Genomic DNA, 121,896 nt, shown 5'->3' with positions numbered 1-121,896 from the left:
AGGATGGGGATTAGTCGGAGGGGAGGAGCCATCTCTCTTTCCAATCCAAGAAGAGCCTAGCGGAGAGAGATTGGGAAAGACGGGAGAAAGAGATCCAGGCTGGGGTGGGACAAGGAGGCCGTTCGCACCGGCAATCAATGCTGAAACTATTCGTCCAAGTGCATAGAAAGTGCTGAGCCGGGGGGGAGTGAGTGTTTGTGTGTGTAAGGCCTTGAAGAGACTTATGCAGCTGGTGGCGAGAAGTAATTGAGAGAAACCAGCACGTTTCCCTCTAGAAAGGGTGCTGGGTACCAGACCTCCCAATTCTTGCCCGAGAGCCGGAGTCTGACGCAAAATGCCAAAGCTGGGAGGAAGCCCCTGGCAAGATATTTGCTGCAAAATATCTGCTGCGTCATTTGAGTATTGCACTTTTTATACAGTACTAAATCCATCTCTGCCAGAGCTCAGGATTTCACCTAGCTCCCACTGATCCATCACGCAGCATCTAACGCTTGCAGATAAATCATGGTCTGTAGCTGTTTAGCTTCCCCATAAACACAACCGCAGTAATCACTGCCACATGGATGTGGGACCTGACACTCCTGTGAATGAAGAACAAGCAGATGTGTGTGGCTGTGCAAGTCTGCCCTCTGCTGGCCTGACTATTTTGCACACAAGCCCACCTATTCATACAAATATAATACTCTGACTAATGTATCATTAGTGCCCTCTGTAGGGTGAGCGAACAGCAGTGGCTCTCAACCTTGCCAGGCTACTGCACCCCTTTCAGGAGTCTGATTTGTCTTATGTACCCCAAGTTTCACCTCACTTAAAAACAACTTGCTTACAAAATCAGACAAACAGTCACAACACACTATTCCTGACAAATTGCCGACTTTCTCATTTTTACCATGGAATTATAAAATAAATCAGGTGGAATATAAATATTGTACTTACATTTCAGTGGCTAGTATCTAGAGCAGTATAAACAAGTCAGTGTCTGTAGGAAATTTTCATTTGTACTGACTTCGCTAGTGCTTTTTATGTAGCCTGTTGCAGAACTAGACAAATAACTAGATGAGTTGATGTGCTCCCAGACAGACCTCTGGGTACCCCCAGGGGTGTGTGTACCCCTGGTTGAGCACCACGGAGCTAAAGGGACAGTTCTCTCTGTTGCCTTACGGGAGGTGAAAGCAAGGACCTCAATTTTTGCTTCTCCACGCTGTTTGTCACTATGCAGTTGGAGACTGGCACGCACAAAGCAAATGAACACAGTTCTGCTTTCATTATCAGTGGTGCTAAGCCAGAGCCAGTGCTTTGCAGGGCACTTTGCAGAGTGGACAGGGGCCCTCTCTGGAGATGCACACACAACACAGTGTAATACAGCAGGGTCAAAGGGCAGCAGGAGAGTGATCCTATTGGGTGCTGGGAAGTGGGTCTTACTGGAAAAACCTGGGAGGTGGGCAGGTGCAAGCCCCAGGATGAGCAGAGCCTTAATCCCTGTGGACTGAGGAGAGGTTACTACTGGTTAATTAGAGCACCTGGAGCCAATTAAGGCCCTGCCAGAGACCTAATAAAAGCCCCTGCTCCAGGCAGCTAGAAGGAGAAGTGTCTGTAGTTTGGAGAAGTGCTGGTGAGGAAGGAAACCCTGCCTGAGCAGAGGAGTGAGAGAAACCCTGCCCAAGGGGAAAGAGGGTAAGAAGACTGTGAAGCTGAAGGGGCTGGGATCTGGAATAGGGGGTGGACCTGGGTCTCTTCCCTACTAGAGCACTAGCAAAGCTGTTGATGCCCAAGAGTAGGGGAAAGGAGCAGCACCCTGACCCACTGCACCAAGGCAAAGCATAGGACTCTTCTCCCCCCCCCCCCCATCAGCTATTTGCCACAACCAACAAGGAACAGAGATTAGGAAGCAGCAAAGCGTTATTGCAATATGAAGCCTTAATGCAAACTTGAACAGGCAGCCTTGGGTTGCTTGGCTTTTTCTCCCCAGGAGTGTGGCTGCTTTGTGCTCTGTCACTTGGCTCCTATCAGCCATTTCAATGGATGCCCTCTCCTAAGATGAGTCTGGCTGCTTTCTGCTCTGCACTGGGTCTTCCAGGGGAGAGCAACAAGGAGCAGAAAGTCAGATATGGCTCCTATAGGAAGGTCACGGGCAGCAGAACCAGGATGTCCAGCCAGGGTTTGCTGTTAGAACAGGCAGCAAAGAGTCCTGTGGCACCTTATAGACTAACAGATGTTTTGGAGCATGAGCTTTTGTGGGTGAATAGCCACTTCATCGGATGCATCATCCACGAAAGCTCATGCTCCAATATGTCTTTTAGTCTATAAGGTGCCACAGGACTCTTAGTCTGGATCTGTAAAAGCAGCAAACACGGATACCCCTCTGATGTTAGGAGTTTTCAAACTGGGGTTTGAGACCCCTCAGGGGGTCATGAGGTTATTTGTGGGGGGGGAGTTGTGAGCTGTCTACCTCCACCCCAAACCCTGCTTTGCCTTCAGCATTTATAATGGTGTCAAATTAAAAAATGATTTTAATTTATAAAGGGTGGGGGCTGCATTCAGAGGCGTGCATGTGAAAGGAGTCACCGGTACAAAAGTTTGAGAACCCCTGTGTTGGCACATGTCATGATCTCCTGAAGGAGGGGAAGCTGTTTATCAAACAAGGCTGAGCAAATAACTGGGAAACAGCACATAAGGCCCAATCCTGCACTGGGTGAGGGAGCAGGGGACCGGCCGAGCTAGGGGGCCTGGCTCCAAACTTACATTTGCAGTACTAGAGGGGAAAGGAGAGGAAGAAATTTGATGCAGGGTCGTTCATCCTCTGCAGTAGCATTTCCTATCCTAGCTCAACCAGATGGATGTACAGCCTGGGCCGGCGGGCGGCAGTAACAGGCAGGCTGGGAGCAGTCCGCTCTGTGCACCATTTGGTACCAAACATCATGGTAGCTCATTCCAGCCTAGAACCAAAGCTTGGTGTAACAAGAGCCTCTTTAAGTTTAAGCTCCTCCAGCCTCACTGGTCTGTATGTCCCCAAAAGAGCACGGTGCTTGTGCTGCAGGATTCCATCCTGACCAGGCATAGTTCTCAGGAAGGATGGCCAATTAGCCTCAGGACTGTTATTTTTATGGAAAAGCTGCCCTCTAGTGTAGGCTCTAGGGAACATGTCAGGACAAAACAAATATAAACAACCATTATTTTTTGGGGGGGGGGGGGGGGGGCATATGTTATACTAGACTGCATCATTAGCACAGCTTGAACCATAGCTCCATGAGCCCATCAGATCACAGAAGCTAAGGGGTCAGCACTAGGATGGGAGATCTCCAAAGAGAAGAGGGAGGAGGTGTGTGTGGCAGAGGGCCGCTGGCTGGCTGACCAATACAGATTTAAGTCAGGGCTCTAGGACACCAGCCAGGAGCACTGCAGGCTGCTTACTCAGCTAGTTAAAATGATAACTTTTGCCAACAAGCTAGTGGGTTTTTCAGTGATTACAAATAGTCTAAGTGTTAACCACTGTGGAGTGACTGCATTCTCCTCATCTAAGTTCCACCTGGGGTTTCAGTTGGGTCGGGTATGTGGAGGTGTGTTCTGTGATAATGCCACTTACACTCCTGTAGGAAGTGCTGTGAGATGCAGGGATGAAATGTATTAACTAATCCTGCCCAGTGTATACGCTGTTATGTCTACACTGAGAGAGAGACACACACACACAAATCCAAAGAAGGTGCTAGGGAATAGATTTGACTGGCATTCATTGGGAGTGGCCTACTTGACTTGCCTACAGCCTTATGCTGGCTGACAAACCTTTGCTCTCACCCCAGAATGACCTGTCTATGTGGGAAGGTTTGAAAAGCAAACTTTTCTTGACATGGTGTCCCTTCTCATTGTAAAGGGAGAGTCCCTTGATGGAACCAGTCCAGGCCTCCTAGAGGGAGGGAAAGACACTGCATTACAGAAACCTCACTGTCACACTTATGGGGTCTGATGCCTTGAACTCTAGCAGTGCACCAAGCTTGGGCTCTGTCCCCTAGAGGAAAAAATGGGGCTAGTCCCCAAGATTTGAAACCTTAAACATGGGGCCAGAACTGATGGATTTAGGGGCAGAGTGCAGGTGAGGTGGTCAAAGGTGCCCAATTAATGTAATTTACCCACAGCTCTCTCATTCCCCGCTTGGATAACATAACCCTGCAAGCAGAGAGAGCTCGATGGAGACGTCTGTGGTACTTTCCTGAAACGGCACCCGCAGGGGAGACTGGAGGGCAGCCTCCATGCTGAGCGCATGGGCACTCCTGAAGGTCTCTGCTTGGAGTCTGGCAGAGTGGGAGGGAGCTCTTTCCATGGCCATTCGATCCTGGCCTTCTGGAAAAGTCCTATTAGAGAACAGTCACTTTCCTAGGCAGCCTAACCAGCCCCGCTGTAGCAACCTGTCAGACAAGAGGCTCCTCAGTCTCCTCTTACACTCCACGGGTTTCAGTGCTATAGGGCTTTTCCAGAGTGGTGATCTCACGGACAGTGCTGTTAAAGCAACCAATTACAAAGCCACTTACTCCCAGGCCCACCCCCACCGGGTCCAAACCATCTCCTATTAAAGACAGGGGAAGGGCTCCCCTTGCCTTCAGTGGAGGGTAGAGGAGGCCCACAGGGGAGCTGCCCTTTGGCCCTGCCCATCTTCCACAGGTGCCCGCTCCCAGAGCACAACCCTTGTACCATGCCACACAGCAGCTTTGCAACAGCACAACATTGGCACATACAAGTGACATGGGGCCACCAAAGCCACTCCTATGTGGGAGAGGGTACAGGCAATGGTTGCTGGACATACAGAGATCATCTCTGAGAATCTGGAGCTGCTCCTCTCCCCACCCAAGTAGGAGCTGAGCATAGGAGCACAGCCTGCATGAGGAAATCCAGTGGTAACCACCAATAGCTGGAGGAGAAATGTCTCCCTTTCCCTTCTTGGATGGGAAGGAGTAATATCCTCCATCTCATCTTCCCAGATAGTCAGCACCCACAAGCCAAGCCTCTTTGCCTTACCCATCATCTCCCTGCCACATGCCCTTTGTACTTCTCACTTCTCTCCTCCTCCACTGACAGCCTGACATACCTGGCATAAAATATTGTAACCCCTGTGTCCTGCCCACTGACACGCTGCAGCCAGCTGCAAGGGACTGATGCTCTGATGTGGGCAACCACCCTTCACCCTCTAATTCCTAGTGAGAGACTGGTAAAGGAGGGGAGCAAAGCAGCCATGGGTAATACTCCACATCCCTTTAAGTAACCCAATTAAACACTGGATCAGACCACTTAAAAATATTTAAGCCTCAAAACTGAGCCCACTTATCTCACTTAATCCCACTTTATAAACCCAGGTTCATTCTGTAGATTATGCATCAGTAAGTAACTTTAAGATAGAAAGCTTTGCAATGGTGAAGAGTTAATTCAGACTTGCATTTGGTAACAGTAATTGTGTTCTAGTAGAAGGTCACAGCCCCATTGTGCTAACTCCTACAAAGACTCCATGTCCTAAAAAGCCTAAACTCTAAATAGACAAGACAGATGGAAAAAAAAAAAGCACATTGTCATTTTTCAGATGGGGAGCTGCAACACAGGGAACCTAAGTGACCCGCCCAGAGTCCCACATGGAGTCAGTGGCAGAATTGGAAATGGAACCCAGATCTTGAGTTCCAGGCCTGTGCTGAACCACAAGAGCAACTTTTTCCTAGTGAACATGACGTGTAGCTGGAGGAGGAGCAATGAGAGACCGGACAATACCTCTTAACTTAAAAAGGTAAACTGCTATCCCGCTTAGTTCTGTTGCTCGCTGTGTAAGGCATATTAACCTACCTCTTTTCACCACAAGGAGGTACAAGTGAGCTGCTCTAGTGCCAGCAGAACATAGTTACCTATACAGAGGAAAGTTAGTTATTGTGAAACTATTTACAGACACGCAACAAGTTGCAAATTCATACTGGAGACATGTTAAACTTGATACAAACTCAGCCACAAGCCGGAAGGTTTCAGGCAGGGCTGGGAGCCAAGCTCATCTCTCATATTTAGGGAGGAATTTGCCAGCAAAACTCGCTGCTGGGCAAATCATGTTTTCTAAACTATCTAGAGAGCCTGATTTCATGTGCCACTGTAGGTCACATGTAGCTAATGGTGCCAGATTGGCTTTCTTGGAGCCACACAGCAGGTACAGCACAGGCCATAGGAGGTCTGAATTCCCCTCTCTGATCAGAGCTCACTTGGTTGAGGCTGCTAACAACTGTCACAATTGTGACACTTTCTGAGGTGTGGACACTAAGAATTCCTACATAGGTAGTGCACCAACTAGCAGGGTGTCTGGTTACTTGTAGACATTTAAGGGAGTGGAGCAAAACCCTGACACCCCCCTGCCCTCTCTGCTGTGCAGTCAGTGCACTCCGTATGTGCTAGCAGCAGAATGCTCATCTCCTCTTATGCTGCAAGGGCAAACAGAAACAAGGCCCATCCCCTCAATCCTAAGCAGCCAGGCTAGGGGGGTTCTCTCAACAATTTTTGTTTGGTGGCTTCAGTGCTGCTGTCACCACCTCTTGCTAGTGGCTGCTCTGACCATTTTTTCCTAAAATTCCTAATTAACTTTAGGAAAAACAAACACATGCACCTAGATGTGTCCAAATCATTGTGATTTATTTAGATTTTTGCAGACTCAATAATAAAAATGTGCCGTTGTCTCTATTCTTTACTGCTCCTAAACAGACAGACACACAAATAAGGTACTTTGGGTTTTTTGTTTAAGACTTGCTAGCTAGTAAATCTGCTACTGTGATCACTTTTCACAGATTTACTCAGCCCTGGCAAGCTGGGGGACAAATTAAGCCCTGGATGGGGAGGTGGGTAGGGAGATTGGGGCGGGGGGGAGCTGGAGGAGGCAGCAGGGGCCAGGGGTGACATGTGGGAGAGGTGAGCCCAAAACCCTTGTGGCTGGGGGATGGAGCCCACTGTCACATGGCCAGAGCCTGCTGCCTACCACCCCAGGGCTGAAGCCCAAAGCCTGAACCCACCTGCTCCGGAAGGTGATGATTCGGAAACTCTCTTGCAGTGTGTGTAGCTCCAGAAGGGGGTAGGGACCAGGCTCTGCTGGCAGCCCTGAGGGAGGGCCTGCTGCTTCAGCCCAGTTCTTAATCACCACCCAGGAGGCTGTGGCTGCAAGATTAGCCCCTGGTGGCTGCATGCAGCTGCAATGGCTGCATCTGAGAAAGTGCCAGTGCCACTCAGCTACCAGGGGTGAGTTAAAATGGGAGATGAATAGAAGCCTTGTCTGTCAGAGAAACTGACTCATTGCTTCTCCCTGGCAGAAAATGGCTGCAAGCAGGAACCAAGGGCTGGGTCTGGATCCCGGGAGCCACACTGTTGCAGCAGGAGAGGTAGGTTGGGTTAAGTAGATTTCCAAGTTTGGGTTAAAGCCACGTGATGTCAGGAGGCAGATGAAACTCAAACACCCTTCTGATGTTTAAAAAAGGGGTTGTGGGCATTCCAGGCTTGGGTGAGGGCCCTGAGCATCCCAGCCCCACCCCCACTAGGGAGAGTGTAAAACACTCGTTTAGCAACTCACTGGTGAATGGGCAGGGCTCTCCCCTCCCAGGCCTTGGCACCAAGGAGTGGACGGGGCTCGTTATGGGGAGGAAATAGCACTGGTAGAGTGGCTGCTATCCTAACTGTACTGGGGTGGGGTGACTCCTTATGAGCAACTCTTTCCCAAGCCTATAAAGAGAGCAGAGCACAGAGCTGCTTCCCAGGCTGCAAAACCTGCTCACTGGGGCCTGATGCAAAGATAAGAAAGTGACTAAGCAAACATGAGGAGCATCTCCTGGAGGCTGGGCTAGGGGCAGCTAGAGCAGGAAAGGCCCAAACGCACAAGGTCTTTGGAGCAGAGGCCATCTTTTTGTTGTGCTGGGCTTTTCACATATGCAGTAGAGCCCAATCCCTGTTTGGGGATGGGTACTACTGCCTCACTAGTCACCAGGTTAAATGAAACGAAGGGGAGGGAAGAGAGGAGTTTGCACTGCAGCTTTGATGGAGAAATCTCCCCATTTGTTCAGTACAGCCTCCAAATTACTTGCATGAGAAGCACTTCTCGCTAACACCTGTGAACTGTAACTATCAATTAAAAAGTTACCTGGGATGGCAGCTTTCATTCCAAAGGAGAGCAAAGTGTCAAACACAGCGAAACAGACCTGGGCGAGGAGTGTTGCTGTATCACTTCAGTGTCTTGCTCTGGAGAAGGGGCCTTATTTCAGTGCATCAAAGAATCATTCATCCAGTGGAAGCTGCAGAGGGAATTTAGGTCAGCAGAACGCAAATACGCGATCTGGAGCCTTACCAGGATGCTGGGTTCACACCCTGCCCATGCTACAAGATGCAGGAGCATTAGTGCAGCAGCACTTAGCAAGAAGCCCTAGAAATACTCAGATCTATCAAAAATGCTAGAGGGCTATTGAAAGGAACAGGGTGTGTGGATTTACTTTAGGGTGACAAGATGTCCTGGTTTTATAGGGACAGTCCTGATTTTTGGGTCTTTCTTACATAGGCTATTACCCCCCCCCCCCACCACACACACACCCTTTCCTGATGTTTCATACTTGCTGTCTGGTCACTCTCATTGACTTTTAAATGTCACCTGAAAGACACCACCTCCAGGAGCAGAGGGTGTCCTAATGTAGCACACTGCAGTACAGTGGAAGGGGTGCCTGCAGAATTCCTGCTGCTTCCCAGCTGTATTTATACCAGGCCTGTCCAGCCACCTGGCTCATTCCCAAGTACTCTCAGGCCAGAGGCTGCTGGGATCACAAGGCAAGATTGACCAGCTCTGCTAGGGTCACGGTGATAATGCTACTGGGGCCATCTTGCACCCGTGAGACACTAGTAATTGGAGATTCCAGCTCACGGGAGCTAGAACAACTTTTGCTCTTACTCAAAGGTACACTTACACTTTGTAAGATGAATACTGGACCTGAGGCAGAGCAGCAGTATTCCACCCATGTTGACAGCACTGTCCAGTCGAGAGGGCACTGGGCTGGCAGGTAGTCCCAGTTCTACCATTGACCAGCTGTGTGACCTGGGGTGAGTCACTGACACAACATATTGTAAGCTGTTTGGGACGGGGGCTGTCGTTAGCTGTGTGCTTGTCCCTAGATGTTAATATAATCGAAATAACCCACCCAGAAGATCCTGTTTCTAGACATACGTAGCTACAATGCTTTAAAATGTCAGACTCTTGGGTGTTAGTCATGGCAGAAATAGCAATGAACCAACAGTCTGTAAGAGAAGAGTTTAATTATTAGGCAAGCGATGGCAAAATATGGCTTTTAATAAGCCAGCAGAAACAAGCACTGAAAAATAACTAGAGGAGCATGTGTGGTTCAGTGGCACAATTCTCACCATGCAGGTGGGAGACTCCTAGGTTCAATTCCTGGCCAATGCAGAGCTGAGGTTTGGGGGGGGGGGGGGGGGAAGAGAAGGGTTATTGTGACGTCGGGGGGCCTGTGATGTGCCGACACAGCACACAGATTTGCATAGACAACACTGAACAGCTGACTACCCTCTAATTCCTGCTCTTTATTTTAAACAAAAGAAGTTGCCCTCCAAGCCAACGGTAAGTGTCTAGAATGATGTAAAAGCCCATTATTAAATAATGCCTGGCATCTCTCCAGCCTTTGGAATAAGGTCTCATTTACAACTTGCCATGTCAAAAGGCACTTGCAACTTCATGTAAAACTTAAATGGACTCCAAAGCATCCAAATCCTGCAGAGCAGACTTAGGAATATTTTTCCCCAGGTGTAACTGTCCAAAATGACCTAAGAAAAACCATGGATTTCATACCCATGTCTAATTAGCATAGCTCACAGTAACTCTTGTATTTAAGGCAAGCATTCAGTATAGAAATACTCAATATGCTGGTTGGTTGTTAATAGAATTGAACAGAAATGAACCCACAGAGATCAAGACATCCTACTAGTTGCAAAGATGACACGTTAAGTGTCTTCAGGAGATCTAAAATTGCTGTAGTGGTACTTTAGGCAATAAGATCCTTTTAGTTTGGGGAGCCACAATCTTCCAAGTGTCCCTGCTGCACAAGCAGGAGGCTCCAGGACATCTTCCTTTTGTTAGTGTGTAACATGTAAAGAAGGCATTAATGATAAGAGACAGCTTGATTATCCTCAGGTGGCATTTACAGGTACACATCAGGCCATGAGAGCTTAGAACAAATCTTAAAAATATTTTCTTGCACAATAGTCAGATCTTAAAAATAAAATACTTTATTGATAGTATGAATGTTTAACATGTTTAATGCTGTCAGCTATAAAAATGATTAAAGACTTCCGCTTGGTACATTTGGCTTTACAAATTTACAAATGTTAATGAATACTATGCATTTTGCACTTCATTATAACCCCATCAGCCGGTGACAAAGCTCTGCAGCAATGTCTGCTTAAACTCAGACGTGAATCATAGAAGTAAGTTTTAGTTGCTTCCACACACAGAATCTACATCAAAAATTTAAATACGAACCCTAAATTTCTTATTGGATTAGCTGAATCCATTTTAATAGTTGTGCTTAGTTGAAGATAGGCTACTAGCAAAAATACACATTTTCTCTTGCATCCCCCCTCCCCATATTACATTACAGAAGAAATACAGTATTCAGTGCATTTCCTAAGAAATAAACTTCACTATAATATATATCTCTATAGAGTCATCATAAAGAAATGGTATATCACCACTCAAGATTAGGGTAAAAGCAAGAAAACAGGTTAGAGCAGTTGTTGGAATGATACTCTAGCTAAAATCCATTCACCCATCAGTTTTCAGCTGTTACTCTTATCAGGAGAAAAAATTGCTGTGGTAAGATCACACTTTAAATATGCTTTCCCAAGAGTCTCTACCTATTTAGCTATAGGGTGCTACTATTTTTCTTACTCTTGGTGTATGGACAATTAAATAGGAACTATGGTGCATACATCTACTTAGAAGTTCATAAAAACATCTAACCATCCCCATTGCACTATACCAAAGACTATCATATGGGTCATTTTTCAGCTTGGAAAAGAGACAACTAAGGTGTGTGGGGGGGAAGAGATGATAGGTCTATAAAATCATGACTGGTATGGAGTTAAGTGTTGTTGACTCCTCGTAATACAAGAATTAGGGGTCACCAAATGAAATTACTTGGCAACAGGTTTAAAACAAACACAGGAAGTATTTTTTTCACCCAATGCACAGTCAGTCTGTGGAACTCTGCCAGGGGATGTTGTGAAGGCAACAACTATAAGAGGGTTCAAAAAAGAACTAGATAAATTCATGGAGGACAGGTCCATCAATGGCTATTAGCGAGGCTGGACAGGGATGGTGTCCCTAGCCTCTGTTTGCCAGAAGCTGGCAATAGGGGATGGATCACTTGGTTACCTGTTCTGTTCATTCCCTCTGGGGGAACGTGACATTGGCCACTTTCAGAAGACAGGATACTGGGCTAGATGGACCTTTGGTCTGACCCAGTATGGCCGTTCTTATGTGTGGGGGGGTAGAAAAGGGTTGGCTAGGACACCATCTACTAATGCAGTTCAAGAATTCTGATGTCCTATAAATTAAGACTCAGAGCTGGAAGAGACCTATTATAGCCTGTATAGGAGTGCATCCTCCCAACCACTGCAGGAATCTTTCCTAAAATAAAGGATCAAGTGCTTTGGTTAGTTGTGTGCTGAATAACTAAAACAGAGGAGCAAGCCCCCAACTGTGGGAAACACTTCTCCAGGCCCTATGTTGCTGTAGGCAGAAGGGCTAAAAATCAAGCAGCAAAACTGATTTATAAGTTTAGGATCAGAGTCTTGTAATCTGTGCCACTTGGCATTTGGGATACACACTCATTCAGGCTAGATTCCAGGCTGTAACCCTGATCTGTTCTATTTAGCTTGTTACATTTAGTGTCCATTACTGTAGTGTCTTCACACACTGTCCTAATTGAATGTGAGTAGCATAGGTTTGCAGTGAGGTCTGTAGACTCACCATTTAATTCACAGCACAGGTAAAAATTATTGAATCTGTTGGAAACTGAACTCCAAAAGTCAAGCAGATGTTTTTTTCTAATAAAAAAACCCCCAACCTACTCTTGTTTTATAATCTTAGAGTGTATTTTTACCTTTTCTTCAATAACATAATCAGACTAAGCGTAATATGCATTGTGTGTGTAACATGTACATCGGTGCATCTATCTATACATATATGCAGATTTATATATGAAAGTTAATAATTTGGTTCCACAGCTGCAGCCAGTGAGGCTAGCAGGATCCTACAGCAAACTGCTCAGTAAAATCTCAGTCTGACATACAGTCTTGTTACAAAGTGAGCAACTTAAGTTATTGCTTTTGATTATTAGTAAAGATCCCATCTTACTGTACAGAATGACTAGCGATTTCTTTTCAAGTAATAGCAAGATCCTTATCTCACAAGTTTTACTTACACACACACACACACACACACACACACACACACACACACACACACACACACACACACAGTAGATTGCTTGAAGAAGTTTAAAACCAAAGGTGAAGCACCAGGAATGAATCCTTAGCCATTTAACCTACGGCGAGACACCAATGTGGGAAATTAATGAACTGCAGGAAACTACCACCCTGACTGTTTAATGCTGTCACTGGTTTTGGACAACTCCCGTGGAAAAAAGAAGGGATTGGGTTGCACAGAGCTAAACAGCAGGACCAAAATCTGCCCTAACACACTCATGTGCATCTCCTCTGATGTCAATAGGAGCTACATCCTAACATGACAGGGCAAAACTGGGGCCACTCTGTGGTCACCTTTGAAAGATTTACATTCTGTAGCACGTTGTTTACAAACTTGATTTAAGAACAATTGGAAAGGATTAAAAACCAGTGATTCAAACATTCATGATTCATAGAAGAGCTGTTATTTCTGTGGTTAGATGGTCCCTTTGTTTTCTACAGAAAACCAAATTCATACCACAGGCTTAGTTCAGGCACTTTTTATACAGTGTTCATCTGGAATAAAAATCTGCACAAGTGATTTCTGCATAAATTAAAATGCTTCAGCCCCATTATAGTTTGCTAGTCAGCTCCCAGCACGTTTTCTTCCCTCCTTGTTTCATTTGACTGCTGACATGAGACACCCTTAGGGGCTACCTTACAGCTCTATAGTTAAGGTTTATACATCAATATAAAAATTATTTCCTACCTATTTCTAAAAAGAAAGTACACTAAAGGTATTATACAGACACATTCTGCTACTACCCAAATAAATAACATGGAGTGGATAAAACAGCGTCTCTTAGCTCTAGGATGCTAAAGCCATGGAATGCTACATTCACATTTCCTAAAGACTAGCTATTAGTTGGCAACAGTATCTCAATGTCTTTACCGTTTGCTACTACAGCATTGTTAGAGCAGCTACTTGCCAAGTCCATGGTGGCACCAAGAGAGGATGCCTGGGAAGGGGTTTTGGTTAGTGGGGTAGGAGTCACCGGGGACTGAACCAGGCCAGGTTTCTTTGGAGGAATAGGAGGGGGGTTCCCTCTTTCTGCTCTAGGGATTGTTGGGGATTTAATTCCAGGAGACAATGGGCTCAGTGGGCTAGAAACTTTGCCTGGGCTGGACTCGCTTTTTGGACTCACAGCGTTTGCCAGATTCCGATAGTCTGTGCCAAAGGGCGAGCTATTCGGAGAGACTGGCTTTATAGGTCCCTGCTGACTGGTGAATCTGGAAAGAACCTGAGTGACTGTGTTGCGGGCTAACTGTTTGGCAGTGGAGTTGTCTGCAAGGGTAGGAGACAAATCCCTCGATGGTGGGCTCTGCAGTCCACTCGACTGATGGTCCTGATCAGCTTGGGACTGGAATTTGTGTCTGGCAGCATGGAAACGTTGGTTGATCCCCACCTGATAGGACGACTGGTAACCAGGGCTGTTTCCTGAAGCTCCTACCAAACGTTTAGTCAGAACTGGGGACGAGCATGGAGAAGATGTCAGAGATGAGGCAGCTGTGCTGCTGGGAGAGAGAGACGTCCCACCAGAAGGAAGCTGTGGGATCATACACACAGGAGATTCTGTTCTTACAGGGGAACTTCCATTCTCAACTGCACTTTCTGGGACTGGACCAACGGGCTTCTCTCTCAGCAGTGCCTGGTTCTCTGCTATGTCTGTCTGCACTAGCTCACCCCTTGTTTGCATGTCTGTGTCACAGTGCCCATTTGCTTTAGCATAGGGATGGGTAGGTGTGCCAGGGCTGGGAAGGGCCATGTGTGCAGTTATGCCCGCATTGCCCAGATTGGTTCTGTCTGCCTGGGAACTTTCTGTCTGGCAAGACACAGACCTCACCAGTAGGCTCTCTGTTTCTACACCTCTGGACATCATTGAGGGGTTTTGCTGTGAGTGCTCAGCAGGGTTGGTGCCCTGGCAAGGAACCTCCAGTTCTTTCAGGGCTTTTTTCAGGCTCTCCACCTCTTCCTTGAGTACCTTTGTCCGGTTCTCTTCTCGGTTCAGCTTGGCTCTCAGCTGTTCTCTTTCAATGTCGAACTCGGAGAGCTGCTTTTCCACCTGTGCCTCCATCTGCAAACCCCGCTTCTTCTTGGAGGCCAACTCCTCCTCCAGCTTGCTCACTTTGCTCCTCTCTTTCTCCAGTTTCAAGCTCAGCTCCCCTGCCTTCTGTCCCTCTTCCACTACCTTGGCTGTGGCTTTCTTGCACTCCAGCACAAGCATGGAGGACAGCTGCTTGTGGCGTGCCCTCTCTTCCTCCAACTGGCTCGACAGCTTCTTCTGCTCTTTTTCAAATTTTTTCACTTGGGTCCTTTCGAATTCCAGCTGGAAAAGAAGACAGAAAGGTTCTCAGAAGGAACTAAAAAGCCTCCCATATGCAAATGAGGTAACTTTCAATACCCCAAAGAACTAACGTAGTTGAGCTGCAGATCAGATTTCCTTATCTACCGGAGCTCACGATCCTATATTTTGCAGCAACAGAAGGCCTCACTAACACCAAACAGTATCAGAGGAGTAGCCGTGTTAGTCTGGATCTACATGCAGCCAACGAAGTGGGTATTCACCCACGAAAGCTCATGCTCCAAAAGGTCTGTTAGTCTATAAGGTGCCACAGGACTCTTTGCTGCTAACACCAAACAAAGCAGCATGGGTCCCTGTTCCACTTTAGGTGTCTGTGAGGTCACCAAGTCTTGCATGGCTAACAGATCAAATCAGTTCTTGGCATGTACACGTAACATTAGCATTAGTGTACCACTTTATATAGTCACTGATGGGAAATTTTCAGTTGTTGACTTTTAGTGTAATATACACCAATGGTCTAGCATACAGAAGTTTCCCTCTTACTGGTTCTGCCTCCCCACCCCTTATTAAGCTGCTTTACAATGCCATTTAGAAACATTTATGGAGGTCTAAAGTCTAATGCTATAGCTTTCTACTGTTCTTGTGTTACAGATAAAGCAGTAACATCAATCTGCATTACTGTGGATTTCTGAACAAAAGTACACCCATTCTTCCCCCTAGTAGTTCGGGAGTTCTGCATAGTATCAGAAAGCCACAGGGTGTGACTCAGATTGTTTTGCCTTTACATTCAGCCTGCTTCGTGAGATCTTCTCCATTTTAAGGCTGAAACAAGCTTTCTTAGCCTGTGAACATTTTAATCCATTTCACACATGGAAAACTGGGTAGGACAAGCTGGTATTTTACATGTGGTTGACAAAAGCCAGGAAATGTAGAGTCTTATCCTTAATATTTATTTGATATTCAGGTACAATTAGACAGATGTTCTGCTTCATCACCCAGACTTAGTATATCTGTGTGTTCTGAGAGCATTCAGCTTTCTGTGGGGAAGGCTAATTATTAACTCCCAAGGCGCACCTGCTGAGTCAGCCGCTCCCGCTCCTTCTCCAACATGTAGGTGACATCATCTCCTTCAGCAGTGTCCTGGGCATGCCGCTGCCTCTCTTCCTCAAGATCCAGTATCACCTTCCAAACAGACACTTTAGTCATCTTTTTATAGAAAAGCATTTACATACATGCTCAGAAAGATGTTGTGTAGGACTATAAATTAGAAACCCACTCTTCCTGTATCCTTATTTTAGCTTTCAATAGGTAATTTGTATGCTTGTCTCCAGGTTGTAGCGCAGCTTTAAAAACTTTGAAAAGTATTTTCCTCACTGAAATTCAATTTTATGTATTATTGTTTGGCTGGTGCCCGAGATAGGATTTACTGACAAGGTCATTAATGCAAAAACCAGCAGCATATACACAGCCTCATCAGTTTTAGACATTGGTTCAAGGGAAATTTGCATTATGATATGCATTTTTTACTCCTGGGGGAATTCTGCACCACTACGCATGCACAGAATTTATATCTCCCACAGATTTCTTTGCTTCCCTGCAGAAAAATGGGAAACAAAGGGAAACCACAAGAGCAGTCATGTGACCCTCCCCAGCAATATGTTTTGGGTGTCCAGGGCAGCTGGCAGAGAGGTAAATCACTGTGGGGTGGGAGACAGGACTGGGGAAGACATGGCTGGTGGTTCCTACCCTGTGCCAGGCTCAGCTGCTAGTCCTGGCTGGGCTGGGGAGGACAGGACTTCCTCTTCCCCTGCATGGCAGCTGGGGCGGGGCCAGACCCACTGTGTTCTTCCTTGTTTCCTATGGGGGATTTTCTTGGTTTTCCTATGGTTTGCATGCAGAGGGGGTGGGACTTAAACCCATACCACCTAGGGAAACTAACAGGGTGATGGGAGAGAGAGTTTGTTGTTACAGAGGACCGGCGAGGGAACTTGGGACCCCAGCTGCAGAAAGCTCTGTAATCTCTGCGCTCCCCCGCCATTGCTCCTCAGCTGCAGGGGGAGGGATCCCTGTACAGGGAGCTGCTCCACCATCTGCCCAACCACCATGCAGCCAGACCCCCTCATACTCAGACCCTCCTGCTGAGCCTCACACTCACATCCCCCCCGCCCTCATCCCCGGCTGAGCCCCTCTCCCCCTGTACCTGGACCACCCAGATGAGCCACCCCACAAGCCCCAACCAGCTGCACCTGAACCCCCACCACCCCAGTATCTGGACCCCCTACACCTGGACCCCCTGCAGAGTCCCTTTACCATTGCACCCAGATTGCCCCTCTCAGAACCCTCTCAACCCACACCCAGATTCCCCCACACTAAGCCCCTCCACACTTGTATCCTGCCCACATCTGGTGCGGAGGGGCAGGGCCCTGGGGTGTTTCTGGGGCAGGCCCGGTCCTTGCGCTGTGTCAGGGTTAGGTGCAGCCTCACTGCTGAGTCTGTGTCCTGGGGGAGGAGCTGCACAGTGATCTCCCACCTCCCTGCAGCCAGTGGCCTGTGCTCCCCACTGCCATGCTGGAGCCTCGACATGAATTTTTAAGTATTGCGTGCAGAATTTTTACATTTTTGGCATAGAATGCCCTCAGGAGTACCTCTGCTGTGTCTCGGGAGAGATTTGAAGCTGGCAGCACAAATATTTAAGTCTGATTTGACAGAACAAGTTTATTTTAAAATAACTCTAATTTGTTCTAACACTTGAAACAAAACTGCCTGCTTATAAGGACCAGTCAAGAAGCGCCTTCAAATTCTACACTGAATTACAATAACTGAGATTCCATTAACTCAGCAGAAAAGTCAACATACAAACTTCCCAGTCAGATACTGCAACTCTGCAGTATGTCAAGACCAGTTCTCCCAAATCCATTCACCAAGAACGGAGCATTTACTCAATCCTTCTGACAAAGTCAGTTTCTAGACATCTTGCACAAATATATCTGTGTGCCTTATGGGGAAGGGCTAATTTGGTTTTAAAAAGTGATTATAGCCAAATATATGGCTGAAAAAGTGAAGTAATGTTTCCTATTTATTCTTCCAATGACTTACATGTCAAATAACTTAGGAAGTGGAGCAAAGATTACTTCCAAATGTCTTCTCTACACACAATGCCTCAGATCTAAAAGTCAAGCTGCTTTCTGCCTTTAACACTGATGTAGTGAATATTCTGCAATCAGAACCGCTTCAGACAATGGTGGCATTAATGTAAAAGGCAGAATAGAATCCAGCTCGCTGTCTCATAGCTAATACAGGAATAAAAACTTACTTTGAGTCTTACAGGCCAACATCATTAACTAGACACAATGGGCCCATTTTTTTCTCTCTTACTTCCAAAGGGATTAGACCTATTTGCATGAGTGCTATGACCAGGGTTTACAGAATGAGGCCACAGCAAGAAGTGACCTTGTTGAGAAGGAGCCATTTTTGGATAATGGCTTTTAGTTCAGACCAGACATTAGACAACAAAATTCGTATCTACTAATTTTGTTGCCGCTTCCCTTATTTTACTGTTTGCAGTGACTACACTGGTAGCAAATATTGGTTTGACTTTGTTTGGAGAAGAACAAAAAAAACCCAACTGGTTGACACCCTTCCAAAAGGTTTGAACTCTGCAAACAAAGTACACTGACGGGCAAATAAATTTAAGAGTCGTGAGATTCCGATGAGTCCAGGTCAGTGGAAGTTCTTGTTTGTCTTCATACTTATGTGCAGCTTTCCACTGTAAGCTAGATAAGCACAGCTCTGGAGAGGTGGGGCCTCCAAAGAGAGCATGGCCAGAGCTTTTACTAAGTGTGCCTTTACTATGCATTCATGCCAATTTGGGAGATGGTTAAAGCAATATTAAAAATACCTAATAGGCATGAAAAATAGCCCTTGTTAAACAATATTTTTGGAGGAAAAAATGTGTACATGTATTATAAAAGTCTATAAGGAGAAGCTGCATTTCCACTAGTACCTACCAACCAATTCTATTTCTCTTTTAAATAAGCAAATATAGACCATTCAGTTAACCCATAGGCATAGTTCAGTGCTGCTGTGAATTGGCAAAGCTTTGTGTGTGATGACATGTAAATGAAGATTTTTTTTTCGATGTTTAGTTCATACAATACTTCCCAATCCGAGTAAGCTATTTCCTCCCTATATTTTCCACAGATCTCCTGTTAACAGAACAGCAGCACATGTACCTTCGTATTTAGAATACACTCTCTTTACTAACTGTACAATATTGACCAATTAACGCTTTTTTAAAGCCACAAAGTAGGACTGTTTAGCAACGACAGGAACTCCTTTTGCATTTAACTTTCACTCTTTACCACGCTAAAAGGATAGCTCAGTGGTTTGAGCATTGGCCTGCTAAACCCAGGGTTGTGAGCTCAACCCTAGAGGAGGCCACTTAAGGATCTGGGGCAAAATCAGTACTTGGTCCTGCTAGTGAAGGCAGGGGGCTGGACTCAATGACCTTTCGGGGTCCCTTCCACTTCTATGAGATTATATATATATATATATATATATATACACACACACACACACATATACACACACACACCTATCTCTCTCTCTCTCTCTATAAAAACACGTTCCCAAAAGTACATTATTTTTAGTGAGTTGTATAGAAATTAAAACCTACCTTTCTGTGCCTGCTTTCTGCAGCAGCTAGTTGAGAGAGCATTCTTTCCTGCATATTCTTGCAATGTTTCATCACTACTTTTAGGATAGACAAAGGATTGGAGCAAACTGGTTGCTTTTCGCCATGATTTCCCACCTTCAGCATCTCAAAATCTCTCTGCAGAGCCATTAATGGGTCACTGATGTTGTACTTTCCATAGCGTTCTTCAATGAAAGTGTTTCTGTGCTGGGCCTGAAACATATAAATATGTATTTCAATTTATTAAAAGGTGGTAACTGAAGAATCATATGGAAATTGACAAATCATTTCTAGATAGAACAAATACCCCACGGTATTGTATCTCTGAGACGTACATGTCCCTGCTGCTTGGCAGCAAGATGGGAAACAGACCTAGTTATCTGCTGGAGGGATAAAAGTAGCTAGCATTGCACGGTTTTTCCTGATGAAAGGTGCTGGGTTAACAGTCCCAGAGACTGAAGAGCTCTACTAATCCATAGGATAGATCGACTAGAAGCTGGGGCAAGCAATATACTGTAGCAAGCTTCTTCACAATGACCACACACGGACATCTAAATGGGCAATTAGCACAGCCTCCATGGCCCATTTAGTCCTTGCCATCTCTGCTGATGTTGATGACAAGGGGGCCCATAAAGGTCATGGTTTCTGTGGCGAATGCACTAGTCCTTTGAGACCTGGACATAGTCCAAACAACTTATTTCACAGCCCATGAAATGGCCACAGCGCAGTCAATGTTTAACCAACTTTTTACATCCTTATGCATCTGGTAGACCTGGGTAAAAAATCCTTCCGCCAAACAGTTAAATTTCATGAGGGTTTTATTTTTAATTGTTGCTTGAAATTGCATCAGAATTTGACAAATTGTTTTTACCTGGGTTGGATTTACACCCACACTATAGAAGAGGCACCAGTGTCAGATGATCAATCCCAGGACTAGCCAGTTTTCCAACAAATAATCTTCTAATTGAGGCCTCGTCTACACTGGCACTTTACAGCGCTGCAACTTTCTTGCTCAGGTGTGTGAAAAAAATACACCCCATGAGCGCTGTAACGTGGCAGTGTAGGCAGCGCACCAGCGGCAGCACTTTAACATTGCCCTGAATGAGGAGCCATCAATCCTTTAATAGGAATTTTACATAAAGGGGACCACTTGCATGTCTCTAACTGTGGTGGTATAGTTTGAAGTTAATACAGAGTAGGCATGGGGTGAGGAGTGTTTTAGGGTTTTTGTTTGTTTGTTTTTCTTTTTGAGAGCCACATGAAGTGTTGATTTCTGAATATGTTTATTTTACCCATTACCATGCCTAGCGAATCATTTTAAAAGATCAAAACTAACCTCCACCACAAGATATAGGAAGAGAAGCTAGTTTCACAAGATACATGGCAATGTGGTACCAGGGACGACATGGGGATAGGGTCTGAAAGTACAAATTAAGCACAAAACTCTGTCACACTGCAAACCATATGTAAGTGAGCCAAAGTGCAGACCCAAAAGCATGAGATTTCCATCTCTATTTTCCTTCCTGCTAGAATCATGTCAGTTGAAGCTACTGATTTCCATTTTTGCTTTCCCCAACAGGAAGCCACATGCAAGAAAAGGAAATCCAGCTCCAAATGCCCATGTCTTTTCACTGTAATTAAAATGCCAAAGAAACAAGAAGATGATCAATTAAAGGGTTCTTTTCAACTGAAGAGCCAAGGACCTCCTCTCCCCATAATGACCCCCAAAGTTTGTTCATGTTAACTGAAACCAGGTCAAGGTCAAAGCTGCTTGTTTTGTAAAATTCACTGAACTGTGTTCCCCACTAAATGAATGTGGCTTAGTGGCTGGAAGAGGAGATCGGGAATCTGAACTCCTAGGTTCCGTTCCTAGCTCTGCCACTGAAATGTCGTGTCACTTTGACCAAGTCTCTTCACCTCACTGTGTCTCAGCTTCCCCTCATATACGAAATAGGGTTTGTCTCCGAAGTTAATCTAAGCGGGAGAGTGTTCCACCCGCCAGTGACAAAGACGACGTGGGACAATTGCAGACTTTGAAACCTACCCTGACAAAGCTTCTGCCTCTCAGGGGCAGAGGTTTCACTAGCATTCATAAAGTCTCAAAAGTCCTCGGATGCCAGGTATCAGAGGTGCTGAAAAGATACTACTGCTTTACCAGCTCCAGAACGCAACCACTGGCAAGGGAAGATGTGCCCTTTTCTAACATCGTGTACTATACTGATGCTCCCAACCCTTCCCCTGCTCCACTGAGAAAGGATGCAAAAAGGAAAGGTTTCATAGTCTGAGTTTTCAACAAATGCCCATGCTGGTCTGTCTCTACAATTTGTTGTATGTATGGGAAAAAAGTGAGGCACATCCAAGCACAGATTCAGAGAACACAAAAGCTCTCTACATAGGGAAATTCCACTTCACCAATTATGTCATGTTTTGACTCATAATCAACATCATTTGCTCACTCTGGGACAGAGACACTGAAAGAATCACTATTCCAAGAAACAGAACTCAGTGGAGCAAATGTAAACAAGGAGGCCTTTCATGAACAGTTTCTGCATCCGAGGACAAAGGAAGGAAATATTTTTTTCAAGTTTGTAACAAACTCTGGTGGTCATGCATTTGCTTAACTACTAAAGTTCAAGCACCAGCTTGAAAAGGTTGAACATTACAGACAGCACTTGGACAACTGAATACTGAAGATTTATCTGTCTGGGGACTGAAGTGTGTAGGAACAACAATAATCCCAAAGATGACAACTTCTTTATACACAAAAATTACCCCGTAAAAGGACTTACTAAGCATCATTATGTTACTGTTTATGGCTTAAAAGCATCTGATTTTAAGCACGGATAACAACAAAGATCCAATAGGTCTTCCAGTGTCTCTTGATGGAGCTTACGAGGTCTTTACAAGTAACTCAGTGTCTGACTTGATTAGACTTTTCACTGGTTCTTAAATCTAAAAGAAGGCTTTTAACTCAGTAAGTGTCCTCACAAGCATTACCTCAACCACAAAGATTTTAGAAGAGTTTGTTCAGTGGGACTAACTAGCAAGTTGGCACACTGCTCTGAACTCATCCTCTGATTAAATCCCAACCTCCTACACACAAACCACAAATACCTTTCGCAGCTGCTATCTGCACTGTACTGGAACAAGCACACTAGCTAAACACCACTAAAAAGTATGAGAGCCACCACACAATACATTCAGCACGCTACGGTATCCACACACCAACTACTGAGATTAAGAGAGCCAGCCAGTCCCAGGTCTCTGGTGTCCCAAAACCTCTTAAAAGGAAAGACAGTAAATAAATATTCAGTCCTCTCTGACCGAGAGATTTAATAATTTAGTGATGTTTCACTGGAAGAGCAATTTTGTGCGTCGTCCTGGATTTCTTGGTGTTCACGTTAGGCAATTATAGAATTTCACTCCAACAATAACCTATAAATCTATAACTGGTCAGCAAACAAGTTCTTAAAATTCTTTCACCCAGGTACAGACTAAATGAAATAAAGCATCACAAACAGCTTAATCATCCAACAGCCATTTCTTTCAATGACAGACCCGAATTAAAAAGCCCAGCACACTTGGTAGCCTATAAAAAATAAAATTTGGAACCAACCATTGCACCACAGAATGTGTTTATCAGGCACCATGTTGCCTCTTCCCACTGCTTTGAACATTTACTAAAAAAGTTCAAAAGAAAATATATAATGCACAAGGAACAAGTTTAAAAAAAATGTAAAGTTACATATACAAACACCCTCCTCTGTTAAGAATTAGAATCAAAGGCACATGATTTCAATTGCAGAATAATGAGCAACTGCAGGCATAAAAGAAAAGGTGTGTGATGGTGGTGAGGGGAAAAACGCTCAGAGCTGAGATTTTCAAAAGCACTCATTGGCCTAACTTTGCTCTGACTGAAGTCCATAGGAGTTTCACCATTGACTTCAATGGAAAACAGGCCAATGCTGAGCACTTTTGAAAATCTCACCCCAAATGCTCCTATTTCAAGATACAGTGCTAGGATGTAAATGCTTAAAAACATAAACCCGGCATTCAGTGTAGCAAACATACCAATCACAGGAGATGCCTTAGGGTTATCAGTTTCAGATTGGATACATTTAGACCAGTGTTTCTCAATGACCGATCCGTGGACCGGTGCTGGTCCCCAAGATTGCCCTGACACAGGTTAGGAAGGCAGCAAGCTGGTCCCTGGTATCAAAAAGGTTGAGATACCTGTGGTTCTAGGGAGTCTAGATCAGTGTATTAATCCTGACTCAGGGGCAACTCAGTCCTTCATCCTTCCAAGGTTACCAGAGTATCATGCATTTTCCTGGGTATAGGGCTGTTAAGCAAGACCTTTAAACCAAAAAAATCTTGCCTGCTTTTTGCAAACAGTAAAAAGGTGATCTGGGCAATTTTAAGAGTAAGGGTCTGCCCCAGTGCCCTTGGTCAAAATTTTCCCTCTCCAGGGGATTCTGCAGTGTGTTGAGAGCTGGTTGGTTGCTGCCCACCATCCCAGAAGTGAGTGAATTTCACTGGTCCTGTTCTGTACGTTGTTTGCAAAGCACTGTGGGATCCACAGAGAGAGAAGTCACTACATAAAAATAAGATTGTTACAGTTTTCTAGACTCAGAGAAAGCATGCATAACATATGGCTTTGCCACTTGAGAGATGCGGCCCTAACACTGCCTTCTGTGTACTAGTGTGTGTTTTAGTTTTATACATAAGCATGCACACATCTGGGTATCTTTATGAACATAAACACATAAGTAAGCCATACCAAATTAAATACAGTAGCCTTTTCAGAATTAATAGCATTTTTAAACACTCATTCCACACAGCAATGACTCTTTGTTGATCCTGTTAAATGACATACAGCTGTTGGAGGACAGGGAAAAAAAAAGATATCTACGCAGAATACAGAATGAAACGTCACCCTAACACACTATTGTTTCAGCCCTTTCACTTACTAAAGAGAAGTAAAGCATGACTAGTAAGTGGCACAGAATAAAAGTTTTCAGGACATATTTTAGGTAGAAAAGTTAGAGTTGGTTAAAAACAAAGGGAGTGAGACTTTCAAAACTCAATATGGATAACATTTCCATGAGTGTTTCTTTAACATTCCAATAAACGCAATTTAAAATGTAAGCATCCCTCTGCACAGCTGGAAACCCCGACATTACAGCTTTGGTCCCATGCATGAGAACAAGAGTGATATTCTCTAGAAACAAACATGAAACTGGCTAGTCTGTATAAACTATCAAATTGAAAAAGCAAACAGCAAGAATAGCACCAAGCTGGAGTCTTAAAATTATTTTGGTTGCAATCATTTAAGGGGGATTGTTTCAGAGGCACAAATGGGAGTTGGGCACCTAACTCCCTTTTGTACCTTTGAAAGTCTCCGCCCAAAAGTGTTACTAATACATTTTCTCTCTTGACAACATCCCTTTATTACAGAAGCAGATTCCTTAATCAATTTTACAGTCTTGTCTATACTTCTCTAATCACATGGCTCCTGTCTAGCATGGAATCGGAAGCAAACTCTTTTTCCACAGAAGTGGACTGTGTGTTAATTTACACTGATGGGGACCCAGTGGGAGGGGAGACACAAAAATACCCAACCTCCCTGCAAAAGAAAAAAAAACAAAAAAACAACCCTCTCTCTCTCTTTTCAGTAAGAGTTAGGGCAGTAGTTCTCAAACTTTTTTACTGGTGACCCCTTTCACAAAGGAAGCCTCTGAGTGAGACCCCCCCAAATTAAAAACACTTTGTAATATATTTAACACTATTATAAATGATGGCGGCAAAGCTGGGTTTGGGGTGGAGACTGACAGCTCGTGAACCCCTATGTAATAACCTCGTGACCCCCTGACAAGTCCCGACCCCCAGTTTGACAACCCGAGTTAGTATTCCAGGATATCTGTCCCTATCTTGTAGATGCAATCAATAGCATTATCTTCTGTCCCCCCCATCCCTCTCTCTCTTCCTTCCCCCCCCCCCCCGCCAACACATACACACAATAAATACTCCACCCTGTTTATAAACTTTCCTAAGTGTATATACATATTTGGATACAAAAGTATGATCAGAGCTTAAGAGACCGCTGTGAGGAAGAGGAAGGAAAAGGGAGTGCTGTCTTGGATAAATGTGCTGCCAGTGGTTTAAATGAATCACAGGAAAAAACTAATGGATTGATTTTTTGAATAGATAAAGGGGAAAAATCCTCAATTGTTTCTGAAGCACTACGAAACATGAGTAAATCAAACCTAACTACAGTTGTGTGGGAACATTTAAAGGATCCAAGGACTGGAAAGCCTTTCAATAAATTTAAAAAAGTGCAAGTCCAGCTGGCCCAGTTGTTTTGATGGACAAGCTGTTTTATCTTTTTAAATTGAATCCAACCCTGTAGTGGTTACACACTACCACAACAGAAACTCAGAAATAAATTCCAGCTTCAAAATTGTATTAACACTTCTAATATTATAAGCACTTCTGAAAAAAATGTACTACTAGCTCATTTCTCTCCAGGAAAAGCTTTACAGAAAGTTTTCATCTGGCTCCATAAGGCATTAAGAAGGGTCCCTCCCTCCTCTGTCAGTGTAACTTAACACCCAGTCCACTTATGTGGAAACAAAAAATCAAAACCACCAAACAAAAACCAAAACACGGTGTGGTGTGTTATTTATATATGATTTTTGTGAGGCCTGAAACGAAACACAGTCACATTTTTCTCCTGCTTTCAGGCATCATAATACTGTACATTTTGTTGAATCAGGCTGGGGTGGTTTATTTCCTGTCTGGGAAAGAACAAGAAGTTCCTCCTTGTTACTTTGTGAGCAATTAATGATTTTCCTGAACTGGAATGACCAAATGAAACTAAGCTACCTTTTGACAGTTCTCTCAAATCTAACCATCACCATACAAATACAAGTCAGCTAGGCATAAATATTTAACCATATATGTCTAGACAACACAAAAAACATCACTAAATATACCATACCCCCAAAGGTACAACACCCAACCACTCTCAAGAAATATACATTTATGAGTTTACAAAACATGTCAATTGTTTCAGCACGATGCACTAGCAAATATAAACTTTATAGAAAGATTATAATTGCTACTTTCAGTCTGTTGCACAGGTGACACCACTGGAGATATGGCTGAACAGATAAATCTTGCACAGAAAATTTTCATCTTAGTCCCTCTAAAATGAAATTGTGATGCAGGCTATGCATTAAATGACACAAAACTGGGAGTTATCTGGTGGCTTATGCCACTGAGTGCATCTGCTCTTTTAGTTTAAGGACACAGCCATTCACCTGGACAACTGACTATAATATACTCAATTCCCAACCACTGTCTCCTTTTAATGTGGAAGTTGTTATTGGGGTTTGCATATTTATGTTAAATAAATATGCAAACTCAAAAAAATAACTTAAGTCGACTGTCCAGGCTATTCAACTATTCGTAAAGGAAAGATAAGATTCCTAGGCAGAAGAGGAGAAAACATTTAAAGTAGCAGATGCGCCGAAGGAGAACAAAATTCAGCTAACTGGAAGACTAACAGCTACTCAAAAATAATATTTCAGATTCTGTTAACGAAGATGTTGACACATACAGGGTGCTGCAGTAACTGGCTGGCTTTGTTCAACTTGCATTAGGGTAATTGACTACTGCTAGTCTGCATTAGGGTAATTGACTACTGCTAGTCTGTTTTGAAAAAGGTAATTCTGGTTTTATGGAGCAGAAGCAATATTTGGAACAGTAGAGAGATGTTTAGTGTGCAGATAAGCAAACTGATGGCTCCACTCTGCTAGGAAAATGCTATTGTTTTCTCTGGGGATTTCCAGGCTACTCAGGGCCGAATGTTTCCCACACAATATCCTTCGGGTTTCTTTCTTAATGCTTTTTACGAAGATCTGGCTGAGACAGAACATTGCATCATGGCCTCTCGACCATCCTCAACTTCCTTTACTGAACCACAAGGCATAAATTAGTGGGACTTTCCAATACAACCTTTATTGTTTGGAGAGAGAAAAGGGAATGGATATATAGCATTTAGATTTTAGTTATTTTCACAGTATTTATCTGGACCCACAATTCCCCAGCAGTTTAATCTGTCCTGAAGTTCCTCCTCTAGATTATGGAAAATGGCATATTCTTTAAATAGCTTCCCCTACAGTCTTGAACTTCCTTATTACTTCTTTCCCCAGAGACAGATGTTAGAAAATAAAGATAAGCTGAAGTCACAGTAATCTGGGGGTGGGGATTACTGACTTTGCATTAAGCAACCAGGAAGAAATACCATAAAGAATCAACTCCCTATCGCTAGTCCCACAGCAGCTCCGTATCTAAATACTGAACATGATTTTGACCAAAAAGTGGTTACTAGTAGATATTTTAAGACAGACCCAACATAACAAGGCTTTTACCTCTTCTTGTAATTGTCTAATCAGTAAATCAGATCTCTAGTGAACCAATATAATAGCACTATCGATATTAAATGAAAAAGCCAGCGAGTTAAGGTAGCTCAAGCTTTGCTCACATAAAGGTTATGTTGCAGTTTGCAAGAAACCTAAGGGATGCTCCTAATGCACATGAAATGGAACAGACTACAGCTTCTCGTGTGTAAAACTGAAGTATAGCCTAGAGACTACAAATCCCAGCATGATCCTGGCCTTCCAATTGATCAAGATGGATCACAGTAGGCTTAGAGTTCCTGTACTGAAGATGATGGCCCTAGTGGGCTGAACTGGGCCCACAAGCTGCACTTTGGCCATCTCTATATTAAAGAAAACAGAATGTGAAGTTGAGACTGTCACACAAAAAGTATATACAAGTAATAACACAGAGGGGAGAAAACAGTTATCTAATCATATTCCTTGCTCAGAACTCACCCAGTTACTGGGCAGGTGGAAGGCAGCACTTTTTATCATGATTTATTGGTGAGCAGGTCAACTTCTTAATTGAAACATTAATGAAAGTGAAATTTTCCTAAATATATACAGAAAAAGCTGTATCAAATATTGTAATTCAAGAGAACAGAGTATAGCAGCAGCCTGCTAAATCCAAGCATTTTATAATCTGCACAAAGAAGAAAAAAAAAGTGTGTCAGTTGTCTTGCCCCTTCTCTTAAAGATTTAGTAGCTGCTGTAGTGGGACCTTATGGTACTGAACAGAAAACTCGGAAATCTAACTCAATTGACAACTGAACGGTTTGTTTTGGAATGCATTATCCTCACTTTATTGTTTGTTCATCTATTTGTTCACTTGCAAAATGCAGTAATTCAGATTCTCCCAGTCAGTAATGCTAATTAGCCAGGTTCGACTCTGCTATGAAAGAGCTACAGCCTCAAGCAAGAACAAGCCTGAAAGCTGCTTCCTGTTTTCTGATCTAAAAGAAAACAAAACTTCAGTTTTAATGAATGGAGAAGTCTGTTCTCAAAAAAGAGAAAGGGAACAAAGCACTCTATAAATGTTGAGGATGATTGATCTAGTTTATTTTAATTGATTCCTTTCACTCACATGATTTGCTGGATCTGAGAAGGATAATTTGGGGCCCCACTCATGCAGTCCTTTCTATATGGCAGTCTTGCACAAGTAAGGACCACAGAAATTGGCCCTTAATGTTGAATTGCGTAAAGTGATTCTAAACATTTCTCATCCCCAAAATAGCTGCTACCTTGTTGTGTGCTTTAAATATAATCAGGTCGAAGAGGGAGCAGAGTGTCCTGGAAAAGAAATTAAGATACGAAGATACAGTCTAATTTGGAACAAGATGCAACAAGCGAGATTAAGAAATAATTGGAGGGAAGAGGCAGATGGGGAAAGCAAAGATAAGAGTGACAGTAATAAAGTCACAATAGCTCACCTAACTGGCATGCATAAATTGACTGTTCTAACTCATTTGAACATATTTAAAATAGGATCAGCTCATCCTAATCAGCATTCAATTTAGTCCTGGCTGATTTCTTGCAAGAGTTCTAGCAGAAGGTGATCCTTAGAAAGGGAGGGTGGTAGCCTCTTGAACTAGTTCAGTGAGGCTCCCCACCTGTAGAGAGCAAGATGGAAAAACGTGCAAAGGCACATTTAGGCGATGCACGGGGGCAAAGGTAAGTAGGAACTTGAAGATAAGGCCATTGCGGAGAAACTAAATGAATTCTTTGCATCGGTCAATCACAGCTCAGGATGTGAAGTAGATTCCCAAACCTGAGCCATTCTCTTTAGGTGACAAATCTGAGGGACTGTCCCAGATTGAGGTGTCATTAGAGGAGGCTTTGGAACAAACTGATAAACAGTAATAAGTCACCAGGACCAGATGGCATTCACCCAAGAGTTCTGAAGGAACTCAAATGTGAAATTGCAGAACTAATAACTGTGGTTTGTAACCTATCATTTAAATCAGCCTCTCTACCAGATGACTGGAGGATAGCTAATGTGACACCAATTTTTAAAAAGGGCTCCAGAGGCGATCCCAGTAATTACAGGCCGGCAAGCCTGACTTCAGTACTGGGCAAACTGGTTGAAACCATAGCAAAGAGCAAAATTTGTTGGGGAAGAGTCAATATGTTTTTGTAAAGGGAAATCATGCCTCACCAATCTACTAAAATTCTTTCAGGGGGTTAACAAGCATGTGGACAATGGGGATCCAGCGGATATAGTGTACTTAGATTTTCAGAAAGCCTTTGACAAGGTCCCTCACCAACGGCTCTTAAGCAAAGTAAGCTGTCATGGGATAAGAGGAAAGGTCTTCTCATGGATTGGTAACTTGTTAAAAGATAGGAAACAAAGGGTAGGAATAAATTATCAGTTTTCAGAATGGAGAGAGGTAAATAGTGGTGTTCCCCAGGGGTCAGTACTGGGACCAGTTCTATTCAACATATTCATAACTGATCTGGAAAAAGGGATAAACAGTGAGGAGGCAAAATCTGTAAGTGATACAAAACTACTTAAGATAGTTAAGTCCCAAGCAGAATGTGAAGAGCTACAAAATGATCTCACAAAATTGGGTGACTGGGCAACAAAATGGCAGATGAAATTCAATGTTGATAAATGCAAAGTAATGCACATTGGAAAACATAATCCCAACTCTGCATATCTAAATTAGCTGTTACCACTCAAGAAAGAGATCTCAAAAAAGATATATTGGAATTGGAAAAGATTCAGAAAAGGGCAACAAAAATGATTAGGGGTATGGAATGGCTGCCATATGAGGAGAGAGTAATAAGACTGGGACTTTTCAGCATGGAAAAGAGACAGCTAAGGAGGGATATGATACAGGTCTATAAAATCATGACTGGTGTGGAGAAAGTAAATAAGGAAGCGTTATTTACTCCTACTCATAATACAAGAACTAGGGGTCACCAAATGAAATTAATAGGCAGCAGGTTTAAAACAAAAACAAGTATTTTTTCACACAACACACAGTCAACCTGTGGAACTCCTTGCCAGAAGATGCTGTGAAGGCCAGTAGTATAATAGGGTTCAAAAAGAACTAGATAAGTTCATGGAGGATAGGTCCATCAATGGCTATTAGTCAGGATGGGCAGGGATAGTGCCAGAAGCTAGGAATGGGTGACAGGGGATGGATCACTTGATGATTATCTGTTCTGTTCATTCCCTCTAGGGCACCTGGCATTGGCCACTGTCGGAAGACAGGATACTGGACTAGATGGACCTTTGGCCTGACCCAGTATGGATGTTCTTATTTTCTTAGGGCAAGGAGCTTGAATCTGATAGGATGAGAAACAAGGAGCCAGTACAAAGAAACAAAAAAGGGCATGACATGGTCAGAGTGACAAGGAAGGAAGGCTGTTTTAGTGGCTGCAATTTATACAGGTGTGTGTATTCTTCCAGTACAAAAGGGCAGCTTTTTATGTTTTTAATTAGTCTGCCAGGGTGCATCTTTTTGTTACCCTTTGGAGGACTGCAGTGACATTTTAACAGAAGGCACATAAACTTCCTATGATGCGTGCTCTTTGTTGCAATATAAATTAAAAATTATGCCATATATAACTCCAGAGATTTCAAAAGTTTATTGAATCAGATGTAGAACGTGTACATCCTACCATGTGCTAGTCTAATGCAATCCTTCTCATCTTGCTGAATAACCATCACACGATTTGAGTAAACTTCAGGATTTTTTGCTAGATATTAACATCTATTTACATAATGTAAATATTGTAGAAAAATGCTATTATTTATTAAGTTATACCTTACCTACATATTAAAACAATCCTGATTTCTGACCTTATGGTTTGTTACACATGTATTTTAGACTGCTCTGTAGAGGAAACGAAGATACAAATTTTCTCTGCCACTTTGTAGTCCAAAACCACCTTCTTTGTAGCTTGTTTTGTCTGTAGTCTTCAGAATACTGGAATATTTGAAACTGTAACATGACCAGTGACACACAGTCAAAACCCACATCAAAATGGGTTTCTACCTGCTTCCAGCTTACTTCTGCAACGCCAATATACAGTTAGCATTAAAAATATCTTTTTCAAAAGTCTGAAAAGACATCTCATGGTAGTGATGGGGAAACACACTGAACAAGAGAAAACAACAGCCTCAGAATTATCAATAAGATGGTTTATCAGAGGATGCAATCAATCAATGGATGCTTGTTTCAGCTCTTAAAATTTTGACACTTGTTCCTAGCAGATCTATTCGTCCCATTTATCCTGTATGCATTTCAGTTAACTATAAGTTCTCTTACCAAGATTTCAGTCCATATCGGTTGGGTACTGATCTTAGCACACTTCTTCAGTGCTTTTTCCTGTAATATTTTCTCCTCATCAAAATAGGAGCATATAGACTGGCATACAATTTGCACCATGCTACTTTACATATGTTTAAAAATATTGTCTATTTTATTCAATTAAATGTTTTAGAATAATTATGATATATAAGTAAATACAAGAAGAAAGAGCTGTAGATCCCAGAGGCTTGGGCTGGTGTTGGCTGTAAATTTTCTGCTGCTCAAATTCTGTCTTGCTTCTAGACTAAGTAGCTTTGTGATTTTTTTCTCTAACATATGTAATATGTTCATAAGGGTACCAAAAGCATCCTGCCAACATTGAGTTCAACTCCAGCCATGACTGTACTAACTCTAGCTTCTGGGATCGAGGTACAAAACACTGCTAGGAGACCTATAATATTCCACCACCTGTTCCACTAGCAAGCCAGTTGGAGAAGAGAGGGATTTTCATTTCCCCTCGGGTAGTACGCTGGGGAAACCACAGTGAAAACTAATTTTGAAGCAAAGTTTTTACTTCTCTTTTCTCACTAACTTCAGTTTTCTCTATACTTTTATTTTGGGGGGGGGGGGGAAGGTGGGAGGCTGTGAATCACATTACAGTTGATCCTTTACTAGAGCTAGGAGAGTCATTAATTTGATTACTTAGCCACTTTACATTAGGTGATCTCCATGAGCAGATCATAATTTCATCTAATTTGTTAATTATTCAAATGTACTTGTCAAATTCTTGGTTGGTTAGTTTTATGCTGTATGAATTGGTCACAAACACTTCACTGCTGGTTAAATCTCCATTTTATTATTGTTGCTCATGCCATTATTTGAATGTACGTACACTGAAGCCATTTTACTTTGGGTCAGCCTCTTCCTTGCACCCTATCAAAAAAATTGCAGGAATGCAGATCTACACTAAAGTACAAACTAAGTGTGTTTCCAGAACATTATACAAAGCTTGTGAGAGAGTAACGGGTGTCCTGAAAAACCAAGACACTGTCTGGATGCAAGAAGAAAGTTCAATAGAGCCTTAAGATACAAGGTTTTTTCAGCACACAGTATTTTTGTATGCTCTGAATTGGACTGAGGCTAGTGGGGCATCTGAAAGGCTAGCTAAGTCAGCACTGCAGGAAGGCAAGCAATGTGCCATTCCAGTTTTGAGATATTGAAAATTGTAACATTACAAGTAATGACAACCCAACCTGAAGTAACCTTTAATATTGAACATGGTCACATTTTACTATTTACTTCAATAAACTGCCAGCTCCATTTCCTCCTTTCTACTGTTCCAGTTTCTCTAACTACAAAATTATTGAACAGATAAAGCACATTTCATCTAATAATAATGGCCTTTCCCACCATATCTCAAAGGCAAAAAGCTAATGTTTGCTCAATTTTTTAGCCACTGGAACCATGAGATTTCACACTATGCATTACTCCTCCAAATAATCCCAGAGATTTACACCTGCACAACTGAGGAGGAGAATAAAAGGAGGAAAAACAAAGACGACAAAAAACAATCCATCCCTAAAAAAACGTGATGTGTCAGCTACAGAATAATCATCACTGATAGCAACATCAGGTTGTGCAGAACTAATGAGGTGATGGCCTGACATATAAGGCAGATCCCAAATCTTGAACCAAGCCAGATCTCATTTCAAATCAAAGGATCCAGCTTTCTTCTGTATACAAATTTAAATCCAATTTCCAATCATCTAATGTAATATAGTGAACTGCAACGTTGCCAGCTTCTTTTCACTTCATTCATGCTGCCCAGTGCTGAAGCCTGGAAAGATAACTTTTGCCGAAACACAACCTGTGCAGACTAAACACAACACTTATATTTGATAGCATGTGGCACTTTCTTATCCAAATGCTTTCTTAATTATAGCTGTGGTTTCTCTGGGTGTTCTCCCTATTTGGGGGAAGAGCTTTACAGAAGACAAAAGCTGCTTGCAGTAAATAAAACTAGACTAGTGCAACAAAAGCAATCTTTTATGAAAACATGTGCAATAACTACCTAAACATCTGTTACCAATAGAACCAGTAGGCATTATAATGCACAGCACAGCAAGGATAGGCTGTAAAACTAACCATTCAGGGGGTTCTCTCTTTGAAGCATATTGGTAACCTTCAAAAGCAGAGAGCTACAGTTAGTTGGCTTTGTCATTTAGTTTTGGATGTTTTAGAATGGATCAAATGTGGAAGAACTGAAGGTAGATCTTTCAAGGTACTACATGTGGAACCTGTTTTTATTTGCCAGCAAACATGCAGAGTCTATGTTAGGCTGCAGAACTGTTCCATTGGTATCCACTGTAAAGGTCCTCCTAATGTGTGATGCAACAGAACTGCCGTGTACAATACTATACAGACTTTTAATAATGGTATCTAGGCACTATGGTGGTTAGTTCCTTAAAAATACATATAAGCAGATACAAGCCCATACAGTGAAAAATCAAAGGGAGAAAGAATGGGGAAGCAGTGTAAAAGGGTGGACATTACCAGAGGGGAAACAGAAAGAGAACATTGTGAGACAACAACATTATCACATCATCTTTAAAAACTCGTGGCGATTGGGGGAGGTCCCGGACGACTGGAAAATGGCAAATATAGTGCTCATCTTTAATAAAGGGAAGGAGGAGAATCCAGGGAACTACAGACCGGTCAGCCTCACCTCAGTCCTGGTAAAATCATGGAGCAGGTCCTCAAGGAATCCATTTTGAAGCACTTGGAGGAGAGCAAGGTGATCAGGAACAGTCAACACAGATTCACCAAGGGCAAGTCATGCCTGACCAACCTGATTGCCTTCTATGACGAGATAACTGGCTCTGTGGGTATGGGGAAAGCAGTAGACGTGATAGATCTTGACTTTAGCCAAGCTTTTGATATGGTCTCCCACAGTATTCTTGCCAGCAAAAAAAAAAAAGCATGGATTGGACGAATGGACTATAAGGTGGATAGAATGCTGGGGAGGTCTAGATTGGATATTGGGGAAAATTACTTCACTAGGAGGGTGGTGAAGCAATGAAATGGGTTAGCTCGGGAGGTAGTGGAATCTCCATCCTTTGAGGTTTTTAAAGCCTGGCTTGACAAAGCCCTGGCTAGGATGATTTAGTTGGGATTGGTCCTGCTTTGAGCAGGGGGTTGGACTAGATGACTTCCTGAGGTCTCTTCCAACCCTAATCTTCTACGAACACCAAGAGTCAATGTCAGAATTGTTGCATGGAATTTTGCAGTTACCACAGAATGCACAGCATGCAGAGAAGCAACCCAGAGCAGCTTTTCACACATACAAGTCAACGGAGGACAGCATTTTGCAATAAAATTGTGTCAGACAGCAGACCCACATGACTATCTATCCCACCTTTAGATTTGAGATAGATGCGGTTAATCTTTGCTACCCAGCCAGAAAGAGATTAACCACTTGCACTAGCTACAACATACATACAAAGTACAGACCATGCAAGATGACTGTAACTGGAATTTTAGCAAGGCCCAGGACAGGAATTATGAACCTAGCTATAAATTCTATGTCACTGTACACAAGTTACCAAATAGTCAACCCTCAGAAAACGTGTCTAATTTTTTTCCCACAATACTTTTGCCTCATTATTCCCACACCCCCACTCTCCCATTTAATATTCCCTCTCAGAAGAGAATAGATGCATTTTAAAACATTCCCTGAAGAACAACAAATCAAGATTGCCAGATAAAATGGAGGAGTCAGCGCCACAGCTAAGAACACCTCATTGAGAACACCCTGTTCTCTGCACTCTCTCATTTAATCCTGAATGCCTTGGATAATTGTAGCTGCCCTGATATAACATAGAGAAAGGAAATCTCAGTTATATAGGACAAACACCACAGGTCAAAATCAGCACCTTCAACCACTGCCCAGAGACAAACAGGAAACCAATGCAAACAATGGAGTAATGAAGAACAGACATAATGGGATCCCTACAAGGGCCAGCTGAAGTTTGAGTGGTCTTAAGGTACGGTTTCCTCAACACATGTTGAGTGCATTGCAATAGACAAACTGCAAGGGGATAAAGGCATAGATAAGGATGACAAGGTCCTGCATCTGAAAGAAAGGGATGCAATTTTCTAGCCAAATGCCGATAGAGAAAACATTACTACTGGTATAGGCCATCCAGATGCTTCTAGAGAGAGACCAGGACTTCAGTCTGTGACAGAGTAACAAGTGATGAATCAGTTACCCCACCGAAGGGGCAGATGCAGTTTTGCAATTTCATCTGGTTGCTTGCCTCTCTCCAGGAGCATTAATTCCATCTTATCAGAGTTGAGTTTCAGCTAGTCAGCCTGGATGCAAACCCCAATATCAGCTACACATTTCTCAACCACACTGTCCAGCTCCAACAAAACAGCACTGTGCCTCACTCACACAGGCAGCGAAGGCTGTGGCACTCCCTTTCTTTTCTAGCAACTTAATATACACACTACATGAAAGGAGGGTACAAGAACACTATGCAGGCTGTCTACACTATGAGCTCTTGAAGAGAACTAGCATGCACAGAAATAGCACTGTAGCTGTGGTAGCAATGCTAGCAGCAGCTGTGCCTCTACTTCCACTAGCAGTGCTACCATGGGCAAACTGCTATTTATATTCCCGTTAACTTGATGAGATCTAGTGCGAATGTGTGTACACAAGCAAAGAAATGACAACCCCCGCCCGAAGTATAGATGCAGCCTTACTATCCCATTGGGGCTATGTTATTCTTAGCACGGAAATGGCATCTGCTTCTTAGGAAGCAGCAGAATAGTCACCCCTGCCAGAGAGATTTTGAGAGCTTATTTTCTCTGCTGTTCTCAAGAGTTTTCTTACTGAAGAAACAGGAACATGTGAAATATTTAATTAAGAAGTTTAAGACTAACCCTTTTAATTCTTCCTGATAAAGAATCAAGAGCAGTTTTGTCATCAGAAAGGAAGTACTGACATTTAAAATGCTCTCTGCACTTAAACAGTGAACTGCTTCCTTTTGCAGCCAACTTTTTGGTAATGAATTCCAAGATATAGATCAATCTACAGCATTGACTATCTAACACTGCTGATATTCAGTGTGAATGTTTAAAAAGTAATAAATCATTGCTGCTAAACCCCACCTTGTGATACAGGCCTTTGGCAGAACCTACAGGAGGATGGTAACATTTCTGACTCAATTACCGTACTTACAACATACCTTTAAGGCATCTATGACAAGATCTCTTGCTTCTAGTTCTCCTTCAAGAATACTAAATAGCGTCAGTAGTTCTGGCTTGCTGAGCTTTTCCAGATTCATTCTGAATACCTGAAAAACAAAAGTAATTAGAAAAGAATTAGTTCACTAGATGTTGCTCTGAACAACACCAAAAGGTAATATTCTAAGACCCAGGAATGCACAACCTTAATTGAACCTAGAAACTTTAGACCTTTTAGTTTTTCACATTGCAAGCTGTATTGTTAAACAAAGGAGAACACATACACACCAGTGTTTTCTTTATGACCTCCAGAACTAGTTGCAGAAGATTGATTTTTCATCTTTTCCCAGGGGTTCACAAGCATATGCATACCCAGATAGTGTGGGCAGAAAATAAGTGCTGATGTACAATATTCACTGAGCTGCAGCCAAAATTAACAGGAGGGAGAAGTGAATTTTTTTTAAATCATGCTACTGTGGATTATGAATCTGAACCATAGAGCTGCAAATGTGCCACTAAGAACTTAATCATGGAGCCATACGTCAGGCATATAATTTGTAGGTTAAAAATGGCTGCTTAAGAACAATACCTTTGCAGTCCAAATTGATCCATTTACCATAAGATAAATATTAAGTTTATAAATTAGCATTTCAAAGCTACATTGTACCTTTTGAGCCATCCCTAATGACATCTCCTGTGGCACAGACTCAAGTCACTCCACAAGATTAATGCCACAGAAACATATACACACGCAGAACTTTGGTTTCTAGTCTCTCTATGGAATTTCTTCAGACCATAGCAGCTTGTGAAATACAATTTTAAGTTGTACATATTAGAATGCAGATCCAATACTTCTGGATACTGCATTTTAATTAAGAGCAACAATAGTCACATCATACATTTTAACAAGTCTGTATGTCTCTATAGTGGAAGCCTAAAATACTCTGCATCGAACATGTATAGGCTGTGAAAAGTCCTAAAATTACAACACATATCCTTCATTGCAAGGCAACAACAGTAAGAGCTAAATGTGTCAAATTCATCCCCAGCTTCTGCCACTCTTTAAACACTTGCTAAAAGTCAAAAAAGTCATGGGATGCATGAACAGACCTCAGTTTGTTATATGGTGCTCAACTGTGCTAGCAAAAGATGGATTTATCCACTGGCTGATTAATTTTTAACCTTTGTTTAGACAAATATATGCAGCAGAATGGAATCCAGTGAAACCTACTACTCTAAAAGTCACTACTACTTTGCAGGTAATTTGCATAATTGTCTTGTGTAGAGCTAAGCAAATAAAGCCATGTTCAGTCTTGTTTAAGCAGACACAAGGTGGGTGAGGTAATATCTTTTACTGGACCAACTTCTGTTGATGATAGAGACAAGCTTTTGAGCTATACAGAGCTCTTCTGACCAGAAGAAGAGCTCTGTGTAGCTTGAAAGCTTGTGTCTTTCACCAGCAGAGGTTGGTCCAATAAAAGATATTGCCTCACGCACCCTGTCTCCCTAATATCCTGGGACCAACACAGCTACAACATTGCAAACAAAAATGGATTATTTACACAGATGAAATTTTCCAGTTTCTGGGAAAGGAAAATTGTCTTGCTCACCCAGAAGAGTAACAACCTTAAGTATCCTCTATAACGTTTCCCAAACTGTGTTCTGCACAATGTGAATAGGTGTTCCGTGAAAGATTCATAATTAGAAAAAAAGGGTTTTTACATTTTTTTTAATTTTTAATTTGGCATATTTGAAGTGTAGTTTACAACTCTTTTTGAATTACTATAATTTAACATAAAACTCTTCTTCCTGTTATTGACAGATCTCGTATTGATATCATGTTGTAAAGAGAACATGACACACAAGCGTGTTGACGTCTACCCCTTTTGGGCACATTTCAGTTAGTGACGTAATACCCCTTCCGCTCAAGGCTGCGCGAACTGCAGTGGTATGCACACACTATTCTCTTTACGCCACGTTGAATATAATATTCACTCAACATGTTCAAACCTGTGGGTCTTTACCGTGTGTGTGATAAGCACAACTAAACTACCTTCGCTTGAAACAATATAAATATTTGTGACAAAATTTGACAAAAATTCAGTATTTCTAAATATTGTTATTAAACCTAATCACCATGGATTTGTGGCTAAAAGAAGGAACTTTGAAACAAAAGGCAAGTTCTTCCGGTACTCCAACTGTGGTCGAAATAAACGAGCAAAATATTGTGACACTTCAAAGTGAGGATGAACAATCACAGTGTTTTGTTGCCAAAAAATCTGTTAGTACTAGTGAGAGTTATCCAAGGTGAAAGAATTTCCACTGAAGTATATCAAAAAACAAGCAGCAGCAGGTGTTAAAAGACCGAAACGAAAGTATGATGAAAGTTATTTTGCTTTCGGTTTTACGTGTGTTGGAAATAAAGATGTTCCTGATGCGCAGTGCGTCGTGTGCAACAAAATACTAGCAAACAGTTCACTGGCTCCTGCTAAACTTTGTAGGCATTTGGAAACCAAGCATGCTGAATACAAAGATATACGTTTTTTCAAGAGGAAGCGTGACTCACTTGGAAATTGTAAACTTTCAATGATTAAAATTGCTAAAACATAACACAAGTGCAACAGAGGCATCTTATCGATGAAGTTACCATATAGCGCTTACTGGATAAGCTCACACTATTGGAGAAATGCTTATCAAGCCTTGCGCGAAAGATACTGTAACGTGCATGTTGAGCGAGCAGTCTGGTAAAAAAATTGATGCTATACAGTTGTCAAATAATACTGTTGCACACCATATTAAAGATCTTGCCGATGACATAGAAAAAGAGCTAGTTTGCCGACTGAAAATTTGCCATGAGTACTCATTGCAGCTAGATGAGTCCACTGACATTTCAGGACTTGCTGTGCTACTAGTATTTGTCCGATATAGATTTAATAATATCATTGAAGAGGACCTGCTCTTATGTGAATCTCTGCAAAGCAACACAACTGGAGAAGAAATATTCAACTGCATCAACAATTTTATCAGAAAGCATGAAATTAGTTGGGGAAAATGTATTGATGTATGTACTGACGGTGCTTGGGCAATGATTGGGAAGATGAAGGGAGCTGTAATGCGAATCATAAGTGTGGCACCAGAAAGCACTAAAAGCCATTGTGTTCTACACAGACAAGCACTTGCAGTTAAAAAAAAATACCAGCATATCTGAAAATTATGCTCGATGAAGCAGTACAAATTATCAATTTTGTCAAATATTGACCACTTCAATCCAGGTTATTTAAAATTGTGAGTGAGGAAATGGGTAGCCAGCACAAAGCGCTTCTTTTACATATGGAAGTGAGGTGGCTATCCAGAGGAAAAGTGCTTGTGAGGCTTTTTGAGCTTTGTAGTGAACTACTGGTATTCTTCACTTCAGATAATTCAGGATGAAAATTTAATGACTGTCTGACAAATTCCTCATGGCTAAAGAGACTTAGGTATCTTGCAGATATTTTTGCAAAATTTAATGAAATTAATCTGTCGCTGCAAGAAAAGACTGTGACCACTTTTACTACAATGGATAAAATTTCGTTGTTAAAAAAGAAACTGGAATTCTTGGCATCTTCTGTAGAACAGAATAACTTCCCTACAGTACATGAATTTCTGACTGAAATAAATTCTACAGTCCACGAAGTTTCTAGCACTATTTTATAGCACTTACGTGACTTGCAGGCTTCTTTATTAGAATATTTTCCTACAACTACTAATGATAATGCTTGGGATCGAAATCCGTTTGTAATTACAGCCAAACCAGTTGGCTTTACTGCGCACAATTATGAAAGCCTAATTGACTTAATTTCTGACTCCGATGTGAAACTAAAGTTTAAGGATCTGCCGCTGAATAATTTTTGGAGCAGCCTAATAGAAGAGTACCCAATGTGGCTAAACGTGCAGTTTGAGTGCTCCTTCCTTTTGCTACAACTTATTTGTGTGAAACGGGATTTTCGTATTATACTGCAACAAAAACCAAATATAGGAGTAGACTTGATGCTGTGTCTGACATGAGGATTCAACTTTCCAGCATTATTCCTAATATTAAGTGAATTTGTGACAGAAAAATGCAGAAACACCAATCCCATTAAATCCAAATTTGTATTTCTGTTTATAAAAATAGATTTTCCTAGTAAAAATCTAATTTGTTTGGTGTTTGTGTATATATAAAACAGGTTTTTTTTAAAGTAGAACACTGTTTCTAATTTTGACTCTTGCACTTGATTTTTGTACTACTTTATATGCACTTTCCAGTTAGAAACTGTTAGTTCAAGTTGTTTTAAATTTGTATTTTTGCTTTGTTTATAAAATAAAATATATTTGAGCATAAATAACACAATTTTTTATTTGAAAACCAAACGACTACAAAATAATATTATAAGTGTTCCGTAATAGGCTAAAAAGTGTTCCATGGCCAAAAAAGTTTGGGAAACGCTGCTTTATACACTTTAAGAGGAATTTAAAGTAATGATCTATTCCTCCCCTCAGCATTAGTCAGAGGGCACTCCATCTATGAAATAATATTCTTGTTTCACTCAAAGTCCAGTGTGAAATATTAAAACAGCAAAGTTTCAGCAGAGCAGTACAGCTTTTTTATAGGGCTTTTCTGGGTAGACTTATACTGGCATGTCTAGAGAGTCTTCTTAAACGAAAGCACAGCTATGGCTGTTTATGGTACTGTGGTTGTGTTAAAATGCAATGTAACTAGCCATTAAAGAGCTGTCAGCGTAGCATGCGTTCAGTACTGCAGCTAAATGAATTTACTGTCTGAGGGAAAGAAGTGTGACTGTATAATAAACAGTTTGGTAAACCTCTAAATGTCTGGTTTCATGATTTCCAACAAGACCAGCCAGCCATAAGTTGGGGCCTTCAAGACAGAGGAGGAAGTGGTTCTCCAAGGAGCAGCAGGAGAAAGTTAAAATTCCCTATAGGGAGGGAATTCCCTTCTGACAAGTTGCTACCCTACTTAAAAGCTGTGAATACTTCTAGGCAATTCCAACAAGATATAGAGTTCCATTTCTACACTGGACAATGACTGAGTTAGAGACTACCTCTTAATTTAGATATGAGTAACCAAATCAATACGAAATTTACTGCTCTGGATTAACAAACCCACTTTTGTTCGACTCACTGAAACATGGTTTTATTTGTACTAAAAATAAATAAATAAAATAATCAAAGAGGGGCATGACCTGTTGCTTAAACAAACAAAACACAGCTATAGGAGAAGTCTTGAAACTGTCAAATAAATGCCTGGAAAATTCTCAACAACAAAATCCCACCTTCCTGCTTTGTTCATGCAAATTGGTGAACTGCCCAGGATTATTTGCTTACAGATACTAAATTGATGTTAAAACACAAACTAAAAATATTCAAACATTTTCAGAGAGAGTCTTCTTAAATGAAAGCACAGCTATGGCTGTTTATGGTACTGTGGTTGTGTTAAAATGCAATGTAACTAGCCATTAAAGAGCTGTCAGCACAGCATGTGTTCAGTAAATGATTACAATTTTGAAGTTCATATTTAATGCCACACTTACAGCAAAGGGAAGACAACTGGATTTAAAGCAGCCTTTTTTCTTGAAGAGCAAGCAAATACAAATAATAAGGAAACTAAGGGTATGGCTACACTTGCAGCTGTACAGCACTGCCACGGGAGCGCTCCCGCGGCAGCGCTTTGAAGTGCGAGTGTGGTCGCAGCGCCAGCGCTGGGAGAGAGCTCTCCCAGTGCTGCAGGTACTCCGCCTCCCCGTGGGGATTAGCTTACGCTGAGGCACTGTTTACACTGGCGCTTTACAGCGCTGTAACTTGCTGCGCTCAGGCGGGTGTTTTTTCACACCCCTGAGCGAGAAAGTTGCAGCGCTGTAAAGTGCCAGTGTAGCCAAGGCCTAAAGGAGAACATGTTTCTTTTCATGTGAATACTTCCCCTGAAGGGCAAAAGTTGAGGCCATTTCCACTACTGTTCACAGACAAATTCTTTCTACCCTGGGTCATCTTTGCAGAACTAAAAGCCCTGAGATAATAATCAGATTCAGAACATTTTACAGTTGCAGTTTGGCTTTCGATGCTTTGATCTCTGCTGCAAGTGTTCTTTATTTCAGAAGAGGGCTTTCTGAACCAGCAAATACATTTAACATCCATGGGTTCTGGAACACAGTCCCCACATTCAAAATTTTAATTAGAGCTTTGTTGAGATTTGCCAGGAGGGTAAAGGGAAGACTTCTTTAAACAAGAGTGGACACTTAAGAAGAATTTAATTTGGCCCAGCTTTTTAAAGATGAAACACCTGAATTATTTTGTCATTTTCATTTCAAAACAGAGTTTTAAAGTCAGCACATGCAGTGTATAGCATACTACAGCATTTTAGGAAAAAAATGCTGTATCCCAACCAATGCCCTGAAGTACAAAAAAACAGCTATATTCAGGACAAAGGGGGAAAAAAAATCAGAGGATTGGTTGGAGGAGTGAAGAACGGATTTCTTCAATGAACAATATATTTGCTCTATCTTCATTACCACTAGAGTTGGGTGACTAGTACAATTTTTCTCTAAATATTTGTTTGAATATTTAAACATATGCTTTGAGTTCACTCCCCTGCATATTTGTTTTCCACAAATATGCTAAGAAATTAAATTACTTTGCAGGGATGATCACCAAAACAGATTTTAAGCCAACATTTGAAGGAGGCAAATTTGAAATGAATGTTATTCTCACACACTCAAGTAATAACACACCATCCACTTTAGTCGTGCATCCAAACAAACATCGCAAAATTCAAATATTGAAAAACAGAAAACTACTTCCAAACAAGTTACAGACCAAGTTATCTTCAGGAAATTACTCAAATCATTTTGAATATACACTTCCAAAAACTAATCTGTTCCCAATCAGTTTTAATCCTTAACCAGTAAAGTCTGTGGATTCCCAATGAAATTAGACTGCTTATATGCCCATTTTCAGACATTTGAGCACATTCTTGAGACTAAGTTTGGCACATGTTAGGAGACATACTTGTTCCCTAGTCTCTTTCTGAGCGTAGTGTTACTTGGCATTGTCATCTTGCATTAAGTGGCTTCAAAAATACAAGACAGTTTTCAACCACATTTATTCCAACTGCTTCAAATAGACTTTGCTGGGAGGTCATATTCAGGTGCTATTGTCTGAGGAATATTCTAACCTATAAATCTGAAACAGGAACCACTTGTAGACATGATCTGAACGTCCATAATACATCCAGGTTTGTCTGCAGGATATTTTGCCGAGACTAAATCATTTAATGTATTCTTACTTTAGTATAAGAGCGCTCATGGAGTTTAAAACTTAACTATAAACTTCTGCACAGGAACCTGGATGTTCCTCCACCCTAGGACGGACTTTCAACATGTGCTCCATCTGCTGTATAGGCTGTCTGGCCATGAAGCCAGAATCTGGAATATTTCAGGGTTTGCCAAGCCTGGAAGGCTGTGGATAAGATTCTGCAAGATAAATGCCTTTGACAGAAGAATCAGTAGAAACCTAAAAGCTGATCTAAAACTTTTTTTTAAAAGAGCAAATAAATTCATTAGTGATCTAGTGTATTTTATCATAATATAGTTAATATTTTTCAGTTCTATAGTCAAAGGAGCCCAGTGAACCTTGCCCACAGAAAGCCTGAGCTCATCTGTGAGGTATGCCTCACCTCCATTTTACAGTAATTCAAGGCATAAAGTGTTTTCCCAAGGTCTCTCAAACAGTGGCAGAATCAGAAAGACAACCCAGAAATCCACTTTCCCAATATTCTGCTTCAACCATGCAGCCTCTTGTACTCAATTTTACCTCCTCATTATCTACACTTAAAATTTCGACTGCTTTTCCAGTTTAGGAGACTCATATTTGTATGAGCTTGATTAGATTCCCATTTCGGTAGGACATTGCATTCTTAATGACTATTCTGTGGGTAGACAATTGCTGGAGAATTGTAAACTGATCAATAAACTTTTTTAGACACAGTTGTGCAAGACTAGAAACAAGACACCTCTCTCATGCCTGGAATTGTTTGGTTGACAATTATGTTACGTCCATGATATGAAATAGCTGGCTAGTTATAATAGCTATTTTGTACTGCGCAGAAAATGTGTAGTGCCATTTATAAACAGAAGAAGAGAACAGAATCATAACATCCAAAAAAACAACTCCCATGACTATCTAGAATTAATTTGACAGGTTGGGACCACGGTAAGGGATATGGCTTTGTTTTCAGTTTTTAAAATTTACCATCTTAAGTAGGCACTTTTAAGTTTATGAACTGTATGATTGCCATGGACAGATTTTAAATCTCAACATCCTGACTGTTCGCCCAGGAAATGCATGACTTCATTTTAACAGTGGGTCAGTTCTTCCACAGACTAATTTATGAAGGTTAAGACTGAATCAGTATTTACAGGAAACAGTATCAAATCATATTTTGTGAGATGTTCACTATTAAGTTGTATTAGTTCAGTGAAGAGAAGACATAAATTTAAAATAAGACAAGTATTTTCTTTTATCAATGAAGAAAGCTGATATTTTCCCCTGTAATTTTTGAGGTCCTAAAGGTGGCAAAACTAACTGCACTAACACCAGTATTTAGTACTATTCTGAACATCAATTTTCACATTGAAAAAATGGAAAACCAGCATCTGTTTTATCAGCAGTACACGGAGAATTATGCTTATTTCCACATTAGCTCACATCAGCACATCCTCTGCAAAGCTGTAAGAGCTTCCTACTATGGTGCACTTGCTTGCCACCACTGCTCACAAACTGGATTTAAGTACAAATAAGAGAGGAGTTCACAGTTGACCACTGCCTGCAGCCATAAGCACAGTGACTATCCAATATGTTCTGGTAACTTAGAACACAGTGCTAACCTTTATAAATTCAAAATGGTAATGCTTTGACCAAAGCATCTCCTATTTCTATAGCACCATACACTTACAAAGTGCTAACGAACCAAGTCCCTGCCTCCAAAGATATTATTCTAAAGAAGCACTTCATAACACTCCTGTAAGACTAGCTATATAAACTAGTCAGTACGTATACTGGCTTGCACTTTAACTTTCAACTTCATGAAGCTCAAGATACTTTGAGATGGTGGACACACCCATACACACACTACAGCCTAACAGCAACAAGTCACATACAAGTAAGCAATAACTGTACTCAGAGCACAGTTCACCCAGCCATGCTGTATGTCTTAATAACGAAAAATCTCACAAGACAGATATAATTAAAAGAGTATTTTGAAAAAAAAAATGCACTTGCACTACTATGGTTTTAAGACACTGGGTAAAGATCACTTACTACACCTTGCAGATCGCACATTGCTGAACCAATGCACATTTAGAAATGGAACCCATCTAACCCTTTTATCTTGAAGGATGCTGGTGGGGGGAAGAAGGAAGAACTAAAAGTCAACCCAATTTATTTTAGTGCCCAATTTCAGAAGAACGCCAGATGTCTCTGAATCAAAAAATAACTCACAGGCCATTACACCAATAAATTCCATCGTCTCTCTGAATCCTATCATGGGTCACTCTAGGCATGTCCTTTATATTGTTAAGTTCCCTAATTTCGCCCCCTCTAAATACTATTCAGAGGACTGTTCCCTCTCTATCCCTGCACAATTTCCCCCCCACCCCTTAATACCACACACACATTCATCCTGCCAAGTAGATTTTCACATGCAAACTGGTGAGAACTGACCGAGCACCTCTATATTCCTAATAAAAAGCTCCACTTGCAACAACTTTAAAAACCAATATTTAAGGAATAACAATTAGAACATTACACTTCACATCCAGTACAATATGTTAACCTGTGTGAACACACAGAGCTCAAACCACAAATACTACAGTATTTAGTCTTATAGAATAAATATTTGTATTGAGTCTGAGATCTGCTACACTTTTAAGACAGTAATCAAAAGTTCAGACCTTAAACAAACAGAAATGATTATTGCTTGTCTAAAGGTAAATTTCCTTTTAGCTGTGCTATGCTTTTTTGAGCAGAAACATAATTTTATACTTGAAAGCAACATTTCTTATGGAACATTTTCTTCTGAGCCTGTTAATATTTCCCTTAAAATAACCTACCTTCCAGAAGTTATCATGAAATACACACACACAAAATTAAAAGAAATTTTAAATATAAATACTTAAACATAATCTAACAGTTGTATTTGAACCTAATTATTCTGAGCATACAGTGTTGGAGGAAAGGATGAGGTAGGCTACCAAATAATAGGAGTATTTCAGTATATTTAATCATGTAAAATACCTGCACAGATAATTATGAAGGCACTAGGCTACATTCTGCTTGTAGTCATGAATGTAAATCTGAAGTCCTCAGCCTAACAGAAGAATCTGATCCACTGACTCCAACGGAGCTTGATGACATACTCCATGACTTCTAAGGGGCCAGTATTCTAATTAGACAAGAACCTAACCACACCACTCTTGAAAAGAACACACAGCCAAATGCGTAATAGAGATCTGTCAGACAGTTCACATACACTTAAGGATTTGACTCATGTGTCTTGCGCTCTTCCTTGCAACATCTTACACAGAACAGAAGTGGCATTTTCCTCTAATGACTGGGGATACTTCCTGTCTTTTCATAGGCTATGGCTACAAATATGCTGGTTTTTCAACAATGCTTCTGTGTCTACAGCTCTGAATAAGCCTCATTTTAACTCCTCATAGCTAAAAAGGGGCTGATATTTTCAAAAGTCCACAGGCATTCAGATACCTTAGTAATAGAAGCCATACAAGAACCTAAAAGGATAGTTTGGAAATCAGTGAAATAAAAATATGCTGTTGTATACATAGAATGTTGTGTCTGTGCTTTCAGTTACACTATTCAAAAACAGGCATACCACTCTCTCTAACTTCTTGTCTTTCCTCAAATGTATCAGGCAGTAAGCCAAAACCACAACAGAGATTTAAGTTAAAATGAGTAGCATTTGGGGTTATTTTTGGGGGGTGAGGGAAGGTGGAAGATTTAGACAAAAGGCAAAACAAAGCAATCCCTCCCCCAAAATAAGGTCCCCACACCAAGTTATTGTTAAAATATTCTTTAAACTGTGATGACAAACTCATCCCTAAAATCCCCCTGAAGTATCTCCTTCTGTTTTCTAGAACTACAGACTACAAATACCACACTTGAAACCCCTGTATATAAAATCCTCCTGCTACATCTCTGGATGGCAAATCTCTTCATTTAAGAAAAAGCAAATCACCTATTCATTTCTGCTATCCCTTAATCTCTGTCCTGTGCTAATGGTCTGCAGACAAGAGCTCTGGAAGATGACTAAAGACTAAAAGCCAAATAATACATATCTTTAAGTCAAATACAAACACAAAATAAGCCACCTTCAAACTAAGATGCTCTGCACAGACACATGAAGACTTTTTTCTGGCTGGGAGCCAGTTAAGACCAAAACTTTTTTTAAATGCACAACAGAAGCATATTTGTGTTAAGAATGGACTGACCAGACATTTCTGGGGTCAATCATCTCAGGTTAGAGAGCTTTCTTCTAAAAATGAATGTTTAGATAAAGAGCTTGAAAAATCCATGTGTCTTCTTGTCACTATATACATATAAGACCTGACACTGTTAAGTTCTAGCAAAGAATCCTGTGGCACCTTATAGACTAACAGACGTTTTGCAGCATGAGCTTTCGTGGGTGAATACCCACTTCTTCGGATGCAAGATTCTTTGCTGCTTCTACAGAACCAGACTAACATGGCTACCCCTCTGATACTTGTTAAGTTCTAAATACCTTCAACACCAACTGAATTCAGATGCATTCAGCACCTTATAGCATGAGGCACTATGTTTCTAGCCCTAATGTTTGCAAAGATACAGGTGGTTTACATTTCAGAAGCTGGCAGATGAAATTTTGTCTTCCTGAGTCTGTGCACAGCTCCAGTGACTCTGTTGCTGCTGGAAGCCTTGCTGAGCAACTGCAGAATAGTTGATAATTAGTTAATAAGACCAAAGTAATTTTCACTGAAGCCCTGAGGGTTCTGAATAGCAGCAGAGAAATTCAAGATTCATGTAAATTTCACACTTGGGAAAGTTGTAGCACAAATCCTGCTAAGCAAGGCTCACAGAGGATCATGCCTAAAAGCAGACTAGTAAAGAGAAGAGTGGCAGAGATTTTTTCCTTGCTTCCTTGCAGCAGCCAGGATCATGAAGCAATATTCTCCTCTTCCTCATTAGCAGGAGTTCTGGGTTTCCATTGGAGGCATTACTCCAGGGCTTGGCTCCTAGAGTGGGCTTCCCCACCCTTGCCTTTTGTACAAACCTCTCACTATTAGGCTTAGTTCTAAGGCTAGAAAGTGTCTGGTAAATTTTTGAGACCTAATTAGATACATTTCTGTTCCTTACTTTATTCTGTCAGCAATTCCCTGACAGATATTCTTCATGCCTCTTTCCTCCATTTAGAGAAGAGGGGATTTCCAGAGCTAATTCCAATGCTGGTCTGTGAACTAGCCAGCAATGGTGTCAGCTAGAGTCTCAGCCAACACCCCATCCATTATAGACCAAGGATGTAAAATTTCATGACATCTATTGGGCCTCTGAATCAGAGTCTGTTCTCGGAGAAGTCAAACACTGGTTCATGAATACTGTGCACACAGACCAGATTGTGTGACTGGGAGGCACCTAAAAAGGAACTATCCAAAATGACTGATCTACATTTTAAAAAAGATGATGGATTGTTTGTCAAATCCAGAAGCCCCAAAACTGGTTCAATAAGGATAGGTGGCTTGTTGCCCATTTATCTCCTCAAATTCATGTTTCAGCAACATGCAAACAAAGAATTGCTAAGAGAATCCACAAAAATATAAAGGTTTTTTTTTTAAAAACACACATAAGTTATCAACCTTTTAACTTTTGCTTCAGAGTGCAAATTGTAGATAAGAAAAAAGGCAAAAACCTGAAGTTTTCTTACCAAAGACTATTAAATATCTACATAATAAATTAGAGAGAGATTATTTAGAAAGGCTTGGAAGATAACAGCTTTAAGTTAGGTGTTGTTTTTGTTTTGTTTTACATGGAGAAAGAATAGTCAATTTCACTGTTTTAAAGCCCTGATAGCCCACCTGTTAATGGCTTTACTGCAGGGTGAGGGATTTGTGATGGCCATTTCAGCATCTCTGTTTGGAATGACATGTGCTTATGCAGGTCTGCTACGAGTCTGTCCCTATCTTTACTTTGCCAATAGCTGTTGAGGCTTATACTTCCATGTTAAGTATTCTCTGCCTCTTTCCTGTAACATAGCGAAGATGGTGCCAGTTCAACATCTTCAGTCTTTGAAGATAAGAAGCTGCTGCCTTTCTTTGCTCTTATTAGTTTGCTTCTCATTTTTCTCCATGGGATACCACTATGCAACTTTTTATGATTTTCACTTTTAGCTTCTGCTCCATCTTCCAGGTAAGAACCCACTTCCTGCTAGAGATGCCAAGAACTTCTACTGTCTGTTATTAAAGACACAAGGTGGACAAGGAAATATCTTTTATTCAACCTCACCCACCTTATCTCTCTAACATCCTGGGACCAACTCAGCTACGTCTCTGCATACTCTGGGTTAACACATTCAGGATTTCAAAGACTATATCCAGCCCCGATCAGAGACATTTCGCTCTACATCTTTTAGTGTTTTGTCTAGTCTAGTTTAAGATGGGGCAAAACAAGAGCATCACTATTTCCTCTGGAAGTCCATTCCATGTCCATCTCACTGTTATGAACTTGGGAAGGAGGGGAGAAGCACACACTTCAGCCTGAAGAATTCCTTACTTACTTGCAGCTCATGGGAAACCCTTTTGAATAAATACAGTTCTTCCCCGCCCCACCCCTTGGTGTTTACATCCTTCAGATACTTGTGGACAGGCCTTTACTCCATTCTGTTTTCCCATTTCACAATTGTATTTGCACATAGGAGACATTAGTGAACAAACTCCAGGAACCATAACGCCGCTAGGATTATTTTTGAGTGACACAACGAAAGGACAATCAGCACCAAACAAATGTACACTCGCTTTATACATTTTCACAAAGGTGTGCGCGCAAACTTCTCGGGAGTCTCTTGATATCGATGCACCTTGCGGCCAGTTTCCCCCTTTTAAAACCAGCAGCAAGTAAATAAAAATCTCACCGGTAACGCGTAAGGGTCTCAACCGCTAACAGGGTCCACGGGACGAGAACCGTGGCGGGCTTTCCTGCCCCTCCCGCCTATGGCGCGGAGACAGGAGCAGCACGGTCCGTGCCCGAGGAGCGCGGCGCTGAGGCGGGATGATAAAGCGCAGACACCGGTTTGAAGTTGGTGCTTTCACCCGGGACACTTTATTTGTTCTCACGGGCGCAAGGTCCCGGCCCCCCGCGCGGCGCTGCTCACTCCCCCCTGCGGGACACCTGGCGCGAGCTCGGCTCCCGGCCCCGGCCCCCCCCAGCCGAGCCCGCCCCGCTGCGGACGAGGAGCGCGACGTTAGCCGCCAACCGGCGCAGCGTGCCCGGGGAGGGGGCCACGCGCCCCCAACGGCCGCTCCTCACGGCCCCAGGGCGGGGCCAAGCAGCGCCCCCCAGCGACGCACTGACCTGACCCGGGCCCCGTCCAGCTCCGCACCCGCCGCGCCGCCGCTACCACCCGGCCGCGCTCCCCATCCAGGCTCCTCCGCCTGGCCCCGCGCCGACTGACATCGCGCCCGCCAATCGCCGACCCAGCCGACCGGGACCCACAGCCAATCAGCGAGCGGAAGAGCGGGGCGGGGCGGGGCGCCGGCCGCCGGGGACGCCGCCAGCCAACCAGGGCGCGGCGCTGGGAACGGAGGGGCGGGGCGCGGGGCTGAAAATCCCTTTTGTTCGCGCTCCTGGAGGGAGAGTGCGGGGCTGTGATTGATACGTCACTTCCGGGGGTGGAGTCTGAGGTTGAGCTTGTAGGCAGAGGCCTGGCCTTGAGGGGGCGCTGTTCCCAGGCTGTGCAATGCCCGGGGGTAGAGGGTCTGGGATCCTTCCCCTGTCTCTAGCCCCAGCCTGGGGCAGGGGAAAGGGGGGCACTTTCTCCCCTACTCCCCAATTTTCCCCTCACCTCACTTAATGTAGAAGGAGCAGCAGAAGCCAGACACTAAGTTCAATTTCAACTTCACCGCGGCGCTGTCTGTGCCACAGGGCCTCTACCACCAATAACATGACTGATAAGCTGTCCCTGCTCCTCCTGGGTGCTTACCATGTGCCTGATCAATAATTCAGATAACCGTTGGCATCGGCCTTATGCTGGCACTGCCTGTTTGGTTCCTTCAGGCCAGAAAGGGGAGGAAGCCTGATCGGTGTCAGATGGTGCCAATGAAGCACCAATGCAGGATAGCACCTCCCTCTTTCTTTTCTTGCAACCTCAAACTAGAGGTCATCCTCCCAAAGGTTTTGTCACTTCCATCACAGCACTAAGACAGCTGATTTTGCATTCCGAGCACACATTTAGTGTGTAAGCTTTTTAGGCCAGGTAACATCTTGGTTTTGTGCAGTGCATAGCAAAGTAGGACCTCAGTCTTAGTTGGGCCGGGCCCTCGCTGTACTAAGTAAATCCATTTAGTCATGCCATTGTTGGTGACATCATAGCAGAATTTTCAGAAGCCTTCATGATTCATCACTAATTTACAGCGCTCAGCAGCTGTCCCCTCACTGATCTGCTGCACACCATCATCCATCTCCTTACTGATTGTCCCCTGCTACGATGATCCTCTATCATTCCTTCCATAATAACTTTTGCAAGTTTCCATCTGTACAGCTGTTGTGACCAAAATACATAAGTTGGCATATTTTGCTTTCTGACATCAGGGTTTGCTTCTCAAATAATATTTCTAATATAGGCATTCATCTCCCCCTCTTCCCCCATACAGGAGATAGCAAGAGTTGTTGCCAGCACCACCTTTCAAAAGTTTCAGTTTTCTTCTTGTCAGCAGCATTAATTTATCGTGATTCACATCCCTAAATCATGGAAAAAATTATGCTTTTCACTAGTTATACCTGCATACATTTTGAAATGCCACATTTTTTCCACACTTTCTTGAGAGGCCATACTTGAGCAAGCCCTCCCTAGTTGTCTTCCAACTTCTTTGGAAAAGCCTCCTTGCTTTGATATAGATAAGATATATCAAATCAAGGAGGTTTTTATATATAATGCCATTGTAGCTTGTCAATCATGAGATCTGCTTGGTACTACCATAATACAAAAATAAGATGGAATTTTATCACTTTGCAGCCCCCAGTGCACTGAACTTAGACATGTCGGTTCAAATCCCTACCTCTTCCATGGGTTCACTTTGTGATGCTGGGCAAGTCAAAATTTCTGTCTCTCAGTTTTCTCCTCAGTAAAATAATAATGATGCTACTGCACTCTCATATAGTGCTTTTTATAGAGTAATAATACCTGCTGCAGAGAGTGTTATGAGGCTTAATAAATATTTGAAATATACTTTGAGATCCTAAATAAGACACCAGGAAAAATTAAAAGTAATAATTTACATTCCCAGACCTTTTAATCTTTAAAGCATTCTGCAAACCTCTAATTAAATGTGTTATTGTAATGCATTATTACTGGAAAGATAAAATTTTCCTTTGCTGCTTAGGCAGAATAATGTAACTATTTCTGAAGTGAAGAAAATTAATGACAGTGACAACATAGAAATTGCCTTCACTCTGAGCAGCATCTTTCCTGTCTGTTTGTTTTTAAACACTGGTTATGCAAATACTACCTCTCTAATAAGAAAACAATGTAGAGCAGGTGTTGTCTGCAGAAAAAATTCTGTATTTTTGACAAATCCTAATTCTAATAGGAAAAGCACAGGACAAATTGAAAGGTAAATAAGATGAGAGTTTAGTAAGATCGGTCAGCTCAGTTCCTGGAGTAAACCACTCACTCATTGGAGTTTAAGCCTTTCTTTTGATCACATTAATTGATTCCCGAGAGAGAGAGAGAGCGTTCAGATGGATTATTTTGTTGTTGTTCTTTTTTTTAGAAGTACTCCAGAATGGTTTTAGTGCATGATAAAAAACTTGTTCTAATGAAATCACACACTCTGTGAGCTGCTTTGTAGCTGGGGGTGGTTTTCTAGTTGTATTTATTATTATTATTTAGCATTTGGGCACTGTACAAGACACAAAGATAATCCTGACCCCAAAGCTCAAAATTAGAACAAGAGAAACAAAGCTTTTGTCTAAAACAAAGTGATTTCTAAACCGTCCTAAGCAGCAATTCCTTTGCAGTGAACAACTGTAGTAAACCAGTGACTGATCCTTTTTCCTTTTATTTTTAATGAGAACTGTGTTCGGGTAAACAGCTCTTAGGGAGAAAGGGACAGATTGTCAGCTGCTGTAAAGCAGTGTAGCTCAGCTGAAGTTGATGGAACTATGCTTATTTACACTACCCAAGGATTGTGGGCTTTTAGCTTCTCTTTGTTAACTCAGGAGGGAAACAACTGGATTATTATTTATATTACATTAGTGCTTAGACCTCAGCTGGGATCAGGACACTGTTGTGCTAGATGCTGTACATTCACAGGATAAAAGCGTCCTGGCCCTGCCTTACAGCCCCTTCGAGACAAAGGGTGGGAGAAAGGAATATTATCCCCATTTTACAGCTGGGAAACTGAGGCACAGAGAGATGAATTGTGTTGGCTAAGGTTGCACAGGGAGTCTGTGGCAGAGCTGGAAATTTCCTTTGTCCTGAGTCCAGCACTTTAATCACAGGCCATTCTTTTTGTCAGCATGAACTTCCCTCACACAATGAACCTCAAGACTGATGCAGAAGGCCCGCCTGTAGAGGTGAAATGGGAGATCAGTTTCTGCAGCCCATTTAGTCAGTTTCACTTCTGCTCAGACTGCCAACAAAGACCCAGTTATCACCAATCATGTTTTCTTGTGATGGGGGCATCTGAAAAGGACTCTGTAGTTTTACAAAGAAGCTGAGATAAACCCCCAGGATTGAGTTTGTCTCTTATTTTCTAGTCATATCAAATCATACTATAGTATTTAATGATACTGGTGCACTGAGGTTTTACTTGGAAAGGGGTGTTGTTGTATATACTGCTGTTCAGTGTGATGTATCTCGATAATAAATCTCATGATGACTCAAATTCTCATGAGTCTTGATGCTGTTTGGAGATCTCAATATCCTTTACAAACACTAATTGGCCATGCAGCACCGACCACTCAAAGAAGCAAGTACTGCTGTCCCCCTTTTGCAGATGGGTAATAGGAGACAAAGCATTTTTTTTTTGAGTTTCTTACCCAATACAACATGAAAAACAAAACCCATGAGTGCTCCTGGACTGCCATTTTAACGTGTAGACCCTATTCACTCCCCAGTGAGAGTGGTGGTCTCCTGGATTTATGAGTTGATTGTCTAACCCCTTGTTCTCTGAGGAACAGGGGTTACTGCCATCAGTACGGCTTGCTGGGCAGACCATGTTCCCACACAGTGATCAGAACTAGAACTGAACCTTTCTGTGGAGAGCGCTGCATGGTCTCTGATCTCCTCAGTAAGATGTGCTGAGGAATTGGTTACTCACTAGACTCCAGAAGTCAGAGAATAAATCTTAATGGCCATCTTTGTGGTTACTATTACACTGACTACATTAGAACATGGGGCTTGTGGGTGCCTAGGAATATAAATTCTTTGAGGCATTTCCTAAGCAAAAGCAGCAGCATCTTTAAACAGAAGGTGCAGAGTATAGGGAAGGCTAGTGAAAACAGCAGCTCAGAATGATAATAAAACTGTCAGTCTTCAGTGATAAAAGTGATAGACAGAGAAGTGCTCAATTGTACAGTGATAGTGTTAACAATAACAAATATCCTCAGCCATTCTAGACTTCTCTCCCTTATAACTCATGAAGTACAATGTGTTTATTTCTGAACAGAGTTGTTCATGCACAAATATTGCAGAATACTGCTGTAGGGTTGCCAACCCTCCAGGATTGTCCTGAAGTTTCCAGGAATTAATCTTTAATTAAAGATTGTCACGTGATGAAACCTCCGGAATACATCCAACCAAAACTGGCAGCCCTACTGCTCAGGCTGTACTGTCTGGTAAAAGGTATCAGTGAAGATAACACTTGATGCTTCTATAGTGCCTTCCAGCCAGCGAGCTCAGAGCCCGTCAAAAACACATAATGATTAAGACTCATGACCTCTCCCAGGAAGTAGGTATCAGTGTTTCTACTATTTAGAGCTGAGCAAATAATAGATTTTTTGGTTCAGTGACCTGCATTCGCAAATACACCTCTACCCCGATATAACGCGACCCGAAATAACATGAATTCGGACATAATGCGGTAAAGCAGTGCTCCGGGAGGGCAGGGCTGCGCACTCTGGTGGATCAATGCAAATTCGATATAACGCAGTTTCACCTATAATGCGGTAAGATTTTTTGGCTCCCAAGGACAGCATTATATTGGGATAGAGGAGTAGTTTCAGTTGACCCGCAACTGCATTTTTTCGGCAAATAAACTATTTGTCAAAAAAAATTCACCCATCTCTACTACTATTATAATGGTACACTAAGACCACTGCTTATCACACTGATTATAATCATCTCACAGCAATCTAGTGCTGTCTGTCAGTATCCATCTGTTGGCTCTTGTCTTATGATTGTCAACTTCTGGGGGCAGAGATCATCTTTCTTTTGTGTATGTACAGTGCTAGCACAATGGCACTGGGGCCTTAGGCATTACTGCAATACAAATAAACAACAATAATAATTCCTATTCTGCAGAAGGAGAAATTGTGGCACTGAATGGGCTAAGTGATTGCCAAAGGTCACACAAATAAGTCAGTATCTAACCTAGGATCTGAACCCATGAATCAGATCCTCAGCAGATATACCCAGGTGTAGATTCACTGAGGGCAATGAAGCTGCACTCATATATAGCAACTGAGAATTTGGTCTCAAGTCTCCTGCCTCACAGTTGTGTCTTGAATCACAAAACCACTCGGCCTCCCACATGTGCTGTGACGTACTAGAGTAGGTGGAAGGATGCTAGAATTGGGAAACAAAGACTGAGTTCATGTGGAAATGAGTGCTGACTGTGTCCAATTGATGAGATGGGTAGGAGGATTTATAAGCCAGGGAGAACAGGTGGGTTGTGTAGGAGGATTTGCAGAGGAGAAATCAACGAGGTGCAGACAGGTTGTGTTAGTAGGGGGATGGTAGTCTGCCATTCCCTGAAGAGACAAAAAGGGGGAAGAGAAAGAAGTTTGGTATTGGAACAGCATAAATTAAGGAAGTTAGAGCTAGAAACGACTGACTACGTTAGACCACCACTTCCTGTAAGTGTGGGATAGAGCCTGAAAAAGGAGATGTCATCTATGAAAGTGACACTACATCTCAGCTGAAAAAACCAAGCAGCAGCAAGAGGGATGGCTGGAGAAAGGAGCAGCTTCCTTTTTAAATGGTTAATGTGCTCTGAGTGTGAATTATTGAGGTTAACTCAAAGCCAGCATGAGGTGTGGAAGGTGGGCAGCTCCGGGGGCATTAAGGAATTGATGGCTTTAAAGAGAAAAGCATTCCCAAGGCTTTTGGAAAATGAAGCCAACATCCCTAGAAGTGACCGTGGCTAGAAGTGGGTGTCTGTTAGATGTTTCAAAGCTCATTATGAAGCTAATTTTGGTTAATCGACTGGCCAGCTTCTGGGTTCGGTAATGGCAGGTTTGCATTTCATCAACTTACAAAACTAGGAGCCACTTCTGAGGCCTTGGCCCTGTTTGTGTGAAAGCAGCTCCATCCTGTGTCAGAAAGCTTGTATTGCATGTTATTCACACTACCATAGTGCATGCAGAAATGTCCCTACTAACAATGCAGCGTGGGAAAGCTTCCACTGTTATGCCCAGATGTCTCTGGAAGCCAGGTGGGTAAACAGAGGCATTGATTTCCCTGCCAATCCAACAGCTTTCACCAGAAAGTCACTAGCAAAAAGAAAACTAAAACATTAAAAGGAGGAGGTTAACATTTTCCCAATAAGTTACAAGCCACTAGAGGGCATGAGATAGGCAGTGAGTGTCCTGTACGCTCCAAATGCTTTTTAGTCCTAGAAGTTTGTTCTTATTTATTTGGTGTAGTTATGTGATCCTGATTACTGTATCACCTGTTCTAGCCAACTTCACACCAGAAGGAAAGCAAACTTGTGGAGTATCACCCTGTTTTGATATTATTTGGTTTATTGAGCAGTGTCCTGCAATACTGTCATCTTTCATATTAGAGCATTTTTTCTGGCCCAGGTTATAACCTCCAGAAAATTGTTTTTTATGATGGTGAAGGATGGCAGTGTGACGCGTGCTTGCTGCATGGACAGCATCCATCCATCCACCCTTGTTGTAGAGTTATAAGGGCACTCGCCAGCTTCAAATAAAACAGAAACCAAGTTCCCTACCTGGTCTTTTCTGGTCATGTTGTTAGCACTCTCTGGAGGGAGCTGAGGCTCTGTATTGCTATTTTCATTGTCCTTAAAACAGCCTCACCAAAACATTCACAGAAACACTGGTTGTTGAAACCCAAACTAGTTACAGGGCATTTACGACTGAGAGGATTTCGATGGATGTTGTATCTGCAGGAGGTAACATGATTTATTTTAAGTTCACTCTTGGTGTTGTATGTTAAGAGGGAATGTGGTCCAGTAGTTTGAGCAGGGATTGAGCCAGGGCTCCTGGATTCTAATCTTACCTCTGTCAGTGCCTCATTGTGTGACTTGGGGCAAATCACCTGACCTCCCTGTCTTGGTTTCCCTAGCACCAGAATGGGCACAATCACACTTATCTATTTCTCCAGGCAGTGGAGTGGGGTGAAGTGAGAACCTCAGACGAAAAGCACCATAGAGGTGCAAAGTATTTTATTATTAGCTTGCTTCCAGGCTAGCCTCCCTGTTCTTCGTACCCAGCCAAAACACTATGCCCCTTGCAACTATCCATTGTGTATTACTGTGCTAATTACACACCATAACTTTGGGCCAACACAGAGGTCTGTGTACAGTGCCAGGAGCTGGTATATGATGGTTGGAGTTGAGATCCCAACCTGGGTTCCTAGTGATGAGGGAGGGAGGTATTGGTCTCAGTGCAAGTGTGAGGGAGGATGCATCTCTCATGGTGTGCTGTAAGCTTCTGTGCTGGTGCCTGGGTGATGTCATGTGTAGGCCTTCCTAGGGAGACATGAAGGAAGCAAAGAGAGGAATTCCAGAGCAATCTCAGGTTGGCTGGCTTTTTACCTGTCTGTATGGAGCCTACCATAATGGGGCTTGCTCTTTGATCAGAGTTCCTGGATGCTACCATAGTCCAAACAGCAAACAATAAAACTACCACCTGATTATATCTGAATGAGCAACTGACGTGAAGGAATTGCTTTGCTTTTCAAAATTGGCAGATGTTTTCCAGGTGGCAGTTCCTGCTGGTTCCTTGTTTTTTTTCCTGATGTGCAAACATGTTCTCCTTAGCCTCCAATCCAATTCTCAGCAACAGAATGAGAAAAGCAACCTTGGTGCAGAATGGCCTTATGTGCACCTGATAATTGACTAGCCACATATTCAGCTCTTACAAGGTCATATCAGCATGAATTATGTCACAGAACATCTGGCACCAAAGGCTTCTCTGTTCTGGGACTTGAAAGGGAGGTTTGGTGAAGCCAGTACAGCTGAAAAGCAAACATCTGGAGAGGGATAATTTTTGAAGTGTCCTCGGTGGTCTCAGGGAAGGAGAACTGTATAATTTTACTCTATAAACCTAGTAAACTAAAGCACACGAAAGAAAAAAGTTTTCTAGCAGCATCCTTCTGTGCACACATGTATGATATTGCAGCCAAAAAGCCAGAGCCTGAACTGTGTTGGGCTGGGTCTCACCAGGAAGGTCAAATTTGCTACAGATTTACTATGTTTGATTGTTAATGTGCAGAAATCCCAAAATGTGGACCGGTGCTGATGACACTGGAGGTACCTCTTCCAGGACAGGCTCTCACGTGAGCTGCATAGCAAACTTGGGAGTATGACGTTAACGATTTCCAGGTAAAACTATGGGCATCCTCTGAATTCCATTGAGAAGGTAGCTATGTGCACCCCAGGAATAGGTAGTATTGCAGGAAGGAGAGAAAATCATCCAGCTGTTCTCTTCTCCACAGTCTCAGGGAAAGAAACCGGCAGTTCAGGAGGAGTATGGTTTGCAGAGAGATTTCCAGAAATGGAAGGCACCTCTCCCACCCGGGGCTGTTCAGGGAATGCACTGGCCACATCATTATTACCTAGCATGTACATCACCCCGCTGGGTCCTGGACACTTCACAGATGACCTAAAACTGGAGACTTTCATACAAAACCAACCTTCCATACAAACTACCATGTGGCTGGACTTTACAAAAACGAGACAAGCCATTTACAAGGCACACTTTACTTCTCTACAGAAGAAAAAGGACAGTAAACTATCTAAACTTCTACATGCCACGGGGGGCTACAACAGGGTTACCCTTAACTCACCCAACAATATTGTTAATTTATCCAACCACACACTTAGCCCAGAAGAGTCTGTTCCATCTCAGGGACTCTCTTTCTGCCCCACCACCCCCACACACGATACAGTTCTGCAGTGATCTAGAAGCTACTTTCACTGTCTCCGACTCAAGGAATATTTTAAACACACCACTGAACAGTGCACTGACCTACAGGAACCCTCCTACCAACACTACAAGAAGAAGAACTCTGCGTGGACTCCTTCTGACAGTCAAAATGACAGACTGGACTTCTACATAGAGTGCTTTTGCAGATGTGCACAGGCTGAAATTGTGAACAAACAACATCACTTGCCCCATAACTTCAGCAGTACAGAATGCAACACCACCCACAGCCTCAGAAACAACTCTGAATTATAATCAAAGGGGCTGACAAAGGAGGTGCTGTAGTCATAATGAACAGGTTGGATTATGAACAAGAGGCTGCAAGGCAACTCTCCAACAACGCATTCCACAAGCCACTATCCTCCAATCCCACTGAGGAGTACCAAAATAAACTACAGCATCTGCTCAAGAAACTCCCTGCTATAGCACAGGAACAAATCTACATGGACACACCCCTAGAACCCTGACCAGGGGTATTCTATCTGCTACCCACGATCCATAAACCTGGAAACCCTGGACGCCCCATCATCTCAGGCATTGGCACTCTTACAGCAGGATTATCTGGCTATTTGGTCTATCTCCTCAGACCCCATGCTACCAGCACTCCTAGGTATCTTTGAGACACCACGACTTCCTAAGGAAACTACAATGCATTGCTGATCTTCCTGAAAACACCATCCTGGCCACTATGGAGGTAGAAGCTCTTTACACCAATATTCCACAAAAGGCTGGACGACAAGCTGTCAGGAACAGTATCCCTGATGAGGCCACGGCACACTTGATGGCTGAGCTTTGTGACTTTGTCCTCACCCACAACCATTTCAGATTTGGGGGCAACTTATACCTTCAAGTCAGCAGCACGGCTATAGGTACCTGCGTGGCCCATAGTATGCTAACATTTTTATGGCTGACTTAGAACAACACTTCCTCTGCTCTCATCCCCTAGCGCCCCTCCTCTACTTGCACTACATTGATGACATCTTCATCATATGGACCCATGGGAAGGAGGCCCTTGAAGAATTCCACCTGGATTTCAACAATTTCCACCCATCCATCAACTTCAGCCTGGACCACTCCACACAAGAGATCCATTTCCTGGACACTACAGTACAAATAAGTGATGGTCACATAAACACCACCCTATACCAGAAACCTACTGACCACTATACTTACCTACATGCCTCCAGCTTCCATCCAGGACACAACACACAATCCATTGTCTACAGCCAAGCCCTAAGATACAACCACATTTGCTCCAATCCTTCAGACAGAGACAAACACCTAAAAGATCTTTATCAAGTGTTCTTAAAACTATAATGCCCACTTGGGGAAGTGAGGAAACAGATTGACAGAGCAAGATGAGTACCCTGAAATCACCTACTACAGGACAGGCCCAACAAGGAAAATAACAGAACACCATTGACCATCACGTACAGCCCCCAGCTAAAACCTCTCCAGCACATCATCAATGATCTACAACCTATTCCGCAAAACGATCCCTCACTATCACAGACCTTGAGAGGCAGGCCAGTCCTCGCTTATAGACAGCCCCCCAACCTGAAGCAAATACTCACCAGCTACTATACACCACACCACAGAAACACTAACCCAGGAGCCAATCCCTGTACAAACCCCATTGCCTACTCTGTCCCCATATCTACTCTAGCACCACCACCAGAGGACCCAACCACATCAGCCGCACCATCAGGAACTTATTCACCTGCACATCTACTAATGTGATATATGCCATCATGTGCCAGCAATGCCCCACTGCCATGTACATTGGCCAAACCAGACAGTCTCTATGTAAAAGAATAAATGGACACAAATCAGACATCAGGAATGGTAACATACAAAAGCCAGTAGGTGAACACTTCAATCTCTCTGGACATTCCATAACAGATTTAAAAGCAGCCATCCTTCAACAAAAAAACTTTAAAAACAGACTTCAAACTGCAATGCTACAATTCATTTGCAAACTTAACACCATTATTTTGGGCTTGAATAGGGACTGGGAGTGGCTGGCTCACTACAAAAGCAATTTTCCCTCTCTTGGTATTGACACCTCCTCAACAATCATTGGGAGTGGACCACATCCACTCTGACTGAATTGGCCTTGTCAACACCGGTTCTCCACTTGTAAGCTAACTCCCTTCTCTTCATGTGCCAGTATATTTATGCCTGTATCTGTAATTTTCACTCCATGCATCTGAAGAAGTGGGGTTTTTTAACCCACAAAAGCTTATGCCCAAATAAATCTGTTAGTCTTTAAGGTGCCACTGGACTCCTCATTGTTTTTCTAAAAGGATGTGGCACCTGCCCCAGAGAGCATGCAAATTAGATTTTGAAGTGTGACCCAATGAGTGAAGGTGATAAATAGTAGGGAGGAGATGGGGCAAGGAAGGACAAGGGTCATAGCAGGATGATCATGCCATGACTTAGTACAGGCTTGGGTATGTCATGGGGATTCAATTCTTTATATCTGTATCTATATTACACATACACCCTACAAAAGATAAAGATCCTAAATAGGGGACATTATTGGAATACTGATTGTGAGTATCGAACATAACAGACTCAGTGTGAGAATAGTTCACATCTTACTACTGAAGGGCTGTAGATTGACAGTATTTTGCTTGAAAAATGGATTTTCTTGGCATTTTCAGAAATTTCATTTTAAATTTCATTCTGTTGGTGTTTGAACTTTAATGAACTACACACACTGCTGGAAAAAAGAAGCAAATTTCCTTGTGGGGCTCTGATGCACTGGGCTCATTCTGGACTGTTCACATTAGGAGACAGGATTGGCCCAGACACTACTTGTTATAATGTGGGTTGGTTTTTTCTGGAGTAAGAGTAATTGATTAGTATAGAGAGTTTTCTTTAAGCGTAGCGTTCTGATTAATTCTGTGTACTTCCAAAGTCCTTTTCATCCCAGCAATGCATGGTGTTTTCAAAAGGTCATTTAGGAAGATAAATATCCTCTCCATTTTACAGAAGCTTAAAATGATGCAGTGTTTAAGTGACTTGCTCGTAGGGTGACCAGACAGCAAATATGAAAAATCGGGATGGGGGTGTGGGGTAATAGGAGCCTATATAAGAAAGACCCAAAAATTGGGACTGTCCCTATAAAATCAGGACATCTGGTCACCCTACTTGCTCGAAGTAATAGTCATTGGCAGGAACAGAACCCAGGCAGCCTGGGTCCCTGACATCCCAGCTCTAATCACTATTTTAGAATGTAAGCTTCTAAGAGGAAGAATGACTTAGGATGGAAAGGAATATCTTTTAGTTAAGGATTTACATACTTCAGAGAAGCATCCTAAACCTGCCCCTAAAACTTTTGAAGCATATCCATCTTTCTATTAATATACTTTGCTGTAATAACTGAACTGTGCACATTTCTACTGACCTCACTAGTGAGGTCAGAAGATGGGATGATGAGACTGAATTGGAGCTGTGAATACTGTATCTTGACCGGGAAGTATCTATTATATTAATTCATCAGCAGGTTTGTCAGGAAATGCAGCCAGCTAGGCAGGGGGAGAGGGTCTCGGATAGTCACATCTCCTGACAAACAAATCAAGGGATAAGAGAAAGTGCTGAGTCCTTCGCTTTGAAGTCCACCTTGGATCAGTTTAACCAGGCTTTAGAGACAGAGGAAACAACAAAGGATTTTGGCTGGATTTAAATGAGAGGCTGAGACTGTTGGGGGAACAGACTGACTTCCAGACTCCAGAGGCTGGGGATCTGGCGTATGATAGGCCTATCTAAGGCTTTAGATAAGATAGACATGCACGTAGACTGTTTATTGTTTTTAAAATCTCTTCTCTTATGCCTTGCCTTGTTCCTACAGTTAAGATTAAACAATACTTTATTTTAAGAAAGCTGTTTTGGATCACTGTCATCATTGGTCATAGCTCCCACAAGGAAGAATCACAAGTTCCAAGTCCGTTTGGACCTGCCGGGTATGCCCAGCTGGTACACAGGATGCTATAGCTCCAGGTCCTGTCAAGGAGTAGGAGAATCGCAGGATTCTGCCTCAGAGATATGAAGGCCTAAGACCTGGAGGGGGTGCATTCAGATGAGACCAGAAGAGGAGATCACAGTGCAGTATGCCTTGAAACTGACAGACGGTTTAGGCTTTTGTTGCACTGAAAAAATTAACAACAAAATACATCAGGTGCCAAGAGAAGAGGACAAAACAGATAAAAAAAAGCAGCTTCTAAGAAGGTGTCACAGACAAAAGGGAATAAAACATGAATACAAACAATTAGAAAGGAACTGATTTGTCATGGCTGTAACGCCACTGAAACAAGACACTAGTTGGGAAGATATCCAGAGCTGCCTCGTGAGCATTATATATTTTATCTCCTTAAATATTGTATGACAACCATCCTTACAACTGTGTGTTGTTTCTTCTGATATGTGGGTGTGTACTTCAGAAGGCTCTCTGCATTAGCACAGGATCGTCAGTCTTTTTCCAGAAATTTTGCCACAATGAAAACATTTTGTTCTGTGCTTGTGTGTTATTTCTTTCCCTTCAAACTGGGCAACAATGTAAGACAGCCTAATAAAATCTGCAGGGCTGTTTAAAGGCAGCAGTTATAACCTCACTTTGCTTTTAAAAATTCATCCTTGATTTTAATGTTTGGGATTTTGTTTGTTTTTAAACAAGTCAGTACTCAAAAGGAGCCATAAACCCCTTTTTTTATTTGGCAACTTACTGAGACGAGTCCATTTACAACCGAGGAAATAGGCATGAAGCATTATACAAAAGTATAGAGGATATAAACACACACTGCCTTCATTTTGTTTTCTAAACTGTGTGTGCAAATAGGGCGAATCATTTCTGCAGTCTCTCTTCAATAAAATCCCCTCCTGCGAACATTACAGTACCAAAATTACCCCTGTGACTCCTTCCTTCGTACATTGCATTACAAAAGGCTTTGGATGGCCATTGGATAGCTGAGTGGGAAGGGTAATGGGATGTGGAGCTTTTCATTCTAGATCATTGGCTTGAATCTAATGGCCGTTCAGCATCCAAGGTGAATTAGTTGGTGCAGTCTGTCACAGAGAGAAGGACGACAAAGTCTCAGTCCAGTTGCTAATGGACAGGTGTCCCTAATTAGCATGAGCTGGCAGCCTCAGCAGCAGGGCCAAGGACAGAAAGGACAAAAGGAGCGAACTCCAGGACAGGACTGAAGCACACAGGCTGGGGGAAGATAAATTGCTGCTGCCCACCCTGCCTCTGTGTTGATAGAGGAAATCTGCCTCCAGGGGACAGGCACTTTTCTTCAGCGTTAATTTCATTAATCAAAAACCTGCCTTATATCACATAATGCACATAGGTGGCCAAATGTAATCTCTACCTCTTGCTTCATATTCCTCCTCCTAGCGTCTGCTACAGTGGTCTAGCGATTACAGCAGGGGACTCGAATTTAGAAGACCTGGGACCAGTAGCAAGTCAATTGACCCGTCAGTAACTTAAGTCACTTAAACTGAATGTCCCCATCTTTAGAGGGATAACACCACTCACATTTGCCAGTTGTGTTGAGATCTCTGGATGAAAGGTACACAATATTATTTGATAATCTTGGATTGTGCTATATTAGTGCAGCTAAAAATGGTACAATTCCAAGGATGCTCTGAGAAACTATTTTCTAATCAGGCAATTTTCAACTTCAATTGCTAAGCATTCCTCTTTTACTCTCTACCACCCTAGCTGTATTTGAATTGGCTTTCTCAGCACTTCAGTGAGGCTTATCTATATTGTATAAGATTTAACAGCCATCATTTTCTGAAGTAATATAGGAAATGCTTTATTTGTAATTTTTATGACACAAAAATGGAGCATTTCTCCTTTGGGAAATGGATTCTTTTTGTTGTTACCATAGGACTGTTTTTGACATAATGCGACTGATTCATAACTAATATTTCTATATGAGAAAAAAAAAGATCTCCGAGAACTAAGTTGATACCTCTGATACATAAGAGTATAAGCTAAAGTGTATGCATATTTTATATATGTATACACACACACACACACTCTTTATATATATATAAAGAAACAGAGAGAACAGAATTTGCTTTTTGTATCTTCATACTTACATATCCCAGACTATGTTCTTCTTCATACTTAAATATCCCTTGTCGCATTACAATAATGAGTTTGATTCTGGAAGCTAAAGAAGCTGTTTCCAGTATGTGTTCAATAATTGCTCATACACTCAGGTTTGCACAGCACATACTATTTTACATGCGGTGTCAATCAACATAGTTTCATTAACTTTAGTGCCAGTGTATACCAGCTGAGGAGTCAACATTGCAAGCCCCAGGGGATCACTTTCTCTATAGAATAATTATTTCACCTATAATTCAAATACAGCCATATTTGGGGTGAAACAGCAGCTGTTTAAAAGAGCACAGCAAAAGTTTCGGACCAGGCAGTAAAGAAAAATACCATATCCAATTAATTCCTCCTTCAGTTTCCGAGGTAAACAACATAATTATCCAACTTGGAATTTGGCCAGGACACTAGAGTTGAACACCCACCACCTTATTCTTACGGATGGTGCCAATAGCAAGTGCCTTGGTATTACATCTGATCCAAGAGACAGCATCGCCAAAGTTACCAACCCTCCAGGAATTAAAGATTATGTCATGTGATTAAACCTTCAGGAATACATCCAACCAAAATCGGCAACCCTAATCTCCCACAGTACAGCACCCATAACGGCACGCTGGACAGCAAGTCCTTTCTGACTGAGAGGGAAGAGGACCATAGAGTGAAATATCAAATCTCCTTTTTACAGCACTTCAGGGTTCACAGTTAAAATACAAACCTGGCTCAGATGATAAGTGTTTTAGAGGAAGAATGGTTCACTGGACTGGCACTCAGGTGATCTGGATTCAATCTGTGGCTCTAGCACAGACTCCTTGTGTGAGCATACGCAAGTCACATATGGCCAGACCTTCCAAAGAGCAATGCACCTGGGATGCTGAGCTCTTTTGACCATAAATGTGATAATGAAGTTGTTAGGTGCTGAATACTTTGTAAAACCCGGCCATTTAATTCTGGTGACTAATTGGGTCTCTTGAAAACATAACCCTAATGTTTCTGTGGCCCCTGAGGAATACAATACTTCCTTCCTTCCTTCATCTGTCTTCATTAGAGCTGGGCAACACATTTTGCATAAAACTTTTTTTTTTTTGGCGAAAAATGCAGATTCGTTAACAGTGAGAAGTTTCGTGAATATGTTAGTTTCACCAAATTTTTCATGCAAGGAGGAAAAAATCCCTTAAACAAATCTAAAACAATCAAAAGAATTTTGACATTTTCCAAACATTTCAATTTTTCAGTTTGAAATGACATTTGCTATATAAATTTCCTCCAATTTTACTTGGTCAAAAGGAAATATTTTGCTCAATCCAAAACAGATGTTTTTCTCCCCAGTTTTCAGTTTGCCAGTGAAACACGAAATCTTTCACCCGGCTCTAATTTTGACGATTTAATCTGCCAGCTCTTTGGGACAGAGGCTGTCTATTGCTACCTGTTTGTGCAATATTCCGCACAATGGAGCTCTGATTTTCACGGAGGCGTCTAGATGCTACTGTAATAATAATGGGATAGATGCAGTCATGGGCATACATCTGGGACCCATAATATTTCTGACTATCCCTGCAGAAAGGCAGGAGATGAGATAGCTGAGCTTACTGTGTACACGTCTCTGTTTCCGTGCTCAGACTGATATCAGACTATCATTTTTCTTGGCAATTTATCTCCACTTTTTAAAAACGTCTCTCTCAGAATTAATGTCTAAATAAACATTGAGACGATACAGACAAAACCACAACAGCCTGCAATTAATTCAAGTTATGCATTAACAACAAAGGCCCTGCAGCTGACAGCCATGACTGGGAGCTGTTGCGTGGAGAAGATGTATCAAGCAGATTAAGCACTGTTTTATTCAAAGCAGAGAGGGAGAAGAGAAACCGTGAAGGTCTTGGGGACCAGGCAAGGGAATGGATGTGTCTGCAGTATTGGATTGCATTTTCTTTACTTGTAAGCATTTGGAATTGAATTCTTTCCCATATCAACCATTCCTGGCTGAGTGCCTGCACGACAAACATACACAGAGACAGAAGATGGTCTTGCCAGACCCCTTCTTGCTACAAATGCAATATTAATTACAGGCAGAAGGAGAAATGTCACTTTGCCTCTTTCCTTTCCCTAGTCCTTTCAGGTAATTTAATGGACAAAGTACTCCGTGAGCTGTTAGCTTGGTGGACAAATTTCAGATTGTGATTGAATGCTTTGATAAGGCGGTGGAGTTTGTTTGCCACTTTATTTGCCATCCCGGGCTCTTATTACAACAATATGACATGCTTGAAACCAGATTGGGAGCACAAAGAGTGGTAGAGAACAGTAATCTGCTAGGAAATGACCCCCATCTAATAACAGCCCATGGCTTCAGACCCAGTGAATTACCCCATGCTCAGTACAGCTGGAAATTGCTTTCACTGCTGGGCAATCACTTGCCAAGACTCTGGGACCCTGATTGATTTCCTTTCCTCCACAGTTGGAAGATCAGAAAAAAGAGTGAGAGAAAAGCATGAAAACTAAGGGGGGCAGGGAGTCTGAAGAACAAATCATTTCTCTTCTGCCCATAAGGTGGGCTTGCTGAAAGGGTTTTCTAATCAAGTAGAGAGGAAGGAAACATGGGAGCTGTGCCGTAGCTCAGATAGCAGCAATAAGCAAAAGCAGTAAATAAATTAGTTCATCTTTCTTTGAAAGCTTCCCCCACTACTGTGCTGCCAACACCTCTGCTGTCCTGCATTGTTGCTATTACAAACATCAGCCAGACAAATGCTTGCTTGGAGCTCACCTGTCACCACTTGTTTTTGTTACAGAAACTGGTGAACAACTGGACTCTGACAACTGTGATTGTTCCTTTCATAAGGGGGGATACACAATGAGATAAACTATGTGGAGTATGATCCTAACCTAACCCTAACCCTGCCACAGGATGCCATCAGGGTTTGACCTTGCACCAAAATACAGACTTCAGCCACTTGTGCTAAAGGAGAAATTCCATTAGCCCCCAGTAGTAGTAGGCCATTCTTGCCTACTTGTGAGCTAGCCTGAAGGCGATCTAACACAGGTTACACTAAGCAAAAGGAAGGCCACCACTCTTCAGTGACAGAACTGGGAAGAGATTATTCACAAATAGTCTAGACACCATTAATGACTGCTTCTTGGAGCAGCTAGTCCTCAAACCCATAAGAGAAGAGTCAATTCTTGATTCAGTCCAAAGTGGCGCATAGGATCAGGCCCAAGAATATAGCTGAACCTCTCAGTCATAGTGACCATAATATAATTACATTTAAACTTCCTTGTAAGGGGAGAAAATGCCAAAGAAATCCACCACAGCCTAATTTAACTTAAAAAAGGGGCTAGTTGAATGGAAATTAAAAGGAATAGTCACAAGAATGAAATGCCTTCAAGCTGCATGGCCACTTTTTAAAAACACCATAACAGAGGCTCAAACTATATGCATACACCAAATAAAAAAAAACCAACCCAGTAAGAGGACCAAAAAGTACAAAAAAATAAAAAAAATAACAATAAAAAAGCCCCCAGGGCTAAATAGAGTAAGAGAGGCAGCTAGAGACAAAGACATTTTTTAAAAATTGGAAATCAAATCCTAGTGAGGAAAACAGAAAGAAGCAAAAAAGCTGGCAGGTCAAAAATATAATTAGGCAGGCCAAAAACAGTGGTATGTAACTGATCACTTAAATCAGCCTCTGTACCAAATGACTCACAGCTAATGTGATGCTGGTTTTTAAAACAGGCTTCAGAGGTGATCTTGGCAATTACAGGCTGGTAAGCCTAACTTCAGTACCAGGCAAACTGATACGATTTCCCTTTACAAAAGCCATGTTGACTCTTCTCCAACGTATCATATTAATCTATGTGTCTGACAGGCAGGGGCGGCAGGCTGGGCCGGCGGACCTGCCGCAGTCATGCCTGCGGGAGGTCCACCGGCTGGTCCCGCGGCCCGGCTGGCCCTCCCGCAGGCATGACGGCGGCAGCACAACCGGAGCCGCCGGACCAGCGCACCGGCCGCAGCTGCGGGAGGTACAGCTGAGCCACGCGACCAGCGGACCCTCCGCAGTCATGCCCGCGGCAGGTCCGCTGCTGGCATGATTGCTTGGAGCGGCCAAATTTGTAGAGCCGCCCCTGGTGTCTGATCATTCTGTTCTTTACTATAGTTTCAACCACTCTATTAGAATTCTTGTAGGAGGTCAGACGTGTGGAAAAGGGTGATCCAGTGGAGATAGTGTTCTTGGACTTTCAGAAAGTCTTTGACAAGGTCCCTCACCAAAGGCTTTTAAGCAAAATAGGCAGTCATGGGATAAGAGGGAAGGTCCACTCATGGGTCAGTAACTGGTTAAAAGATAGGAAACAAAGGGTAGCAATAAATAATCAGAGTTCTCACAGTGGAGAGAAGTAAATAGTGGGATCCCCCAAGGATTTGCATTGGGACCAGTGCTGTTCAATGTATTAATAAATAATCTGGAAAAAGGAGTAAGCAGTTCAGTGGCAAAGTTTGCAGATAATATAAAATTACCCAAGATAGTTAAAGGGATCTCACTAAACTGGGTGACTGGGCAACAAAATGGTAGATGAAATTCAATGTTGATTAAATGCAAAGTAGTGCACACTGGCAAACAAAATCCCAACTATACATGCAAATTGATGGGTCTAAATTAGCTGTTACCACTCAAGAAAGAGATCTTGGAGTCATTATGAATAGTTCTCAGAAATCATCTGCTCAACGTGTGGAGGTAGCCAAAAAAGCTAACAGAATGTTAGGAACCATTAGGAAAGGGATGGATGATAAGACAGAAAATATCCTAATACCTCTCTATAAATCCATGCCCCACACCTTGAATACTGCTTGCAGTTCTGGTCACCCCACCTCAAAAAAGATAAATTGGAAAAAGTACAGAGAAAGACAACAAAATGATTAGGTGATTGGAACAGCTTCCATAGGAGGCAAAATTAAAAAGACTGGAATTGTTCAACTTGGAAAAGAAACAGTGGAGGAGAGATTTGACTGGTGTGGAGAAAGTGAATAAGGAAGTGTTATTTACTGCTTCTCATAACACAGGAACTAGGGGTCACCAAATGAAATTAATAGGCAGTAGTTTATAAAACAAAAATAAGGAAGTATATTTTCACACAACACAAACAACCTGCGGAACTCATAGCCAGGGGATGCGGTAAAGGCCAAAAGTATAAGTGGGTTCAGAAAAGAATTACGTAAGTTCAGGAAGGTTAGGTCCATCAATAGCTAATAGCCAAGATGGTCAGGGATGCAGCCCCATGCTCTGGGTGTCCCTAAGCCTCTGCCTGTTAGAACCTGGGACTGGATGACAAGGGCTGGATCAGTCAATAGTTGTCCTGTTCTGTTCACTGCCTCTGAAGCAGGATCCTGGGTGAGACAGACCATTGGTCTGACCCAGTATGGCCATTCTTATTTTCTTATGTTGAGTGTATTTATCGTGTCAACAAACCTGTGACGTAAGGAAGTGCTATTGTCCAGATAGGAGAACTGAACCACAAAGAGACTAAGTGACTTGCCCAAGGTCACATGGGGAGTCTGTGGCAGAGCAGGGTAGTGAACACATGTCACCTGAGACCTAACCACTGGCTCAACCTAGTTAGTGGAAAAACTCCCACTGATGTCAGTGAGCTTTGGATCTAGCCCTCATCTCCTTGTTCAACTCTGTATATTGTAGATGCCAGCCTGGACTGGACCACATCCAAGTCACGTGAAGTAAACGTTCCCATCTAAATCAAATAGTCACCTCAGCTCAGTGAACAAAGAGATTCCCTGAATGAGTGGAAACCAGCAAGAGTTATTCCTGGAAGCTTCAGATTTCAATAGTATGGTCCATGTAACACTAGGAAGTTTTAAAGCATGGAAAGCACACTCCGCTAATTACAACAGTGAGCTGAGTATGGTAATCAGACACCTTTGGCTGCGTCCAGGCCCCAGTGACCCACTTAGAGCATGGCTGGAATTATTAATACCCCCCGTATATTACCATGATGGTGAAAGGGGAATAAAATATGCATATTTTATTTGATAGGACTCCACCGAAACTCATCTCCTTCCGCATTAATTCGGTTGTATTTCAAGCACCCTCTTCTGCTTTGAAATCAGACAAACCACCTGCTTTAGAGTTGCATCAGTATGCGAAGTGGTTCCCCTACTTTCACGGACACTTGATATTTGATTACATATATTTTTTAAAAGAATGAATAAGGTAACACTCTGTGGCAGAGGTCTGGGCTCATTAAAAAGGAAATAGTCATTTATTTAGAGCAGTGTATCAAAGAAACAAACTGTTCTTTGATTAAGGGGCAAAGCAAGTAGCTGCTGCCTCAGGAAGAAATTGCTCCTGTAGCTGCTTTATCCTATAACTCACTTGAGAAGGGTATTGGAAGGAAGAGACACCCAAGTATACTTCAGACAGAGCTGCTCCTCCTCGCCCATCTGCTGGATCTCACAGGCATGTCTCACTTTCAGGAGTTTGGCTTGCTAGTCTTGTAGGATATTGAAAAGTCCAAATCTAAGGCCAGAGTTAAGTATGCTCTGGCTGCTTTGTGCTGCTCCAGTGATGCAAAGTTAAGCCAGATGGTGTACGCTCAGTCAGTCAGGGAAACTGGACAAATGCCCTGACTTCTACGTTGCAACCTATCTCAACAAACACCCACACCACAGACAGCAGCCTGACAAAGCCTGCAGATAGTCAGAGTGGAAAAAGTTTGCACAAAGCTTCTGCAAGGCAGTTTGTAGATGCAAACGAAATCCAAATAAACCACTGCCTTGACATAGATGCTGTTCAAACCCCCAATCAGGAGTGACGGTGGGAATGTTTGCAGCTCAAGCTGAACAGGTCAAAACCCTGATGCAGCAATAACGGCTAGAGATTTCCCTTTAGCTTAAGAGGAAAGGACTTTGTGCTCTGAAGCCTGCCTTACCCTCTCTGCAAGACTCCTTGCTCTGGGCCCTTAAAGACACAGTGATGGGATTTGTTCCCAAGCACCACTCATTTCCAGGACCGCTTCTCTCTATCCTTATCCCCCCAAGCTCTTTATGTATATCTCTGTTGGACTTTCAAACACTTAAGGGGTAATTTGCTGGTATGGGCTGACCATGAGGCACTACTCCATTTAAGGGGCAGACTACTCTGTCACAAATGATAAAAAAAAAGTGGAAAGTTAATAATGTGATTGTGTCCAGTGTGGTAACTTCCAGGCCATTTCTTGATAAGTAGCATTTTGCAGGCCGATGGTGGAACACCTGCCTTCCAGGGGACTGAGAGTCAGGGCTCTGGGTTCCATTCTGAGTTCTGTCACAGATCGCTGCCTGTTCTCGGGTAAGTCACTTAACCTCTCTCCAGCTCAGTTCCTCAGTCTATGAAATTTAATGCTTTTATGCCTATCCCATAGGACTGTGAGGAGGAGCCAATCCTGCTCCAATGGCAAAATTCCTGTAGATTTCAGTGGGAACAGGATCAGGGCCCTTAATGCTTGTAAAATTCATTGAATTGCTCAGAAGATACTGTACAAAAGCAAAACACTGTTCTCATACACTTGAGCCTGTTCTGCTTCTCCGGCCATTTACTCCAATGGAAGCAGGACTGAACTCACTGGGTGTAATTTATCCTTGTGCAGATAGCCTGCACCCGGGCTACACACCATGTTTGTCTCACTGAGACCCTAACATTAGAGGTGGCTGGCTGTGATGCTGACTTGCTGCCCAGGGATGAATTTCATTGTGAAGACTTGGAACGGGAGGTAAAACAGAATGGATTTAAGGGAGGGAAGGAGTCATGCATGGTTTAGAATTACACAGGCTCACAGTCCCAGGATCTAGGACAGGGTGCTTTATAGATAAAATTATAGCTATTCTGATTCCTAAAAAAATTAAATTAAATAACTAGTCTCAAAGTTATCTGTGTTTTGTTAGGCGCTTTCTACATCTTGATTAGAACCAACAGTTTAAGATTTTCAGTTTAATCTAGTTAATTATACACAGCCTATATTATTACATGCACACATGCAGTGGGATTTATAATTTTGATTTTCTGCTTGAAATACATTGGATTCCTGTTTTCCATCTTGCTATTTTTGTCTGAATGATTCAAAACCAAGTGACTCCCGTTTGCATGAACAGCGATTGCCATCTCATTACCTAAAACAAGGGATTTTATTAGCTTGAGCAAATACCTGGAGGACGGATGTTGCACCTGAAGGTTATTCAAATGTGTATTTCATTATTTTGCCCAGTAACCTGGAAAAAAGGTTCCTCTGTCTTATTTCCCAGTGTACTCAGATACCCTTGACATAACTGACTGCAGCCCCAGAATATCAATATTGGTTTCTTTGCCGCGGTCAGCCATAGTTTCTCTTTGTGGCTTTTTTTTTTTTGCTTTAAATATTTAAACCTACACTGTGTGAAACATGCCTATGACCCACGTCAGCCACATTTTCCCATGAGGCATGTGCTGTTGGCCCTCACATCTCTCTGCCCCACTGCTCTGGCTTACGTCTTTGCACTGATGACTCCCTCATGAACATCCATCGCTCCCTTCAGCTAAATATGGCACATCCTGAACGTCTCATCTTTCTTCCTCTCTCACATTGATGTTGCTGCCATCCCCCTGTTGCTCAGTTATCTTTGAGCCCTCTTTCTTTTTCTCCACCTCAGCAGGGACTAAAAGGCATGACTATCCCACGACTATCCAGTGGTCTGGGCAGCAATCACCACGACTCGGTGGTCTGAGTCCAGTTCCTAGTGAGCGCGTGTTCACACTCCTTTGCAACCTGGCCCTTTGGCAGACCTGGGTCTCAATGAGCGCTGGAGGTGGAATTGCTCTCTTCTCCCTGAGAGAAGTACTTCCAAGTCAGGACTGAAGCATGCTGGTGAGAGAACAGAGATAAAGCTTGCTGGGGATAAACAGAAGCCTTCTGTTTCAGGGCGATCAATCTGATTTCTTTCACAAGAAGTTTTTTATTTTTTAAAAACAGAGCTATGAACCCTAATCCCCTCCTTGTAACTCAAAATATCAGTGACTCGGTTCACACTCCAGCTTAGTGAGCTCTCAGCCCAAATCTCATTTGATGCCATGGCTGTCCAATTTGCTTCCTCATTCTGCACTGTCTGAACCTGGCTTACCCCAGCAGGCCTGTAATCTTAAAATACCACGCTCGATCTGGGTTTATTTTTATCCTTGTAACCAGCTATTAGGTCTCTTAGCTTAACGGGCCTGATCGAACAGTCACTGAAGCCAATGGAAGCCCTTTCCATTAACTCCAGTAGGAGTTGGATTAGGCCCAAGGTCTCTTTTGTTTTCCCCCTGAAGCCAGGCCAACCTCTTTACTCTGGTGCAAGAAGAGCATCAACAACAGTCAGGCATGCGGGCATCACACCGGCCTCAACGTCTAGTTCTCTAATGAAGAATCAAGTTCCTGAGAGAAGCAGCAGTGGCCCAGTCCCAGATTCAGATGATCAAGGCTCAATTCCCTGCTCAGCTAGTCTCTCTGTGTAACTTTAGCAAGTCCCTTAAAAGCTATGTCCATTCTGCACACTAAGCCCGGGCTCTGACTCAGCTTTGAGACCACACCCCCTTCTGTCCACATTCAAATCAGTCTGACTTGGGTCAGCAAGCACTCAGGACCTGGGTCCTAGGACCCTCCTTGGGGTGGGGTGGGGAGCAAAGCCTGGGTCCCTCTGTGAGTCAGCGCCAAGCTTTGTTGTTTTGGAGCATGGATGGAGCTCAAGCCACAGACCTGAGTCAGAAAGTTGGCGCAGTGTGGTATGGACACATTAGCACGGCTGTGAGAGCTGGTCCAGCAATTGTAAACCCAGGTTTATGATGCAGTGTGGATTCTCAAGCATTAGCTTAGTGTGCAGCATAGACACACCTGAAGTCACTGTGCTTCATTTCACTATCTGTAAAATGGAGATAAGAGCCCTGCCCCACAGGGGTGGTGTTGTGAGGATAAATGCAATAAATGTTTGTGAGGTGCTCAGAATCTACCGTAAATGGAGCCATATAAATACTTTCAATAGACAGAAATACAGCGATGTCCACAATCAAGGGACACTTCTGTCTTTCCGAGAGTTTTGTCCTAACTTTTTTAGTTATAAAATACACTGTGGGTTTTTTTACAAGGTGCCCTGCGAGTACGTTACACTTGCTTGCCTGGAAGACTAGATCAGCCTAGGACCATCCAAAGAGTTGGGGTCAAAATAAATAAGAGTTTGAGGGGGTGTTTTTGTCCTCATCACATAATAATAGTATGTTATTAGTCCTGTAATATCCACAGCAAATACTGACTAAGAATCCTACACACCGATCCCGTACCCCATACACATCCCAGCAGGAGGGTTTTTCAGGAGTATCTCCTGACTGTCCTGGGAATTATAAACCATTTCCAGAGCATCCGTGTTTACCAAGGCACTTTTATCTCTTCACCACAGTAGAGAGACCTCCTGCATATCCTGAAAACCTCCTGTGGTGTTTAATTAAAGTCTCCAAGAAAACTCTTTTCTCTCTCTTTTACCCACCTTGTTTTCCATTTTTATTGGATTGATTTCTAGACTGACCAGATTTGACAACAAAATGTTACGATTACTGATTTTTTTGTCCTTTAATCAACCCCCCCCCTCAAACCATCATATGATGAGAGACTAACCTCAGTGCGGAGAGCTGTGGGCCTGCATTTCATACTGAGCACAGGACCCAGCTATTGACATAAAGAAAAGGCCTCCTTTGTTCTGGTCTGAACATTTATTAACATTTTTTCCTTATAAATATTCCCATCAAATAAATATCTCTTCCCAAGATCAATGGTTCCAATAACCTCTCAGGACCTTACACTGATTGCTACTGAATGACTTCTGTTTTGCAGATTAATGCATGAGCTCTTACGGATGGGCCCCTTCTTTTGCGTTTTGTCGGTGAAGGAGTGGAATGCTGCTGGTGCTTTCTAAGGGATCATTCATTAGCTAGGCTGTAATCTCTGGCCAGGGCCCCTCTCTTGCTCAGCATTTGTACAGCATCTAACACAATGGTGCCCCGACTTCACATGGAGTTTCTATGTGCTACTGCAATACAGGTGATGAATCTGCAAATAATAAGGGTGTCATTTAGGCATGCTGTGGGTGGTGTGGGGCTGTACCACTCCAGAAGGAGTTCTGCCTCAAGTGGGATGAATTCTTCCCCAGCAGGCTAGGGGAGCATGTGAAATGACTTCCCTATAAGGTCATCAGCAGGGTTTGAACCTAGGGCCTTTAGCACCAGGCTTGAATACTTGGGTTAACGGAGTAACTCCACTAGCTGCTAGCAGTAGGAGACTGTCATCCTTTAGACATGCTTTGCCAGTGTCACACATGCCCATCATTTTAGGGAGTGCAGCATACTCCCTCCTCCACACCTGGACTGCTATGCAACCCAGCAAGTAGGGGATGGGACTATGGTGTTGGCTTCTGCCATTTTGTGCCTAGGAGGCACAAGGAGAGAGCAGCTCTGGGGAACACAGATGCTGTCATTGTGCCTGGCAGTTGCACAGTGACATAAGGGGCAATCTCTCCTCCTGCTCCCCCATGCACACCTGTAGAGCAACCTGACACATTATGGCCCCTTTGTGATTAATAACGACAGGCCAAGTCATGGCCCTAGTGGAAAAAACTCTTACATAGGTCAGGAACCATTGCAGAGTTGACTCCAAAGTCTTCTGCTATGAGAGTGGTTTGTTCTTCCTTTGCCTTGTGGAAGGAACTGGGTGTTAATGATCCCTAGACCCTTCAGACCTCAGGAACGCCATTGGAAGCCTGTGCAGTCAGCATGGAGGGCTGGGCCTTCATGCCACCCGGTAGCCCAATGTGGCCGCCTGCCTGTCAGCACAGCTCCAGTGATACTGAGATAGGTCTTCTTCCTCTGCCATCTCACGTTCCTGGAATCCCACCCTCCAAGGAGAGGTGGGGGCTGAATGGAAAAGGTAATAATGCCCAGGACTTTGGGCAGCTCTCTCATGCAGAGCCCCCCAGGACACAACCAGGACCCATAGCAACAACAATTGCCACTTGCAAGTGTCTGGCCATCATCATGCTGCAAATCCTTAGCCTCTGCTCTTGGGAGGGAGGTTAGTGGAAGCCCAAGTATCTCTGAGACAGCTGGAGACAGAGCTGTTGAGACAAGCTGCTTCTGAGAGCAGGCAGGTGGAAGCTAGTTAGCACTGTTATATTGCCCTGTCGAGCTCCTTGGGCTTCTGTTCCTGGGGTTAAATAAAAGAAGAGCTGCAAAATACAGCCTTGCTGTGGGATCTGAGGGCTTGGAACAACCCACTATAAAGAGCAGGGCTATTCATTTAAATGCTAGTAAATAAAAGATGCCTCTACAGGAGCTCTAGACTCCCTGACACTTTATTAATCTTACTACAGCATAATACACCCAGCAGCATTAAAAAACAGACATTCAACAGGAACTAATTAACTCAACTCAGCCAGCTAGTAAACCAGCTACAGAAGCGCTCATCATCTCCTGGAAAATACTCTCAACCTTCTCTTAAATCCCTATCAAATGAACAGCTTATGCGGCATATTCAGAACATCAACAAACACAGGCTAGTTCGTATCAAATTGCCCAAGGGCAAAACTCCAATATGGTTCTGGATTTGGACGTGGGATCTCATAAACGTCAGGCGCAGTTGGAGTCAGGTTGTCAGGACTGTCCCATCTCTCGAGCAGAGAACAGCATTTTGTTAGGGAAAGCCAAGTGGGTGCCATGCCATTCCGCAACACGCATTAACATTCTGGAAACCAAACATGCCTCCCCATTATTCCTTTCACGAGTTTGGCCCCAGCTGAGTCGCAACAGCTGAGTCGGAGGAGAGCCGAGTAAAAGAAGATCTCTGGGGCAAACATCAACCTTGGGTGAAGCATGCCAGACACTCAGCAAAGCACTTGAACATTCAAGTGCTGAAACAGGCATCTCATAGCAAGAAAGTGCGTAGAAAACTAAATTGCTGAAGTGTGCAGCTCAGCTACTGGAATACAACAGCCACGGGAATCAGCGAAGTAAAGAGCTGAATCGGGGGGTGGGGGAGAAATGGAAGTTGCTTAGCCAAGAATGCATCTTCTGATAATATAACATGCCAAGGAAGGCAACACTGAAACATGCAATTTCGTTATCAAGGACAGGGATGGCTCCAGACACCAGCGCAGCAAGCGCGTGCCTAGGGTGGCAAGCCGCGGGGGGCAGCCTGCCAGTCGCTGTGAGGGCAGCAAGCAGGCAGCTTTTGGTGGTGCGCCTGCAGGAGGTCCGCCGGTCCCGCGGCTTCGGCGGCAATTCAGCGGCGGGGACACCAATGGCGCAGCACCGGTGGACCTCCCACAGGCATGCTGCCAAATCCACGTGACCAGCGGACCGCCCGCAGGCATGCTGCCGAATCCGCGTGACTTGTGGCGGAGGGTCCTTCTGCTCCGGGACCCACCACGAAGTGCCCCAAAGACCTGTGGCGGGGGCCCCCCACCGCCGAAGCGGGACCCGCCGCTGAAATGCAGCCGGGTCTTCGGCAGTAATTCGGCGGCGGGGGGGGGGCCCACAGCAGGTCTTCGGAGCACTCTGGAGGTGGGTCCCGGAGCGGAAGGACCCTCCACCACCGAAGACCTGGCTGCACTTAGGTGGTGGGTCTCGCCGGTGAAGACCGGGAGCGGAAGAAGCTCCGGGGGCCCCACGAGAGTTTCCTGGGGCCCCAAAAGCGAGTGAAGGACCCCGCTCCAGGGCCCCCCGAAAAACTCTTGTAGGGGCCCCTGCAGGGCCCAGGGCAAATTGCCCCACTTGCCCCCCCAGGCGGCCCTGTAAGGAAGACAGTAACATATGAGCTGACCACTGAGGCCCTGATTCTGCAGTGAGCTCCTGTTGGCTTCACTAGGGCTCCAGGCGGGTGCAAGGCTCTGCCTGCACAGACGTTGTTGCAGGATTGGGGCCAAAGCACCAATAAACGACTTAATAATATGCCAGAGATCATGGACAACCCAAATCACTTCTGGGCATAGGTGAAACAAACGATGTTTGCGATCCCAAAGTGAGCACGTACTGCAAATTACAACCACTGTCTGATATTTAGAACCAAGCGTTTGCGATACACTCATCCCTTCACCTATCTGCTGGGCGCTGAGTTCAGGATTGTGCAGCATTTCGTGACATTGCTGACCTTCGAAGCAGAGTGGGGCGTGCAGTAAAATGCACGTCCCTGTATTTCATGTCGCAATGTGTTTATTTGTAGTTATCCCTCAGTATGCAGAACGTAATGCACAATAGTACTTGCTATGATGAACACAACCAACGTGGTGCTGAGGATGGGGACTACCTCTATATGGTGTTGCAAGGCACGGCACAGTGGGGTACTGATCTCAGTGGGGCCAATAGGTGCTACTGTAATACAAATAAATAATAATCCATGTGTTTGCATTGGTATATGGTAATGCTATTGTTGGGCACCGAGCAGGGCTTCTTTCCACCCCTTCCCCTTGTACAAGAATCACCAGCAAAGAACTGGAGGCATTTTGTTGCCTTTCCTAGTAAGCTGCCACTGTCCATCTAGCCTCTCCTTTCCTGGCTGGTTGGGTGTTTCTCAGTCTTTGCCCACTGAACAGAGTGCTAGCACAGCGCCTACACCAGACGCGGGCAAACTACGGCCTGCGGGCCCGTAGGACCCTCCTGCCCGGCCCGTGAGCTCCCGGCCCCTCCCCTGTTGTTCCCCCTCCCCCGCAGCCTCAGCTCGCTCCGCCGCCGGTGCAATGCTCTGGGTGGCGCCGGCAGGGCTGTGAGCTCCTGGGGCAGCGCAGCTGCAGAGCCCGGCCTGACTCGGTGCTCTGTGCTGCCTGATGGTGTGGCTGGCTCCAGCCGGCTGCCTGTCCTAGTGCTCTGGGCGGCGCGGTTGTAGCGCTGTCAGCCACCAGTGCTCCAGGCAGCGCGGTAAGGGGGCAGGGAGCAGGCGGGGGGGATTGGATAGAGGGCAGGAGAGTTTGGGTGGGTGGTCGAATGGGGGCAGAGATCTGGGGGGGCGGTCAGGAAGGAGGTTGGATAGGCTGGCTGGGGGCATTCAGGGGTGGGGTTCTGTGGGCAGTCAGGGGACAGGGAGAAGGGGTGGTTGGATGGGGGAGGGTCCCAGGGGGCCATCAGGAATGAGAGGAGGGGATGGATGGGGCAGCGGGGGGCAGTCAGAGGCAGAGGTTCCGGGGACGGTCATGGGATATGGAGCAGGAGGTGGTGGTGGATGGAGCAGGGGTCCGGGCGGGGTATCAGGGAACAGGGTGGGTTGGCTGGGGCAGGAGGCCCGTGTGCGTGTGTCAGGGGGTGAGAAGCGGGGGGGGAGGGTGTGTCAGGCCAAAAAGTTTACCTGCCCCTAGCCTACACCTAGCCATGCTTCCTTGTTGACCAACCCCATTCTGGTGCTCACGCAGCCTGCCACAAGGGGTTTTCAACCTCAGCCAACTTCATGAAATTAGTTCCCACTTTTGCTTTGGGCTGGGACAATTGTTTCCTTTGCAGCATGAAAAAAAAATTAATCTGTGACTAAACTCAAGGTTAATATTCAAAATCCTTTTGCTTAACGGTGTGGAACATCTGTACACTTGACCCATCCTAGAACCGACTGGGATCTTAAGGCATCCAACTGGAACGTTAGACTATTGAGCTTCAGTGCTCATTAATCATATTGTCATTACACAAGGAAAGTAAGCGCTTATAACGAATTCTGGGAGAATGCTTCACATTAGTCACACTCATTTGCTGTAACTTCTTTCTGTATAATATATTCAGGGTTTCAGCAACACCACGGAGGCTAAAGTCAATGTAACAAAACTTAGGTGGATGATGGACTATGGGGAATATGGAGACTATCCTAAGATAACAACCTTTCAATTTGCCAGGCACTGTCATCCATTCAGGCGAAGCAATGACTCCTTGTAGCAGGGTAGACCCTGCTCCGGGGTTTTAAGGGGTTTAAAATGTGGCCTGACAGAGCTGAGCTGACTAGGAAAGTGGCTGCAGCTGGAGGCCACGCCCCAAACTGAAGCCCTGGGGCTTATAAGAGGCAGGGAAGCCAGAGCCCAAAAAGAGTCTCTCTCTGCTCCAGAGAGAGATGGGCCTGGCTGCTTAGAGGCTGAGACTAGATACCTGAGTGAAGCAGGGCTGGGGAACAGGCTGAGGAGCTGGGGAGGCTCCAGCCAGGAAAGCCCCAGGCTGCGGCCTAGCAAACGGCCACAGGTATTGAGGGGTTGCAGAGGGCAACCTAGGGGTAGGACGAAGCAGCAGGTCCAAACCCCCTTTGCCTGTGATGAGTGGGCTGATACTGCAGTCTGCCCCAGGGAGTGGGGCTAGACCATGACTGACAGTAGCCACTACTGAGGCAAGGCGGGGATAGTAGCGTGGGGTTCCCCTGGGAGGGGGAGACCCAATTATAGATAGCGGGCACCGGGTCCAGGGAGGGACGCCGGGGCCAGAGAACAGGCGGGTCACCAGCCTGCCGAGGGCGCTCCAGGGCCGGACCGAGGGACATTCCGGGACCGACCAGCAGGAGGCGCGGCAGGGGTGAGTACCGACCCTGCTATACTCCTATTAAACATCACCAGTTTTCTTACTAATAAACATAGTCAAGGTATAAAAAATTCCAAGACACTGGACAGTTCCTCATTGTTGAGTTCCACACCAGAACTTTTAGATAACACCCCCACAAAAAGGGGAAAAAATATGTTGCTGGTCACCTTTAATGGTTTTCCTCTCAAGGAAGAGATCTGCATTTTTAAGCAGAAGAAAAATGCCTTTCAAATTTGGGACTGTTCTTTGTTGTTAAAGTAGAGACGATGGCTTGCTACTAGTAGGTCAGGGGTAGACAACCTATGGCACTTGTGCCGAAGGGGGCACGCAAGCTGATTTTCAGTGGCACTCTCACTGCCCGGGTCCTGGCCAGAGGTCCGGGGGGGGAGGGGGGGGGGTATGCATTTTAATTTAATTGTAAATGAAGCTTCTTAAACATTTTAAAAATCTTATTTACTTTACATACAACAATAGTTTAGTTATATATTATAGACTTATAGAAAGAGACCTTCTAAAAATGTTAAAATCTATTACCGGCACGCGAAACCTTAAATCAGAGTGAGTAAATGAAGACTTGGCACAGCACTTCTGAATGGTTGCTGACCCCTGTAGTAGGTTTTATTCACTGCTTTAAGAACAGGAGTACTTGTGGCACCTTAGAGACTAACACATTTATTTGAGCATAAGCTTTCATGGGCTTTTGTTAGTCTCTAAGGTGCCACAAGTACTCCTGTTCTTTTTGTGGATACAGATTAACACGGCTGCTACTCTGAAACCATTCACTGCTTTATCACTGATTCATTGTGACACCTTAGGCAAAACTTCCTTTCTGAGCCTGTGTGTTCCCCATCTGTAAAACACAGGTGATAATGTTCATTCACCTTGTAAAGCACTTGAAGTCTCTTAATGAAGGGATATATACATACCCAGCCACCCACCCACCCAGATAAAAATTGCCCACAGATGTGGTGTTTTGAGGACTGTTGGAATTGGAAGTTATCACTTTGAGGGAGGAGGTGGGAAAGGGGAATTCCTGGGGTGCTGTAATGAAACATCTGGGAGCAGCAGTCAGTCTGCAGAATGCTAGCCTAGAGTAAGGTGAGGTGAGTTGTGGCTCTGTTTTAGCGAACAGCCTGCTTTGTTTCTCTCTGGTTCTGGGTTCCTGTGTGTTCTAAATTCTAAGAAATAAAATAGTGTTACATTGCAGCCTTCCAGCCAGAGTATTAATGTTTTTATCTAACTTTTCAGTGTGTATGCCATGGACATAATGGGACAGCTACCATTGCAGTGCAAAATACAAAAGTAATTTGTCTTTCCTGCCAGCACAGCAGCTAGCAGCCTGAATGCTTCACTGGTCTTCTTGTCAAGATCTGAGGACGTTCAACTGCTGAACACAACGTTAATCTTATGTTTCAGTGACATTAATAACCCTGGGCGGGTAGTGGGGCTCCCACATTTCCAGATGAACTCTGGTGCCATTCATTTTGTTGGTTACAGAAGTTGCAGCTCATTGTCATATGGCTAGTCCCTTGTGTAAGGATGCAAAGCACATTCTATGCCTGTGACAGTAACAACGTGCACAATTTCCCACAAGATCTCTCCCAACTCCGTTAACCTGCATGCAGTTGTGTTAGCATGGCCAAGTTAGAGCAAACTGGCATTCACACAAGCACTGACTCTAATAATTACCTTGGATAATCCTGTGAGCTACACCTGTTTCCACCATCCAGTTTATGCAACCAACCTCAGATTAGATGAGACTGATCTAATACTTGGTGCAACCCTCTTTTCTTGACTGGAGTTACGTGAGGAATGAATTTGACTCGTTGAAGTAAGAGAGTGGCATATTCTGTCCCAGTCTTCCTCATCTATGCTTGGGTATTGCAAAACCCTTAAAAATGGGATGGTCCCATTCATCATATATACTAAAAGGCATGAACTGAAGATAGCACAGCAGCCGTATAGATGGACTGGGCGTCCGCACTGCATTGTACACCTGAGTTTACAATTGCTGAACTCAGGTCTCACAGCCGCGCTAATGCATCCACACTGCACTGCGCAGACCTTCTGACTTGGGCCTGCAGCTTGACCTACATCCCCACTACAAAGGAACAAATCAGACCCATCCGTCTGTGAAAGGAAGCAGGGCTTGGGCTCAAACCTGAATCAGTGCCCAGGCTTAGTGTTCAGTGTAGACATACCCTCAGGTTCTTTTTTGCTCCTGGCTTTGGAGAGCCCTTTGGTGCCGAGAAGCCATGAGTAAGTTGCTTTTCTGGCTGTTATCAAAATTCTCCGTGCGCTGTAGGAAACAGTTCGGCATGAGCGCACTAGGGTTGGACTGGATGATTTGTCTCATCTCACACTTCAGAGGTGAACTACCCCGGGATGCTCAGACATGGCCTGGTTCTCCCCCCTCGTCCCCTACCCAATACTTGAGGTCAGTGACCATTTTATGCTCTAATGTCTCTCGAACTACCAGGGCTAGAAACGTATGGTAGGGGCCCTTGGGAGGCTGGCGATCTAAGCTTCCCAATGCTGAATAGCCGTGGTGATTCTCGAGGATATAACACCACATTATTCAGATTATGCTCTTGTACACCCACTGTGTGTCTTACACTTATAGAAGTGTTCTGGCCTATAGCCCTGCAGCTCCGCTCATTTACTGCATCCAGCCCCACGTTTATGACCCCTCCACACTCCCTGAGGCAGGGGCATAGACAAGGGTGTTTTATTTGGGGTGGCCAGAGCTAAAAACAAGGTAATAGCTGCTGAGTATGACTTTGATGAGTAGTTTTGTACCTCGGCTAAATATGTCGCTCATAAAGACAGATAAAAGAGTTAGCTCCCAGCTCAGTGGTTTTTTTTATTGATGCAATTCTAATTTTTTGAGGGAGGTGCTAAGCCCTCCCAATCCCAGTTGCCTAAGCTCACGTGAGGTTTGCCAGCTACAAGAAGCCCCCACACTGCTCCCCTCAGACTTTGCCCTGCTTGGCTTTTGTCAGTACTGTGTGCGCCAGCCTCACTGTTCTGGGGTTGCACTCGGAAGGGCTGTTCTGAGTCAGCACTGAGCACTTTCCCTAACAGGGATCAACGGCATTGGAAAGACAACACAGGGGTTGCTTTGCAGAGCCTTGTTCCTCTGAAGGCTCTTGTGACAGGCATAGCAAAACAGTATGGCTCCATTTTTTTCGGGAAGCAGGGAAGATTACGCTGTGACTGGAAACTGGGCCGCATTCATCCGTAACGTAACTCCATTGGCATCTGTTTAAAGGAGGGCTGGATTTGGCCCTTGGATGTGCCACTTCTGTCAGCTAATTTCTACTGAGCTGCAACACGGCCACGTGGCTACAACGTGGGACGAGGGTTCAGGAGACCTGAAGTCTATTCCTATTTCTGCCATTGTTGTGCAACCATACGCAGATTACTTAACCTCTCGGTATTGAGTTTACCCTCCTCTGAAAAGAGGGATAATAATATTGAACTCCCTCCTCCCCAATGTATCCTCAACAGAATTGTGCAACTGTTCCTAGCGAATAGGTTAGCTGATAAATTCACCGGTGGATAATTCACTTGCAACAGACTGGTTTTTGTGAATGATTTTTTTTTTTTAAAACAACACACTATTTCTTCAGCTCTGGTTATGAGTCTCTTTATGAGTGTAAAGAGATAAAAAGCACATACTGTAGGATCGTAAAAGAAATGAAGGGGGTGGTGTAAAAGAAATGATGGATTAAGCACTGGGAGACAGACAAGCCTCCAACATTGAGAAATAAGGAGACTGGATAGCTCAGAGGGTTGTCCATGAGCGACAAGCAATGGGGGTGTGAAAAACTTGGACTGCAAAAAGTACTTTAAGTTTGTAGTATGTGGGTAAGTGTGTGATGCTGGCTCCATCTCAGGAAACAGCCTCTTGTGGAACCCTAGGTCCAGGAGCCACGAAACACCATGTTCAGACCTGTTTTTGTTACACTAAACAACTGGCTTTTCCTAGTTAGTTGTTTGCATTTGATTTTCAAGACACTGCTGAGTCTCTTCAATCCAGTTTAATGCTGGAGTGAGTCTCATAACTTCCCCCGAAATGAAGCTGCTGTGCCCTGCTGGAGCAGATAGATGAGCCATCCAGACAGCCCCTGCAGGTGATTTGTCTCAGGCCCGCGGGAGAAGGATTGAGGGCCAATGATTTTCTGTACCTGGCCACACCCAAAAAAGCACCTAGTGATTGACCTTGTGTCACATGAGCAGCAATCTGCTTTGCAAGAGCCAGTGCTGGAAGAACTGGTTCCAAATCAAGGATGAGAAAAAGCAGTGTCCCAAGCTACTGAAATCCAATATGCAGTAAAATGCTCTGATGCTGGGGGACATGAGAGGCCCGATTCTCTGCTACTCCTTTCCTATGCTTGGCTATTACCCTATTCCTGGGGCCATGTGTTGGGATGGTGCCAAATTATTATTGTGAATTGCTGTGATTGATATGAATGAATGTGGTAAACATCAGTTTGGTATGGCTTGGTATGTCTGAATTTGCTAGAGGATTCTGGGAGCAGGGTTCTCTTAGCATCGGACCATTTGTATGGAAATTTACTAAGAGTGCTGAAATTGCATTTAAATGGTTAATAAAAGGCTCTATCTGTGTGTGCGTATTTTAGTTAAAACTTTGGTCACATGACGGCCAGCTCACAAAAGTGAAGAAAACGCAGAAGACGTGATCAGTGAGCTTGGTCCAGGATGACATTTTAGGATTGTACCACACTAAGAGTTCAAGTGAATGATTGATGAGAGGGTAAACATCAACTGATCTTTGGTCTCTGTCCGTTTTGCAGCCCCTTCTAAAATATTAATCAGAAAACCCAGTCATGGAATGCCCACAGGGCATATTTCTGGGACATATATGATATACCCCTTGCTCTCAAAGGAGTCACAAGTACTAAGATTACCATACGTCCAGTGTTAGTTACTTACTTACTTAGTTCCCCAATTAATATCCGAAGAGGTCTGTGATGCTGTAAGACAGAGGGTCTCAGGATAGCCAACACCCTACTATGAGGGATTTTTGTAGGACTTTTGAACCAGAGGGCCTCGGGGTAACCAAGACCCTGCTTCGGGGGACATTTGACAGATCAAGCACTTGAGAAGAGAAGAGGAGACTCCATCTAGTACTGGTAGCTAGACCTGCTTTGTTTGCCAATCAGGATACTGTGTAAGGCCAACATAGTTACTGAGGGTTTATGCTTGGGGAATTGAGGCTTATTAGGGAGACGTATTATAGAACCTTTTACTGCTTGTGTGATTCTTTCTCAAATAAAGTGCTGTTCATTGAGCAAATTGAATCTGAATTTTTACTGGTACCGGTAACAATCTGCCCAGCGGTGGCCATTAAAGATCCATTTCAACACCAGGCAGAAGCCGCAGGGCTGCTCTAACACCCTCTGTGCTGCCCATAGGGTCTGGGAAGCAGAGAATAGTCATAGTGCAGTGCACCAGGTACACCCTGATACATCCCGGAGCCACCCTGAGAACTAGGCTGGTCTGGAGCCCGTCTGCCAGCTGTACTCCCCCTAAGGTTGCCTGTTGTGTGAGGGCATCTTTAGGGGGCCATTTCAAGGTATCGCGGTCTAAAGGGGCTATCGTATAACTGAGAATTAGACCCAATAAGTGCATTTCATTTCAGTCTTGTGACTGAACAAATTCTCACGCCAGGTAAAACCAGAGGAAAAAGGTTCACTTGGACTGACTTCCGTGGGGGTCTGCACTGGCAGACCCCATGCAGTACTGGGCCTGAAGACTATCCACTGGGCAGAGCACCTGGATGCTACGAGGTTGGATCTCTATGCCGGAGGCTGCACAGCTTGTCCGGTGAGCGCTCTCACCCAGTGTGCTTCCAGTGGGGGCATCTGTGGGCAGAGCTCTCAGCTGGGTTTGCAGTCCATAGGGTGGGTGTGAACACAGCAGCACTCACCAGAATGCACGGAAGCCCACTCAAGGATCTTTGTTAAGGAAGATTCCAGCAGATGGAGCTGCGTAGCTGCAGAATACGCAGGGGCGGCATGTTGCCAGGTCAGCCTCTCGCTTTCCCAGAGAACAATCTCAAAGCAAATTAAAAAGGCATCAACATTTGCTGCCAAACACCAGGGAAGAGCTGGGCAAAAGCCATCCTCTCCTATCCCTTCTCCTCACTGCTCTAATGCACTTGATAGCTCCCTTCCAAACAGCCCCCGCACCCACTCCAGATCATTTAGTTCTAATGAACAGGTGATTATGAATTGTTTAAAGCAGATGAACTCAACCCTGGCTCATGGAAGAGATGAGCTATTCATCAAAGCCACCTATCCACACTTGGAGTGGTGCTCTGGAGGTGTAGCAGAGAGAGACTCGCTGAGGCTCAGCATTCAGTTGCTGAGAGTACAGCTCATTCTCGGTCTAGCTCCCCTTTCCAAGCAGAGTTGACTTGTCTCCTTGCTAGACCGAGCGCATAGCTGGGCGAAGAAGAGCAGCAATACCAGTGATGGTTTGGGGATGTCATTATGCACCAAAAGGAAGATGTGTTCATACACGTATGTCAGGGCTTTCTACTCCACCTCCAAGCGTGCAGTCCTTCTCCTATCCCCCTCTCAAAAACAAGATTTGCAGAAAGCTGTTAATAAATAACCCAACACCTTGTGAGGTAGGCAGGAACATTTACAGTGCTTCCTGTAATCACACTCTCTCATTTCAGTGTATGAAGAACTGCCTGAAAGTTGTACAGCACAGACCAGAATAATCAGGGCAAATGATTAGATCTTTGCTAATCCAATTCATAAGCTGATTGAAGAACAGCATTAAAATACATCCTTAAACATTATTTATACATAAAGAGGATACAAGAGCACCCGTACTTCCCCAACATAGTTGGAACTATATAATTTTCTTAATGTAGCAAAATCTACATCTCAGCTTGGCCTGGGAGCAAGCTGCTGCATGTCTGGAGAAGCACTTTTCTTGTGCCATATCCAGCAAAGCTCTTCCTTTTGAACAACCATATGATCACAGAAGTAGTTAGGCAGGCTTTATATAATATTACTTAGCACTCCTATTGCACCTTCAGTCTGAGAACCTTAGTGTTCTTGATAACAATTAATTCTCACTGCATGTAGGGCCGGCTCCAGACCCCAGTGCACCAAGCGCGCGCTTGGGGCGGCATTTTCCCGGCAGGGCGGCAGGCGGCTCCGGCAGACCTTCCGCAGTCATGCCCGCGGGAGGTCCACCGGAGCCGCGGGACCAGTGGACCTCCCACAGGCATGACTGCGGAGGGTTCGCTGGTCCCGTGGCTCGGGTGGACCTCCTGCAGGCCTGCCAGCGGATGCTCCACTGGAGCCGCGGGACCAGCGGAACCTCCGCAGGCACATCTGCACGAGGTCCCTCGGAGCCACGGGACCGGCAACCGCCAGAGCGCGCCCCGCGGCGCGCCGCCCTTCTTGGGGCGGCGGGATTCCTAGAGCCGCCCCTGACTGCATGGCAAGTACTTATCTACTTTACGGGTGAAGTAACTTGCTCAAGGTCACACACCAAGCCAGCAGCAGAGCTGGGAATAGAACCCAAGAGTCCAGACTACTCATCCTTTGCTCTGACTGCTACAGAGTACAGCTAACGCAGATCCTCAGCGTCTGTCCCATAGGGTGGAACAGGGCCAACAAACCATAACAACCTGTTAGTGAATTTTCCACATAGTTTGAGTACATTACAGAATCCAAACTCTAATTACAAGTATTGCAGTGACTTTAAAGCAGAGTATTTCACCTGATCTTATCTTCCTGTCTCAGAGCAGTCTGTTTGCAAAACTGCACCCACAGTCACAATATTTGAGCTCTTGTAAGATAAAGCCCCCCAGTTGTCTCTACTTCTTTCTGAGATTTGCTGAGTGTTTCATAGCATTGTATGTGAAAATAAAATGAACACACAGAATTTCTACAAGCACCCACAAGGGAAAGTAATTAGATTCCCAATACTTTAGCTGCCCAGGGTTTAAAACAAGCCTATCATTTTATAAGCCTTATTGGAATTATTTATCATGCCTGGGTCTCACATCAGAAGAGTAGCCCCTCTTCCCCATCCTCACCCCTAGCTAATCTCTCAACTCAAGGGCTTAGGAGAAAATTCCTATTTCCCTCTGACTGAAGCATGACAGACATCAGCCAGCACTAATATAGCTTTGACAGTGAGGAGCAAATGCCAGAGAACTCGACCCTGCTCCAGTGATGGCTTTGATGACGCCTGAGCTGGTGAAAAGGGAATGAAGAGAAGAGGGGGAAAGATGTGAAGGGAACATTTTGAAGGTTACAGACAATGCAATGTCAGAGGGAATAAAAACAGCCACACTTGGTATTAGGGTTCCACTTATTAATGGCAACAAAGAATCCTGTGGCACCTTATAGACTAACAGACATTTTGCAGCATGAGCTTTCGTGGGTGAATACCCACTTCTTCGGATGTAAGTGCCCAGGGTTTAAAACAAGTGGGTATTCACCCACGAAAGCTCATGCTGCAAAACGTCTGTTAGTCTATAAGGTGCCACAGGATTCTTTGTTGCTTTTACAGATCCAGACTAACACGGCTACCCCTCTGATACTTGACTTATTAATGGGTGTTTTAATAAATAGTCAATTATTTATAGAGTCTTAACAGGTCACTAGGTTGTTCATACCTGAGATCGGGGTTGCTCAACTGATTATTCCCCCCTCCCTTCTCCCCCATACTCTTAACCAGCACATGCTTTTGCTAGACTCAGAAGCCCAGTTCTGAGGGGCTGGGCAGCGCTGCATTTTCATTTGCATTACAGCAGCATTTAGGGGCCTGAACAAAGATGAGGGCCCCTTCGTACATACACATGGTTCGAGACAGTCCCTGTATCAAAGACCTTATGCTCTGAACAGGCAGAGGAAGGATTATTAGCCTCATGTCACAGTCAGGGAACTGAGGGTCAGAGAGATTAAATGATTTGCCGAAGATCAAACAATTAATCTGTAGCGGCACCAGGAACTCAACCCAGATCCCCTGAGTCCCAGTCAAGTGCCTCGGTCACAAGGCCTTCCTTTCCCCTTGTAAGGTTACCCCACAGCCTGTACGTCCTTTGAGTAACAGACCCCATCTGACTGGGCTGTAAGATGCCATGTTCATACTGGATAGATAGGAACTAATACTACTACTTTTTAGTGCTATTGTCTTATGATCTGCTTGTGACCAATCGGTGGTGTTCCCTTCAGGCCTCTTACCCACGTAGGCTGAGACAGGCCTTCCCCAGTGGTGAGCTCAGCTGGAAACACACAGTGTCTGGAGAATAGCAGCTTAGCACTTTGATGTTTGAAAATTGCAGCTTGGCAACCACTTATGGTCAGCAACCCTATATCACCTCGTTTCCAGTTCTCGAAATCATGTGCTAATAAGGCAGGGCCGTCCTTAGCCATAGGCAGAACAGGCAGCCGCCTAGGGCACCACTAGGTCTGGGGGCACCTGCCAGGAGCCCGGACAGATGGGAAGCAGTGGAGCACGGAAGAGCAGGCTGCTGGGTCCTAGAGAGAGTCGAATACAGCACAGTCTGAGGGAGGGGATTGGCTGCTGGGAAGTCTCTGGGAAGGGGAGGGAGGAGGGGTGGGGAAGGAACTCACCTGTGAGTGTGACTCTTTCCCCTGGCGGGAGGTAAGGCAGGCTCCGCGGCTCTGGCAGTATCCTTTGTTGTCCCCCATAATGTCCATTCTTCTCCCCCCCTGCCCCATGGAGCACCTGCCCTGTCTCTCTCCCAGGGCTGCGTTGGGTGAGGTGCTGGGGGCGGGGGGAGGCCGGCTGGCTGCCTGCTGAGGAATGAAGGTGAAAGTAACTCACTTCCTCGGTAGGCAGCCAGGATTGGAATGGTCGCACAGGGCTGGGCTGGGAATAGCCAGATAGCATGTGCGAAAAATCAGGACACGGGTTGGGGTAGGGTGAGCAGATGGTCCCACTTTTATAGGGACCGTCCTAATTTTTGGGTCTTTTTCTTATATAGGCTCCTATTCCCCACCACCACCACCAGTCCTGATTTTCCACACTTGCTCTCTGGTCACCCTAGATGGGTGTAATTGGTGCCTATATAAGACAAAGCTCCAAATATTGGGACTGGCCCTATAAAATCAGGACATCTGGATCTGGTCACCCTAGCTGGGGAGCACCTCTCTCCCCCGGGCTGCCAGTGATCCATCTCATCCAGAGGGAGCTGCAGAGGGCAGGATGAGCTCCAGTGGTTCCATGGGTGCCCCGTCCCTGAGATCAGATGCTGGGCTAACTTCACCGTGGTCCATTGGGCTGGCAGTGGTGCCCATTGGCGTGTGATCAGACCTGAGAGTTTGCTGCTGCTGTTGCCACTCTGCACCCCAAGAGGTGGATTTTGGGGTCCTGCAGTTTTCCACCTATCTCCTCCTCTACTGCAGCTGTTGGACCAGCAGGCTGTGGGGTGAATTAAGTATGAAAGCAGTGCTGTGTTGCCATTTATATTGTCATTTAACACCCTAACAGGGGCACCAGTTTAATAAGCCTGCCTAGGGCACCATAAATCCTAAGGACGGCCTTGTAATAAGGGATGAGCTGCTGGCTGCTTCTCTCTGAGCCCCCCTGCACACACACACAAACACACACGGGCACACACACTCGGATTCCTCCAGTTTGTGCACACAGAGCACAGAACACACCACTTAATTTACCCTGTTGTGCATTTAATCAAGTCCTGCTCTCACAGGAGCGGCATATGCAAATTAGCTTAGTCAGCCAGCTGAGCTTTCTAAGCAGAAATGGCTATTAAGGATCTAGCAACAGGGCATTTGCCAGACTGGATCTCACCGTTGGTGTTTCAAGTCCAGTATCCACCAGTGCTGGATGGTTCAGAGGAAGGTGTCAAGGGGAGGGCAACTCGTTCAATTGTGCAATGCTGCACTGCAGATTAGGGGCTGACACTTTCCTTCCTGACTCCAGTAGTGATCAGCTGATGCCCAGAATCACACTGTTTGGTTACAGCCTGCTCTCAGGAGCATACACCTGGCAGGACGAATGGGAAGCTTGCTGGCTTTACTGTTCTTATTCTGTGGATCAAGGTTGCTACCTTCCAGGCCTGCCTTCCTGGCCCCTTTCAACAGCACTGAAAATGCACTGAAAACTGAGGAAGGGGGAAAAGAGCAGTTCTGAGAAACGTCAGCAAGCCATGCAAACTCACAATTCCCCCGCCCCCCCATCTCCTCCCACAAATTGTTTGCATAGAGAGAAAACATCCAAAACATCCAGCACGGAGTATCCAGGGAAATGTCCTGATATTATCATGCATCTCAAGCTCTCTCACATTTAGTAGATCATGTGGGAATTTGCATTCAGGCAATGAAAGCTGAAATAGCAACCGAAAACGTTGTCAGCCTAATATATAAGGTGATTTGCATAATTTCTTATTTGCATGGGGCCCCTATTTAATTTTTTTCCCCTTGAGTGATCAAATAGCCTTACCTCCCCATGAACCACATGTGAAGTTTAGAGGATTAACCTGCCTGCTGGAAATGCTAATGCTGTGTACGAATGCTACCTTGGGACTGCAATCTCAGGATCCCTGCAATCGTGGGATGTTTCAGTGTTTTCCACTCACTGCATCCTAGAGTTATATCATCACTGCTCCCAGCATCGGGAGGGTGAGACAGCACACAGTCTGCGTGACCCACACCCACTCAGTGCGGCATTCTGTTCCCCTCTAGTGGTGACTCAGCTGAGGTTGATGAGACTCTTCCAGCATTAGCTGAGTCTTTTAGCTTAGGGAGGAAAGACTCGTGTTTAGATCAGGGGGCTCAGGTTCAATACTGTCTATCTACAACCCACCCAGGGGCATGCTGTTACATCTACTGGAGAGAAGCAGTGGTGGCCAGTTTGTGCAGAGGGTCTACTTATCTCCTAGATAGATAAATGGGGGATTTAAAGTTGTGTCCGAAAGGAAATAAATATTGTAGTTATTGGGCAGGGGAGAGCTTCCCTGGACGACTGGCTATTCTTAAGGATAAAAAAAATTGAACAGCTGTATAGCAAAACTATTGCTCGCCCTGTTAATGATTCACTGGAAGCCCATGGTCAAGTCACGTCAATGCTCTGTGCCTCAGTTTCCCCATCCCCAAGATGGGGATAACAGGACTAACCTATCATGTGAGGAGGGGGAAGCAAGGTGCATTGTGAGGCTTAATTACTGTTGACCTGTAAAATGCTTTGAGCTGAGATCCTGAGCTAAAGGGCGTTAAGGGAAGGGCACAGCAGTACTGTAGAATTTGCCATCTCCATCTGTTTCTGTCACCTAATCCATTTACCAATCAATAGCATGTGAATCGATAAAACATTCAGGCTGAAGTTTATTGCTCATCTGAGGGAGAGGAGGGGAACACTTCTCAAAGACACTTGTGGTTTATTGCTCACACTTCAGTAATGCGCAGGGTGCGTCCCCACTAGCTACCCCATCAATTAGAACCTTGTCAGCACCGCCTAACTGAAAGGGTCTCATGGATTTTCCATTTGTGTTGCCTGAGTGACAAAGATGAAATGGCTCTTTGTCTAACGTGAATTAATATTTAATACAGGCTTCTCCATACCTACCATTCGGCAGGGCAGCCTGCGTTTCTTCCACAGGCAGGAAAGGCTGCATTGATCTGTTGCTAAAAATAGGAACTCCAACATGGGGAGACAACAGCCATCAATTCCCAGAGCAATGCAGGAGAAGGGCTTTTGTATTTGTTGTCTGGCAGGGGTCCAGGGTTTTTTCTTGTGAAAGGGGCTTTTTTATGTATCCCTAAAGAGGAACCGTGCTATTTTTAGCACCAACAAGTATATTTAATTTCTGATTGCCTTGATCTGTTAATAGGGACTGACAACTTGTCCCGAGTTTCTGAAAGCATTCCAAAGGGCAAGGCAAGGGATGGATCCAATGCGGCTTTAGATTTGCCACTAAGCCAGTTGTCAGAATGAAAATTAATTTTACTCAGCAATAGTAAAAACTCCAAAGCCAAATAGCCCAGAACTTGAGGAAATACAAACCCAGATTAGGGACTGGAATTTTTGCAGCTGGCCATTATTTCTCGAGAGGCCTGAACCAAAACCTTAGATCCTGTAAAAATCCATGAGGTCACAACATTATCCTCCTTCAAATCTCTCCTTAAATCCAGCCTATTCTGGGATGCATGTAAAGCTCTCAACAATGGCTGGGCAGCTGGCGTGCAGTGGCTGCTGCTAATTACACAAGTTACAATTGTCTGACTGTTACCTTGGGCTCTCCCCCTCTGTTATATCCACCTGTTGTCGCTCATCTTACAGTGAGATTGCAAGCTCTTTGGGAGCAAGGACCATCTTTTCATTATATGCATGCTCAGTGTCTAGCACAATGGTGCCCTGATCTGTGATCAGGGCCCCTACACACTACAATTATACAAATAATTACCAATAGAGGCAAACATCCCTGCTTTGGAGGGCATTCAAAATCCAGTCAAAGGGCTGAACTTTGCAGCTCAGGCTCATTTCTAATAAAAAAATAAATACAGTAAAAGTACGTGAGAGGTAGCCTCTCATTTCTCTATTGGAAACTACTGCAGGTAAAGGATCATGCCTGCAAATGCCTCTGCAGAGCTCTCCCTCTGACTATAATCCACTGCCTGGCAGCAGCATTGCCAGGACTGTCTAAAAACAGAGGAAGTCCGGGCACTTGTCTCTGAGAGGTTAGATTCAAAACCAGACAGACAATGTAGCTCTGACATAAAATATATCAAATCATCAGATGTTCCTTTTTCATTTTTTAAAAATTAATACCATTTGAGTGGATTATTGGGGAGAGGCTCTGTGGAAAAAGCTGTGCTGGAAGGAGAGACAGGAATTGCATAAGCACTGTTAAAAGTTAATACAGGTTATGCCTGGCTACAGAGGCAGGAATCCAAGAGTGACAAGATAATCCAACTTTTGCATAAGACCGAAACAATCCACATGCTTTGCCTTATCTAAGCATCTCTTTGGCCAGAGCTCTGGGCTGGGTAAGAGCAGAGGCTCTCTCAGCCCACAGAACACCCCGGAAACACAAAATATCTTAATCGCAGCACAAAGGGACTGCGATGTTGATGGCAAACTCCGCCATTGTGCTTTGGTGGCATTTTGTACTGGCATAAATGACTCTACAAGGCGCGAGGCAGGCCCCGTTAGTTCACAGTTGGCTAACGAGAGTGTTCCTTGTCATGCTGTGTAAAGATAAAGGGGGCCTTCGACCTTTCGCTGTCTCTCAGCAAGTGGGGGACTCTGCTTGTAAAGTGTCCCTACAAGTTTTCTGTCTCTGTGATACGCCATCTGGGCCTTTGCAGCAGCACTAATGGGAAAACCGAGGCTGACGAGTCCCCACAAACTGGCACGCAGAAGCTGAGAGCCCCTCTCAAATCTCAGAGCAAGGTCATCTGATAAAGGCTTAAAGAGTCACTCGGCAAATTGTTCCCTCAGATTAACGCAAAGAAGATTTTAAGCTTTTTCCTCCCCTCCTCGGCTGCGTTTTTCCTTTTGTTTTGCAAAGTGCCCATACGGGGGTTTTGTGGTAATCTGCTTTTCTAGTCTAGGAGGGAATCAAATATGAAGAAGAAAAAAAACACGTGAATCCTTGTTGTCTAAAAGCCAAGTCAGAGCAATGACACAGCAGGAGGGATTGCCCAGTTGAGGCCAGCATGGAGCACCTTGTCAAAGCTGCGTGCCAGGAGGAAGTGTGGTTACAGCAAGTGACTGGGAGTCAGGGCTCTTGGGTTGTGGGACTGACTTTGTGTATGATCTTGGGCAAGTCACTTCCCTTCTCTGTGCCTCAGTTTACCCCTCTGTTAAGTGAGGATGATAATACCAGCCCACTGGTTTGAGGTGTAATTGAATAGTGTCTGCGCAGTGCTTTGAGATCCATGGATGGAAGTGCAGAGGACACAGAATCATAGAAGTGTAGGACAGGAAGGGACCTCAGTAGGTCAACTAGTCCGGTCTTCGGCACTCAAGGCAGGACTAAGTAATGACATGGTTGTAGTCTGGTGGACCTAACCACTAGCTGGGGGGGGGGGGGGGAACAGACAGTCACATGCCCAAACCCACCTCTGGTTTTGCCATCCACACAAATGCAAAATACATGGAGAAGGGACAGTCGTGACCTGAGCTGATACTGCAGGGTCCCTTCCTCCCCCCCCAGCAGCTCCAGGCCACAGGGAAGGGTTTGTCTCACCTGCCCACCTTGTGGACCTGGGTTCTCACTTCTCTTCCAGCTGGGAATCACAGCCAATCATTAGCTGGTGCTTAGCTGGATCTGCTGATTCCCAACTCCTGTCTGCTGCTGGGCTTCTCACTAGGCCAGGGCTTGCTGACTCCTGGAAGCACATGCCCTGCTACCATGGTCATTTCTATTCTATAGTTCTGATAACAGATTCATCAGCATAGGATCCGAGCACCTTCCAGCTGTTCATTAAGCAAAGTGGCTAATGTCTGTCACATTTGTTCTCTCATCCTCTGCCCGCGGCCAGACAGACATGCAATTGAGTGTTTACACATACAGCTGGTCAGGCACAGGACAGGGACTAAGGGCTTGGCTACACTTACAAATTTGCAGCGCTGCAGCAGGGTGTGAAAACACACCCTCTGCAGCGCTGCAAATTGCGGCACTGCAAAGCGCCAGTGTGGTCAAAGCCCCAGCGCTGGGAGCGCGGCTCCCAGCACTGTACGCTATTCCCCACACGGAGGTGGAGTATGGACAGCGCTGGGAGAGCTTTCTCCCAGTGCTGGCGCTTTGACTACACTTAGCGCTTCAAAGCGCTGCCGCGGCAGCGTTTTGAAGTGTAAGTGTAGCCAAAGCATGAGAGACTAGAGGTTCAATTCCTGGATCTGCCACTTGCTGTATGACCTTGCTCAAGTCACAGTGCCTCAGTTTCCCCTTCCATCCTTTGCCTGCCTTGTCTATCTATACTGGAAGCTCTTTGAGGCAGGGGCTGCCTTTTGTTATGTTTGTAGAGTGTATAGCACAAAGGGGCTGTGATCCTGTTTGGGGCATCTAGGTGCTACTAGAGTATAAATGATAATCCTTCCCCTCTCCCCCATGATTCATCCATATGAACGACACCCATTATCTTGGAAATACTTTAGCTCTGATTTAGTCCAAAATTGAGCCAAAACCAGACTGGACCCAATTCTCCTCTCTCACTGGGTATGTGGGAGCAAAATCCAGCTTAGGTCTCTGTGTCAGGGATATATTCTCTCCTTAAAGTGCACTTGGGAGCCCCAGTATAATAACTACAAAAGACTCGGTCTGTAGCATGGGCCTCTCTCATGCAGCTCAGCAATATAGCAGGTAGAGGAGGTTCTCCTGTGGCTAATGGAAACAACATTTAGTTTCTTAGTGGAAATCTAAGAAGGTGTTTTTGCAATAGTTCTGCTTCTCCAGCTGTGATAGCTACAGAGAAACTTAGAAAGTAAGAGCTGAAGGATTTTCCATTTCCATTGATTTAACTAAAAGAAGAAAAATTCCCCATAATGAATTTTATGCTCTGTCTTTAGAACACAGAGATAGAACCTTGCTCTGTGCAGAATGAAAATGCATCTGTCCTGAATTTGCTGAGAGTGTTATTCTCGGGTCTTTCCTCAGCAGAGTTGTGACAGCTCTGGGCTTGTACATTTCAGCACGCAAACAGCCATGGCTTTGACAACTGTAAAAGTTTCTGAAAGGGATGGGAGGAAAACAGGCCAAAACCCAAATTCTGAGGGAGTGCATTGTTCATAAGCTTTGACATATTAATCAGAGTAGGGAAATTAAAAGCAAAAGGGCAAAACTGAGACAATAACGTGGATGTCGTATGTTGGGCTCTTTGGCGAACTGATTATGAAAGTCACTCTGCAGCTTTGCCCCCACTTTGGGGACTCATGTTAACTCCTCTCTTGCTGCCCAACGTTCCAGTGAGAACTCACGTGCTGCGCCGCTCTAACCTTTTGCACTGGTGCCCATAGAAGAACGGCAGGACTAGTGAAAGGGTTAGTGAGCAGGGTTCTACTCACATGGATGCACTCCGTTTCCAGATGATTTTGCAGCATGACCATGTGGGATTATCAGCAGTGTGATATTCACTGACAATAAATCAGACACAGGGCAGCAGGTGGACTGATGTCTGAATGGGGCTTGGTTGATGGAGTAGTTGAGTGGGGATTTTAAACATAGCCAAAAGGATGTGGGGCCCTTAGATGTGATCCTATAAAGTATCTGGGCCATGCTAGAGAGATACCATTTGTCACAACACGCGCTCAGGCTTTGCTCACGTGCTGGTGAGTAAGAAGAGATACGGATTCATTGCACAGTCTGTGGAAGAATTGCCTCAATAAAATCTGGATTGAACGGTACTGCTTGAGTCACTGGTGTCCGGTGCGGGAGTACTGCCCTACAAAGGAACTTCACAGGTTGAGATGAGGAAACCATGCTAGTACCCAAACGAGGTGCCACGTGTAAGAGAGTGATTGGGATGATGTAGCCAATTACTCTTTGAACCTGTTTTTTGAAAGCAACTTTAACATTTGGCAATTGAGATAAATGCTTACATCCATGGTAGCTGATACAAACATCCTCTGGTTATTTAACTTGGAATAGTTGGCACAGAAAACTAGACAAATTCATACTAGAAACAGGGCAAACATTTTAACAATGAGGGTAATTAACCAATGGAAAATCTGCTGTAGAGATGGGGGGATTCTCCATCGCTTCTCTATCGGATATCTTTCTAAAGGATATGCTTTAGCTCATACAGAAGTTCTGGGCTTGATGCAGGAACCACTCTGTGAAATCCTATTGCCTCTGTCATGGAGGAGGTCAGAGTAGGTCACAATGGTGTCTTCTGGAATTCAAATCTGTGAACTAATTCCTGTTTTTCTGCTTATTTATTTCTATTCTTGAGAGAAGAACTAGGATTTCAAAACAGAGACATGGTGCGTTGACTACTTTTCTGCAAAGATTTTCTCTGTTCATGCATAAAGGGAGAAGAACAAGGTTCTGTAAAAGAACTGTGGATCTTTTAATTTTGGAGACTATTGATGAGTATTATAATTTTTTAGCTGCCAACACCACTAACTCCTAAACCCATTGGGGCATACTTTCTGCCAAGCATTATCTTAAATGGAGACAGCATTAGAAAACTGCTTCAAAAGCAGGGACTAAATTTGCTTTACAGCTCGTATTGATCTGGGTTACAATTGAATGGAGTGCATGTGCTTAACTTTGCTTTACTTGTGAAATATGGTAACAGCACATACTTTCTCATAACTCAGTGTCTGGGCTGGGATGTGAATTCAGACCTGACAACTAAACAAATAAAGAAGAAGGGACTGGCTATAGCTCAGTTCCTATCCTATGGGAATCAATAGGGTTCATTAGGTTTATGAGGCAATCATGTCTTCTGCTACCCTGGCCCAGAACCTCTGAGTAATGGCTTGCCAATGCCAAGTAATTATAAAGGTGTCTTATAAGTGAAGCAGAAACAAGCAAGTAACCTGATTTAGAGCAGTTTAATGAGGGTGAATTTCTTTGAGTGCTGCACGTTTCCTAAATAGCCCAAATGTGCTAGTTCTAAACTTTATAGGAATAAACCTGTGCTTTATTAGGTACCCTCATTTTCCTGCTGTGTCATCTGGGGAGTGTTTTCCTTTTAGGCGCCATGATATATTAGGCATATTTCCCCTATTCTCTATTACGATTGACAACTCCTTTTGCTAAGTCTTCTTTTCAGCTTCTTTGTAGTTTCTTGGTGCTGTCGTCTAGCTACACAGCCCCCATTGCCGGAGTATCTGAGCACCTCACTAACTTTAATGCATTTATCCTCACCCCTACCTCCGAGGTAGGGCAGTGCAATTATCCCCATTGTACAGATGGGAAACTGAGGCCTGGAGAGGCTAAGTCACTTTCCCAAAGTCACACAGAGAGTCTGTGGCAGAGTCCTGAATCCAGGATATTGGACCCAGGCCTGCTACAGCTCAGGTTAGTACTCTAACCATCCTTCCTCTGTCATGTTTCTTATTGTCCAACATTTCTGTGACTGCCATGATGTGTGTCTAAAAAGGTAGCAACGTGTATGATTCTGGCACTGATGGATTTGCTCAGTATTTGCAACCTTATGCATAGACTCTGGGTAGAAGTCAGGACTGCAGGACATCAGTCAGCATCTCTTCACTTTCACCATTGATGCAAGGGAAGCTGCTCTGTGCCTCCAATCCTGGACCCAGTACTGAAGTTGGCTGGTAAAATATACCTTTATGATCGGAGATAAGGTGAATTGCAATGAGGCAAGCCATTTGTTTCAGTAAGGGGGTGAGGGCTGGATAAACCGAACAGTGACTTGGTTTGAAAAACTACTTTCCGTGGTAGTGCTGGGAGTTTGGAAGTAAAGCAGGATGCTTTTGGTGCACAACTTAATAATAAAGAATGTTAGTAATAAAATTAACTAACATTAAAGGAAGATAATATCAGAGTCAGATCGAAAACTCAGGAGTTCTGTGGTCTTAGGCATGTGGTTAAACAACACCTCTCTCTCATTTGCATGCATTTACCCAGAATGCTCTTCCAGCTCATGTTTATCTGACAGCAGGGCTGGGTTCTCAGCTCTAAGGACACACAGGAAAGTTTGTGGGTACCTTGATCTTCTTTCTCTGTGCTTTGCAAGGCAGCTCTGCAGCAGACTCAGTCTTGTGTTCACCCTCCACAGCTTTATCAAACAACAGAATGAAGAAGCCATGCAATTAAGAACATAGTAATAGATGAAAGAGGAAAAGCAATCCAGCTGGCTCTTAATTTACTCCACATTCCTATTTCAATCTGACACTCTCACAGGCTTCATATTTATTACTTAAAATAGCACCTACTGTTGATTTATTTTGGTATTTTGAAAAACTACAGAAAGGGCACCTGAGTTGAAACATCTCTTAGTGAGCACCCATCACAATCATTATATCTAGCTCTGCCTTGCTGCAAAATTATTGGCTGCTGGCTTAAAACTCTCTAATTATATATTACTGAGGGTGTTTTCTTCTCTCCTTATTATCTCCTGTCTGCAGCCTGCGTCATCGCTTCAAACCCTCTGCCCTTGCACACAGCTCTGCTCTTAGCAACACAGCGATTCTTGGAATCTCGTGGTTTTAATGGAGGATTAATCACCCCTTTTTGTCTTTTTCTTCTAAATATTATTGCCCTTTAAAAAATGGAGCAAAAAGAGAATCTCTGTTTTTCTCATGTTGTTCCAGGTCTCATAAGGGAACTGCATTGTTCAGGGAAATGCTGAGACCTTGCTTACGCTGGGTTTTAACCACCTGTATAGCTGTACCAGTGCAAACCCCTGCTGCAGACAAGATTCATACTGGTGCAGGTTTCCGACTCCAGTGGGGCTTTAGCACATACACTGGCAGATAATCGATCCAGACTGGAGTAGGCTGCACCAGTAAAAGTTGGTTGCAGCAGCTACACTAGTGGCTAAAATCCCACTGTAGACAGGGCCTCAGTTACAACTCAGAAATCAAACCATCGCCTTGTATTTACAGTACAATGTTCCTTTCTTGCAAGGTGCAGATAAAAAGCAGTTAATTTGGCTAATGTGCAGGAGAAGTTAGCCTCACTGGGACCAGCCACCTGGAATATTGTCCAATTTTGCCCTCACTTTGTCCCAGCATGTAGATACTAAGTAATTAGGTGACTTCAATCCATGATATTTTGTGAACTATTAAAACAAATCATGCTGCACTGTTTTAGTTGCCTAAAAAAAGAATACACCCTTGGAATATTCCAATAAGGCAACTCAACTTTATTTCTCTTCTTTAAGTGCCTAATTAAAAGCCCAGGGATGTGTTCTTCATGCTTGCTTACTGTAACTTAGCTAGAGTCTAGGAGAAAGCTATATTAAAGGCTTTGGGGTAAGTGAAACAAAAATCAGTGGGTTTTATTTCTTTTCTTTTTATAAAATTATAAGAAACTCACCTGGGAACTGGATGAGGGAATGTGTAAATATTAGATGGCTTTATCCATGCAATAAAGACAGGTGCTTGCTGCATGAACCAGGTGCACCTGGACCACAGCTATACGTAACTCAGGGCACTGGGGATGAAATTCACCTCCATGCGGAGGGCTGGCACAAAGCCAAAGCATTGCTTTGTCCTTCTTAAGTCCTATGGTTAGCCGGAGGTAAGTGACGCAAAGCCCTGATGCTGGTTCTTTGCAGAGGGGTGAATTTCACTCACCACATCAGCGTTTTCTGTAACTTTGAGTAGAACATCTAGGAAAGTTGCCACTGAAGCAGAAATTTGAGAGAAAAATTGGGGAGGAAAATGCATGGATTCTCCTCACCCATTTTCCAATCAGTCCTAGATCTGGGGCAAGTGGATGTGCCCCCTTTGAGCATCAGAGGTGGAGGTTCGTTCAACCCCGAGTTCAATGACAGAGCCACGGGAAAATCCACAAATTTCAATACAAATCTGTTAATTGGTCCCAGGTTGGTTCAGATGAGAGCCTTTTTCTATTCTGTTCTAGTTCATTCCATCCCAGCTTTTATACCACATCCATCACTGTGGTACCTGGGTGCTTTCTATTAAAGGCATTAAGTGATTGACTAATGTCTGTCATGTCTGATTCTCTCCTCTTTTGAAGTACCTGCTCTGAGTTTTGAGTTTGTGATGAAATTCCGAACCAGGAGAGCTGCATGCAGGATCACAGATCACTGTGAAATTTTTGCACAGCCCTGATGCTGACATTTCACTGATTTCAAGGGACTTCAACAACAGGGGTGGATAGCGTGAGTTAAAGGTTAACACTAATGGGGGTTAATATGTGCACTCAGCTAAATTCCTGCAGACTGAAAGGTCTGGACATTGCATCACTGATTGGGGAACAGACAGCATTTTCATGCACAATGTAGCTTTGAAACCAGATTCCCCACCACTGAGCTCCTTGTAGTGTCAGCAAAGTTCTCACATTGCAAAAGGAAGGGAAGAAACCATGATGTTCTGTTTAAAAGATGATACATTCTGGAGCAGTGTAGCCTCTCTGTGTGATCTCTGGGACTCTTTGAGGTGACATCTCAGCAAGGTGTGTGTGGGGGGAGGGGTTAATGATCTCTCAGCAAGTCACAGAACCTTGAGTTGAGAGGTGGGGAATGGAGAAAGGACACGCCAATCAGCCTCAGGAGATGGCATATGTTTTATGGAAATGAATAGCACACTCACACCTGGCAAATGTTATCTAAAGCCCTGGTACCAGCTGAGAAGAAATCAGTGTTTCCCCCAAGGCAGAGTGCTGAAAGCTGCCGTTGCTGAGGGTCTGCCAGTCTCCATGGATGACAGCTAGAAGGACCGAGAAGGAACAAGGACTCCTGGTCTACAGAGGAGCATGGCCGGGCAGTTCACCCTAAAATGCGGTTCCAGATTATCATACTAGCCAAGAAATGCCAGTACCAGATGAGCTCCCACCTCAGGCCCATCACGGTAGTATCAATCTGAGCACTCAGAGCAGATCCTGTGTCTGAGAAAATGGCATTCCCTGCCCACTGCAGAGGAAACAGGTCTCTCTTTGGTCTCCCCATTGCCACCAATTTTGCTGATATGTCTCACATCCTCTGGCAACAACCACAGAGGCAAAGGCAGCTACTTCTGTCTAGTCATGCCTCAGATCCTGGGGAAACCGGAGCACACATGTTCTGAAGACCTTCAGAAGTGATTTGGGAGCTCAGTAATGCTACGAGTTTTGCATTCCCTCACAGGAGAAAAGACTTCAGCTACCTAGGTCCTCTTCCACTGCAACACAGTTCCTCTAACCTCTCCCAATTCCCCTCCAAGACCTGCAAAAACCCACCTTTGCAGCAAGTCTGGAGCACTGGCTCCTCTTTCTCTGCTCCACCGCCTTGAATTCTCATGTTTACTCTAAATGTTTAAGCAAGGAGCTGGGTTCATGCTAAAATTAATGGACAAGGTCAACTCTTTTGCATCTCCTAGGAGCAAAGTGGCTCATTTAGCCTGTAATAATGTTTGATCAGCAGGGTACGTTTTTGCAAACTCAGGCTAATCCTGCTGCTGTAGACAGTTCTGATGTAATCTGAAGGGGTGGATGGGAGAAACTATGTAAATGCAATATTAACCTTGACCATCCATGTTAGCACAGATTAAGCCATTACATGATATAAGAGTATCTGCTGGATACCCAAAAAAAGGGTTCCAAGCTGAGAATTTCTCTTTTTTTTGCAGCAAAGATTGCTACCTTGGGATGTTTTTTTCTGAAGCAGGAGATTCTCCTATCTCCACAGCATATAGTAGCCAGTCATTTTTTCATGACTTTCCCTTCCCCAACTGCCTGCACTTTCCCCTTACATTGTCGCTTGGCACAAATTCCACTATCTCTCCTAACCACCTGTCCCGTAGTTAGAAAAGATATCCAACTCCTGCCAAGGCCGATAACTGCAACTATTCTGTGGATTACTACCTTGGCAGGGTTTAAATGCTTGCTGCAGACATAAGCCCTGTCATGGTTGCTTTTATTTATTGTTGTATAAATGTATTTCCAAATAAAACAGAAAATGAACAAATAAACTGGGTGACAGAGCTATAAAACCATGCCTGCTCATTCATTTGAAGAAAAGCCTGCCTCAACTAATTAACCTGTGCAAGCCTTGTGCTGTCCATAAACAAGCCATGAATTAACATTGTATTTTTCAGCTGCCAGCATATGCCCCCTAAATGTTTACTGGGCAGCAAAAAAAGAAATTGTTTCCCTATGCTGGGTTAGGAGCTATGACAAAAACAAGAGGCTGAGTCACTGAAATCGGAGTGCAATATTAGAACAAGCTTTCCCTCCCTTGTGCTGCCCTGCTGGTGAGGTTTCCTTGCTCTGAACACACTGAGGGCGTTGGGATCTCTGTGTGTGAAAGGAATTGAGCTGCTGCCTGCCTGACATTGTAGTAGGATTAGAGGAAAAAGCATCAGGGCACTGTTCTGCTCTGCTCCAAATCCCCTGGTGTATTCAGTGTAACACTGGATTACCCTGTGTAACAATGCAAGATGCTAAAGATTTGCTTCACTTCAACTGCTGTAAAAATGGAGTTTTTATAGGAAGAAGTGAAAGCCAGGGCAGTATTTAGGGGCGAGGAGATTGTTAATGGCACACAGACCATTTGCAAGACTTGCTAGTAGCCTAAAAGAAAAATAAATCATAGGAAAGGTAGGCAGATAACCCCGGAGCATGCAAAGTATGTGAGAAACAAGGACCTGCTGGTCCCAGGCATCCAGAATATACAACTGTGCACTTGCTTTCATTTAAGCCAAGCCTTGGGCATTTTCTGATCACAAACAAGATAATGAGAGTCTTGAAGAAAAATAGAGAGGGGGCAGAAACACAAATCAAGAAGTAACATTTTTGAAGGAGAAATTATAAATTGCAATTTAATCACATAATCACTTTGACACTCTCAAGCAAGCTAATTTCTTCCCTTGCCTCATTTCACCCACTTGGCAAGATGAATCTTAATGAATAATGTCCTATGAATATTTAATTTTCCGATCAATTTGAATTTTCTCTCGCATACCTACCTGCTGCATGAATAAATCAGTTTTCCCTCTAACCCACACACACATCAGCAAAACTGACTTTTTATGGAGGTTAGGGGCAAGGAATGCGTTTCTCTACAAGGCAATCCACGCGAGAGGCGAAACATGGTGTGGATTGCCACGGACTCGCAGGGGTGAAAGAAAATGCAGGCCTGTTATTTACCAGGCTGCACGTGGCAACAGACTATATTGGTAAGGGATGCAAGGAGAGTGTGGGTCACAATGCAAACTGCAGACACACACACACTAAACTTAATCAATTTAAAAGTTTTATTGGGGATAATTACAAGGGGTAAGGGAGCAGTGTATGATTAGCTAATAGAGTTAATAAAACTTAAAACACACAATGACTAAAATATCTACTAACAATATTTATAAACAAAGATGCAGCATTTAGTAATAACTGATACTTACAAATACAAACCAACGCATAACGACCGGCAAACGTAGAAGCTCTGTTTGAAACACGTGAGCTGAGAGAGAGGCTTCGAGGTGATCAGGCTCGGTTACGGGCATACACAGGATACACAGGTATACACAGGATTAGTTTTTTTTTCTCCTCTCCCTGCCTGCACATGGCAGGCAGGCCATAAAGTACCCACAATGACATCATAGAAGTGTCATAGGGGACGGGGCCCAAAACCTGTTTGTGTTTGTTTCTGATTGGCACAAGCGACGTTAACACCATGTAGGGGAGCAGGTGCCTTAAAGTCTGGCTTCGCCCCCAAAAGGTGAGGAAATGCATATTGTCTTAGAATGTGTTTAACACTGAATGACAAACGAAGAGGCCAGGGCAATACTGGTATGGCAAGTTCTACAGGATGCAGGCAGGACCTCATCTCAACACATGGCAAATTGGAAATTCAATATTTATATAAAAAATTGGCAGCTGCAGCAGAACACTGAGCTCCCACTTAGGGAAGGCCTATAATGAGGCGCAGAGGTGGTCACGAGGAGGCTAACATAGGCCTTATGTGAGGCCTTTGCCCATGGTTTATTCAACAAAACAAATAATCTTGATGCAGAATCTGGGATCTGTACGATCGGCCGAAATCCTGGACATCACGACACACTTCCTCACCTTGCTGACAGAGCTCAGCAAAATGATGGTTGTTACTAGTAATTACAGTGGCTCCTGGGAGTGCTACTCAAGAATCAGGACCTCATTGGGCCAGGCACAGCATAGACAAGCAACCAAGAGCAGTATCCTCCCCAGAGAGCTCATGGTCCAGGGGTCAGAGGAGATGAGACAAAACTGACAAAGGGGTGGAGGTCCGTGAGAGGAGGCGGACACAAAATGAACAGTTTAGCACAACGAATAGACGTCTCAGTGCCGGATGTGTTAGTGTCAGGGACTCTTTAAGGTCCTCGTGTTCCAAATTGTTGCAGTTTTGCAGCAATTTGAAAAGCATGGCAGCTGCTCCTGCTTGCATGTGAGAGAGAGAGACGGCTCTGTCTTGTGTGCACACTTGTCTGTACATGAGAAACAAGGACCTGCTGGCCACACACATCCAGAACATACAACCATATACTTGCTTTCACTTGAGACAAGCCTTAGGCATTTTCTGACCACATACAACATAATGAGAGCTAAAATCCCGGGGCTTGTCCCAGACAGACGCAATCGTAGGGCCACCACCAAGAAACCAGACATGCCAAAGTGGATGTGGCTTGACAGGGACAAGGTAGTAGTGGGTGACAGACCGGGGCTGATGCTGGCTGACTCTGACCTCAGGGGGAGATGGGTAGAATGCCTTCTCCCACTGTAGCCAACACTCTTGATTTTATCACAGGCCTTGTGAGATTTGGAATATTTCTTAAACCCCAGCTCCCGGAGTCCCATAAATAGGTAAGAATCTCTGCTTTCCTTTAAAATAAAAAGTAAGTCCTCATGGTTGCAGAGAAAAGCTTAAAGCCCAAGTGCAGCCTAAAGGCACAAAAACCAGAATTAAAAGAACCCCACATGTATTATTTTTAACACATTGCATACATTTTAAAGTTCATCTCATGATTTTGTGGTCCCAGACTGATCCTTCAGCTGCTCTGTGTAAAACCCCATTGGCCTTAGCCGTGTCCAGAGCCAGTAATGTCAATTTGAAAGGTGAAATTCTGATGAAACACCTGGGCAGTTTTAACTTGTGCTTCATGCTTCCTTTGAGTCTATTTGAGTCAAGGTCTCAACTGACCTGAAATTGGATGTATGACTCATCATTAGCTAAACAATATCACACTGTTTACCAGAAACATAACAGTAAAAACCTCACAGAACTGTACCCCCAAATCCATTTTAACTTTGCAGACATGACAACTCAATGGATTTTTGAGGGCTTGCTAGATCATTCAGGTTCACTGATTATCTTTAATGATTTTAAGCAACTGTCTGTGGAACTGGATTGTTTTGGTAAGGATTCAGAGCGTAAGGGGAGGGTAGTAGCAATCTTCCTATTAATGATTATTGACTGGCAGCATTTTAGTATGCTGGAGAACTCTGCTTCCAAATCAACTGCATGAGGCACAGTTGAGAGTGGGCTTAAGGGATTTGGATTTGCCATAATTTTGCAGCTTCCATGGTCTACCATGGCCATTTCCCACAGGAAGGTGAGTCTTGCCCAAGCTTGAACTCCCTTGAGGAACGCGCCCAGTGCTTCAGAACATGGATGTGTGTTTAAGTAAGATTAATTCCTAGAGATATCAGAGCTCTAGCTTTAATTCTTATTTCTGTTCCTCTCCACTGCTTGGCTTCGGCTGCACAGAGAAGCACCTAACACTACGCAAAATGGCAAGACTAGTCCGTGTCTGACTTGGCCTGAAATGGAAAGAATTTGAACACTGGCTGGAAAGCCTGTACTGAGGGCTGGGTCTCATGCTGGTCTTCTGACCAGTGGTGAATGCCGCCCAAGCTTCCTACCTCCACACCTTTGAAGTTCACAGGAATTTGAAATAGGCAGCCAAGGAACTAGACATTTGAAGGATACATTAGACTATGGCTGCATACCCTAGGCACGTGCATAAAGCCTACACTGACATACAAAGTTCTGTTTATGCATCTGTTAAGCATTAGGTTTGCAGAATGTTTATATAACCTTGCCAGCTTTATGTTTCAAGAAGTGACAGTCAGGGAGTTAACTTGCCCTGTTTAATCATGCGCTTACAAACACTTTGTGTACCATGGAAACAACAGAGTTTGGGTCTTCCTTTTGGCAGGATATTCTCCAACTCTCTAGGCCTCTCCCAAGCTAAAAGCACTCTACAACATACCAGCCGATAGCTAGAATTAGAACCACATCAAGAAATGAAAGTGGTTTATGAAACACAACTAATGGCTATTGTTAGATGCTGTAATGCTATGAGTTTATAATTTCATCAAAGCCGTTTAGAAACATCAGTAAGTCTTACAGTCCCCAATATGAGATATTATTATCTCCATTTTACAAATGGGGAAAGAGGCAGAGAGATCTGGGAGCAGTTCATAAAAACCTGGCTACTAATCCCCTATGTTAACTGAATACTACTTGCTCCCACTTAGCTAGCATGGTATAAATACAATACATGATGGTGAGCTTTTGTGTTTCAATAATAAATATAATTTTTCCATCACTCTGCCTGGCCATTTAATCCATTTCTGTCTGACATTAAAGCATCAGATAAATCAACTGTAAGTTAATATTGGTTTGACACTGGAAGGTAATTTCTTTGACTATACACAACATATGCAAGAATCTATGCAGACAGCCTTGGTTAGTATCCAGCTACAATGTAATGTGCTACCCGTTGTGGGGATGTGAAATATTATGCATGTGTAATCCAATAATCCATTGGTTTTGGATTCATTCCTGCTTGTGCTGAGTGCAGCTGAGGCTGTGTTATAGAGAGCACTGCTTAGAGAAAATCCTGTCAAGGTGGTTTAGGATTGTAACTTTTCTCTCAAACTTTGCTAAGTAAAAGTGGCATGCAAGGAAAGACCTGAGAAGTCATGGCAGTCCCTTTCACTTGAACTTATTTACAGACAATAATACACTACACCAGACTGAACCAATTGCATGAAATGTACTAAACAGGATAAGGACTCAAAGCCCCTGCTAAAGAGTGATAAAGAAAACTTGTGAACAGCAGAGGATTCAGTCATGTCGCTATGTATAGAACACATTTCTCTATCAAACAGCTACAGACCAGCCTTAAGGAAACTGCAAGGGACAAAACAGAGAGATTCTGCAAGTTGAGGTGATGCGAGATGTGTCAATAGCGCCCAAGCACTTTCCAAAAAGTTGAGATTGTTCCACCCACCTGCCTGCAAATGGGAATGGGCACTTTATTGACATGAATCCCACTTCCTCAACATGGCCCCAATCCTTCATCGGCTAGAATGGCCCACTAACATGCAGGTGCAGAATCCCATGGAGTCAATGGGGTCCTGACGCAGGACCGCAGCCTGTGTCTGGCCAGTCGTGTTATACAAACCAGCTCTGAAGCAAACGTGCTGGGGGGAAACGTGGCCCATTTTGCTCAGCACACTGAAAAGTTCAAGAGAATCTAATGCAGAATCATGCCCCTGCTGCAGAATCACATAGGCTGGTTTTGAAAGTCTGCAGAAAAGTTATCACTTGTTATTTAATTCTAAGGAACTTTTCTTTTGACGGCCATTCTCAGAGGCATACACAATTGCACCCTCCCTCCCGATTCCCTTCTTTCTCGGCTGGTGCTAGCACATCTATGTTTTGTAGTCTGGCTGCCAATTCCTGCTTGGTTTGGGCTGGCTACCTGCCATTTGCCCTTTCCGGTCTGATCATCTTGTTCAAAGATCTCAGCTCATTGGCTATTCTCTTTCTTTTACAGCTTTTATTTATTTTTCACTCAGCCTTTAAAACCTTCCCTTTCTTTTTCTCCTTGGGCCCTTTGCCTCATGCCCCCATGCTTTCTCCTCCCTTTAACTCTGTTTGTAGGGCATTCAGGGTGAGGGAGTCTGCTAGCTGCTCACCTGGGGCCTCATCCAAAATCCCATTGAAGTCATTGGAGCCTCTGACTCAGGCTCTCAATGTCTGACTGAATATTGATTGATCTCTTTTTTTTAAACATTGTGTGCTACAAACATTCCATATGGTGCTACATAGCTCACAGAAACAGAATCATAGCAGAGGCCAGGCTAAGAAGCCAATATGCTAACCCGTGGGTGGTCCCTGGCTGAGATGAAACAGAAAAAAGGGTTCCTTCATTTTCCTGTCTGCCTGAGTTACAAAAAAACCTTCATTAAAAGGGTTAAATCTGCATTTCAGTCAAAAGATATTTGATTGAACCAGAAAACACTCATGGGTCCCCTTCATGCCCTTCCTCCATTGGCTCAGCTGTTTTTCAGACATGCGGGAACAAATATCCCAAAGAGCTCAGTACCCCACATGCACCTGTCTCAAATTCAGTCTCTTATTTTGATGCCTAAATGGGAGCAGAGGCAGAATTTTTCGTATACGTGGGTGAATTTTTTCAACTGAAACGTTTCTCAGCAAAATAAATGCAGATTCAGATCAGCTGTGAATTCATGTCAATTTTGGCTAATTTTTTTGGTAAAAAACTAAAAAAACCTCAGAAGATATTGAAACTGGTTTCAACATTTTTAAAATGAAAAGTTTAGACTTTTAGGTTGAAAGGACTTTTCTTTCTGGAATGTCCTTAAATTTTATTTTAAAAAAATGCAGCTATGTGAACAAACCCCTTCAAAATCAAAATGAAATGTCTAGCTGAACCTGAAATGAAATTTCCCCCTCAACTTTTTGATTTACTGAAAATTAAAAAAATAAACAAAAACCACCACTATTTTTGGTTTGATCCGAAATTATTAAAGAAAGTTAACTGCCACAGAACAGAACAAAATCAATTATTCACACAGCTCTTCCTAAGTGGCCGATGGGCACAAGTGGTTTGGTACATCCTACCCTGAGCTCCTTCGAAAATTGGGCCCTCGATAGCTATCCCTGCCATAAGTGATATATGAAAGTCACTGAGACCGAGTGCTTAGCAGGGCTAAGAAAAGGAACTGGGCATTCATATGGGAAACAAGAATATCCCAAGTTATAATAGTAAGGGTTGAAACGCCCAGAGCTTTGGAAGGGATACAAAATCCCTTCATGGTTCAGGACATAAGCCAAACTCAAACTTAAGAAAAAACTTTCCCTAGGGACTGATTATCCCACATCTGTCTCCTGCAGGGTTTCTTGAACCTTCCTCTGAAGCATCTGATGCTTCTACTGTTAGAGGCAGGATATTGAGCTAGACAGAGTTTCGGTCTCATCCAATCTGGCAGTCCCCATATTCTAAAGTGTCCAGCATTCTCGCTTGCTGGGAAAGCCCCCCAGAATGTGGATGGGCCATCAGAACTATCTATATCTTTAGAGTATGCAGAATGTGAATATTTCCACAGCCAAAAATGTCACAAAAGCAGCCTCTGCTGTGAAACAATGTCACTCATGTCTGCGTCTGGCTGCAAAGAAACCAGAAATTGTTTACAGCTCTGAAATGTTCAAATATGGTCCCCCTGCCTCACCTCCAAGGTCAGTTCTGCAAATGGGCCAGTGTTTCAACAGGGTCCATATATTTTTCTAACTACTTTGCCATGTCTGATATCCCATGCTGTGGGGTAGACAGCTCTCTCTCTTTCCCTTGTCAGTCTCCGCGATCCTTCTTCCTTACCTGTGATGTTCTTGTGAGCTGAAACAATCTCTGACAACCTGTGGAAGTTATATGCACCTGTGGCCTTGGTAGCGCAGTTTCTAAGGAAAGAGAGGGCCTTACTTTGATCTCCCTTTACACCCGCTTTACACCACCCACTTCAGGAACATTACTGCTGATATACAGAGAGCAGAACAGGCACAGTGTCCGCACGGTTCTCTTCAGAGCACAAATTGCTGTCACTGCACGGTCCCTGCAGGTTTGCTCTGTAGGTTGTTCCAGCTAATGAGATAGCAACTCAGCTCTTAAATCTATCTGGCAAAAGCCTAAACTTATAAGGCCTGGTCTACACTAGGAGGTTATGTCGAATTTAGCAGCGTTAAATCGAATTAACCATGCACCCATCCACACAACGAAGCTATTTAGTTCGACATACAGGTCTCTTTAGTTCGATTTCTGTACTCCTCCCCGACGAGGGGAGTAGCGCTAAATTCGACATGGCCATGTCGAATTAGGGTAGGTGTGGATGGAATTCGACGCTAATAGCTCTGGGAACTATCCCACAGTGCACCACTCTGTTGACGCTCTGGACAGCAGTCCGAGATCGGATGCTCTGACCAGCCACACAGGAAAAGCCCCGGGAAAATTTGAATTCCTTTTCCTGTCTGGCCAGTTTGAATCTCATTTCCTGTTTGGACATCATGGCGAGCTCAGCAGCACCGGCAACGATGCAGAGCTCTCCAGCAGAGGTGTCCATGCAATCTCAGAATAGAAAGAGGGCCCCAGCATGGACTGATCGGGAAGTCTTGGATCTGATCACTGTGTGGGGCAATGAGTCTGTGCTTTCGGAGCTGCGGTCCAAAAAACGGAATGCAAAGATCTACGAGAAGATCTCCAAAACCATGACAGAGAGAGGATACAGCCGGGATGCAACGCAGTGCCGCGTGAAAATCAAGGAGCTGAGACAAGGCTACCAGAAGACCAAAGTGGCAAATGGATGCTCCGGATCCCAGCCCCAGACATGCCGCTTCTACGAGGCACTGCATTCCATTCTAGGTGAGGCCGCCACCACTACCCCACCACTGACCGTGGACTCTGAGGATGGGATAGTGTCGACGGACAGTTCCTTGGAGATGTTCACGGACGGGGAAGATGAAGGAGATGAGGAGGACGAGGCAGTCGACAGCGCTTACAACGCTGATTTCCCCGACAGCCAGGATCTCTTCATCACCCTCACAGAGATCCCCTACCAACCCTCCCCAGCCGTTAACCCGGACCCTGAATCAGGGGAAGGATCAGTCGGTAAGTGCTTTAAACATGTAAACATTTATTTTGAACAGAACAGGAATATTAACTATCTGAAAAGAAGGTCAATATGAACGGGGATAGAACAGAAATCCTCTTCGGAGATTTCCACGAAGGTCTCCTGGAGGTAATCGAAAAGCCTCCGCACGAGGTTCCTGGGGAGAGCGGCCTTATTGCGTCCTCCGTGGTAGCACACTCTTCTGCGCCAGGCTATCCTCAGGTACTCGGGTATCATTGCCTTGCAGAGCATGGCGGCATAGGGCCCTGGTTTTTGCTGGCTTTCACGCAGCATGCGGTCTTTCTCTGTCTCACTGATCCTCAGCAGGGTGATGTCGCTCATGGTGACCTGCTTTGAATTAGGGGAATGTTAGTATTGGGACTGCTTGCCTGTTCCTTTACATAACTGTAACCGGCGGTTTACAGCCACGTGGTGGAGGCGGGACAGGGGCAGAGTTCATGCTTTCCCGATTGCCGGCAGCAGGGACTGGCCAACGCTAGGAGCATTGCTTTGACCGTGAAAGGAGGGCACTGCTATACATTAAGTTTTAAGCAGCCAAAAGTCTACGGCTTACCATGTCTGACTGCTACACGAATTCTGCTGTCCTGCCCCGCTTGTCTGATCTCCACTGCAAGACCCCAGGCACTGAATGCGAAGGCCGAAAATTCGAACTGGTCCTGAGTGCACATGAGAGAGGTTCTGTGCATGGTCTTGTTCACAAAGACAGACTAGACTATGTTCATTGTTCGCAAAAATGTATCTTTGTAAGGAATTCACTCCCTTTTTCCCATCACACAGCTGCGACTGTCTCCCGACCTACCCCGGCATCCCCCTCACGGAGGCTGGCGCAGATTAGGCGGCGAAAGAAAAGGACACGGGACGAGATGTTCTCGGAACTTATGGGCTGCTCCCGAGCCGAGGCGGCCCAGCAGACCCAGTGGAGGGAGAATGTGTCTCAGTACCAGCGCTCACACAGTGAACGGGAGGACAGGTGGCGGCAGGAAGACCAGCAGGCGACTCAAACGCTGCTTGGACTAATGAGGGAGCAAACGGACACGCTCCGGTGCCTTGTGGATGTTCTGCAGGACCAGAGGCAGGAGGACAGAGCCCCACTGCAGTCTCTCTCTAACCGCTCTCCCCCGCCACAAAGTCCCATACCCCCCTCACCCAAAGTACCAAGAAGGAGGGGCGGCAGGGGCCGTGAAAACTGTCACTCCACCCCTGCACAGTGCTCAATTACAGGAAGGCTCTCATTCCCAAAATTTTGATAAGTCCTTTCCTTCCCGCCTCACCCAAGCCCCCGTCCCAGTTTCATCCCCTAACTGTCTAGTTGATAATAAAAAATACTTTTCTGTTAATTACTGATTCCGTCATGTTCTTTTAGAGGAGACTGTGTTTGAATGGGGGGGAAGAGGGTTGGTAATTGGACAGGACAGTCACCTTTACCAGGGTACAGAGACGGGGGCAGGTTCAGCAGCAGGTCACACACACAGTGCAGTCACTTGGCACCCTGGTTAGTTTGGGAGGTGGTTTTCATGTTCTGTGTGCGGGGGGCTATGTGACTTTGTGGCGGGGGAGGGTGGTTAGAGATCTTATGCAGCGGTCCTTCTCCTGGATCACAGAGCCACGCAGCAGCTGATCTGTAACCGTCCTCTCCCGCCACAAAGTCACATAGCCCCCACATACAGAGTCCTGAGAAGGAGGGGTGGCAGGCTCCGTTGAAACAACCAGTCCGCCACCGCGCACCACTCTAGGAGCAGGAGCCTGTCATTCCTCGAGTTTAGAAGTGGTCTTTACATCACTACACACCCTACCCACCACAGTCTGCGTCCCAGTTTCAACCCTTTACCGCAAAATCAGTAATAAAGAAAATGGTGTTAATTAACAAAGTTCCATGTATTTTATTTTTAAACGTGCGTTGGAAGGGGGGGAACAGGGTGAACGGGGTATGTAACTGCAGAGGATAGTCAACATTAACTGGGTAAAGAAACAGGGACAGGTTCAGCTTCTCTGTAAACAAACTTAATAGTCATAGGTTACCCTGCTCCCTGAGGAACCTAGCTTTCAAAGCTTCCCGGATGCACAGCGCTTCCCGCTGGGCTCTTCTAATCGCACGGCTGTCTGGCTGGGCATAATCAGCAGCCAGGCTATTTGCCTCAACCTCCCATCCCGCCATAAAGGTCTCCCCCTTGCTCTCTCAGAGATTGTGGAGCACACAGCAAGCTGCAATAACAATGGGGATATTGGTTTCGCTGAGATCTGAGCGAGTCAGTAAGCTTCTCCATCTCCCCTTGAGATGTCCAAAAGCACACTCCACCACCATTCTGCACTTGCTCAGCCGGTAGTTGAAGAGTTCTTTGTCACTGTCCATGGCGCCTGTATAGGGCTTCATGAGCCAGGGCATTAGCGGGTAGGCTGGGTCCCCGAGGATCACTATAGGCATCTCCACATCCCCAACAGTTATTTTGTGGTCCGGGAAGAAAATACCTTCCTGCAGGCGTCTAAACAGACAAGAGTTCCTGAAAACACGCGCGTCATGAACCTTGCCCGGCCATCCGACGTTGATGTTGGTAAAACGTCCCCTATGGTCCACCAGTGCTTGCAGCACCATTGAAAAGTAGCCCTTTCGGTTAATATACTGGCTGGCCTGGTGGGCCGGTCCCAGGATAGGGATGTGAGTTCCATCTATAGCCCTACCACAGTTTGGGAATCCCATCGCGGCGAAGCCATCTATGATGACCTGAACGTTTCCCAGGGTCACTACCTTTGAGAGCAGTAGCTCGACGATTGCGTTGGCTACTTGCATCACAGCAACCCCCACGGTAGATTTGCCCACGCCAAAGTGGTTCGCTACTGACCGGTAGCTGTCTGGCATTGCAAGTTTCCAGAGGGCTATGGCCACTCGCTTCTGCACAGTCAGGGCTGCTCGCATCCGGGTGTCCTTGCGCTTCAGGGCAGGGGACAGCAACTCACACAGTTCAAGGAAAGTTCCCTTACGCATCCTAAAGTTTCGCAGCCACTGTGATTCATCCCAGACCTGCAGCACTATGCGGTCCCACCAGTCCGTGCTTGTTTCCCGGGCCCAGAATCGCCGTTCCACACCATGAACATGACCCATTGCCACCATGACGTCCACGGCGCGGGGTCCCGTGCTCTGTGAGAGGTCTGTGCCACTCTCAGACTTCATGTCCTCACCGCGCTGCCGTAGCCTCCTCGCCCAATTTCTCAGCATCTGCCTGTGAAAAAGGTGGACGATAAGGTGCGAGGAGTTGACAACGGCCATAAGTGCAGTGATGATCGCAGCGGGCTCCATGCTCGCAGTGCTGTGGCGTCTGCGCTGTCACTGACCAGAAAAGTGCGCGAACTGATTGCCCGCCGGCGCTTTCAGGGAGGGAGGGCGGGAGTGACGGTTGAATGACGACAGTTACCCAAAACCACCCTCAACACATTTTCCCCCCCAGCAGGCATTGGGGGCTCGACCCAGAATTCCAATGGGCAGCGGGGACTGCGGGAACTGTGGGATAGCTTCCCACAGTGCACTGCTTCCAATGTCGATGCTTGCCCCGTTAGTGTGGACTCACAAAGTCGAATTACTGTCCTTAATGTGGATACACACGTTTGACTGTGTAATATCGGTTCCACAAATTCGATTTAAGTAGAATCGAACTACTCTGGTAGTGTAGACATACCCTAAGAGAGCTAAACCAAGACAAAAGCCCCAGTGGAGCTGCACCCATGTTGCTCCCACCCACCACTTTATCCTGCTTCCAGCCTTCTGCCTCCTCCCTCTGGTACAGGCTGCTCTAGCCCCAACCCTCCCATTTGCTGGGTGCTTATAATTAATAAGTCTTGGGAGATGTTCCATTTAAATTCAGTCCTCGATCCACTCAAGTGTTTAAAACCACCATGCATTTGGGAAAGTGACAGGCTTCTGGGACGACTGGCATGTGCCTACATCCTTTCTCTGTGTATTAAAGCTGACAGTCAGATCTCAAGAAATGCAGGCTGAATGCTCGGGTGAATTTCAAGGAGGGAAAGGAAAATCTGAGTGACTGTGGAATGGAGGATTTTATGTCCCAAAGTAAGACTGCAGAGCAAATTGCAAATATAATGTTCCGCAGGTGGGTTTTTCCACTGGGTAGGGTGGTGCCCCTACTCAGAGCAGGAGGGCGGTTGCCAAATGGACAGCACTCTGCTGGAGGCATTGCTAGTGCATGCTTTAGGCACCTCACACCTCCAGGATACCACATTAGTGCCCCAGGTGTGATGTTTAAGCTGCAGACAGAGAGCTGGTGCCCAGCTCCTGATGAAGGGGAGGAAACACTCATCAGCCAAACAACAGCGTCACTTTGAGGTTAAATGGTCATAGCACCAGGGCTGACAGGGTTACTGGGACTCGAGATCTGGGCTTTGCCACAAACTCCTTCTGTGACCTTGGGGAAGTTACTTCATCTACCTGTGGCTCCATTTGCCACTTGTAAAATGGCGATTATATTCCTCTCTCTCACACTTGTTCTCATTTACACTGCAAGCTCTTCTGGGCTTCTGTACGTACAGCCCCTAGCACCATGGGGCCATGATCTCGATTGGGATCTCTATGCTCCATTGAAATACAAACACACACACACACACACACACACACACACACAAGTAATACTATGAAATACACAGTCTCTTTTACACTCATTTTTTCTGTTTAGAAACAGCCCCTCATTTACATGGTGCTAATCCAACATCTGCATTAAAAGTAATCAAACCATTGCCTTCCTACATTCATCTCTTTCTTGGTACCAATCCTCGGCCTTTTATCAGGGTTTTCCAAGCAGGGCAGATGGCTAGAAATGAGCAGCAATTTAAAAACAGACTTCAGTCCCTCTTAACCTAATCTGAGGGGGAGAGGGCTACATTTTCCTGTCTCTCAGATATCCTGGCGCTCAGAGTTTCTCTGTGATGGTGAAGATCCTAAAGCCATTCTCCAGAGCAGGTATTGTTGTAAAATGGATTGCCTAGAGCCCCAGGGCAAGGAAAGGAGCACCAGGCTTGAACTTTTGCTGTTTGGGATGTGGGGAGTTGACTTACTTTGTGCCTCGGATGATATAAATGTTCATTATGAGTCTCCTGGAATTCATGGTGCATCAAGAGATAAAGTCAAATAGCCTTAAAGGAACATGACAGGCCTCCTGTGAAACGTGACAGAAGTTATTTCATGATGAGTCATGCTCAGAACCACAGGTTTACATGATGGCACCACAGTAGCACCTCACTCCACTACCCCATGCTGGGGGCATTCGTTCCAACCCTGTGACTTGCAGGTGGGATATGCAGGAGCGCCATCTACTGGTGCGTCAGGCCCAACTGATGCAGTGTTTGAAATCTGCCCATCCGAAAACTAATCTGGCCTCACTGACTCTGTTTAACTGGTGAGAGCGGATAGGGTCACAGTGCTAGGTGTTCTGGCTGCAGATATAGCTTGACAAACTGG

General features: G+C 44.2%; 1 protein-coding gene and 1 long non-coding RNA gene across 3 annotated transcripts; one reads left to right on the top strand and one right to left on the bottom strand.

Annotated features, from left to right (window-relative positions):
• The first annotated feature begins 1,591 nt into the window (after positions 1 to 1,591).
• On the top strand, positions 1,592 to 22,797 carry LOC120403830. The gene is made up of 4 exons (XR_005597756.1): positions 1,592 to 1,674; positions 5,564 to 5,761; positions 7,311 to 7,379; positions 21,089 to 22,797. It is a non-coding gene; the product is annotated as an uncharacterized LOC120403830 (long non-coding RNA).
• CTTNBP2NL (CTTNBP2 N-terminal like) lies at positions 11,408 to 52,327 on the bottom strand. Of its 2 annotated transcripts, none has more exons than XM_039535605.1 (5): positions 52,109 to 52,327; positions 37,462 to 37,569; positions 19,492 to 19,722; positions 15,891 to 15,998; positions 11,408 to 14,840 (listed from the first exon to the last, which is right to left on the bottom strand). In XM_039535605.1, the coding sequence occupies exons 2-5, from the start codon at positions 37,558 to 37,560 to the stop codon at positions 13,368 to 13,370; spliced, it is 1,911 nt and encodes a 636-aa protein (XP_039391539.1). In that variant the 5' UTR covers positions 37,561 to 37,569; positions 52,109 to 52,327; the 3' UTR covers positions 11,408 to 13,367. The 2 variants fall into 2 exon arrangements, with proteins under 2 accessions (XP_039391539.1, XP_039391538.1); XM_039535604.1 differs by lacking the exon at positions 52,109 to 52,327 and adding an exon at positions 51,669 to 51,960.
• Between the last annotated feature and the right edge of the window lie 69,569 nt (positions 52,328 to 121,896).

The sequence above is a fragment of the Mauremys reevesii genome, linkage group 4 (genome assembly GCF_016161935.1).
Source record: "Mauremys reevesii isolate NIE-2019 linkage group 4, ASM1616193v1, whole genome shotgun sequence".
Lineage (NCBI taxonomy): Eukaryota > Metazoa > Chordata > Testudines > Geoemydidae > Mauremys > Mauremys reevesii.
Note: the sequence above shows the minus strand (reverse complement) of the source record. Positions and strands in the feature narration are given on the sequence as shown.

Excerpts from the sequence above, each read along its gene's own strand:
- CTTNBP2NL (XM_039535605.1), bottom strand. The coding sequence starts at position 37,560 with ATGAATCTGGAAAAGCTCAGCAAGCCAGAACTACTGACGCTATTTAGT. Across the intron at positions 19,723-37,461 it reads TTGTCATAGATGCCTTAAAG|GCCCAGCACAGAAACACTTT; the intron begins GTATGTTGTAAG and ends TATATGTTTCAG. Across the intron at positions 14,841-15,890 it reads GGGAGCGGCTGACTCAGCAG|CTGGAATTCGAAAGGACCCA; the intron begins GTGCGCCTTGGG and ends CTTCTTTTCCAG.